The sequence below is a fragment of the Rhinoraja longicauda genome, chromosome 24 (genome assembly GCF_053455715.1).
Source record: "Rhinoraja longicauda isolate Sanriku21f chromosome 24, sRhiLon1.1, whole genome shotgun sequence".
NCBI classification, from domain to species: Eukaryota; Metazoa; Chordata; class Chondrichthyes; order Rajiformes; family Arhynchobatidae; genus Rhinoraja; species Rhinoraja longicauda.
This window is the reverse complement of record NC_135976.1, coordinates 31,284,877-31,429,055: the sequence shown is the minus strand read 5'-3', so window position 1 is coordinate 31,429,055 and position 144,179 is coordinate 31,284,877. Positions and strand designations below refer to the sequence as shown.

The following is a 144,179-nucleotide window of genomic DNA, read 5'->3' as shown; positions in this document are numbered from 1 at the left end:
AAACTGTGGCCCCTGGTTCTGGACTCCCCCAACATTGGGAATATGTTTCTAACGTGTCCAACCCCTTAATAATCTTGGACTAGGGGATAATGCCTGGACTTGGGGATGTTCGCTGCAGGGAGAGGTCGGACAGTCTTGGGTTGTTTTACATCTAGAATGCTGGAGGTTGAGGAACCTGATGACTATATAATTATGAGGCATAGATAGGGTTGTAGGTTAATTGGCTGTGGGGTAAAATTGTAAATTGTCCCTGGCGCATGTAGGATAGTGTTGGTGTGTGGGGATAGCAGGACAGCGCGGACTCGGTGGGCCGAAGGGCCTGTTTCCGTACTGCACTGCTGAAGTCTAAAATAAGTTATTGAGAGCTGAACTGCTCATTGTACTCCGAATGCAGCCTAACCCAAGTCCTATAATATATATATAGTCTGAAGAAGGGTCTCGACCCGCAAGGTCACCTGTTCCTTCTCTCCAGAGATGCGTTCTGACCCGCTGAGTTACTCCAGCTTTAAGTGTCATCTTCGGTTACAACCAGGATCCTTCCAATGCACTTCCTCCCTACACACCAAGTCCTGTCGAGCTGCAGAATGACTTCCTGACTCTTGCACTCGATGCTGGTGTGAATGAATGAAGGCTGGCAGGCCCGCAAGCCTTCTTTAACCACTCTCATTGCCCCTGGACTTTTCTCTCCATTGGGAAACTGAGGTGAGAAAATAAAAATGTTCACCCAGAGAGTTGTGAACTTGTGGAACTCTCTGCCACAGAGGGCAGCGGAGGCCAATTCAGTGGATGAATTTAAAAGAGAGTTAGATAGAGCTCTAGGGGGCTGGTGGAATCAAGGGGTATGGGGAGAAGGCAGGCACGGGTTACTGATTATGGATGATCAGCCATGATCACAATGAATGGCTCGAAGGGCCAAATGGCCTCCTGCTGCACCTATTTTCGATGTTTCTGTGGGAGTGAGGTGGCGTGTACATATCCCGCGACTGTTTGCTCCTCTTCAAGGTTTAGTTTAGTTTAGAGATACAGCGCGGAAACAGGCCCTTCGGCCCACCGGGTCCGCGCCGACCAGCGATCCCCGCACGCTGCACGCACGCTAGCGACAATTTACATTTTACGACCAAGCCAATTCACCTCTTGCACATCTTTGGGAGGAAACCGAAGATCTCGGAGAAGACCCACGGGGAGAACGTGCAAACTCCGTACAGACGGCGCCCGTGGTCGGGATCGAAAACCCGTGCCTCTGGCGCTGTGAGGTAGCGTCTCTGCTGCCGCCGCGCCGCCCGTGCGCGCTCTAACCCTGCGCTTCCCCACAGGACTCGAGGGTTTCAGAGTCTCTGCACTCAAAGCAAGGAGAGGACGGCAGAGTGGCGAGCAGCAACGAAGACTTCTGCATCGGCAACGACCCTGAAGGTACGTGGCACGGTCTCTCCCAGTGACAGAGTCACGCGGACTGGCCCGCCGGCCCGCACCTCACTGACACTTCGTGGGCAGAGCCAATGTGGACAGAGCGTCCCCACCGGTGGGACAGTCCAGGACCAGAGGCCACAGCCTCAGAATAAAAGGACGTACCTTTAGGAAGGAGATGAGGGGGAATTTCTTTAGTCAGCGGGCGGTGAATCTGTGGGATTCATTGCCACAGACGGCCGTGGAGGCCAAGTCAGTGGGTATTTTTAAAGCAGAGATCGATAGATTCTTGATTAATACAGGTGTCAAGGGTTACGGGGACAAGGCCGGGGAATGGGGTTCGGAAGGAAAGATAGATCAGCCATGGTTCTTGGTTCTTGGTCCTCCAAAATATTCCAAATGGAATTTAAACTGGAGGTGGCTGAGTATGGACTTAAGCAAGAAGGGCTTCTTGGAGAAGAGCTGCCTTAAATTTAGTTGCGTCTGGTTGAATAACTATAGTAGGGTGAAGACTGATTGAATGGTGGAGTAAACTTGATGGGCCAAATGGCCTAATTTTGCTCCTAAGTTGCCTCTAGTGTGTAGGATAGTGCTAGTGTACCGGGATCTCTGGTCAGCATGGACTCAGTGGGCCGAAGGGCCTGTTTCCAGGCTGTATCTCTAAACTAAACTCTCGTTGTTCTGAGCAGTGCCCGATCCAGGCGAGCCCCAGGCTTCTGCGGGGCCTCCAGCCTTCGCCTTCCTTGGTCGTGTGGATTGACCAGCGACCCCTCGTCCCACTCCTGCCCCCCCCACTGGTGTACCCCGGGGAGGGGGGGGGGGGGGTGGGAGCCTCCCACAGTCGATACCTCGCAGTCGCGGTGGGCCAAACCCCGGTCTCCTCCTCCTCTCCTCCGGCCTCGCTCTTCGCCCCATCCCCTCCACCGACGTTGTCGCCAGCTCCATCCGCCCTCCCGCTCTCTGGTCATCGGGGGACCAGCAGAGGCCGGCTCGGCGGCTCCCCCTACAGGCCGGCGGTCCCGGGGGTCCCGTTTGGAGGAATCCGGCTCAGTGGCGCCCCCCAGCTTACAGTCTGGGCCCTCTGGGAACCTCGGCCGTTCGATGCCCTCCTTGCAATAACAGCCAATATTCTGTGATCTAGAAAACCAGCCCAGTCACAAGTTCATACATGATAGGAGCAGAATTAAGCCATTCGGCCCATCAAGTCTACTCCGCTATTCAATTCTGGCCGATCCGTCTCTCCCTCCCAACCCCATTCTCCTGCCTTCTCCCCATAACCTCTGATAGCCGTACTGATCAAGAATCTATCTATCTCCGCCTTAAAAATATCCACTGACTTGGCCTCCACAGCCTTCTGTGGTAGAATTCCACAGATTCTGGAATTTAGAAGGATGAGAGGGGATCTTATCGAAACGTATAAGATTATTAAGGAGTTGGACACGTTAGAGGCAGGAAACATGTTCCCAATGTTGGGGGAGTCCAGAACAAGGGGCCACAGTTTAAGAATAAGGGGTAGGCCATTTAGAACGGAGATGAGGAAAAACTTTTTCAGTCAGAGAGTTGTGAATCTGTGGAATTCTCTGCCTCAGAAGGCAGTGGAGGCCAATTCTCCGAATGCATTCAAGAGAGAGCTAGATAGAGCTCTTAAGGATAGCGGAGTGAGGGGGTATGGGGAGAAGGCAGGAACGGGGTACTGATTGAGAATGATCAGCCATGATCACATTGAATGGCGGTGCTGGCTGGAAGGGTCGAATGGCCTCCTCCTGCACCTATTGTCTATTGTCTAAAATGATGACCGTCCCACCAGTTAACGTAATAGTGTGCAACTGAGGATCGCTCTGTGGGAGGGGCAGTACTGAGGGAGGTTCACAGGTTTATAATAATATTTACAGTACGAAATAAATCAAAACAAAATCCACCACCATAATACAACTTACTTTAGTTTAGTTTAGAGACACAGCATGGAAACAGGCCCTTGGGCCCACCGGGTCCGCGCCGACCAGTGATCCCCGCACGTTAACACACACTAGGAACGATTTTAAAAAAACATTTACCAAGCCAATTAACCTACAAACCTGCGCGTCTTTGGAGTGTGGGAGGAAAGCGAAGATCTCAGAGAAAAACCACGGGGAGAACATACAAACTCCATACAGACGGCGCCCGTAGTCGGGATCGAACCCGGGTCTCCGGCGCTGCATTCGCTGTAAGGCGGCAACTCTACCGCTGCGCCACCGTGACCGCCCCAAATGTCAAACACTCCACAATGTCAAACAAACACACAAAATCAAGTACCGTACAACTGTATATCATCACCCTTGTATTACATCCGTGTTGCTTGTGTTGTTCACCTCAGGAAACTTGGCGCTTGCTGGTTCGAAGGGCTATGAGTCGAGAGGTGGCGAGCATATCAAGCGGCCGATGAACGCCTTCATGGTCTGGGCCAAGGACGAACGGCGGAAGATCCTGCAGACCTACCCTGACATGCACAATTCCAGCATCAGCAAGATTCTAGGTGAGCAGACTGGGTCAAGTCAACCCGCTGTGAGGTTTAGGCGGCCCAAACGCGAAAACGCCTCCGCGTTTGACCAGAGACACGGTGGCGCGGCGGGCAGAGTCGCTGCCTCGCAAGCGCCAGAGACCCCGGTTCGATCCCGACTACGGGCGCTGTCCGCGCGGAGTTTGCACGCTCCCCCCGTGACCGGCCAGCGTGGGTTTTTTTTTTTCCGGGTGCTCCAGTTTCCTCCCGCACTCCACAGGTTTGCAGGCTAATTGGCAAGGTTGTAAATTGTCCCCGGTGCGTGGGGTGGAGTACGGGGATCGCTGGCTGGAACAGACCCCCAGGGCCTGTTTACAACGCTGCATCTCGAAACTAAACTCAACTGAAGTAAACTCAACTAAACTATTCTATGGTGAAGACACAAAGTGCTGGCGTAACTCAGCGGGTCAGGCAGCATCTCAGGGCCATGTGATTGGTCACAATCCACAACCCCGCCCGTCCTTTTGCTCCAGAGACGCTGCCTGACCCACTGAGTTACTCCAGCACTCTGTGTCTTTTTATTCCCCCTCTTAGCAGTTCCCCATGTCTCTCCGCTGCTCGGTGAATCCCTGGGTCACCTTTGTTGACGTTATACCCGCCGTCTGACCCATTCCAGTGCATTAAATTATGGTGCAATGGTAGAGTGGGGTTCGGGAGAGAGAGATAGATCAGCCATGATTGAACGGCGGGGTAGACTTGATGGGCCGAGCGACCTAATTCTGGTCCGATCACGTGTGACCTGATCACCTCCGATCCCACATGGCAATGAAACGTGATCAAGAAGATTGATATCATTTCAGCTGAGTCTATTGTCGTGGAACAGAGGTACAGAGGCCTAATTTTCCTCGTACATTTTCCTCTCTTGAGGATTCCCATTGTCCAATGCTATCGGACCAGTCCCGTGCCAATATCGGTTTTGACTTGAACACGTTTCAATTCAATAGGGAGCATTTTCGAGAGAAAGCTATGGATTTCACTGAGAATATAATCTCTCGCACACACACACTCTCGTTTGGAGTAAGTCCCATTGTTGATTCTGGATCCACACCAAGCCTTTTTTCCTTGGGGATTAATCCAAGGAATTCCTTCATGCCCTGCAATGGGAGTTCAAATCGTTCCAAAGCGTTTGCCGTGGGTGAGAAATCTGAAATAAAATCAGAAAATATCAAAAATAATCGGCAGGTCAAACAGGCAGGTACAAGACTTCATTAAAAGGATAGTCACAGAGTGGTACAGTGTGGAAACAGGCCCCTCCGGCCCAACTCATCCACACCGGCCAACATGTCCCAGCTACACTAGTCCCACCTGCCCGCGCTTGGCCCATATCCCTCCAAACCCGTCCTATCCATGTTCCTGCCTAACTGTTCCTTAAACATGGGGATCTAAATGTGACCTCACCAACGTCTTATCCAACTGCAACATGACCTCCCAACTTCCATACTCAATGCTCAGTGACTGGTGAAGGCCAATGTGCCAAAAGCCTTTTTGACCGCCCTATCTACTTGCGACTTTTTACATTTGCCAAGCCGATTAACCTACAAATCTGCACGTCTTTGGAGTGAGGGAGGAAACCGAAGATCTCGGAGGAAACCCACGCAGGTCACGGGGAGAACGTACAAACTCCGTGCTTACAGCGGCCGTAGTCGGGATCAAACCCGGATCTCCGGCGCTGCATTCGCTGTAAGGCAGCAACTCTACCGCTGCGCCACCGTGCCGCCCGTTCTCTCTCACACTCCAAAGCCGTGCAGGTTAGTGGGTTAATTGGCTTGGTATACATTGTAAACTGTCCCCAGTGCGTGTCGGGTAGAGTTAGTGTGCGGGGATCGCTGGTCGGCGCAGAGGGTGGAAGGGCGCTGACCTAAACTAAACTAATCTAAAAGGACCAGTGACGATGGGCACAAAAGCTGGAGTAGCTCAGCGGGACAGGCAGCATCTCCCGAAAGAGGGAATGGGTGACATTTCGGGTCGAGGCCCTTCTTCAGTCTCGACCCGAAACGTCACCCATTCCTTCTCTCCAGAGATGCTGCCTGACCTGCTGAGTTACTCCAGCTTTTTGTGCGTACCTTCAGTGTAAACTAGCATCCGCAGTTTATTCCTACACTAAAGGTACAAGAGGTAGATTTAGCTCTTCGGGCTAAAAGGATATGGGGAGAGTGCAAGAGTCGTGACCAAGAGCTATTCTACAGGAGTCGTTTAAATCGAAATGTGAAATGGAGGCGCGAGGAACTGCAGGCGCTGGAAGCCAGAGCAAAGCGCAGAGTGCCGGAGTAACTCAGGCAGCATCTCACCCAGAGAGTTGTGAATCTGTGGAATTCCCTGCCACAGAAGGCAGTGGAGGCCGATTCACTGGATGAATTCAAGAGAGGATTAGATGGAGCTCTTCGGGATAACGGAATCAAGGGAAATGGGGAGAGGGCAGGAACGGGGTAGTGATTGTGGAGTGAATAATCACAGTGAATGGTGGTGCTGGCTCGAAGGGCCGAATGGCCTCCTGTACCCATTTTTCTGTGTTTCTATGTATCACGCTGGTGTGTGCGTGCGTGCGTGCGAGTGTGCGTGCGTGTGCTTCGTGCATGCGTGTGTGTGTGTGCGTGCGTGCGTTTGTGCGTGCGTGTGTGTGAGTGTGTGTACGTGTGTGTGAGTACGTATGTGTGTGTGTGTGCGTATGTGTGTGCGTGCGTGTGTGTGCGTGCGTATGTGGGTGTGTGCGTGCGTGTGTGCGTGCGTGTGTGTGTGCGTGTGTGCGTACGTGTGTGCGTGCATGCGTGTGTACGTGTGTGTGTGTACGTGTGTGTGAGTGTGTGTACGTGTGTCTGCGTGTGCGTGTGTGTGTACGTGTGTGGGTTTGTGTGTGTACGTGCGTGCCTGCGGTTGCTGACGGTTTGCGTCTGTGTTTGGTGCTCCTCAGGGTCGCGGTGGAAGTCCATGTCGAACGTGGAGAAGCAGCCGTACTACGAGGAGCAGGCCCGGCTCAGCCGGCAGCACCTGGAGAAGTACCCGGACTACAAGTACAAGCCGCGGCCCAAGCGCACGTGCATCGTGGACGGCAAGCGTCTGCGGGTGGGCGAGTACAAGGCGCTGATGAAGTACCGGCGCCAGGAGGTCCAGCAGTGCTACTCCGTCGGGTGAGTCGCTCCCCGCGCCCACGGTGACACGGTCGTGGTAGATCCACCGCCTCACCGCGCCGGAGACCCGGGTTCCATCCTGACCGCGGGCACGCACTGTCCGTACGGAGTTTGCGCGCTCTGTTCTCCCCGTGACCTGCGTGGGTTTTCTCCGGGCGCTCCGGTTTCCTCCCAGGTTAATTGACTCGGCGTGATTGTGAATTGTCCCCAACGCGTGCAGGAGAATGTCAGTGCGCGGGGATCACTGGTCGGCCTGTGTCCACGCTGTGTCTCCAAACTAAACAAAACCAAACTAGTGGAAGCCTCCTCCCCACATCCACGTACAAAAGCCAATTAACCTACAGGGCCCCACGTCTTTGGGGGAAACCGGAGCACCCGGAGAAAACCCAGGCAGGTGACAGGGAGAAGGTGGGCAGATCGTCAAGGCTTCAACTGTTCATCTGTGTGACATTGTCCTTCTCTCTCTCTCTCTCCCTCTCCCCCTTTCCCGCCCCCTCTCTCTCTCTCTCTCCCCCTCTATCTCTCTCCCCCCCTCTCTCTCTCTCCCCCCTCTCTCACTCTCCCTCTCCCCTTTCCCTCCCCCTCTCTCTCACTCTCTCTCTCTCTCCCCCTCTCTTTCTCTCTCTCTCCCCCTCCCTCTCTCCCCTCCTCTCTCTCCCCTATCTCTCTCCCTCTCTCCCCCTCCCTCCCCCTCTCTCTCCCCCTCCCTCTCTCCCCTCTCTCTCTCTCTCCCCCCCTCTCTCCCCCTCCCTCTCTCCCCTCTCTCTCTCTCCCCACTCTCTCTCCCCCTCTCTCTCCCCCCTCTCTCTCCCCCCTCTCTCCCCTCACCCCCTCCCTCTCTCCCCCTCTCTCTCCCCCTCCCTCCCCCTCTCTCTCCCCCTCCCTCTCCCCCCCTCCCTCTCTCTCTCTCCCCACTCTCTCTCCCCCCTCTCTCTCCCCCCTCTCTCTCCCCCCTCTCTCCCCTCACCCCCTCCCTCTCTCCCCCTCTCTCTCCCCCTCTCTCTCCCCCTCCCTCTCCCCCCCTCCCTCTCTCCCCTCTCTCTCTCTCCCTCTCCCCTCTCTCTCCCCCCTCTCTCTCTCTCCCCCCCCTCTCTCCCGCTCTGCAGCCAGCAGGACCAGGTGCACCTGCATGGGTCTGACCTGGTGTACGGGGGCCCGCTGGCAGTGGGCTCTCTGCCGGTGCAGCAGGCAGCAGTGGAGCCGTTCCAGCCGTGCAGCCCTGACCCCAGCATGCCCATCATCCTCAACACCCGCAGCCTGCAGCGTGAGCTGCCCCACGGCAAGGAGCTGCGGCTGCCGGGCGCCGGCGTGGACATGTACCAGTACGTGGAGGAGGACGACTCAGACGTGGAGTATCGCAGCGACGGAGAGAACCTGATCCTCACCGACTAACCGCAGCGCGGGTGTGTGTGTGTGTGGCCGTCTGTGTGTGCGTGTGTGTGTGTGCGCGTGAGTCTGTGAGCACGTCTGTGCGCGTGGGTCTGTGCATGCGTGTGTGAGTGAGTCTGTGTGTGCATGTGTGTGTGTGAGAGTGTGTGCATCTGCGTGTGCGCGAGTCTGTGCACGTGTGTGTGAGTCTGCATGTGTGTGTGAGTGTGTGTGCAAGAGTGTGCACGTGTGTGTGAGAGTGTGCATGTGTGTGCGTGAGAGTGCATGTGTGCGTGAGAGTGCATGTGTGAGTGCGTGAGTGCGCGAATCTGTGTGCACGTGTGTGTGTGAGAGTGCATGTGTGTGTGTGTGCGCGTGAGTCTGTGTGCGTGAGTGCGCGAGTCTGTGCACGTGTGTATGTGAGAGTGCATGTGTGTGTGCGCGTGAGTCTGTGCACGTGTGTGCGCGTGAGTCTGTGTGCACGTGTGTGCGTGAGAGTGTGCATGTGTGTGTGTGTGTGTGTGCGCGTGAGTCTGTGTGCACGTGTGTGCGCGTGGGTCTGTGTGCACGTGTGTGCGTGAGAGTGTGCATGTGTGTGTGAGTCTGTGTGCACGTGTGTGTGCTAGTCTGTGTGCGTGTGTCTCTGTCCCCATTACGGATCTGAACTTTTACAGTGAAGATAGACACAAAAAGCCGGAGCAACTCAACGGGTCAGACAGCATCTCTGGAGAAAAGGAATGGGTGACGATTCGGGTCGAGGCGTCGAGAAGGTTCTGTGGAGGGGTGTCGACCGTAATCGTCACCTATCCTCAAAGACCTCTCAAATACTGTGTTTACCTCGGCTACTTAGCGGTATGTTTGGAAATAGATGTCAATATTTGTATAAAGGACTTTTTTAAAAGTAACTTTGCGATCTGTTTACTGTGTGTGCGTGCAGTGTGTGCGTGTCTCTGAGTCTGTGGGTGCGTTTATGTGTGTGCGCATATGTGTGTGTGTGTGTGTGTGTGCACATGTGCATGCGTGTGCCTGTGCATGTCCGTGTGTCTCTCTCTGAGTCTGTGTTTGCGTGTCTGTGTGTGTCACGATCTGTGCGTGTGCGGGTCTGTATTTGTGTGTGTGTCTGGATCTGTGTGTGTGTGTGTCTGGATCTGTGTGTGTGTGTCTGGATCTGTGTGTGTGTGTGTGTCTAGATCTGTGTGTGTGTGTGTGTGTGCTTGTGTGAGCCTGGATCTGTTTCTGTGTGTGTGTCTCTGCTGAGTTACTCCAGCACTCTGTGTATTGTCTGTGTACATATGCGTCAGTGTGGGTGTATCTGCGTCAGTATATGTGTGCGTGTGTCTGGGTGTGTGTGTGTGCGTGCGTGCGTGTGTGTGTGTGCTGAGTTACTCCAGCGCTTTGTATTGTCTGTGTGCGTGTGTGTGTCTCTGCATTTGCACGTGTGTTTCTCTGCGCGTCTGCGTGTACACATGCAAATGCAGAGACACACACGCGTGTGCGGACTCTCCTTGTGTACACGTATGTGCGTGCTCTCCTTGCCGTGGGCAAGTTGTGTGCAATTGTACAGACCAGTCAATGCAAGCCGTTGCAGATGATCGACACACACACGCACACACGAAACTCCTTATACCTTTTTAAATCAACTATTTTTTTTTGTTCAGTGTTTTTAGTTCCTCCTTATTCGGGAGGGGAGGGTAAGATTGGAAGGCAGTTGTGAGACTCTGTTCCCTTAGCGTGGAGTTAGGATCTGGTTGGGAGTTTGTGACGTTTGGAGAAATGGATCGGGATTTCTCTGTTACAGTGACGTGAAAGATTATCAGACTTTAATTTAAGTGTACGTTTGTGAAGACTGACCTGGTCCAGGTGGGTCCAGCGCGTTGTATGTACGTAGATCGTACAGAACTCATTATCAGGAGCCTTCCCCACGAGGCACCGCGGCATTTTTTGTTTTTGTTTTTGTTTTGTTTTTAGATGAGAATTGGAAAAATAAAGACCATTTGACAATGTGAATCTGCCTTGATTTCTACAGTGTAATATATATAAACATGTTCCCGCTAACAAGAGAGATGATCTCCCATTAGGGGTCATTGACATTTATTAGTACTTTCAAAATAAAGTGGAAAATGACAACCCTTTGTTGCTCCCCTTGGTTTTTATTTCACGGACTTTTCGTTGCACAATAAACTAAAGCGTTTGGTCTCGGGGAATGATATCGGCCAATGTTGGCGATGGGGGGAGAGGGTGGTGCAGCGGGTAGAGCTGCTGCCTCACAGCGCCGGAGACCCGGGTTCGATCCTGACCAGGGGCGCTGCCTGTACGGAGTTTGCACCTTCTCCCCGTGACCTGCGTGGGTTTTCTCCGGGTGCTCCGGTTTCCTCCCGCACTCCGAAGACGTGCAGGTTTGTAGTTTACCCCCCCCCCCCCATCACACCTCCCCCACACTAGTCTTCCTACTAGTTCCACTGTTCGCATTCTTGCATCCCTTCCTTATCACCTCTTCCCCAGCCAACAATGGACCATTGTGGGCTCCACCCTTCCCTGGTCATCTGTTGCCGGGCCTGCTTTGTTCTGGCCTTTTCCTACCCCTAGTTCCCCCCCTCCCCATCCCCCCTCCCCATCCCCCCTCTACTTTCAGTCTGAAGGGTCCCGACCCAAAATGTCACCCATTCTTCTCCAGAGCTGCTGCCTGACCCGCTGAGTTACTCCAGCACTTTGATTTTGTGGCCGTATACAAAATCACACACAGAAGCAGGCTCTTCGGCCCACCATGAGATAGTCGGCAGCTTGGGTAGCAAAGGTGGAGGTGGAGGTGGGGGGGGGGGGGGGGGGGAACTGCGTGGGTTTCCTCAGGGTGCTCCGGTTTCCTCCTACACTCGAAAGACGAACAGGTTTGTGGGTTAATTAGCCTGGTGCCTAGGATGCCACAGTGGGATGACGTAGAACTAGTGAATGGCTAATCGATGGCCAGCAGGTACTCGATGGGCCGAAGAACCTTTTCCAATGCCTCATCTGTAAACTTGTCACATGTACCGAGGTGCAGCGAAAAGCTTGGTCTTGTCTGCTGTCCAGACAGATCACACAATACCAAACATAAATACAATCAAACCAAACTCAAATACAAGAGGCAGAGCAAAGGAGCACAGAATATAGTTCATAAGATCAAAAGTGATTGGAGTAGAATTAGGCCATTCGGCCCTTCAGGTCTACTCCGCCGTTCAATCACGGCTGATCCTATCTCTCCCTCCTAAACCCCATTCTCCTGCCCAACCTCTGAGACCAAGTTCTTAGCATTGGAGAGCATTAGTTGGTGCAGGCTGGTGTGTGTATGGGACAAGCTGCCAGAGGAGGTAACTTGGTACAATACAATGACCAACATTTAATAGACTGTTGTACAGGTACGAGGATAAGAGAGGGGATATGGACCAAGTGCTACAAGCTTAGATGGGGCATCTGGAATGGCATGGACGTGTTGGGCCGAAGGGCCTGTTTCCTTGCTGCACGACTCCGTGACCGCGACAAAGTCCAACGTCCGCAATGGGGTGGAGGTGAATGGGACAGGAGACCCCAGCTTATGGAGAGACCGTTCAGAATGCTGATAGCAGAGGGGACCATGCTGTTCCTGAGCCTGGTGGTGCGCGGTCTTTCACGTGTCCGCGCCGGGCGAGGTGACGTGAGTGGGGATCCCGACCCGCTTCCCTTTCCACCGTCCACGGACACCCAACGTTCACGGCCGGCGAGGCAACGATTCACTTGTACTCCAGGCTTTAGTGATACAGCGCGGAAACAATAGACAATAGACGCAGGAGGAGGCCATTCGGCCCATCGAGCCAGCACCGACCGCCATTCAATGTGATCATGGCTGATCATTCTCAATCAGTACCCCGTTCCTGCCTTCTCCCCATACCCCCCGACTCCGCTATCCTTAAGAGCTCTATCTAGCTCTCTCTTGAATGCATCCAGAGAATTGGCCTCCACTGCCTTCTGAATGAACATGTTTCCTGCAGGCCCTCATCGTCCCGGGACTGCCCCCGCACTGCCTGGGAGATGATGGGAAGATTAAGACCACAGGGGACGGCCGAGAGGCAGGAGAAGGACATCGCGGAGAGACTACGGGTCTTCAGAAGACAGCCTCCATCTTTAGAAGAGCTTTAAGTTATAAAATAACTTTAAAAATGTAGGAGAGAGAAACAGGCCCCCATCGGTCCACCAGTCCCCTTTGACCTGCGGTCACCCCGCACACCGGCACTATCTGGTGCAAGATGACACTGCAGAGGTCACGAGTGACAGGAACAGAATTAGGCCATTCGGCCCATCAGGTCCACTCCGCCATTCAACCATGGCTGATCTATCTCTCCTTCCTAACCCCATTCTCCTGCCTTCTCCCCGTAACTTCTGACACTCAATGTAGGAAGGAACTGCAAATGCTGGTTTAAACTGAAGATAGACACAAAAATGGAGTAACTCAGCGGGTCAGGCCACATCTCTGGAGAGAAGGAATGGACGACGTTTCGGGTCTTATTAAGTTGTCGAGGATGATTGAGCGCAGTGTAACCTGCTCCAGTTCCTAACTCATATTTAGTCTCCAAATTTGAGGAAGGATATTCTTGCTATCGAGGGCGTGCAGCGTAGGTTTACTAGGTTAATTCCTGGAATGGCGGGACTGTCATATGTTGAAAGACTGGAGCGACTAGGCTTGTATACACTGGAATTTAGAAGGATGAGAGGAGATCTTATCGAAACATATAAGATTATTAAGGGGTTGGACACGTTAGAGGTAGGAAACATGTTCCCAATGTTGGGGGAGTCCAGAACCAGGGGCCACAGTTTATGAATAAGGGGTAGGCCATTTAGAACGGAGATGAGGAAAAACTTTTTCAGCCAGAGAGTTGTAAATCTGTGGAATTCTCTGCCTCAGAAGGCAGTGGAGGCCAATTCTCTGAATGCATTCAAGAGAGAGCTGGATAGAGCTCTTAAGGAAAGCGGAGTCAGGGGGTTTGGGGAGAAGGCAGGAACGGGGTACTGATTGTGGATGATCAGCCATGATCACATTGAATGGTGGTGCTGGCTCGAAGGGCCGAATGGCCTACTCCTGCACCTATTGTCTATTGTCTATAGGGCTGTGTAACCGGCTCCAGTTCCTAACTCATATGTTGTTGTGATCTCTTTACAGATCTGCCAGGGCTGTGGTGTAAATATTCTCGATGAGAGACTTTGGACAGGAACTACACTAATCTAGCAAAGAGTTGTCAAGCTAACTCATGTTCCAGCGATGGTAACTGAGGCATTACTGCCCTCTGGTGTTGAACACCATCAATTACAGAGCACATTGCAGTGCAGGGCAAGAGTGAAGTGTTTAGGAAGGAACTGTGCAGATGCTGCTTTAAACCGAAGGTAGACCCAAGATGCTGGAGTAACTCAGCAGGTCACACAGCATCTATGAAGAAAATGGATAGGTGACGTTTCGGGTCGGGACCCTTCCTTAGTGAGCCTGAAAAAGGGTCCCGACTCGAAACGTCACCTAATCCTTTCCTCCAGAGATGCTGCCTGACCCGCTGAGTTACTCCAGCACTTTGATTCTATCAAGAGTCAAGAGTGTTGAGTTGCCTTGTGATGCCTAAATTAGGGAGTATTAGCTACAGGGAGAAGTTGGACAGACATGGATTGTTTTAAGTGTGTAAAATTATGAGGGGCTTTGTTAGAGTGGATGTGGAGAGGATGTTTCCACCAGTGGGAGAGTCTAGGACCAGAGGTCACGGCCTTAGAATTAAAGGAACTTCTTTTAGGAAGGAGATGAGGACAGATTTCTTCAGTCAGAGGGTGGTGAATCTGTGGAATTCATTGCCGCAGAATGCCTTGGAGGCCAAGTCAGTGGATATTTTTAAGGCAGAGATAGATAGATTCTTGATTAGTACAGGCATCAGAGGTTATGGGGAGAAGGCAGGAGAATGGGGTTAGGAGGGGGAGATAAATCAGCCACGATTGAATGGTGGAGTAGACTTGATGGGCCGAATGGCCTAATTCTGCTCCTATCACTGATCTTATAATCAGGTAGACAGTCAGAATCTGTTTCCCCAGGATGGAAAGATCAAATGCTAGTGGGTACAGCATTCGGGTGAGAGGGGAAGGTTTAAAGGAGATGTGTGGGGCAGGATGTTTACACAGAGGGTGGTGAGTGCGTGGAGTGCGCTGCTGGAGGTGGTGGTGGTAGCAGCTACGTTTGTGGCATTTATAAGAATTTTGGATATGCATGAGGATATGGAGGGGATAGAGAAATATATTGTTTCTGAGCAGATAGATAAGTGATAGTCTTGGCATCATGTTCGGCACAGAGATCTTGGGCTGAAGGGCCTGTTCTTGTGCTGTACTGTTCCCCGTGCCGAACGCGTTAACAGGAAAACACGGACGGCTCACGTACAAAGGCACAGAGAAGGCAGAGCTAGTAACATCCAGAAAGCACCAGAAAGACATTGAGCTCAGTTTAGCCACGGTTTTGGAGGAGATACGGGACTTTCACAAAGACACAAAAGAAGAGTTAAACAATATACTAAAACTCTTGTTTGTTATCTTGTTTGTGACTGAACTTCAGCCAAAACGGTACATGACAGCGCGACAACTTTAGGCCCACCTTACTCACCGTTGTCACTTTAGTGATAATGCAAGTAGTTTTATTGAAATCGGTGTTATATTTTTTAAGTTATTCACATTTTTAAGTTTAAAAGGGGGGGAGGGGGAGGGAAGGGGGAAGGGGATAGTGGGGGAGAAGGGAGAGGGGAGGGGGGGGGGGGGGTTGAGGAGAGAGAGGGGCTGGGTGGACAGGGTGCTGCACCAATGCAGGAGAGGTTTGGGCCCAACTTGGTCTAGTTGATATTAGAGACGAACTTACCAACGTTAATCAAAAAATAGCAGTGGTGGAGACACGGCTCGAAAGGTTGGAAGACCGTGTGTTAAACGTGGAGCAGGTGCTGGTTGAGATGATAAAAGTGATAAACCAGCAAGAAAACAAGCTACATGCCCAAGAAGGGCGATCCAGACGGGGAGAATGTACGGATATATAATGTTTTAGATTTAGAGATACAGCGCGGAAACAGGCCCTTTGGCCCACCGAGTCCGCGCCGCCCAGCGATCCCTGCACATTAACACTATCCTACACACACTCGGGACAATTTTTACATTTACCCAGTCAATTAACCTACAAACCTCCACGTCTTTGGAGTGTGGGAGGAAACCGAAGATCTCGGAGAAAACCCGCGCAGGTCACGGGGAGAACGTACAAACTCCGTACAGACGGCGCCCGTAGTCAGGATCGAACCTGAGTCTCCGGCGCTGCAATCGCTGTAAGGCAGCAACTCTACCGCTGCGCCACCGTGCCGCCCTTGCCAATGTTCTCGAAGGAGCTGAGGGGTCGTCTATGGCAGACTTTGTGGATCGGCTACTGCACGACACACTTGAACTCCCACCCACCATGGAGTTGCACATTGAGAAAGCACACCGATCGCTCGCCACGAAACCCCCTGGACACCCAGGAGATAAACCACCATCCATAATAATCAGATTTCTCCACCACAAAATGAAAAGAGGAGATTTTGCGCGAGGCTTGGGGGAAGGAAACAAGTGTGTTTGAACGGGAGACTAATATACTTCGATCAAGACTATGCCCCAACAGAAGTGAAAAGAATATTCTGAGGCGAAACGCGTGTTACAGCAGAATAAGATCTGCTTCCAGACTCCGTTCCCCGCCATGTTACAGGTACTCTACGATGACGCGGCACGGCTGTACCAGACTGTAGACGAGGAGACCACCGACATGAGGAACAGAGGACTGGCCGTCAGAGTAACCACATCGAAAGAGAGCCTGGCTGAGCAACTGGCCCGCACTGATTTGGATTTTTTTTTTTAGATTTAGAGATACAGCGCGGAAACAGGCCCTTCGGCCCACCGTGTCCGTGCCGCCCAGCGATCCCCGCACACATTAACGCTATCCTACACACACTAGGGACAATTTTTACATTTACCCAGTCAATTAACTTACATACCTGTACGTCTTTGGAGTGTGGGAGGAAACCGAAGATCTCGGAGAAAACCCGCGCAGTTCACGGAGAGAACGTACAAACTCCGTACAGACGGCGCCCGTGGTCAGGATCGAACCTGAGTCTCCGGCGCTGCGTTCGCTGTAAGGCAGCAACTCTTCCGCTGCGCCACCGTGCCTGGGAGATGATGGGAAGATTGAGACCTCAGGGGACGACCGAGGAGCGGGAGGAGGACATCGCGGGGAGGCTACGGGTCTTCAGAAGACAGCCTCCATCTTTAGAAGAGCTCTAAGTTATAAATAAATGTTAAAAATGTAGGAGAGAGAAACTGAACTAAAAAGTCGAGGGTGCTTTATTTCATCTGTCACGTTCAACTGTTTTCCCTTATTTAAATGAAGAACAATGACAGAGGAAGTGTGTTCTGCCTTATGGACGGAGCTTTGTGTTTTTGGATGCTGCAGTGGCCCTCAGCTCACAGATGAGAGAGGCTGGCTATCCCACACAACTAGGCCCTTCCTCAAGCCTAGCCCTGGGTCACCCCCAGGAAACCCCTGCCTTGGAATCACGTCTTCGTTTTTTCATATGTTTTTTTCTTCTTGTCTGTTCAGGGAGCAGATTTGTTATGCCTTACCTCACAATGTCATTGTTATGTCTTATTTTACCTGCCTTCCTACGTTTTTTCTGTTCTTGTCTGTTTAGGGAGTAGATCTGTTATGTCTTATTTCACCGTGTTACTGATACACAGAAAGTTAAATACAAATGGCTAATGGCAAGGTAAAACTCATCTCTTTTAATGTGAATGGACTGTTAAACCCGATCAAACGCAGTAAAATTCTAACTAAAATGAGGAAAGAACAAGCCCATATAGTATACGTACAGGAAACCCATCTAAATGACAAAGAACACAAAAAACTTGGGTTTCACTAACCTCTTTTTCTCCTCACATATATCAGGACATAGGAGAGTAGTCGCTACTCTCAACTCAAGCAAGTTAAATTTTGAGAAAGTATTTGAAATGAGTGATAATAGAGAATAGACAATAGACAATAGGTGCAGGAGGAGGCCATTCAGCCCTTCGAGCCAGCACCGCCATTCAATGCGATCATGGCTGATCACTCTCAATCAGTACCCCGTTCCTGCCTTCTCCCCATACCCCCTCACTCCGCTATCCTTAAGAGCTCTATCCAGCTCTCTCTTGAAAGCATCCAACGAACTGGCCTCTACTGCCTTCTGAGGCAGAGAATTCCACACCTTCACCACTCTCTGACTGAAAAAGTTCTTCCTCATCTCCGTTCTAAATGGCCTACCCCTTATTCTTAAACTGTGGCCCCTTGTTCTGGACTCCCCCAACATTGGGAACATGTTTCCTGCCTCTAATGTGTCCAGTGATAAGGAGGGTAGATATATTTTAGTAAGGGGGAATATAGATGGGAATCAAGTTACCTTGCTGAATGTATATGCACCCCCTGGAAGTGATTTTAAGACATTTTAATTTCTTCTAGGGCGTGCAGCTTAGGTTTACTAGGTTAATTCGCGGAATGGCGGGACTGTCGTATGTTGAAAGACTAGAGCGACTAGGCTTGTATACACTGGAATTTAGAAGGATGAGAGATCTTATCGGAACGTATAAGATTATTAAGGGGTTGGACACGTTAGAGGCAGGAAACATGTTCCCAATGTTGGGGGAGTCCAGAACCAGGGGCCACAGTTTAAGAATAAGGGGTAGGCCATTTAGAACGGAGATGAGGAAAAACTTTTTCAGTCAGAGAGTTGTGAATCTGTGGAATTCTCTGCCTCAGAAGGCAGTGGAGGCCAATTCTCTGAATGCATTCAAGAGAGAGCTCGATAGAGCTCTTAAGGATAGCGGAGTCAGAGGGTATGGGGAGAAAGCAGGAACGGGGTACTGATTGAGAATGATCAGCCATGATCACATTGAATAGCGGTGCTGGCTCGAAGGGCCGAATGGCCTCCTCCTGCACCTATTGTCTATTGTCTATAATTATTAATATCACGATAATGGAAACGGAAGGCCTTCTTATTTGTGGGGGAGACCTAAATATACATTTACAACCAGAACTGGACTCATCCAGTAGAGAAACTCATGATAGACAATAGACAATAGGTGCAGGAGGAGGCCATTCGGCCCTTCGAGCCAGCACCGCCATTCAATGTGATCATGGCTGATCATTCTCAATCAGTACCCCGTTCCTGCCTTCTCCCCAAATAGATATAAAGTCTCTACATAAGAAAGTCAAAATTCTTCTTAAAGAGGTGGGTTTAATTGATATATGACAGAACCTTTTCCCTAATAGAAGGTATTATACCCATTGCTCGGCCCCACATTCTTTATACACAAGAATAGACTATTTTATAACATTTGGAAAGGATAAAGATAAAATACACACCCTGTGGAAATGGAACAATAGGCTTAAGTGACCATGCACGTATTTATTTGTCTGTTGATTTAGACCTACGTCCAAAAAAAGGCCACATGGAAACTGAACTCGAGCCTACTCAATGATCTTAACTTTAAGGAACAAATTAAAAAGGAGATAAGTCTTTATTTAGAATTCAATGATAACGGATAAGAGGTCTCTCCTCCTATTGTGTGGGATGCTTTGAAGGCTGTTCTAAGAGGAAAAATTATAGCAATATCTTCAAATAAGAACGAAATAAGGAATAAAACATTTGAGGATTTGCAAAATAAGTTGAAGGAACTAGAGAGGAAACACAAATTGATGCTGGCATGGAATATATTGGAGGAAAGTAGGAATACTAGGAATTAAATCAATAATCTGGCTGCACAAGAAATCAAGAAAAAGTTAATGTTTCTTGAACAGAGGCACTATGAAAGTGGTTCTAACTATATGTAAGTACTGGCGTGGAAATTGAAAAAAAAGTTGGCTGAAAATACAGTTCACAGAATCAGAGACCCAAGAAAAGAAATATTGAAAAGTAAATTAAGTGAAATTCAGGAAGTCTTTGAGGTATTCTACAGAATTCTGTATTCTGGAGTTCCAGGAGGCAGCCAAACTCAAGTAGACACCTTAATGAATTCCTTAGACTTGCTCACCTTAAATGAAGAACAAGATAATGACTGGAGACATAACAGAGGTTGAATTAAAAACTGCAATTAGTAGGTTCAAGCTGAGCAAGTCACCAGGATCTGATGGTTATATGGCAGAATGGAATAAGGAATTTAAAGATGAGTTAACACCTATTATACTTCGTACATTAAACTGGGTTTTAAAAAAGGCACAATTTCAACCGAGCTGGAGGGAGGCAATTATCTCTGCTATACTAAAAGAAGTTAAAGATAAAACAGAGTGTTGGACATTTAGACCGATATCTGTTCTTAATGTGGATTATAAATTATTTACCTCTATCATGGCCAATCGGTTAGAACAGTTCTTGCCTAAATTAATACACAATGATCATACAGGTTTTATTCGGCAACCTCAAACACAGGACAATATACGATGGGCACTACATATTGTGGACTGCATTCAAAAAAATAAAATCAGCAATAGTGATAAGTGTGGAGGCTGAAAGGGCATTTAATTCTGTGAACTGGAATTTTCTCTATACAATACAATACAATGCAATACAATATATCTTTATTGTCATTGTACAGGGGTACAACGCGATTGGGAATGCGCCTCCCATACGATGCAATAATTTAATTAGCTAGTCAGTATTAATTTAAACAACCCAATGAAACAAATTGTAACAGTTTTAAAACAGAATAAAGTGCAAGTAGATCTGTGCCGGATCACTGTGCGATGTGACCATCCGGCTCAGCAGGACCGGTTCATAGCAGCTATGGCCCTGGGGATGAAGCTGTTCCTGAGTCTGGAGGTGCGGGCGTAGAAGGCCTTGTATCTTCTGCCCGATGGAAAGAGTTCGAACAGACTGTTGCAGGGGTGTGAAGAGTCTTTGTGGATGCTGGTGGCTTTTCTGAGGCATCGTGTGTTGTAGATGCCCTCCAAGGCTGGTAGCTGTGTTCCGATGGTCCTCTGAGCTCTATGGACTACCCGCTGAAGAGCTTTCCTCTCTGCCTCCGTGCAGCTGAGGTACCACACAGGGATGCCATGTGTTAGGATGCTCTATAAGGGTGCAGCGGTAGAATGTCGTCAGCAGCTGTTGAGTTCTACATAGATTCGGCCTGCATGACACTGTTATAAAAACCATACAGGCACCATATAATAAGCCCACTGCTAGAATTAAAGTTAACGGATTTTTTATCAGAGTTTTTCTCTAGAAAGCGGTTCAAGACAGGGATGTTAGTGGTCACCATTACTCTTTGAATTATATCTGGGACCACTAGCTCAATATAATAAGACAAAATAAAGAAATAAAAGGTATTACTATTCAAGGGACTGAACATAAATTGGCCTGTTATGCAGATGACATTCTGATTTATATGGGGCAACCAACAAACTCTCTACCTAAATTGATGCAATCACTCGAACAATATGGTCAACCATCAGGATACAAGATTAATATAGGTAAAACACAACTGCTTACATACAATCACAGCCCCTCAGGAGATATAAGAAAATAGCTGCAGATGCTGGTGCAAATCGAAGGTATTTATTCACAAAATGCTGGAGTAACTCAGCAGGTCAGGCAGCATCTCAGGAGAGAAGGAATGGGCGACGTTTCAGGTCAAGACCCTTCTTCAGCCCATCAGGAGAAGTCAGAAGTAGGGACCCTCTGGCATGGCAAGCAGAAAATCTCAAATATTTGGGCACCGTTATACCAAGGGATCACCTATACACCAAAACATGAAGGAGGACATGGCGAGATGGAACCTAATTCCTTTCTTAAGTCTGAGCTCGAGAATTGAATCTATTAAAACGAACATATTGCCAAGGCTGTTATATTTCTTTCAGACCCTACCAGTGGAGATGAACTAAAAACAATTTAAAGAATGGGACAAAATATTGCCAAGATATATATGACAAGGTAAAAGGCCTAGGATTCGTCTCGAACCCTTACAGTTAACAAAAGAAAAGGAGGGATGGGGTCTACCCTCTTTCAAAGACTATCATCAGGCAGCACAGTTGAGACCTATGATATTCTGGTGATACCATCATATGGTGCTCAATGGAAACATATTGAAGAGAGAAGAGTGATTATAACTGACAGCAACCTACAAGACTATATAAATGCTATTGAAAATCCTTGAGTAAAATTGACTCTTAAAATATGGCAAACAGTTATAACAGAGTATAATTTAGAGGAAGACATTACAATCCTTAAATGGTGTGCATATGACACAGATTTTACTCCTAATAAATTAGATGGTAGGTTTAAAGAGTGGACAGTTAAAGGCATAAATGCTCTTTGTAACATAATGAAAGAAGGAACACTGTTAAGTTTTGAAATGCTTAAAGAAAAATTCATGTTAGAAAAACAAGACTTCTATCGATACTAACAGATGCGGAACTACGTTAATACAAATGTTAAAAACATAATGAAGTCGAGTATAGGTTTGACGGGATTATTTAGGAAAGCGTATAATTCAAATACTGGTAGTAAAATTATTTCATGTCTGTATAAAGGATTACTGAATCTTAAATCACACTCAACCTTATATATTAAAATGAAATGAGAGAAGGAAGGATAACCATATCAGAGGAAGAATGGACAACAATATGGAGTTATCAATGGACGCGTACCAGCTCACAAAATTGGAGGGAGTTTAGTTGGAAAAGTCTGATACAGTATTTTATTACGCCTTCTCAGAAAGCCCATTATGGTGGGAATGAACTCTCCGGTTTGCTGGAGAAAACGTGGAAATGTAAAGGCAGATCATTTCCATGTTCTCTGGGATTGCCCTGTTATTAAAGATTTTTGGAGAGAGTTACATGATGCCTTACAAGACATTTTTTAGATGTAATTTGCCCCCTGGAGAGTAAGACTATGTTTTTTGGACTCATACCTGAAGACTGGCGGAACAAAAAGACAAATACTTACTGAATATATTGATGGTAGCTGTCACAAAGAAATGGTTATCACAGGAGAGCCCAACTCTGAATGCATGGATGGACATCACAATGGATATTTATAAAATGGAGAAAATAACAGCATATGTTAACTTTAAATTGGATTTATTTGTGACATGCTGGGAAAATTGGGTTGACTATGTCACGCCTCATTGGCCAGACTTTAATTTTACAAATTTTTGATTATATGGTAAAGAAAGGATCACTCCCTAAGTGTTTGCAGTTTTTATTGTGTTTCTATGTTCTATATTTGCTTTGTACAAATTACAAATGGAGGCAATTCAAGCCAAACATAAGTGGATGATGTATACATACAGCATTATACCTGAATCCCGTTTTATGGAAATGTGTTTGCTGTGAAATGCCAATAAAAGAATACATTATAAAAACAATGAAATTATCACTTGCAGCAGCATAACTGGCCTCCACACTCACAATCCGCACAGATAACCCAAGAAACAAAACAGATGCACAAAATGGTGGAGTAACTCAACGGTCAGTGCAGGCAGCATCTCGAGAGAGAAGCAATGGGTGGCGTTTCGGGGTTGAGACCCTTCTCCAGACTTGTAGTGTTTTGTTGTCGAGAGTCACTGGCAAGATATTGCCCAGGTACCCACACCATCAAATGCTCTTGGTTACATAGCAAATTGCCCAGTCTCACTGCCATCCTGGCACAGCTGGCAGAGCTGCTGCCTCAAAGCGCCGGAGGCCCAGGTTTGATCCTGACCTCGGTTGTTGTCTGTGTGGAGTTTGCATGTTCTCCCTGTGACCGCGTTGGTTTCCTCCGGGTGCTCCGATTTCCTCCCGCATCCCAAATAAGTACGTGTTTTGTAGGTTAATTAGCCTCTGTAAATTGCCTCTAGTGTGCAGGGAGTGAATGTGAAAGTGGGTCAACATAGAAGTAGTGTGAACGGGTGATCGATGGTTGGCGTGGACTCGGTGGGCCGAAGGGCCTGTTTCCATGCTGTATCTTTACACTCCAGTTAATTGGGCCCTGTAAAATTGCCCCTTATGTGCAAGGAGTGGATGAGAAAGTTGGATAACATATTGTGTGCAGTTCTGGTCACCCCATTACAAGAAGTATATGGAGGCTTTGGAAAGGCCGTTTACCAGAATGTGTAAGAAGGAACTGCAGACGCTGGTTTAAACCGAAGATAGACACAAAACGCTGGAGTAATTCAGCGGGACAGGCAGCATCTCTGGAGAAAAGGAATAGGTGATGTTTCGGGTCGAGACCCTTCTTCAGCCGTGATCTTGGTATGGGGCGAAGGTAGGAACGGGATACTGATTGTGAATGATCAGCCATGATCACATTGAATGGCGGTGCTGGCTCAAAGGGCCGAATGGCCTCCTCCTGCACCTATTGTCTATTGTGTATCTTATTAAATTGTCGAGGATGCTTGAGGGCTGTGTAACCGGCTCCAGTTCCTAACTCATATGTTGTTGTCATCTCTTTACAGGTCTGCCAGGGCTGTGGTGTAAATATTCTCGATGAGAGACTTTGGACAGGAACTACACTAATCTAGCAAAGAGTTGTCAAGCTAACTCATGTTCCAGCGATGGTAACTGAGCCATTACTGCCCTCTGGTGTTGAACACCATCAACTAAAGAGCACAGTGCAGGGCAAGAGTGTTTAGGAAGGAACTATGCAGATGCTGCTTTATACCGAAGGTAGACCCAAGATGCTGGAGTAACTCAGCAGGTCACACAGCATCCAGGGAGAAAATGGATAGGTGACGTTTCGGGTTGGGACCCTTCTTTAGTAAGCCTGAAAAAGGGTCCCGACCCGAAACATCACCTAATCCTTTTCTCCAGAGATGCTGCCTGACCCGCAGAGTTACTCCAGCACTTTGACTCTATCAAGAGTCAAGAGTGTTGAGTTGCCTTGTGATGCCTAGTTTAGGGAGTATTAGCTGCAGGGAGAAGTTGGACAGACATGGATTGTTTTCTCTGGAACGACAAAAGTTGAGGGGAGATAGAAACATAGTAAAATAGGCGCAGTAGGCCATTCGGCCCTTCGAGCCAGCACCACCATTCAATATGATCATGGCTGATCATCTAAAATCAGTACCCCGTTCCTGCTTTTTCCCCATATCCCATGACACCTTTAGCCCCAAGAGCTAAATCTAACTCTCTCTTGAAAACATCCAGAGAATTGGCCTCCACTGCCTTCTGTGGCAGAGAATTCCACAGATTCACAACTCTCTGGGTGAAGAAGTTTTTCCTCAACTCAGTCCTAAATGGCCTACCCCTTATTCTTAAACTGTGAACCCTGGTTCTGGACTCCCCCAACATCGGGAACATTTTTCCTGTATCTACCCTGCCCAAACCTCTAAGAATTTTATGTTTCTATAAGATCCCCTCTCATCCTTCTAAATTCCAGTGAATACAAGCCCAGTCGACCCATTCTTTCATCATATGTCAGTCCCACCATCCCGGGAATTAACCTGGTGAACCTAGGCTGCACTCCCTCAATAGCAATAATGTCCTTCCTCAAATGAGACAAAAATTGTACACAATACTCCAGGTGTGGTCTCAGCAGGGCCCTGTCCAACTGCAGTAAGACCTCCTTGCTCCTAAACTCAAATCCTCTCGCAATGAAGGCCAACATGCCATTTGCTTTCTTCACTGCCTGCTGGACCTGCATGCTTACTTTCAGTGACTGATGTACAAGCACACCCAGGTCTCGTTGCACCTCCCCTTTTCCTAATCTGACACCATTCAGATAATGAATGGGTGACGTTTCGGGTCGAGACCCTTCTTCAGACTGACATCATGTCAACTTATTTACATCGGCAAAACCAAGCGCAGGCTCGACGATCACTTCGCTGAACACCTGCGCTCGGTCCGCATTAACCAAACTGATCTCCCGGTGGCCGAGCACTTCAACTCCCCCTCCCATTCCCAGTCTGACCTTTCTGTCATGGGCCTCCTCCAGTGCCATAGTGAGGCCCACCGGAAATTGGAGGAACAGCACCTCATATTTCGCTTGGGCAGCTTGCAGCCCAGTGGTATGAACATTGACTTCTCCAACTTTAGAGTTCCTCTGTCCCTCTCTTCCCCTCCTCCTTCCCAGATCTCCCTCTATCTTCCTGTCTCCACCTATATCCTTCCTTTGTCCCACCCCCCTGACATCAGTCTGAAGAAGGGTCTCGACCCAAAACGTCGCCCATTCCTTCTCTCCTGAGATGCTGCCCGACCTGCTGAGTTACTCCAGCATTTTGTGAATAAATACCTTCGATTTGTACCAGCATCTGCAGTTATCTTCTTATACCATTCAGATAATAATCTTATGACAAGGTAGACTGCTCCCGAGGTCAGGATCGATCCGTATCTCTGGCGCTGTGAGGCAGCGGCTTTACCAGCTGTGCCACTGTGCCGGCTGATAGTGAATCTGGGCAATGCGTTAGATAATAATCTGCCTTCCTGTTCTAGAAATGCAGGATTGATCCTGACCTCAGGAGCAGTCCATTTGGAATTTGCATGTTCTGCCTTGTGTGTTTCCTCCAGGTGCTCCAGTTTCTCCCACATTGAGCTCTGAGTTTACCAGAATGATGTACTAACATGCTCTGACCAGCCACTCCTCTCTTCCAGCTTTCTTTCCCACTCCCTCTACAATCAGTCTGAAGAAGGGTCCCAACCTGAAACATCACCTATCCCTGTTCTCTTAAGATGCTGCCTGACCTGCTGAGTCACTTCTGCATTTCGTGTCTTTCTTTAACAGAATGATGCCTGGATTAGTGGGTATTAGCTACAGGGAGGTTGGGCAGACCTGGAACGCTGGAGGTTGAGGGGAGACCTAACACAAGTATTTAGAATTATGAGGGGCATAGATATAGAAAGTCAGAACCTTTCCCCCAGAATGGAAAAATCAAATACTAAAGGGGCACAGCTTTAAGATGATAGGAGCAAGGGTTGAAGATGTACGTTCTCCCCGTAACCGCGTGGGATTTCTCCGGGTGCTCCGGTTTCCTTCCATACTCCAAAGTTGTGCAGGTCTGTAGGTTAATTGGCTTGGTGCAATTGTAAATTGTCCCTAATGTGTGTAGGACGGGGATAGTGTTAGTGTGCGGGTTTGGCACTGTCTTGGTAGGCCGAAGAGCCTGTTTCCACGCTGTATCTCAACATGTTCCCAATGTTGGGGGAGTCCAGAACAAGGGGCCACAGTTTAAGAATAAGGGGTAGGCCATTTAGAACTGAGATGAGGAAAAACTTTTTCAGTCAGAGTTGTGAATCTGTGGAATTCTCTGCCTCAGAGGGCAGTGGAGGCCAATTCTCTGAATGCATTCAAGAGAGAGCTAGATAGAGCTCTTAATGATAGGGGGTATGGGGAGAAGGCAGGAACGGGGTACTGATTGAGAATGATCAGCCATGATCACATTGAATTGTCCATTGTCTTCTATTGTATCTCTAAAATCGAAAAAGTAAAGTTTAAAACTGCCCCCTATGCATGTTCGCCAGGGGGTCCGATCCATAGGCGGACAAGAGCTATATGACTCAGAAGCCCACTCTGCAATGGCTTTTTAAGAGTTTAGATGTGTTCCCAACACAACACGTTTAAAACCCCATTCAGATCAATTGAAGTAATCAATTATTTTCCAAACTTAACAAATTTTCCTCCACTGACACTTCGATTTCATGCCTGACTTTCAAATTAACTTATTTAAAACTTCAAGATAAAATGGGGGCGTTTTTAATTTGGGTCAAGTTATTTCTGGAACATCAACCAGCCCTTTGTATACAAATGCCAGTGTTGAGTGAGAACAGGCAAGCGCGGTGTTTAAATGAGCATGGCCTTTCATGCCTCAGGGTTGGCAGCAGTAGTCGAGTCATGTGCAACTTGGTGAATAAGCCTTTGGCTAATGATGTTCCTCTTGCGTTATCTTGCGGTTTTCGACAAAGCTCGGACAGGACGACCGGGGATGGGAACTTCAAAGCCAGAGCCAAGCAGCTGGGAATGTCCGAAAATTGTCTTTTTGCTTTGAAAAGAACAATCCTACCATTTAATTCGTGGACGTGTGACTGAACGCTACAGTGCCCCTCGTTCTACATCTCAGTCCTGTGCTACCATCTACATCTTTTTTAATTTTATAATAAACGTTGAGATACTCCAGGACTTTGTGTCTTTCTTTGGCATATATGATAACGATACGATAGAACTTTATTCATCCCCAGAGGGAAATTGGTCTGCCAACAGTCACAACACTGGTACCACACAGGTGTACAGAAACTTGAAAGTAACATTGAAAACAAAAAGAAAAAGACAAGCGACTGTCTGTTGTTGGTCGTGTGCACAGCGCCTTCACCGGAATCTGCATTTCCTTGTTATTATATACCGTGTTTATAGACCCAAGATAGACACAATATGCTGGAGTAACTCAGAGGGACAGGCAGCATCTCTGGAGAGACGTGCACCGCTGAGTAACTCCAGCTTTGTGCCTAACTTCGATTTCAACCAGCATCTGCAGTTCTTTCCTACACGTGTTTTGTAGACCTGTTATGTTGTTGCATGACCCCTTAACAGCATTAATGTACAGAGGGATCTTGGGGTCCAACTCAATAAGTTTAGCTTAAAGATACGGCGCGGAAACAGGCCCTTCGGCCCACCGAGTCCGTGCCGACCAGCGATCCCCGCACATTAACACTGTCCTAGGGACGATTTACACCGAAGCCAGGTATACAAACCCAGGCCAAGATCGGGTAAATGCACATTGTCTTTCACTCAGAGTGCAGGGAGAGTGTTAGTGTGAGGGGGTCGCAGGTTGGCTGGGACTCAGTAGGCCCAAGTGCTTGTTTCCCTGCTGTGTCTCTTAACTAAACGAAACAATGGCTTATTGTGCTGTTAGATTTTTGCCGCGGGTTTGTTTGCAGGTTGGTTCTCTGAGACGCTCGCCAAATTAAATCCAGTTAAAAAAAAATACAACATGCCAAGTGCACAAAAAGAAATCTTCCAGAGATGACTTTATTTACAAGGTTATTTAGCAGTACCCTCAAAATGTTTACACGTTCACAGGAGGTAGACAATTTTATCCAGTCCCAGAACTCCTTTGCCACCACTTTTACCCGAGATAGCAGACTGTTCCCCCCCTCGTGTGGCAACATAGATCGTTACGTGCAGCCCAGAGCAAAGATTTAATCCAACAAAAAATGCAAACTGACACAGGTGCCACTTGCGAGGGAGATTAATGAAATGAGTTTGATCACACGGGAGGGTTAGAATTCACGAGCCAACTCTACTGCGACTAAGCGTTCTCAAGTCAAGTCCCGAAAACATTTTGCGATTTTGATTAACCACCGTAAGGTTTATGAACCAAGGCAAAACAGAACACAGATGATGGTTTTCACGTTCTCTCTGTGACAGGTCCGTTTCTTCCCTATTTACTCTGGAATCAAATTGCTTTGAGGAAAGCAGCGACTTGTTATCACAGGCATGCTGAACGAAGGGACAGCTCGGTCGCCAACTAGTGTCTGCGGGACTGTGCGTTAAATCGAACTGTTTTAAGAGAATCTTGGAGTCAGTGCTTCTCAGGTTAAGTGCCCCCGTCATTAATCAGATACTAAAAAAAAGGGAAGGAAAAAAAAAAATCTCTGCTCAGTCTAAAACTGGACAAAGTATACACACAGATAAATAGCATCGTTCACTGGTTTATAAACAAGCATCAAGAAAAAAAATTGCAGCATCGTAATTACAATATGCAACAGAAGATCTGCATTCCAGTAATCAGTTCGAAATACATCTCCACACTTGGGACAGGGGGTTGGACACAGATGAGATGACAGGAGTTGAGATGTTAAGACTGGTATCAGAGGCAGGGGGATCTGGGAGAGGGGAAGGGTAGGAAGAGGGAAGATTTGAAATGGTTAACATTCCAGTGGCTGAAATGTAGACAGAGCCATTCACAGTTCCCTCCTCTGGACCTCATTTTGCGCTCACCAAAGACACTAAAAGACTGGAGTAACTCAGCGGGTCAGGCAGCATCTCCGGAGAAAAGGAACAGGTGACACTTCGGGTCGAGACCTTTCTTCGGGACTCTCGACCCAAAACATATCCTTCGCCTCTTCCTTTTCTCCAGAGATGCTGCCCGACCCGCTGAGTTACTCCAGATTTGGCATCCATCTTGGGTTCAAACCAGCATCTGCAGTTCCTTCCCACTCCCCTCCACTGTGCTTGGAAAGGAGAAGAGAACCACAGAGGAAAACTCAAGGGCACTGGGAGGTGGCTGGTTTGCTGAACAATCTCTGGTATTCCGTCAGGATGATAACAATTCCCACAACGACACCACAGCTTCAGAGAGAAAAAGGGATTTCCCATTTTATAAAAAGTGGGACCAGTTTTGTTCATCACTATTTACAACCAGAGCAGTGAAGATCTCCATTAGAAACCAACTGCAACGTCACTGCAAAACTACAAGGCTGGTTAATGATGATGGAACCGGGCTGTTGCATGCACTGCCCAGCGCATGGACCGCCCTGCCCAGCGCATGCATGGACCGCACTGTCCAGCGCATGCACTGCCCTAACAAATGCATACCCTGCCCAGCGCATGGACCGCACTGTCCAGCGCATGCCCTGCCCAGCGCATGGACCGCCCTGCCCAGCGCATGCACTGCCCTAACGAATGCATGCACAGCCCAGCATGCATGCCCGGCCCAGCGCATGCAAGCCCTACTGCAGATGTTACAAAGCCGCCTTTGAAGGAGAGAGAGAGAGACATGAATTGGGAGTTGAGAGATTGGATCAGTAGGTGAGACCTCATGCAGTCATGTGGGAAGTCTCTTGAATCCTGCCGTTAAGGCAGATCACACAAGCTATCAATCACTGGTCAGGGTCCGGTAAACATCACACAAAGTTCAAAATGGAACAGGGGAGGGGTTGAGAAGCTTGCCGAAACGTTGTTCAAATGCCACTCCTTTGGTAATGGCCAAGCCTAGGCATGCTCTGAAGTTGAGAACGTACTCCTTCCCACTGTCCAATGATGACCCCAGCATGGCCAGGGAGGGCTTGTCTATCCAACTGGAGGCGAGTCAGGCCTTTCATGTGGTCAGAGTGGCGGGATCTGGCCAGGGACTGCAGCTAGACTAAAAGATGCTGCCATTTTAATACCACTACAAAAGGGAAGTCTCAGACCGATGAGAGATGCAGGGCAAAGTCAGACAGGCATTAGTTTAGAGGCACAGCGCGGAATCCCACACACGAGGGACAATTTACAATTTTCACCGAAGCCAATTAAGCTATAAACGTGCAAGTCTTTGGAGTGTGGGAGGAACGGAGCACCCGGAGAAAACCTATACAGTCACAGGGAGAACGTACAGGCAGCACCCGTAGTCAGGGTTTCTGGCACTAAGGCAGCAACTCTACCACTGCTCCCAGTGGAGAGCGAGAGACTGAGCAGTTAGAAGGTTGCAGGCTCTGGAGGCATGAAGGGTGGGCATCTTGAAGGGATCTATTCCCAACCTGTCAACGAGGGAGGGGTGGTGGGACCTGCAGGAGGCCGAGGGCAACCAGCACGGTTCTACAACCCATCGCCGCTGAAGTAGTTGTCAGGGATTGTGGGGAGAAGGAAGGAGAATGGGGTTAGGAGGGAGATCAGCCACGATTGAACGGCGGAGTAGACCGAATGGGCCGAATGGCCTAATTCCGCTCCTATCACTTGTGATCTCATGACAGTACATGCTGGATATAGTCAGCCAGTCGGTGAGCAACTGTTTTAGAGCAGCACTGGTCGAGTGGCTGCCTCACAACGCCAGACGCCCCAGCTTCATTCCCGACCTTGGCTGCTGCCTGCACGGAGTTTGCACGATCTACATGGGTAATCAGTTCCCTCCCACTTTGTAAAGATATGCATGTTGGCTGCTTAACTGGTCAATTGCCCCCCCCTCCCCCAAATTCTCGGCCATGAGCCAAAGCTTTTGTGCGGGCCAGCGGTCTAAAGGGTTGACGTCTGAGGGAGCAAAGGATTCCAGGCGTGTCCCCACTTTTAGCTGCAGGCATGCAACCCTGGCAGCTAACAAGTTGCCACTCAACAGGGCCAGGCCTTGTAGCCACCACTGCCTCTGTATCCATGGATACCCTGCCTATGTGCTCTGCATCTCTGGATCAGGAGTCAGTCTTAATGCCCCCTCCCAGTGCCAGTAGAGGAGGAGCATGTCCTGAGGCATGGGATGGCTCTCGCACTGTCCCCGGTTCAAGTCCCACTCCTGCTTGTGCTCACACGTTGAGTTTATTCATCAAACCACCACATGCATTCACTGAAGCCGCACGCATGCCCACTGTTAGGAACATCCTGCACTGCTCAGTGACAACTTCAGACTAAGTTCAAAGATGATTACCAGCCTTGCAGATGCTGATGTTTGGATTAGGACCCTTCTTCAGGCTGGGTCTGACTTCAGACTGAGCAGCCTTGCAATCTGGGTAGCGCGAGCTCAATAACCACATCTCCCTCTAAATAGTCAGTAAACGTTCCAACAAACAACCTATTGCTTCTCCGCCCTCCCTCCCTCCCTCCCACAGACAGTTTTGGTTTGCTCCTCAGCTTGTTCCCCATTGAGTGCAAGCTAGATCTGGAATGCCATTCAATTCCTGCGTTTCACAGGGCGATGACAAGGAATGCGATGGGGGAAACAAAGGGAGGGGGGGAGGGAAGGGAAAGAAACACTTTTTGTGTCTATGACTCCTGGCACAAAACAGGATTCAAACTAAAAGGAAAAGATGAAGCCAATGCTCTGGGCACGGTGTCTCCAGAGCCGTACCACAAGCAAGCAAGAGGTCAATAATTTGGGGGGAGGGGGGGAAGGGGCCTTGTTTGCTTCTCAAACCACAGGGATTAGGCTCAACGAGTTGCCGCAGAGGAAGGGAGTTTGTTTACTGATCGGACCGCCAGGGGCCCATTGTGTACCACGGTGATGGAATGCTGTTCGGCCCGCATCATGCCGGGCTTTGGAGAGCGGTGACGCGAGGCTTCATCTTGAAGTACTGGCTGAACCGCAGTACACTATACCTGCAAGACAAAACAGGATGGTCATTGAGGGGGGGGGGAAAGAACATCGACGGTGGCAGGTATCACCAGTCAAGGGTGGAGAGGGTTCAGGTGGTTTATGGAACTCCAGGTCAATGAAAAAGTATCCACTTTGCCCGAGAATGAGATTAGTGATTATGCACAGAGACGCAAGGAACCGCAGATGCTGGAATCTTGAAAAAACACAAAGCACTGGAGGAACTCAGCGGCTCAGGCAGTGTCTGCGGAGCAGATATGTTGGACAGAGGGCAAAGAAGGGTCTCAACCCAAAACATTGTTTTCCATTGCCTCCGCAGAAGCTGCCTGACCCACTGAGTTTCTCCTGCACCTTGTGTTTTGCAAGTGATTATGCGATGTTGCTTCTGGCTTGAATAGTTCTGTAATTATAGTTGGGGACAAATTTCTAGCTGCTGGTGGATGATTGGAATTTTTGTTCGCTCAGAGATTTTTTTTAAAAAAAGGTGTGTGGAATGGAATCTAACAATGGGGTGGGGAATACTGGCTCATGATGAGAGTTGAGCAGGGTATGGATGGTGTGAGCCCCTAGATACTTACCCTAAGAAATCGAAGTCTATTGTGGAATACTTGGCTTGAATCAGTGCCCAGAACCCCCAGAAGAAATGAGATGCCTGAAAGCAAAAATTTCAAAAAGGTCTATTTTAAGTTAATTTTCAATTATGTATCTAAGTTATTACTAGCACAGTCTTGTGTTTCTTTCACAGTGGCCTGGGGGGTCACAGAGAAAAGTGTGATTGGGCATGACTGTGTTAAATGTGCTCGTGAAATGATCTTGAATTAATTCTGGTACATTTGTTGGTATTTCCAGTCAACATGGGTAGGTATCTGGATTCTATCATTCATAAACCCATAAATCAAATTTAAATAGGCAACCCCAGACACATAATGTCAGGAGGTAATTAAACGAACTCCTAAAGATAAAAGCAAGACTTCCAAATTGTTTAAAATGTTGGTGTAACTGTGGTTTAGCCACACAGGGATTATCTGATCTGTGCATGGTGGACTGGAGGGTTAGAGTTTAGAGATACAGCGTGGAAACAGACCCTTCGGCCCAGCGAGTCTGTGCCAGCCCAGTGATCACCCTGCACATTAGCACTATCATACACACTAGGGACAATTTACAACTTTACCAAAGCCAATTGTCCTGCAAACCTGTACGTCTTTGGGATGTGGGAGGAAACCGGAGCACCTGGAGAAAAAACACGCTGTCACAGGGAGAACGTACAAACTCCGTACCGACAGCATCCCGTAGTCAGTGTCCAGACACACGATAAAGGGAACATTCACTAGAGTTCTAGAGTTCACTAGAGCAAGATAAAGTTCACTAAAGTCTGATTAAAGATAGTCCGAGCAACTCCAATGTGGTAGATGGTAGCTGTCTAGTTGGGGTGAGGATGGATTCCATTGCCTGATAACAGCTGGGAAGACATTTGCCATGTGTCACATTTGTTAGATGCAGTGACATTCTGTGTGTTGTGTGGGATGTAAATGCTCACTTGTTGAATTGTTCCAAATTTAGGTTAGCTTTTGACTTAAACAAATCATGGGATGTGGAGTAGTCGGGAGGCAGGGCCTGCACATATAAAAGGTATAGGAGATGAGAGGATCTCGTGCAATGTTATTAAATGGCAGTGTTATTTTTGTAAAAAGATTGCATGCTTCCATATAACCCGTGTGTGCGCATAATCCAACAGCATGTAATTCTGTTCTTGATGCATTTATTAAACTGCCCGTCTCAAATGCCACCTAACTTTTTAGTTTTAGTTTAGTTTGGAGGTACAGCGCGGAAACAGGCCCTTTGGCCCACCGAGTCTGCACCGACCAGCGATCCCTGCACACCTACACTATCCTACACACAATAGGGACAATTTACACTTATACCATGCCAATTAGCCCACAAACCTGTTCATCTTTGGAGTGTGGTAGGAAACCGAAGATCTCGGAGAAAGCCCACGCTTTCACGGGGAGAACGTACAAAAAGCACCCATAGTCGGGATTGAACCCGGGTCACTGGTACTGCAAGCGCTATAAGGCAGCAACTCTACCGTTACGCCATCATGCCACCCTAATTAGAACGCGCAGCTCTAAACTCAGTTGGGAAGCAAGGATCACAACATGAAACTTCACCGATTCCTCTCCTCCAGAGATGCTGCCTGACCCGCTGGGTAGCTCCAGCGGTTTGCGTCTCTCTTTTCTAATCTCAGTTCTTGGAGTTCTGCTTGCCACTTCTTGTCAATCCCTTCTTGTTTCCAGTGGTATGGAATAATACCCAAGGTCAGAACGTGCCCAGCATCTCAAAACCTACCAGCTCAAGATTTAATAGTTGCATATTTAGTTCAATAAAACAAACAAGAGTATTGAGTGTGGAGATTGGGAGGTCATTCTGCAGTGGTGAGGCCACATTTAGAGTATTGTGTTCAATTTTAGGCACCATGTTACAGGAAAGATTGTCAAGTTGGAAAAGGTGCAGAGAAGATTTAGGCGGATGTTGCCAGGACTAGAGGGCCTAAGCTATAGGGAGAGGTTGAGGAGACTCGGACTTCATTCCTTGGAGCACAGGAGGGGTGATCTCATGGAGGTATGAGAAAATCATGAGAGGAATAGATCGGGTGAGCATACAGTCTTTTGCCCAGAGTAGGGGAAATCGAGAACCAGAGGACATGGGTTTAAGGTGAGAGGGGGAAAATTTAATAGGAACATAAGGGTTGACTTAAATTATTATTTTATTTTTTTTACACAAAGGGTGGTGGGTGTATGGCACAAGCTGCCAGAGGAGGTAGTTGAGGCAGGTACTATTGCAACATTTAAGTAACATTTAAATAGGTACACGAGTAGGATAGGTTTAGAGGGATATGAGCCAAACGCAGGCAGGGTGGGACTAGTGTAGATGGGGCATGTTGATCAGAGCGGGCAAGTTGGGCCAAAGGGTATGTTTCCTCACTGAAGGCCTCTATGACTAACGGTACTGTATGCCAGGATACGTTATTACTTATGATCTAAATTTTGTGCCAACACAAGAGATTGTTCTGAACTTTGGCCAGGTCTGCACTTCAGTCTATACTTCCTTTACCATAGCACGATAAGTTACCAATCCAATTAAATAGATTACAAATTAAAAAAGAACTGCTCCACGACATAACTTGCATATCTTGACTCGCTCACCCACAACAGATCGTCATACTAGGCACAAAGGTGATCTATATATAACTTTTGGAAGAAATGCAAATGTGTGTGCCTGTGTTTATGGTGTGAGGGTGGGGAGGAAAAGGAGGCAAACGAGACCTTTTGTTCAAGACTCAGGCACATAGTGGGGCTCAGTGTTTAGAGATACAGCGCGGAAACAGGCACACTGAGTCCACGCCAATCATCGATCACCAATGCACACTAGTTCTATGTTATCCCACTTTCTATGTTATCTCACAGTTGTGGGTGAGCGAGTCAAGATATGCAAGTTATGTAGTGGAACAGTTCTTTTTTTATTTGTAATCTATTTAATTGGATTGGTAACGTTTTTGATTTCTCCAGTGCATTCAACACCATCCAGCCGGGGCTTCTGGGGGGTAAGCTGGAGCGCACAGGAGTGGATCACCACCTCACATCCTGGATTCTGGACTACCTCACCAACTGACCACAGTATGTGAGGACAAAGGACCTGGTCTCGGTCAGGGTGGTCTGCAGCACTGGGGTTCCGCAGGGAACAGTGCTAGCTCCATTCTTGTTCACCCTGTACACTGCGGACTTCAGGCACAGCTCTGCAAACTCCTATCTACAGAAGTTCGCTGACGACTCTGCCATCGTCAGCCTCATCACAGGCGACAATGACAGGGTGTACAGAGAACTGATCAAGGAGTTTGTGGACTGGTGCCAGTGGAACCGCCTCCGGATCAACACGGGGAAAACCCGGGAGATGGTGGTAGATTTCCGCAAGCGCAGCCAGGTCCCCCCGACACCGATGACCATCCAGAGAATGGACATCGAGAGGGTGGATTCTTATAAGTACCTGGGTGTCTACCTCAATAATAAATTGGACTGGACCGAAAACACCGATGCGCTATACAGAAAGGGCCAGAGCAGACTTTATCTGCTAAGGAGACTCAGGTTCTTTGGAGTGCAGGGGGCACTCCTAAGGACCTTCTGCAACACGGTGGTTGCTTCAGCTATCTTCTACGGAGTGGTCTGCTGGAGCAGCAGCATCTCAGCGGCGGAAGGGAAGAGACTCGACAAGCTGGTCAGGAAGGTTAGCTCTGTCCTGGGTTGCCCCCTCGACTCAGTGCAGGTGGTGGGAGAGAGGAGGATGATGGCAAAGTTAACATCGCTGCTGGACGACTCCCACCCGATGCAGAACACTGTCACTGCACTGAGTAGCTCCTTCAGTGACAGACTCCATCACTCCAAGTGCGTGAAGGAGAGATATAGGAGGTCCTTCCTTCCCGCTACTGTGAGACTGCACAACCAGCACTGCTCCCAGCAGACCAGTCAACAGTAACAGTTAAGAATACACAGAAAACTGATGACAATTTGTCCTTGTCTTTACTTTTATTTATAATGAATGATCTCTTGCTATCCACTTTGCAGCTGAAACACTGTAAATTTCCCCGGAGTGGGACGAATAAAGGAATATATTATTATTATTATTTCTCATCCACCCTACACGTCCACCCTACACGTTAGAGGCAACTTTCAGAGACCAATTAACGTACGAACCCACACGGCTGTGGAATGTGGGAGGAAACTGGACCACCTGGAGAAAACCCAGGGAGAACGTACAAACTGCACACGACAGCACCCAAGGTCAGGATCGATCCAGAGTCTCTGGAATTGTGAAGCAGCAGCTCCACCAGCTACACCACCCTAATTTAAAAACAAGACCACCAAATGGTGGCGAATCTGTGGAATACTTTGCCACAGAAGGCTGTAGAGGCCAAGTCAGTGGATATTTTTAAGGCAGAGATAGATAGATTCTTGATTAGTACGGGTGTCAAGAGGTTATGGGGAGAAGGCGGGATAGATAGATCAGCCGTGATTGAATGGCGGAGTAGACTTGATGGTCCGAATGGCCAATTTTTAATCCTATTCCTTATGACTTAAAACATCAGTCGCCATCTTAGTGAACAATAAATAGGGCACACCAGAGTCCACACAACCTTCTACATCAAACAAACCGCTCTAGCTTTGTGAGACAGGACTGATTTGACTGTGGTCCACACCCAGTCATTGTATAAACCTTGTTGATGTGCCTTTATTAGTGGTATGTCGCTCGGTTTGCTCAAGGAAAAATATCAAACCTTGGAGATACAAGGAGTGTTGTAAGAATGAAAACTATGAATAGACTACACGGGCTACAGGAACGGTGCGTCCGTGGTAGTAAAGATGCCTTCAACTACAAATCTTCCAATTCAACGTTTCATTCCATTTTAAATGCCAAACTGAGCATTTAAAATTTGCATTGTGTGCTGCATTAGAATCGTAGTACACGTGGCATTAAACAAGAATCTCCAGAGGTGCAGCACTCTGGAATGTTGTGGAGGCCACATTTAGAGCATTGTGTTCAGTTCTGGGCGCAATGTCATAGGAGATATGTTGTCAAGACGATACATGACCAGGATGTCGTCAGGACCCGAGGGCCTGAGCTATAGGAGCAGGTTGAGCTGGCTAGGACTCGATTCCTTGGAGCGCAGGAGGATGAGGGGTGATCTTATAGAGGTGTACAAAATCATGAGAGGAATAGATCGGGTAGATGCAGAGCGTCTTGCCCAGAGTAAGGGAATCGAGAACCTGAGGACATTGATTTAAGGCGAGGAGGGAAAAGATTTAACAGGAACCTGAGGAGTTTTTTTTTAATGATGCACAGGGTGGTGGGTGTATGGAACAAGCTGCCAGAGAAGGTCGTTGAGGCAGCTACTATCACAATGTTTAAGAAACATTTGGACAGGTACTTGGACAGGACAGGTTTAGAGGGATATGGGCCAAACGCAGCCAGGTGGGACTAATGTAGCTGGGACATGTTGGCTGGTGTGGGCAGGTTGGGCCGAAGGACCTGCTTCCACACTGTATGGTTGGGGGTGGGGGTGTGGAGGGAATGGCTGACAGGAGTGTTGGGACTCAAATGTTCCTGGTTAGGTTGACACCATGTACTTACCAAGGAGAACTTGTTGACTTGGACATACAGGGTGTGCACTTCATTGTCCGTTACCTCGCCTCCCTTGCTGCTAAATTGCTTACATGCTTCCAAGTAGGTTCTCAGCCACTCCATCTGCAAGGATTGGTCTGGGTACAAAGAGTAGTCTACCTCATTCACCCCTGGCAGAGAAAGAGGCAGTGTTACAATTACAAAATTCTACACGCGTACCAGAAATACACCAATCCATGCCAGAATTACCTTGCCAAATCTCGTTCTAGACATGTGAAATAATTGAAACACAAATCCCAAGTACACGCTCTTGACAGATGGGGGGGGAAATATGTGTAACTCGATGAAAAGGCTATTAAAATAACCTGAATTTTATTTTGCGACAAGTGTCCCTTTTGAAATTTCCAAAGCATTCTATTCCCAAGTAAACAAGTTTTGAAGTATAGTCAGTTACCGCCAATAATGGAAGAAATGAGAGCCAATTTGTTTGTTTGAAGTCATTCCTCATGACCTTTTACAATCACCCAGGTGAGTCTTAGTTTTGGAGATATAGCATGGAGACAGGGCCTTTAACCCAACCCTTCCATGTAGAACAAGGGTCTCAACCCGAAACGTTTCACTTATTCCTTCTCTCCAGAGATGCTGCCTGTCCTGCTGTGTAACTCCAGCAATCTGTGTCTATTTTCAGAACATAAATGACCCGCTCACATGAATTCTTCTGTTATCCCAGTTTCTCATCCATACTATACACATTGGGGGCAATTTACTGACGCCAATTAACCTACAAATCCCCACGTCTTTGGAATGTGAGAAGAAATCAGAGCACCCGGTCACAGGGAGAACATGCAAACTCTACACAAACAGCACCCAAGGTCAGGATTGATCCTGGGTCTCTCGCTGGGAGGCAGCAGGTCTACCAGCTGAACCGCCTTAATGAAAAACCTCACTTCATGTCCCATCCAACAGATGATTTCTGCCAAGTAAGACACTCCCCTGCATTGAAGTCGAGTTTATTGTGCTTGAGTCACTAGAATGGAATCCGAATGCCTTCTTGACTCAGTACAACTGAACCACGGCCAACACATAAGGAACAGAGGTCACATTGCGAAAATGAGCAGCAATGATTACTTTGAGAATAATGGCAAATTTATAAATAGAATGAGTTTGAAAAAGGGCCCAACCCAAAATGTCACCTATCCACTCCCTCCACAGATGCTGCCTGACCTACTGAGTTATTACAGCACTTTGCGTATTGATAGAAGGATAATGTTCTTATGATTATGACAGGGCTGTTTAGATTTCTGGCGTGACCAGAGGCGATAAGTGTACAGTAGTTACCAACAGATTAATAGGGCACAAAGCAGAACCCATTTTGCCTAAAGAGCAGCGAGAATTCAAAGCTCGAGACTACCAGCGGTGGTTTTGGAAGATAAAATAGATCTTTGGAAAGGATGAACAGCACTCGCGTCCAATCTCAATCCCACAAACATTCTTCCTCCTGCTTGGTAACGAATGAAATAAATCATGGAAATAGGCATAATATGGGGAAAAATGAAGAAGGGGCTTATTTGGAATGTGGACATGGACCAGTTGGAATAAGTGGCTACTTTGTTTAGTTTAGAGAAACAGGGCAGAAACACCAAGTCCGTGCCGACCAGCGATCCCCGCACATTAACACTACCCTACACACACTAGGGACAATTTTACATTTATACCAAGTCAATTAGCCTACAAACCTGTACGTCTTTGGAATGTGGGAGGAGACCGAAGATATCGGTTCTTCGAGAACCCACGCAGGTCACGGGGAGAAGGTACAAATTCCATTCAGACAGCACCTATAGTTAGGATCGAACCCTTGTCTCTGGCGCTGTGAGGCAGCAACTCCACTGCTGCGCCACCGTGCCGCCCTTAGTACGGGTGTCAGGGGTTATGGGGAGAAGGCAGGAGCTCTACCGCTACGCCACCGTGCAGCCATGGGCAATAAATGCAACTGAATAGCTTCTTACAGCATGCAAAAAGCCGAAGCATCATGAAGAATGTTGCACCCACGATGTGGACCATTCAGCTCCCGATCAGATAGCAACGCCATCTCCACACTTTGGAGCTATGGCCTTTGGCACCTCTGCCTATCAAGTCAATCCAGATTGGGACATTTTCGAATTACATCCACCGCAGAATAAATAAACTTTCTATTTTGAGTGCGGTGGTGGCTAGTAGGAGGTGGTGGGGAAGTGTTTTGCCGATTGCCACTACCCTGTGCATTAAACACTGTTTCCCAACATTAACCCAGCGTGAAAGCTGGGCACAGAATACTGGAGTAACTCAGCGGGGCAGACAACATCGCTGGATAGAATGAATGGGCGACGTTTCGGCTCGAGACAACTTCTTCAGACTTCAAAACATCACCCCTACATGGTTTGGCTTGCGAGAGGACGGGCGAGAGAGAGGGACTTTAGTTTTGAAAACACTCACCTGCAAATTCATTGAAGTGGTTTCCAATATCAAAGGCCTGGTAATTATAGCTGGAATACTCGTAGTCGATAAACTTCACCCAACCTACAAATAAAATTAACCAGGATTAATAATGTCTTCACAAAATTATAATCATCAAGACAGTCTAAATCCACAGTCAGACACACCATCATGTGGCCAGAGGTCACGTTTAGATCTCTTAACATTTGGGTTTCATTGAGATACATTCAGTTGTACCCAATGAACTTTGCACTAAACATTATTCACTTGCACTAAACGTTATTCACTTGCACTAAACGTTATTCACTTATTCCCCTTATCACGTATCTGACAACAGTGGATGGCTCGATTGTAATCATGTATTGTCTTTCCGCTGACTGGTTAGTACGCAATGAAAAAGGGGGTGCATGGTGGCACAGCGGTAGAGCTTCTACCTTACAGCGCCGGAGACCCGGGTTGGATCCTGACCACGGGTGCTGTCTGTATGGAGTTTGCGCGTTCTCCCCGTGACAGAGTGGGTTTTCTCTGAAATCTTCAGTTTCCTTCCCACACTCCAAAGACGTACAGGTTTGTAGGTTAATTGGCTTGGTATAAATGTAAATTGTCCCGAGTGTGTGTGTGTGTGTGTGTGTGTGTAGGATAGTTAATGTGCGGGGACCGCTGGTCAGCGCGGACTCGGTGGGCCTGTTTCCACTGTATAAATACCAGGCTGTATCACTAAACTAAACAAGCTTTTTCCACTGTAGCTCAGTGCACATGACATTAAACTAAACTCGTACATCGTAACTTCACTTATTGAAGCCACGGGAAAGGGACCAACGGGTTTTATTAAGAATAAATACAGAATAATTCCACGAATAGTTAGTTGTAACATACTTCCACTGGCCACAGACAACAATGGCTTTTGCATATCTAGAATAAATTGGCTCACAGTACAAAGTGCCAATTATTGGAGCGTTCGCACAATAAAGCCTTTGTATTGCATTATTTTTCAAATCTGGCATGAATCAAGAAACAGAGATCTAAACTTTCCTTCCACAACAGTTCGTCAAGATTGCTACAATGAGTATGATAAGTATCATGAATTGTCTGTGAAGTAGTGAATCTCAACACAAAGGTCATCACAGCAGAAGGGTGGCATGGTGGCACAGTGGTAGAGTTGTTGCCTCACAACGCAAGAGGCCAGGGTTCAATCCTGACTATGGGTGCTGTCCGTACCTTCTCCCTGTGACTGTGGGTTTTCTCTGGGCGCTTTGATTTCCTCCCACACTCCAAAGACATGCGGGTTTGTAGGTTAATTGCTTTGGGGGAGGGGAAGGGGGAGGGGGATAGGGAGAACTAAACTACCATATCGAAAAAGGCTTCTTGGGGAAAAAAGCCCCTATCCAGAAGTTTAAAAGCTCTGCTGGCATCAACTGCTTAAATACATGGACAGGAATGACATATAGGCATGAAAAGCAAGGACCACTGCCACAAATCGCCACCTAATGTAGAGAAGAATCAGACTGGGCAGGTACTTCAAACATAATTGACAAATTTAACACGTAAGTCAAACATGGATTAGCATTTTTTAATGAACCATTAATGCTAGCACTTTCACTAAATACTAAAGATAAAAGCTATTCGTCCAAGACCACATCGTCCATCATCCTGCAACTTGTTATTGTTCATAATGTGCTGACCTTTCACGAAAGCAGAATAGTCAGGATATTCCCGAAAGTGGCCAGGCCAAACAAAATATGCTGCCAATGTATAGCACAAAGTAATCGCACAAACAGAACAAACCATCTCCCTGCAACATTTCACTGACTTTAGCACCAAAAATATATTACTAGCCGAGAAACTAGTTTGCATTTGCAGTGCCCAGAATTTGATGTTTAGTTTAGAGATACAGCATGGAAACAGGCCCTTCAGCCCAACGAGTCTGTGCCAACCAGTGATCACCCGTTCACACTAGCTCCATGTTATCCCACATTCTCATCCACTCCTTACACACTGTGAGCAATTGACAGAGGCCGATTAACCTGCAAACCCGCACGTCTTTGGGATGTGGGAGGAAACTGGAGCACCCGACAGAAACCCACATGGTCACCGGTTGATTGTGCAAAGTCCACATACACAGCACCCGAGGTCAGGATGGTCTTTAGTGCTGTGAGGCAGCGGCTCCACCACCTGCACCAGACTATGCAACTGAGCTGACGACATGCACTCAGGGCAACAAAAACCTGTTATGTATGTTGCAGCCTTTAACAAAGCTTGTTTGCAGAACATACTTGGGACAAAGACCCATCATTTATTTATTTGCCTCTGTTCTCCAGAATTTGAGATTTGTAATAGAAAAAAAATCACATGTGGTTAAAGTGCACATTGTCAGATTTTATTAAAGGCCATTTTTACACATTTTGGTTTCACCATATAGAAATGGCAGCAGTGTTTATACATAGTCCCCCATTTCAGGGCACCATAACTTGGGACACATGGCTTCACAGGCGTTTGTAACTGCTCAGGTGTGTTTAATTGCCTTCTTCATGCAGGGAAAGAGAGCTCTCAGCACCCAGTCTTTCCTCCAGTCTTTCCATCACCCCTGGAAACTTTTATTGCTGTTTATCAACATGAGGACCAAAGTTGTGCCAATGAAAGTGAAAGAAGCCATTTTGAGACTGAGAAACAAGAATAAAACTGTTAGAGACATCAGCCAAAACCTAGGCTTACCAAAATCAACTGTTTGGAACATCATTAAGAAGAAAGAGCACCCGTGAGCCTACTAATCGCAAAGGGACTGGCAGGCCAAGGAAGACCTCCACAGCTGATGACAGAAGAATTCTCTATAATAACGAAAAATACCCAAACACCTGTCCGACAGATCAGAAACATTTTTCAGGAGTCAGGTGTGGATTTGTCAATGACCACTGTCCGCAGAAGACCTCATGAACAGAAATACAGAGAAATACACTGCAAGATGCAAAAATAGCCGCAAAAATAGGATGGCCAGGTTACAGTTTGCCAAGAAGTACTTAAGAGCAACCACAGTTCTGGAAAAAAGTCTTGTGGACAGATGAGACGAAGATTAACTTATATCAAAGTGATGGCAAGAGCAAAGTAAAGGGGAGAGCAGGAACTGCCCAAGATCCAAAGCATACCACCTCATCTGTGAAACACAGTGGAGGGGGTGTTATGGCCTGGGCATGTATGGCTGCTGAAGGGACTGGCTCACTTACCTTCTTTGATGATGGTTGTAGCATAATGAATTCTGAAGTGTATAGACACATCCTATCTGCTCAAGTTCAAACAAATGCCTCAAAACCCATTGGCCGGCAGTTCATTCTACAGCAAGACAATGATCCCAGACATACTGCCAAAGGAACAAAGGAGTTTTTCAAAGCTAAAAAATTGGTCAATTTTTAAGTGGCCGAGTCAATCACCCGATCTGAACCCAATTGAGCATGTCTTTTATATGCTGAAAAGAAAACTGAAGGGGACTAGCCCCCAAAGCAAGCTAAAGGTGGCTGCAATACAGGCCGGGCACATTATCACTCAGAGAAGACACCCAGCAATTGGTGATGTCCATGAATCACAAACTTCAAGCAGTCATTGCATGCAAAGGATATGCAACAAAATACTAAACATGACTACTTTCATTTACATGACATTGCTGTGTCCCAAACATTATGGTGCCCTGAAATGGGGGGGGGGGGGGACTATGTATAAACACTGCTGTAATTTCTACATGGTGAAACCAAAATGTATAAAAATGGCCTTTATTAAAATCTGACAATGTGCACTTTAACCACATGTGATTTTTTCTATTACAAATCTCAAATTGTGGAGTACAGAGGCAAATAAATAAATGATAGGTATTCGTCCCAAACATTATTTTTAAAGATTTTTTTAAGATTCAAGTCAAGTCAAGTCAAGTTTATTTGTCACATACGCATACACGATGTGCAGTGAAATGAAAGTGGCAATGCCTGCGGATTGTGCACAAGATTTTTATATGCTGTATTGAAAACTGAAGGGGACTAGCCCCCAAAACAATTATGGGGGGCACTGTAGTCTGCAGAAGGCTTCTGACCTGAAATATCAGCCATTCTTTCTTTTTGGAGCTACTGCCTGACCCACTGAGTTACTCCAGAACTTTTAGTTTCATTTATTGTCACGTGTACCACAGTACAGTTGCGGCTATCCAGTCAATGGAAAGACAATACATGATTACAATCGAGCCAATTACAGTGTATAGATACACAAGGAAATAAGGTTCAGTGCAAGGTAAAGTCAGTAAAATCCGATCAAAGATGGTCCCAAGGTCACCAATGATAGGTAGCAGTTCAAGACTGCTCTCTATCTCTTTGTGCCTATCTTTGGTATTAACAAGCATCTGCAGTTTGTTCCTACAGATACATAAGGTGACGAGCTCTGTTAAAGTTTGGATGACCGGAATTAATTAGTAAGAAAGGAGGAGAGACTAGAGGAGGAATGCCATAACCTAGTGCCTTGGAAGAAGATAGATGGAAGCCAATAATGAAACAATTAGATTTGGAATGATCAAGAGGCCAGAACTGGAGGGGACTGTAGCTGGATTTACACGGTACATTTTACACGGTACGATCCCAAAGCACTTCACAGCCAGGGGGCACATTACAGAGCTAATTTAGACAGGCAAGCAATGTGATCACAACCAGACAACGTGATATGGTGGTATCAGTTGAGAGATGAATTATTGATCAATAAAGCGGGGATAATTCCTGTCCTTCAAAGCTGCAGCTACTGCTGTTATGTGTAGGCAGGAACTGCAGATGCTGGTTTAAGCCGAAGATAGGCACAAAAAAAACTGGAGTAACTTAGCAGGACAGGCATCATCTCTGGAGAGAATGAATGGGTGGTGTTTCGGGTTGAGACCCTTATTCGAAGTCTTATTAAGCAGCAAGGAAGGCAGACACCATCTCAAACAAGAGATTGCATCTCCTTCAGTGCTAAACTGGACTCTTGTCCTGGATTTTTTTCAGTCTCTGGAGAGAAACTCTGCATAAGAGTTGCAAGAGCTGTCACGATGCCAATGTCCACATCCATAAAGCTGCATAAATAAAATGTGAGACTTTGCAACCATATCACTTTCATGAAACATTATAGCGGACCTCAGTTACAAGAACCTCTTTATAAAAATCAGTCACTTCATCGCACGACTGAACTTTAGCTTCTGCCCTCCTTTCCAGCAGCCATTGATATCCAACTCCACCCTTTGCCTTACCCATTGTGGGAATTGTGGGAAGCACTGAGCTGTTCTTCCATTTTGCCTTTCAACATGGCCCGCACTTCACTCTGTGAGAATCGAACTTTTGTCTATGGGCCACCTCGTCCAGGCCTGTCTTGCATAGGAGTCAAACATTTAATCAATACAAAGAACTTATGAACTCAAGGGTACACCGAGACTCCCTAATTTTCCCACATAGATAAGGAAGCCTGTTTCTCTGTGGAAAGGTACTGAATGCTAGATCACAATGGTTAACTCTGTAAACAAGTGTACGTGACTAACCTTGCTTCTATGCCATCAAAAATGATATAAAATACTGCATGCATTGTATCATGAAGACAATCTCTTGCTTGACTGTTCTCCTTGTCTGACAAGTTATTGCTAATAAAGTAGCTAGCTTCACGTCTAGTGTAAATTATTCCAACACCAGTTGTTAGTAAAACATTGCTCTAAATTAGCATTTTCTGCAGTTCTGTTGCACATTAAGCCACCTAACGAGAGTATTAAATCTCCCTTTGATCCTTTAAAATGTAAAAAGAATCAATCTCCCGAATCAATGAGGGAAACTCAAACTTTCCAGAGACCTGTTATTCAATTCAACGGACAAACATGGCGCTCGATTTACCGAGGTCCTTTACAGCTTCGATTTGGAAAATAGAACAGAAAATAAAAACAACTTACATTAGGAACATATAGAACCAAAGATAAGTTCATAAGTTATAGGAGCAGAATTAGGCCATTCGGCCTATCGAGTCCACTCTACCATTCAATCATGGCTGGTCTATCAACCCAATTCTCCTGCCTTTCCCCATAATCCCCGATACCCTTCCTAATCAAGAATCTGCCTTAGAATATCCATTGACTTGGCCTTCACAGCCGCCTGTGGCAATGAATTCCAGGTTTATCATTCATTGACTAAAGGAATTCCTCATCTCCTTTTAAAATGTACGTCCTTTTATTCTTATGCTACGGCTTCTGATCCTAGACTCCCCTACTTGAGGAACCATCCTCTCCACATCCATTCTATCCAGGCCTTTCACTATTTGTCAAGTTTCAATGATGCCCTCCCTCCCCCTCCCCCCCAAACTCCAGCGAGTACAGGCTTTCCCCGCTTTTATAGAAACATAGAAAATGGGTGCTGGAGGCCATTCGGCCCTTCGAGCCAGCACCACCATTCAATGTGATCTTGGCTGATCATCCAAAATCAGTAGCCCGTTCTAGCCTTTCCCCCATATCCTTTGATTCCCTTACCCCCAAGGGCTAAACCTAACTCTCTCAATGGCTCAAGGAATTATTTTTGGCAACTCAGATTGACTTTTGCACCCTCATTCATACAGGCAGCAAGCTCCTGATTATAATCATTAACTGAATTACTAAGTCTTTCCCCTTCTACCCATCTCTGTGCATCTGTATCTCCCAATCCTAGAAGTATCCCTGATTAAAAACCATTTCTCTATTTATCTTATCTAAACCCACCATGATTTCATGCAGACACCAAATGCTGGAGTAACTCAGCGGGTCAGGCAGCATCTCGGGAGAGAAGGAAAGGGTGACGTTTCGGGTCGAGACCCTTCTTCAGACTGATATCAGGGGAGGGGACGGGACAAAGGTAGAACGTAGTCGGAGACAGTAAAACTAGTGGGAGAAATGGGAAGGGGGAGGGGATAGAGAGGGAAAGCAAGGGCTATCCGAAGATTACATGCAACTCCAGAAAACTCACCCCAACCCTTCTCCTGAGCAATGGACCAGCCAGCTTCTCTAGTCTAGCCTTATAGCCACAGTCCCAAATCACAAGGATCATTCTTAGTTTAGTTCATTGTCACGTGTACCGAGGTACAGTGAAAGGCTTCTGTTGCGAGCTCACCAGTCAGCAGAAAGACAATACGTGATTTCAATCAAGCCATTCTAGCAAATCCATCGTGCACACCTCTAAAATCTTCATCAAAATTGGATGCAAAGCTGATCCGTCCAGTTTTACAAAGGTTAAACGTATACAAAAGCAAGTAGCGTATGAAACTCAGGATCCAATGTACTTTTAAAACCAATCCTAATTAGCACCACTCATTTTACAAGGTTTCAATTAACTTGTTTTCTAAACGACAGCAACTCAATTATGGTGTTTAGCCCTTGCATCAGTCACACTCCTCTCTCGGACTACATTATTTCAGCCCTTTGTTATACGCTACCTAATTAAAAAATGTGCACAGTGCAAGACTGTACAAACACCCCTCAAAACTGAACAGTTACTGAAAATGACCTACATTCCAACAACAGGCTGCACATTCCAGTAGTTAAGGCTTCAGCCGATAATTTCACTGCACGCTTAGCTACTTAGCAACCTGTAGAAAAAGGCATGACCAATGCCATTAAGCGTTGACGACTTTAGATTTTGCTGGCTGATGGCAAAGATGTCCCTTTTAAAAGGTGTAAGAAGGAACTGAAGATGCTGGTTTAAACCGAAGATAGATGCAAAATGCAGGAGTAACTCAGCGGGAAAGGCAGCATCTCTGGAGAGAAGGAACGTGTCTACCCTCTTAAAAGGATCACTCAACAATTGGTCTGCACAACATTGGCTTTTGGGGGACATAGCGGATTTGAGAAGGGATGGAGTGGAGTTTGCAAGGGTGTTCGTAGTCAACACCGCACAGGCGGTGTTGGGCAATAGAGTTGCTGCCTTACAGCACCAGCGGCCCGGGTTCCATCCTGATTGCAGGTACTGTTGGTGTTTATTTTCTCCCCGTGACCACGTCTGTTATCACTGGGCTGTTCCGGATTCTTGTCACACTTCAAGGACATACAGGTTTGTAGGTTAATTTGGCTTCCGTAAAAATTGTAAATTATCCCCGGTGTGTAGGATTGTGGCAAGTGCAGGGATTAGCTGATTAGCTCGTTCTCGGTAGGTCGGTATCTTTAAACTAAACTAAAAAAAACACCTTATTCCGAAACTTTGTTCTCAGACTCTGATTAATGAATACCTTGTATCAAAGTATCAGGGTCTAAAGATCTGTTCTGGGCCTAGCATATTGATGCAATCATAAAGAAAGCCCATCATGTCTCTACTTCCTTCAAAGATCGAGGAGATTTGGTATGTCGACGCACAGTCTTGAGCTCCACATGATTGTTTCCATCACAGCCTGGTTCAACAACTCAAATGCCCAGGAACGAAGATTACAGAGTGGTAGACATTGCCTGGCCCACCATAGGGATGGAACCCCCTGCTATGGAACAGATCTATCGGAGACGCTGCCTCAAAAAGGCAGCCAGCGTCAAAGACCCACACCACCCTGGCCATGGCCTCATTTTACCCCTAGGATCAGGTGGATGTAGGAGGCTGAACGCCGTGACCACCAGCTTCAAGAATAGCTTCTTCCCAACAACCATCAGTCTCTTGAACACTCCACAACACCAACCTTAACTATGATAGACACAAAGTGCTGGAGTAACTCGGGTCAGGCAGCATCTTTGAATGGGTGACATTTTGGGTCCGAACCCTTCTTCAGATTGACCCCAAACGTCACCTATCCTTTTTTTCTAGAGAGGCTGCCTGACCCAACAAGTTACTCCAGCACTTTGTGCCTGTCTTTCGTATAAATCTGCCTTTGCAGTTCCTTCCTACACATTTTGTAACCTTAACAATGGCTGCATAAAGGACTTTTTTAAAATACCTGTATTGGGGTTATCCATTTATTGTATTTTTATTACACAATATCATGTGCATCCTATTTACTGGTCTTTTATGCTGCCGCCAGTAAGAATTTCATTGTTCCGTTCTTGGCACAAGGTAATTAAACACTCTTGACTTAATTTAAATGAAACGTTATGATTTTCAGGAGCAAATCAATTGCTGCGCGTGTTAGCTGAGCAAGAGATTATCGTAACACAGTGAAGAATCACATGACAGCAGAGGAGTGATCCCCACGAGTGTGATACTGTGGTAAAAGAGGAAAAAAGGGAGAGGCAGCACAAAGCTGGCAGTGTGCACACGGGTGCTGTCTCAATCAACAAAGCCAGCATCAGATTAAACATGGTGCAAATGGGAAGAAACACTGACAGCATTGTACAGCAAGTAGGATGTACTAAGACAATGATGTGACACTGACAACAGAGTGAAATTCAACTAGGTTTCAATACTCGGAGCCCACCTAGTGAGATCTCACCGTCATTTAGCGCTTTCACAATAAAAACATTGTGAATTATCTGCACAATCTCTGCTGTCGTCACCTGCACAGAAAGGCACAGATATCCAGCTAGTGTTATTGACACAGACAGAAAGCTGGAGTAACTCAACAGGTCAGACAGCAAAGAGTGGGGATAAATAGGTCCCTTTCAGAATGGCAGGCAGTAACTAGTGGGGTTACAAGGCTCGGTGCTGGAACCGCAGCTATTTACAATATACATTAATGACTTGGATGAAGGGATTAAAAGTACCATTAGCAAATTTGCAGATGATACAAAGCTGGGTGGTAGTGTGAACTGTGAGGAAGATGCTATGAGGTTGCAGGGTGACATGGACAGGTTGTGTGAGTGGGCGGATGCATGGCAGATGTAGTTTAATGTGGATAAGTGTGAGGTTATCCACTTTGGTGGTAAGAATAGGAAGGCAGAGTATTATCTGAATGGTGTCAAGTTAGGAAAAGGGGACGTACAACGAGATCTGGGTGTCCTAGTGCATCAGTCACTGAAAGGAAGCATGCAGGTACAGCAGGCAGTGAAGAAAGCCAATGGAATGTTGGTCTTCATAACAAGAGGAGTTGAGTATAGGAGCCAAGAGGTCCTTCTGCAGTTGTACAGGGCCCTAGTGAGACCGCACCTGGAGTACTGTGTGCAGTTTATGGTCTCCAAATTTGAGGAAGGATATTCTTGCTATTGAGGGTGTGCAGCGTAGGTTTACTAGGTTAATTCCCGGAATGGCGGGACTGTCATATGTTGAAAGACAGGAGCGACTAGGCTTGTATACACTGGAATTTAGACGGACGAGAGGAGATCTTATTGAAACGTATAAGATTATTAAGGGGTTGGACACATTAGAGGCAGGAAACATGTTCCCAATGTTGGGGGAGTCCAGAACAAGGGGCCACAGTTTAAGAATAAGGGGTAGGCCATTTAGAACTGAGATGAGGAAAAACTTTTTCAGTCAGAGAGTTGTGAATCTGTGGAATTCTCTGCCTCAGAAGGCAGTGGAGGCCAATTCTCTGAATGTATTCAAGAGAGAGCTAGATAGAGCTCTTAAGGATAGCGGAGTCAGGGGGTATGGGGAGAAGGCAGGAACGGGGTACTGATTGAGAATGATCAGCCATGATCACATTGAATGGCGGTGCTGGTTTGAAGGGCCGAATGGCCTCCTCCTGCACCTATTGTCTATTGTCTATCTCTGGAGAAAAGGAATAGGCGACGTTTTGGGTTGAGACCCTTCTTCAGACCGAGAGTCAAGGGAGAGGGTAACTAGAGGTAAGATACAGAACAAAGCAGAGATAGACACATAAAACATAGGTGCAGGAGTAGCCCATTCGACCCTTCGAGCCAGCACCGCCATTCAATATGATCATGACCTCTCAAACCGGTAAAGAACGGGTGAAAAGAAAAATAGCAACACATCGGGATGGTCAATATTCCAGATTCAAAACCAAGCAGCAGAAGGTGGTTGGATCAGAGCCAGGCAAGTATCCCACAACTCCCGATGCATTCAATAATTTCACCATTGAGCCAAACTTAGAATAACTGATCATTTCTAAATATTGATTGTTGTTGTGTCTCACGTGCATGTCACGCTGCAACAAGAGTTTCATTGTCCCACTTCATATCTGGTGCGTATGGTAAATAAACACTTTTGACTCTTAATTTAATTTTCAGTTCCTTCCCAAAACATATCTATCCTGAATTCAAACGTTAATTGGTGCATCCAAGTCAAATCATTTTGTTTCATTTCCAAATAAAAAAAAGTAGAGTTTCAGGCAATAAATAAATAGATAAATTGAACAAATGAGAGTCATGTGGCGCAAACAAAATTAATTTGCCAGGGGCTAGAGCCTCAGAACAACGACAGCAATGCGGTCGCAAGATAGATATTGCTTAGGTCGTGGTTAGTAGCGATTGGAATAATTTCCTGCGGTTCGTAGTAACTTAGTATTAACTCATGCAGATCGTGAAACACTCCTGTTCAAGTAAACATCTCAGAGGCAGAGAAAGTGTCTCAAACCAAAATGTCACGTGTTTGTTTACTCCAGAGATGCTGCCTGACCCGCTAAGTTACTCCAGCACTTTATGACTATCTTCAGTGTAAGCCAGCATATGCTGTTCCTTCCTACACATCTTCAAGGCTAGGTGGCCTTAAATGGGTAACATGGCAGCAAATAACACAACATTGTACACGTATCCACAGGACATCCCAAACACGTTCTTGAAATGTTCAGAAACAGGAAAAATCAGTAGCTAATTTGCCCACAGCCAAGGTCCTGCAAACAATGAGCTACTGAATGATTTGGACCGAAAACCTACTTAAATCCTGATTAGTACGGGTGTCAGAGGTTTATGGAGAGATGGCAGGAGAATGAGGTTGAGAGGGAAGGATAGATCAGCCATGTTTGAATGGCGGAGTAGACCTGATGGGCCAAATGGCCCAAGTCTGCTCATTTAACCTATGAACTGATGAAAATGACCAGAGTGGAGAGATAAGTGTGTAGGAAGGAACTGCAGATGCTGGTATAAACTGAAGTTAGACTCAAAAAGCTGGAGTAACTCAGCGGGTCAAGCAGCATCTCCGGAGAAAAGGAAAAGGTGACATTTTAGGCTGAGTTACTCAGGTTTTTAGTGTCTCAGGTTTAGTTTTTAGTGTCTATCTGAAGAGTTGGCCATGACATTTCAGCAAGGTGGATGGAGTGGCAGTGGTGCGGCGATATTAAGGAGTAATTTTCTAATGCAAAGTTATATTGCAGGCCAGTTGATTAGCAGTAGTTTAACTCTGTCACTGAATGTTCAGGCAAGCTCAAGTGTCCCTTACAATTGACACCAGGGGCAACATTACTGAATCAAAACGGATAACTAAAGAAAACAAAAGAAGAATAGATCATTTAGTCCCGAGCATGTTTCGTGACTCTGATAACACCACATCTCGAAGTGTACATCCCCGTTAGAGTGAAGAGCAAAGCAAACAAACGCAAGGAAGCTTGGTTGACGAGGGAATCTAAGACGTCAGTCAAAAACAAGAAAGATACATGGGACAGGTGAAGGCAGCTGGGATCAAGTGCATCCCTGGAGGAGTTTCGGGAACTAAGGAGTAAACTAAAAAAGGAAATCAGAAGGGCAAAAAGGGGCCAGGAGATAGCTCTGGCAGGTAGCATTAAGGACAGTCCCAAAAGATTTTATAAATGCATAAGAGGGAAAAGGGTAACTAGAGAGTGGGACTTCTCAGAAATCAAAGCAGTCACCTGTGTGGAGCCACAGCATGTGGGCAAGATCCTAAATGAGTATTTCTCCTCTGCATTTACCGAGGAGAAAGACAGTAGGACGGAGGAAATTGGAGCAGCCACTGGAAGTGTCTTGAGAGCAGTCAGGGTTACTGTCGAAGAAGTACTGAAGGTAATGTCGTGTTTGAAGGTAGACAAGTCTCCAGGTATGATCTGTTATATACACAAGGACATTGTGGGAAACGAGGGGAAATTGCGGGAGGCCTGGTTGAAATTTACGAGTCGTCCTTAAATACAGGAGAGGTGTCGGAAGACTGGAGGGTGGTAAATGTTGTACCTCTTTTCAAGAAGGGCTGCAGGGAAAATGCTGGGAACTATTGGCCGGTGAGCTTAACATCTGTCATTGGAAAGTTACTGGAGAGTATTCTGAGGGATAGGATAAAAAGGCATTTGGATGGATAAGGGCTGTTTAGGGATAGTCAGCATGGTTTTGTACATGGGAGGTTGTGTCTCACAAATCTGATCGATTTTTTTGAGACACGACCAAAAAGGTTGATGAGGGCAGAGCTGTAGATGTTGTGTACATGGACTTCAGTAAGGCATTCAACAAGGGTTCCGCATGGTAGGGTGCTCTGGAAGGTTAGGTTGCATGGGATCCAAGGAGAGATAGCCGAATGGATAGCAAATTGGCTCCATGAAAGGAAGCAGAGGGTAATGGTGGAAGGTTGCTTCTCAGACTGGAGGCCTGTGGCTAGTGGTATGTCTCAGGGTTGAGTGCTGGGCCCGTTACTGTTTGTCATCTACATCAATGATTTGGATGAGAATGTACAGGGCAAGATTAGCAAGTTTGCTGATGATACAAAAGTTTGTGGTTTTGCAGATAGTGAAGATGGTTGTAAACGATTGCAGTAGGATCTGGATCGATTGGCCAGGTGGGCAGAGGAATGGTTGATGGAATTTAATACAGAGAAGTGAGAGGTGTTGCATTATGGGACGTCGAACAAGGGCAGGACCTACACAGTAAATGGTCGGCCTCTGGGTAGCGTTATGGAGCAGAGGGATCTAAGAGTACAGGTGCATTTTTCCTTGAAGGTCGAGTCGAAGGTAGATAAGGTGGTCAAAAAGGCTTTTGGCAATTTGGCCTTCATCAGTCAGAGTATTGAGTTTAGAAGTTGGGAGGTCATGTTGCAGTTGTATAAGATGTTGGTGAGACCGCATATGGAATATTGTGTTCAGTTCTGGATATCATGTTATAGGAAAGACATTGTCAAGCTTGAAAGGGTTCAGAAAAGATTAACGAGTATGTTGCCAGGACTAGAGGGTGTGAGCTATAGGGAGAGGTTGAGTAGGCTGGGTCTCTATTCCATGGAGGCAGGAGGATGAGGGAAGGTCTTATGGAGGTATACAAAATAATGAGAGGAATAGATCAGGTAGAGTCTTTTGCCCAGAGTAGGGGAATCGAGGACCAGAGCACATAGGTTCAAGGTGAAGGGGAAAAGATTGAATAGGAATCCAAGGGGTAACCTTTTCAAAGGGTGGTGGGTGTGTGGAACAAGCTGCCAGAGGAGGTAGTTGAGGCTGGGATTATCCCATTATTTAAGAAACAGTTAGACAGGCACATGGATAGGATAGGTTTGGAGGGATATGGACCAAGCGCAGGCAAGTGGGACTAGTGTAGCTGGGACATTGTTGGCCGGTGTGGGCGAGTTGGGCCGAAGGTCCTGTTTCCACACTGTATCACTCAATGACTCTATGACTTGTATCACACTGTATCACTCAATGACTCTATTAGTTCCACCTCATTCCATTCTCTCATCCACTCTCTACACACTGGGGACTATTGCAGACGCCAATTAACCCCGCCCATTTACGACATGGGAGAAAACTGGAGCACCTAGAGGAAACCCACGCAGTCACAGGGAGAACGTGCAAACTCCACTCAGACAGCACCCGAGGTCGGGATCGAACTAGGGCTTCTGACGCTGTAGGCAGCGGCTCAACCTGCTGCGCCACTTTACCTGTGTTTCCACTCCATCTTGTATCTTAAGTACCATTTTCCCATCAAGACAGTCATAGAAACATAGAAAATAGGTGCAGGAGTAGGCCATTCGGCCCTTCGAGCCAGTATTGCCATTCAATATGATCGTGGCTGATCATCCAGAATTAGTAACTCTGCTCCTGCTTTCTCCCCATATCCGTTGATTCCCTTAGGCCTAAGAGTTATTTCTAACTCTCTCTTGAATACATCTCCGCAGACTTCTCCTTTCTGGACTATCCAATTCTCAATTTTGCTGTGACTATTTTCAGCCTGTCTTGCCACCCTCCAGCAATTATGTACTAGGCCAATATTAAATCCAAACCCGCTGTCTAATACCTCCTGGGGACCCTCAGCACTTTTGGACTGCTTCAACACTGTTCTCTCAAAGCATCCCACACAATCTGGGATCGATTCACACCATTCATCAATTCCAAACAAGTCTTAGAAACAGAGCTATTCTTCAGAATGCCTCCATTTTATACACTGGATCCTATGAATGTTAATTCACTACTGCATTCCATGCTTCTATTATGTGTGGACTGTTTCTTTTGAACCGTCATCAGGCAACTGAACCATCCCATCAACAACTAGAGGGCAGGCCTGAGCTACCATCTACTTCATTGGAGACCCTCAGACTATCTTTAATTGGACTTTGTGTGCAGGAAGGAACTGTAGATGCTGGTTTAAACCAAAGATAGGACACTAAAAGCTGGAGTAACTCATCGGGTCGGACAGCATCTCAGGAGAAAGGGAATAGGTGAAGTTTAGGGTCGTGGCCCTTCTTCAGACTTTACTGGACTTCATCTTGCACTATATGTTATTCCCTTTATCTTGTATCTGGATACTGTGGACGGCTCGATTGTAATCACGTACAGTCTTTCCGCTGCCTGGATTGACTCTCAATCACATCACCTAATCACAAAATCGAATAAGTATCACGATACAACTACAATGCTCTAACTGATGATCTGCAAAGCATTTCAACTGCGGAACGAATTGTAGCACATGCTCGCGCAATGTGAGGTTATTTACCAAAAAACAGCAGCAGATCAGATGACTGTGGCATGCTAATACCCATGAGTGCAACACTTAATGTGTGTTAAAATAAAGCAGAGGCTGCACAAAGCTTGCAGTGTGCGAAGGGTGCTACTGCCCAGAAGGCAGTTATCAGATTAAAAACATTACAAGTGGGAAGAAAACTTGGGGCACTATGCAGCAAGCAGGATGCAGTAAAACAATGTGATGCTGTGGACAATGTTCGGTTCAACCAGGTTCAACAAACAGATGTTAACCAACAAACGAGAGGTCAGAGCTCATCCAGTCAGATCTCACTGTGATTTCGGGCTCTTATTAGAGCCGAACCACAGAAACAGGCCCTTCGGTCCAACTTGCCCATGCAGACCAAGATGCCCCATCTACGCTAGTCCAACCTACCCACGTTTCGCCCATATCCCTCTGAACCTTTCCTATCCATGTACCTGTCCAAATATATTTTAAATGTTGTTATAGTCCCTGCCTCAACTACCTCCTCTGGCAGCTCGTCCATAGACCCACTGTGTGAAAAAATTGCCCCTCAGGTTCCTATTAAATATCTTTCCCCTCTCACATTAAATCCATGTCCTCTGGTTCCTGACTCCCCTACTCTGGGCAAGAGACTATGCATTCACCCAATTTATTCCTCTCATGGTCTTATACACCTTCATTAGATCACCCCCTCATCCTCCTGTGCTCCAAGGAATAAAGCACTAGCCTGTTCTACTTCTCCCTATAGCCAAGGTGTGAAGTTTAAATTGGCATCGTGGTCAGCACAGACAATGTATGCCAATACTGTTCTATGTCTGAACTCAGAGGAAAAGCCAATGACAGAGACTCATAGCTTGGTTTGTAGTCTCCGTTCACATCTTCAAGACTCGCCTGGATTTCTGCTACTGTTTTTCTTTAGGTCTGTGATTAGCACATACACTTTCAGACTGACATGGCTCACAAAATCTTTTTGAATAAGGTGTCACCAAGCTACAGTGTAAATGTTGAGAGACTGCAGGCCTGTTGCTTTGCTTTCTGAGAAGGGTCTCACCTTCCTTTTCATTGTAGATGATATTCTTGCAAAGGAGATCATTATGGCAAAGAACTGTGGGAGAGTTCAACTCCGACAGGTACTGCTTCATCCATGCCATTTCCTTCTCTAGTGTCTGCAAAGGCGGCACTTCCTTCTGAATCCTGAAGCAAAGAAAGATCTAGTTTACGTTTCATTTTCTTCATTTCTGGACAATTAAAATAGTCGATAATGAATTACTTAAATTCAAATGCCACATCTGCCTGGCGGGATTACAGATTTTTTTTGCAGAATCAGTAGAAAAGGGTTGCCATTACGTTTAGTTTAATTTAGAGATACAGCGTGGAAACAGACCCTTCGGCCCACCAAGTCCACACTGACCAGCAATCATCGTACACCAGTACTATCCTTCAAACCAGAAGGCAATTAACCTACAAACCTGCATGTCTTTGGAATGTGGGAGGAAACCGGAGCAACCGGAGAAAACCCATGCAGTTATGGGGAGAACGTACAAACTCTGTACAAATAGCATGTGTAGTCGGGATCCAACTTGGGTGTGTTATTGTGCCACCCGAAGTGGCTGTACAACAGCAAAGGCTTGCCGGCATTTGACGGCTTAATGCTCACCCTTATTCTGCTGCAACATTTTTCTCATCATGCAATTATACAAGTCACGGTATCACCAAGCAAAATGTCTATTGAATCAAAGATACGAGAGGAGCAAGATGAACCACTCTGCTGAAACCGCCTATACTGAAGTGTAGTATGCAAAGGAGCGTAATGTCCGCCATTTTAGTAGGCAAAACCCGCCGTTCGCTATGCCTCTCGCAGTTTAATCAGTGTTTTGGGGGGACAGTATATGTGATGATACCACAAAAATGCAGAATATATCTCATCTCTATCAATTCACAGATTGTGATTTTTCTTTTTAAATGTTTCTGCAAGTTTCTGCCTACTAAAATGGCGCCCTGACATACTACGTTTTTTAGGGTCGAGTGGTTTATCTTGCTCTGCTCTATTATCTTTGTATTGAATGCAGTAAATGCATTTTCCGCAGTACCAGTTTCAAGTCGATAAACTTTTATGGTTGACTACATACCTGATATTTTTGGCTTCTGGCGTGAATTCGGTGGAGACGAGAGCCATGTACTTGTGCATTTTCACCCAGAGGTTGGGTTTTGGAATACAACCATTGTGGGCATGAATAGAATGAATCCTTGCCAGTTCTATCGCTATGAGTCTGCAAAGAGGTGGAAAGTGCACATGTTATTCAAAAATCTATCCCAATAGTTTTAGAGAAACACTCCCATTTAAAAAGGTGTCGGTGAATTTTGGTTAAAAACATTAGTAACGTGAGAAGACCTTTTTGGCCCTCACAACAATTCTGCCATTCAACGACTTGCAAACTAACTCCATATTCGCTTATACTTACCAAGAATCCACCAATCACAAATTTAAACTGACAGCTTCCCTGGCCTGAACTGTAGTTTTCAGATAGGAAATATTAAACTGGGAAAGGGCACAAAACAAGTTCTGATGAAGGGTTGATGAGCTGAAACATTCTCAGATGCTGCCTGTCCCGCTGAGTGTTTCCAGCATTTTTTTGTTTTATAGGATTACTAGCATCTGCAATCTTTTAAAATATATATATATATTTATTTCCCATAACTATTCAAAGACTGATTAAACGGTGAATATCTCACCCAGAGCTCTACACATCAAAAGGAGAATTCCATTAATCAATTAAAGCAGGAATAATCACAAATCCCACCACCACGCCCATCTCTCCTCGTCCCATGTCACTTCCCCACCACTATTCCCTGTCCTCTCTCCATTTTATTTTTTTGCAATTGGATGCCTGAGACTAGTGGTGCCCCACAAGGGTCGGTGCTGGGGCCCTTGTTGTGCCGGGGGACACTCCCTGCCCGGCAGCTTCGTCAGCTGGAGAAGGTTGCCGGGCCCGCAGGATCATCATTTTGGGGAGGGTTGCCCCGGGAGAGGCCTGCAGGAGAGATTTGGACCCACTTGGTCTAGTAAACAATAAAGTCCACAATGACTTGAAGATCGGTGGAATTGTTGATAATGTTAAAGGTTGCCACAGACTGCAGGGAAATATAAATGTGTTGGTGAAATCTGAAAAAAATGGAAGACAAATGAGGTGACGCATTTTGGGAGTAATAATGAGACTCGGATATACACCATGAATGATGGTTTCTCAGGCCATTAGTTTAGTTTATTGTCACGTGTACAAGGTCGTGAAAAGCTTTTGTTGCGTGACCAATCAACGGAAAGACAACATGATTACAATCGAGCCACCCACAGTGTACAGAAAGTAAGAAATGTTGCTGTAGGAGTTGAGATTTAAAAGAGTGGAGCGATTGTAATGCGTGATTGCAGATCCACTTCTGTGACTGGCATACAAAAGAGATACCAGGGTGGGAAGAGAGTGGCAAGAACCCAGAACGCACTGCCCAAGGTAGTGATTGAAACCGGGTTGCCGACAGCATTCAAGTGTCGGATGAGCACTTAAATCAACAGAGGGCCATGGATCAAGTGCTGTGAGGTAGGATTAATATTGAAGGACAAATTGGGCCAACTAAACTGTTGTACAATTCTATGACTCTAAACATGCAAATGTTCAACACATCCATCATCCTTGTAATTCCATCATCAGTTTCAAAGGTGCCTATAATGCTTTTGATCACCCTATTTCCTAATCATTGTATTGAATTTTAAAAAAATGGTTTCATTTTATTTCTCCCTCTGGGCTCTTACTGTTTAGCTGCTTTCAGCTGTTCTGAAACAATTTTAGCCAAATAATGCACAGAATTCACCAACACAGAACAATACGTGGATAATGCAATTTTGAAATGTGCTCACTGTTAGAGCAAAGTTCCCCAAACTAAATGAATGGGGGGAGGGGGGGGGGGAGATCGGCCAATTGAAAAAATGGAAGGTACTCCGCACAATGTGAACATGTGCATGTAATGGACTAAAGAAAAACAGGGTTATGGGGGAATCCGGTGTGATTGGAAAGGAAAATAAGCCAAAAAAGAAGCATTAGTAAACCTATAAATGGTTTATTGTTGCCAAGTTGAAAGCAATGAAGGGTAGGCAGAGGCCAGCAAGTGCACCGTTAATAGTTGAAACTGTGCAAGCAAGGCAATGGACATACATGCACATTTGCCCTATAGACTGGAAAGGTTTGTGTGTTCCTCAGAAAGTTGCTAAAATTAATTTCTGCACACATCTCTAGTCGTTGCATTGCACAAAAAAGTTTGTACGGGTTGAACCTAAGTAATGAGGAAAGTGATAGGGAACAAAATCAAGAGAGATAACCGAGACACAACGGACTGCAGATGCTGGCATCTCGAGCGACAACGTTAAAAACAAAAATCAAAAGTTCTGGGGGAAATCAGCGGGTCAGGCAGCATAAATGGAGGAAAATGGACAGACAATGTTTCTGCTCGGGACCCTTCTTCAGACTGGTGATAGATAACCAACCCGGAAAAATTTAAATTTTATTCAATGGATGGGGACATTGTAGCCATTGGAGGTGAGAAAATATCATTGTTGTGTATCTAAACCACGCAGAAAGAAAGGAAATGAGGTGCCGGAAATGAGCAGCAGCTAATCTTAGTTCAGCTAATGTTCCAGCACATTCCTGTAAATCATGCGTTGGTCATCTGACAACTCTAGACAAAAACAAAGGGATCAGTCGATAAAAGTAAAATGATCAGAACAATTTCAAACAGACGAGTGACAGCCAACAAACCATAAGTTTAAACAAAATGTTGAGGTTAGTTTAGAGATGCAGCATGGAAACTGTCCCTTTGGCCCACTGAGTCCGCGCCAACCAGCGATCACCCCCCTATATACAAGCGCACACTAGGGACAATTTTCAATCTTTACCGGATCCAATTAACCTACAAACCTGTACATCTTTGAAGTGTGGGAGGAAACCAGAGAAAACCCATGCGGTCACAGGGAGAACGTACAAACTGCGCACAGACAGTACCCGGATTCAGGATCCAACCCAGGTCTCTAGCGCTGTAAGGCAGCATCTCTACTGCTGTGCCACCGTGCTGCCCATTGCTGGATCAACATTTACATCTAATGATCCTTTATGCAGTAGCAATGGTTTTGGAAGGTTTTATTCACATCGAACATCGCTGGCAAAGCCTCCTGTCCCCAAACGGCCAGAAGTGACAGAGTTCTCTCAGTGGATTCCTGTCATCCAAGTTGCAAAGGTATCACTACACATTGAGGTAGTGTTGCATGATACTGCACCACCACACAATGAGGCAGTGTTGCATGATACTGTGCCACCACACATTGAGGCAGAGTGTTGCATGATCCTGTGCTCACAATGCTGAAGAACAGCAAGAGACATCCCAGGCCAAATGTCCAGCTGCTGTACACCTGAAGCAGGTTGTTTGAATGGCAGGCTTGCTATAATACATACATATTTTGCAGACTGCAGATGCCCAAATCCTGAGCTAAAACAAAGTGCTAGCAGAACACAGTGGGTCAGGCTGCATCTGTGGAGGGAACGGATGGATTACATCCTGCTGAATAAAATGTAAAATAAAAGAATTGCTTCAATACAATTAAAAACACGAGGTGCAAGGAGAAAAATTATGATCTTTTCATTGAAGACACTGGAATGCAATTTCGCTGCAATCTGGAATGCCTTCCTGCCAAAAAAAAATGATTTCACAATCATGTTAGAAGTATCTGGATAAAGATTTGGAAAATGGAACATTCTGTAAGGTTAATGAGGAAAAACAGCAGAAGAGAAAGCCAAATTGAAGTTCGTTCATACAGCCAAGTATTAGGCCAAATAGCAGCCCTCAAACCTGTAGAATTGTTCAACCTATAAATTAAATGACACCCGATCAAAATCCTTAAATCATTAGATCATTAAATACACAAAACCGATCAAGAACTTTGGTAATTTACTGAGGCCAACAGAGTACTGCAATAGAGAGAGCAACAGAAAGTAACTGAAGAGGAAGAAAAACAAGATTTTAAACAATTCTGTTCATAGCACAGGTACTGGAAACCTGGTGACTGTCAGATTAGGACATCCATCACTGGCGGCAAACAGGAAGAGAAACTAAACGGACGGCTGCTGAAGATAGTCGAACCCTAAACCAATGTTCAGGAGCCTGGGATTGCTCATTGTGAGGGGGAGATATTTTGCTTCAAAAGTCCCTGTTAATCCATGGCAAAATTAAACTGAAGAGACAAGGACAAGCCTAAAAAAACAATGGATGATGACTTTCGGAGGAAGATACGTACAAAATAAAAAGGAATAGATAGGGTGAAGGCACTGTCTTTTACCCAGGGAAGGGGGGAAATCAAGAACCAGAGGACATAGGTTTCAGGTTAGAGGGAAAGATTTAATAGGAATCTGGAGGGCAACCTTTTTCCGCATGGGTATATGGAACAAGCTGCCAGAGGAGGTAGTTGAGGAAGGTACTATCAAAACATTTGGACTGATACATGGATAAGGAAAGTTTAGAGGGGTATGGGCCAAACACATGTAGGTGAGACTAGCATAGATGGGGCACCATGGTCGGCAGGAACAAAAGTTGGCCTGTTTCTATGTTGTATGACTCTATGTTGACAGTTTATGTTCAGTTGCGTTAGGTAAAACCCGGGGAAAGAAAGGAACAGTCTGCCTGGGTATGTGGAGGTTTAAAAATTGGATGATCATTTAAGTGGCAGTCAAAGTCCAAAGGATTTTGTTCAAGCGGATTACAGAATCATTAGCCATGCTATGCCAAGACCAACAAAATGTGGATGCCGCTACGCAATAAAAGGAGCCCCAATTCCCAAATAGCCACTGTTCATGCACTAGCCAACTAAGAATGCCCCATCTTTCTGGGGTATTCTTGACAATGTCTTATGATGATTAACTCTTAAGCCACGACTACACTGTAGGTCTGAACAACCTATCCCGTCAATCCTACTCACACTCAAATAGTCTCGGCAACTTTAGCGACGCAGATTGTCAATTCAATCCTCTCGCCTCAGGAATTAATGTACTGAATTTACACAGCGCCATCAAATATAGTCATTTATTACGCAGACAAAAACTGCATTGAGAACAAGTTGGGTCACACCTTTGATTTGTGTAATTGTGTTAAGCACTCTTACCATGGCATTATCACCTTGCAATAAAATGCGAACATGCTATTTGCTTTCCAAATTGTGCGTTTTACCTGCAGGGTGAATATTGACACAATATCCCAAGAAATACCTTACTACTAGAAGTTAGCTTCACGAAAATATATTTCTCATACACATGAAGAGGAAAGAGGATAACTTGCTTCTACTCTGGCTTAGTTTAGTTTTGAGATGCAGTGTGGAAACGGGTTCTTCGGACCAACAATTACAAGTTCTATTCTTCACACTCAGTACAATTTGCAGAAGCCAATTAACCTACAAACCCGCACGTCTCTGAAATGTGGCACAAAACCGGAAAAAACCCTTCACGGTCACAGGGAGAACATGCAAACTCCATACAGACAGCACCGGTAGTCGGGAATGAACCAGGGTCTCTGACGCTGTGAGGCAGCAACTCTACCGCTGGGGCACTGTGAATTCAAGAGGAGACCTATGAGGGAATGAAGGACTCTTATTCAACCAGGGCAGGAGTAGGCTGCTGAGATGGGTGGGCGAGGAACAGTGGAGAACTGAGCAAAGAGACTGGCCATAATCTCACTGAAAAACAGAGCAGGCTGAGGGGACCAAGTCCTTAATTTTTCGTTTAAGACCGACAAATAGAATTATAGATTTCAACCCAAACACATTTCAAAGGGATGTAAAGAACAGCTTCAAAATGCTAAAAGAAAAAAAGGAAGAGTTTATTTTTCCAAATAAACTTTTTATTAAAGAGCATTTTGCACAATACAAGTACACGGTAATAAACTACGGTGGAACAGCTGTGGACCCAGTTGAAAGAGCATCTGCAGTCAAATAATTAAGGACCAAATGAGTTCAGCTGAAGGATTCAAACCAGTCTTCCCAAAATTAGCAAAGGAAAATACACAACAAAAAGGGTAAGAGACAATTGAGCATGGGGTGGCCAAATATTTAAAATCTCAAATGCAAAGTATAGAAGCCAAATCTGAACCTGAGTATAGAAGTTGCGAGATCATGTTGCAGTTATACAAGACATTGGTGAAGTCACATTTAGAGTATTGTGTTCAGTTTTGGGTACCACGTTATAGGAAAGATTTCAAGCTGGAAAGGGTGCAGAGAAGATTTACAAGGATGTTGTCAGGATTCGATGGCCTGAGCTATAGGGAAAGGTTGAGCAGGCTGGGACTTTGTAGCCTGGAGCGCAGGAGGATGTGGGGTGATCCTATAGAGGTGTACAAAATCATGAAAGGAATGCATTAGGTAAACACACAGTCTTTCAGCCCAGAATAAGGGAAATCGAGAACCAGAGGACATAGGTTGAAGGTGAGGGGGGAAAGATTTAATAAGAGCCCGAAGGGTAACTGTTGTTTGCACAAAGGGTGGTGGGTGTATGGAACGAGCTTCCGGAAGAGGTTGCATCACCGAAGGAGGCAGGTACTATCGCAACGTACAAGAAACATTTAGACAGGCACATGGATAGAAAAGGTTTAGAGGGATATGGGCCACACGCAGGCAGGTGGGACTAGTGTAGATGGGACATGTTGGTCCGCGTGGGCAAATTGGGCCGCGCTGTGTGACTCTATGATTCAAAGTGCCCACTCCTCATTTTAAATTAATACACTCCAGGGCAATGGATCATTAAACACTGAGCCAGATTTCCTCTGTTTTAGCTTTAAGGATGATCAGCAGAGATTCTCTGAATTTGAGAGCCCCACAGTTAAAGACAGGCAAGGCTTGCTGCATGGAACAGGCGTTTTTCTTGCTAACATTGGTCACGAATTGTGTCTTAAAAGATCACATCCAAACACGCACCTCTTCCTATGTGCCCCTTACTTCCCTAAACTACAGAGATCATTAATTGTGTCCCTTCCAAACCCCTATCCAGACCCATCTCCCACCGTTCACCGACACCAACCGCACCCGCATGCACCCCCACCCCCCCCCCCCCCCCCCAACTCTCCACTCAAAGCCCACTCTGACCACACGCCTACCTATTACAGTCCATCTTCAAATCCTCCGGGCCACACTAGCTCTTCCCACCTCACGATCTCGACTCCGAAAAGCAAGAAACCTACCTTCAAGGGGCCTCGGCTTCTGCTGGAGCGTTCCCCGCCCGACAGGGGGCCAAGCCTGTCACAAATCAGGCTGGCTTCCGGACGGGGAACCTGTTAAAATAAATAAACATCGCATGCTGTGGACACCTGTTAAACAGACAGCCATTAGAACTGCACGGTGATACAGCACAGCGTGTCGGGAGACCTGGAAATGGTAGAAATCCACACACTCCGTACAAACTCCTTTCCAATTAACGTCAAAGGCAATGGGTCTGCCAACCTGGTCACACTTATAGGAATACATTGTTTTATTAACATACTTGCCTTCCTCATGCTCCCAGATAAGCTAAAAGACTTCTGCTGCACAAAAAGCGCTTACACCACAAAAAACACATTAATTTGCCACCATAATTTGAAAGGTTGCAGAAAGCAGAGGAAAATTCTTCTTTGGCACTTCATCTTACAAGTCGGCTGCTGCATTCACAATTTTAACGGTCTTGGCATCATGTTTGGCTCAGGCACAATGGGCCGAAGGGCCTGTTCCTATGTTGTATTGCTCTATGTAAGGAGCGGGGCAATAACCACAATGTTTGCTTGTACCTCAGTGATCGTTCCAGCGGACAGCAATGTAGGGATCGCCATTTGGCCTAAAAACTGCAGCCTATCCAACATCTTTACACATGCAAGCAATATTACAATAAAAGGTGAGAGCATTAAGCACTCATCAAAACACAGCTTGAAAAGGTAGGTTTTTGTTTAAAAGGAGTGTCTTTAAAAGATCAATGGGCTGGTGATAAGTGGTAAATGAAACTTAAAAAAAGAATATACACTTTTCTGTAGAAAATCAAGGATGTCTTTGCCAAATTGTGTTAATCAAAAAACAATGTTAGATCACAGAGATTCAACACCCTCTCAAACCCCCTGCTAGTTTCTGGATTTTATTAATTCAGTATGTAACAAACGCTGCCAAGCTCAGTGATGTGGTAGGAATTGAAACCAATACTGCTTTGTTGTCATTCTGGCAAGCAAACCCTCAACAATACAAAGCACTATGGGAAAGCAGGCCTCCCAAGGCTGCAGTACAGCTAACTCACATCCAGTGCTCACGACAAGCACCTAAATAGACCTGTAGGTCCCAAAGACCTACAGGTTTATTTCCGAGATCAGACAATTTAGCTAGGGGAAGATATGTTAATTAAAAGGTAATTATTAACATTGGAGGAGCGGCACAGAGGCGCAGCAGTAGAGTTACTGCCTTTTAATTACAGTTTGATCCTGACCATGGGCGTTGTATGCACGTTCTCCCTGCGACAGGGTGAGTTTTCCCCAAGTGCTCCGGTTTCCTCCCAGATCCTAAAGACCTACAGGTTTGTAGGTTAATTGGCTTTGGTAATGTTGTAAAAATTGTCTCTGGTGAGTAAGATAGTGTTAGTGTACAGGCGTGATCATCGGTCGGTGGGCAGAAAGCCATGTTCCCATGCTGCATCTCTAATGTCTAAAGTCTGAGTAAGATAGTTATAGTGTACAGGCGTGATCATCGGTCGGTGGGCAGAAAGCCATGTTCCCATGCTGCATCTCTAATGTCTAAAGTCTAAAAGTTATTACACCTAGTTATAAAAATATTTGAGATGAGCAAAGACTAATGGAACATGGACATTGGAGGCAGGAGATCTTGTGACAAAACCTCTAAGCACAAATCAAAGTGGAACCACGACCTTTAATTGATGTGAAAAGCAGTAAAATGATGAAATAAAAAGAAAACCCTCGAGGACCATGTCACCACAAGATAGGGCAATGGAGTGCTCGGTGTACAAAGAAAAGCATTCTCCTAGCCATAGGAGAATGCACTGACATCATGACCCAGAAGGGAGCAAGGAAGTTTAGAGACCTCTTAGTTTTGGGCATGCTTGCAAAAGCCAGCTTAGTCTTCTAAAGAAAATTATTGAATTCGTTAGTTGAAGCATACGGCATGGAAACATGCCCTTCGGCCCACTAAGTCAAGGCCGACCATTGGTGATTTGTTCATAGTAATTCTCTACACCCTGGGGGCAATTTACAGAGGCCAATTGACTTACAAACCCTCACGCCTTCAGGATGTGGGAAGCCGGTGGAAATACACGTGGTCACAGGGTGAACATACAAATTCTACACAAACAGCACCCAAAGGTGGGATCTGTGAGGCATCAGCTCCATCAGCCATGCCACTTTGCAAGTTACAGTGCCACGGAGGGAGGTTTCAGAGGCCATCCTATTGCAAGGATTTTTCTGCCTTCTGAAACATTTACACCAAGCCAATTAACCTACAAACATGAATGTCTTTAGAGTGTGGGAGGAAACCGGAGCAACTGGAGAAAACCCACACAGGTCACGAGGAGAACGTACAAACTTCGTACAGACAAGCACCCATGGTCAGGATCGAACCGGGCACTCTGGCGCTGTAGGGCAGCAATTCTACCACTCCACCCCACGTCGCCCTTCTGTGCCAGTGTTTAAAACCAAGTGGGAAACTAGACGAGATGTGTGCCTTGCCAGCAGTGGTGCAGTAGAGATAGTGAAAAGCAGAGCACAAAGAAAGGCAAGTTTCTCAAACTGACAATATCTGATGTGGTGCCTCGGGATTTGAGTGTCATGTATTATAAATACAGGCCTAAAAATACAGAAATCACATGGCTGTACATTTTTCACATTGACATTTTACTTTATAAAATGATAATTCATTTGAAAATCGATTGTAATTTGTCACACTCGTTACACCATCCACTCAGATGCCCATTTTTATGACCACCCTTCATTGTGTGACTCTTGGTGACAAGCAACGCGCCAGCTGTTACCCAATTTACCGTTCAAGCAAATAACCCCAAGCAAAAAAAGTTATACAAGTGGAAAGAATGAATCATATCAAAATGCCAAATAAATTAGATTATATAATGCATCCCCAGCAAGCAAAGACAATATTTGGACCACACTCTCCAAAAGCAATTCAAATTAAAATTTAAATATCAAAGATTGATAATGAGCCACATAAAATTATAAGGGGCATCAACTTTTTGCTTTAAGCGTCTACATCCATGGGTATGGATTTAAAAGGCAAGCGACAGGGGGTTTAGATGTGATTTGCATCATTTTCAACTGGAAGATGACTGGAATCTGGATTACACTACCTGATGGGGGGCAGGGGGGGGGGGGGGGGGGAGGGACAGAGGCAGGTAATCTCAAAACATTTTGCTGTTTAGGCGAGTGCCAAAAACACCAGACTATGAAAGGGTTATGGATCACGTGGTGGAAGTAGAAGTAGCATGGACAAAGTAGATCAAAAAGGGTTGTATTTGCACTGATTATCTTCAATTGGAAGGTGCAAACATCCAACATTACAATCAGGATCACAAACAAGCTAATAGAACGTATTCAATGTAATACAATTAAATGTAATATAGGTCTGAAGAAGGTCCCCGACCCAAAATGTCACCTATCCATGTTCGCCAGAAATGCTGCTTGACCCACAGAGTTGCTCCAGCATCTTATGTCTATTCTTTCCAACAGAATGGGTGGTCGTTTCCAGTTAAAAACATGGACAATGTGAACATGCTAAACACAAAGCCATTTGACTGCTACCAATGGGAAGATTTGTCAGTAACAGCTAGTGGAAATTCAGGTGAACAGCATAAGATTTATTTCCAGCCATTAACATTTTCAGCTCAAACGGGAATGGCTAAGCTTTTCACTGTATAATCGGTATAATAGGTAGTTGAGGCCAGTTCATTGGTTATATTTAAGAGGGAGTTAGATGTGGCCCTTGTGGCTAAAGGGATCAGGGGGTATGGAGAGGGAGAGAAGGCAGGTTCGGGATACTGAGTTGGACGATCAGCCATGATCATATTGAATGGCGGTGCAGGCTCGAAGGGCCGAATGGCCTACTCCTGCACCTATTTTCTATGTTTCTATACGTGACGATAAACAAAACTCAAACTAAGCAGTGTTCGTGAAAGGTTTCCAAACTGAAATTCACACTTAAATAAGATTAAACCTGCCCATTCAAATATCTGCCAATCCAATTAAATTTGATGGATGTTTAGTTTTAGTTTAGAGATGCAGCACGGAAACAGGCCCTTCGGCCCACCGGGTCCGTGCCGACCAGCAATCCCCGCACACTAACACTATCCTACACACACTAGGGGCATTTTTTACATTTACACCAAGCCAATTAACCTACAAACCTGTACGTCTTAGGAGTGTGGGAGGAAACCGAAGATCTCGGAGAAAACCCACGCAGGTCACGGGGAGAACGTACAAACTCCGTACAGACAGCACCCATAGTCGGGATCGAACCCGGGTCTCCAGTGCTGCATGGCAGCAACTCTACTGCTGCGCCACCGTACCGCCCCGATGTAAATCACTAATGTCATCAAACACTTCAATTAGCTCTGAAATATCTCTTCCAGTTTAGAATAATGAACAGCACCAGGAAACAATTCCCAAAGGCAAATCTTCAGGAAATGGTCCCTACATTTTTAAAGTTAGAGCAGTGAATGTTAACGTGAGAATGAGATTCAGTGGGTTTATCCCTGTACAATGTGCTCGTCACTTGCCAAAGATTTGTTTGCTTTTCACTTCTACATTACAATGCTACTGATTGCAGTCAAGTGCAGTTCGGTCTTCTTTTCAGCAATGTACCATTAAAAATCTGCAAACTCGTCTCAGGATTTCCAGCACGCAGTTCCTCCTCCTCCGTCCAAAACAGAAAGGATAGAAAATCATGAGAGGAATAGGTCGGGTAGACGCACAGAGTTCCTTGCCCAGAGTAGGGGAACCAAGAACAAGAGGTCATGGGCTTAAGGTGAAGGGGGAAAGATTTAATAGGAATCCGAGGGGTAACGTTTTCACACAAAGGGTGGTGGGTGTATGGAAAGAGCTGCCACAGTAGGTAGTCGAGGCTGGGACTATTGCAACTTTTAAGAAACAACTAGGCAGGTACATGGATAGGACAGGTTTAGAGGGATATGGGGCAAACGCAGCAGGTGGGACTCGTGTAGATGGGACATATTGGTGGGTGTGGGCAAGTTAGGCCAAAGGGCCTGTTTCCACGCTGCATGATTCTCTGACTCCATGATACGGTCATATTATCTGGTCTGGATCACAACCAAAATGAAAAAGTGCACAAAGGCTCTTTGTGTGGTCCACTAAGCAATGCCAATTGATCTTTAAAGGTAACAATAGGATTAAGGCTTGGTACCTGAACAGGGCTGTCTCTCGCACATGCTGCGGACCGAGAGCGATTCCGTGCATGAACTCGTAGCAGAGCCCATTCTGGAATGTGCAGTAGAGCTTTGGAGCACAGCCGTTGGCATGCAGGACCTGGAAACTCTTCAGTTCATTGTCACGATCCACAAACAGCTCAGTCTTGTTCCCGTAAACTCTGACCAGGACAACATCTTCCATATTGTTCCCCACAAAGCAGCCAACCAGTTTGTTTGTAATTCCATCTGTAAATAACTGCAAGAAACATAACAGTTAGTCACAGATACCGGAGCAGCATTGTACCATCAGCTAGGTAGATGGCACCTAAACTTCACGACAAACATAGACTTAGCTCACGTGAGTAGAATGTTTTAGCTTTTTAATCTAAACTTTACGCTGGGCGACTTGGTGGCGCAGCAGTAGAGATACTGCCTCACAGCGGCAGAGACCAGGGTTTGACCCTGACTACGGGTGCTGTATGTACAGAGTCTGCACGTCCTCCCTGCGACGGCATGGGTTTTCTCCGGGTGCTGCGGTTTCCTCCCACACTCCAAAGATGTACAGGATTGTAGGCTAATTGGCTGCTAGAAATTGTAAATTGCCTTTGTAGGATACACTAGGATATCCTAATGTATCCCAGTACATTAGGATAGTACTAGTGTACGGGGTGATCACTCATTGGCGCAGACTTGGTGGGTCGAAGGGCCAGTTTCTATGCCGTATCTCTAAAGTCTAAAGTAAAGGAAAGTCTAAAGTTTACACGCATTGATTTCCAAATGTAATTCACATGACACTGACTTTGATCTATAGTACTCAAGGTCAACATTTACTTTTGTGGACACATGCTCCTTGGTAAAACCTTACAATTCAACTTGACTGTCCCTTGAGTGTTAACAAGACATTTAAACCCAAAATCTTGCAAGGTATATCAACCTAGAACATCGACCAGTACAACACAGGAACAGTCCCATCGGCCAACAGTGTCGTGATGAACACAATGCCAAATTAAAATAATCTCCTCTGCCTGCATGTGATCCATATTCTTCCTTTTCTGCATATTCACGTGCCTCTAAAAAAGCCTCTTAAATGCCACCGTTGTATCTGCCTCCACCACTATCCCTGGAACCCACCACTGTGCAAAAAAAAAGCTTGTCCCGCACATTAGTCTGATGTGCATCAATTCCCCATCAGAAAATTGATAATTGTTAACCAGGGCACGGTAGTACTCCAAGCTATTCTAACCTAAAGCTTATCCAATGAGTGCATAGGCTTTTCCAGGAGAAAACCTGGATTTTGCCATTAGTTTAATTTAGAGGTACAGCCCTTTGACCCACCGAGTCCGCATCAACCAGTGATCCCCGAACATTAAGACTATCCTTCACGCACTGGGGACAATATAAATTGATACCAAGCCAATTAACCTACAAACCTGCACGTCTTTGGAATGTGGGAGGAAACCAGAGCACCCGGACAAAACTCACGTGGTCACGAGGAGAACATATAAACTCCGTAGACAGCACCCACGGTCTGGATCGAACCTGGGTCTCTTGCGCGGTAAGGCAGCAACTCTACCGCTGTGTCACCGTGTCGTCCAATTAATATTATATTTAGTCGATGAAAGTGCACTGAATCAGTGACTGAATACTTTTTTTTTAAAACCCCAGAGTATTAAAAATCCAACAAAGCTGGTGATCATATGGTTTATTTGAAAGCAGCTTGTGTAGACTGCGGTGGAATGGAGAATGAAAGCTGGCCAACCACAGTGTCAAAAAACATGGTTCATCAACCTTTTTAAAACAAAGTACAATCTTGTCTGGGATACCTGGTCAGTCCAGTCCCAGACTATCTGGATGGCTTTCAAAACCCTGCATCGAGTTGTTAATTACTCCTTTTTATAAAATTAGATCATTCACCGCAACTCTTTGCAAAGTAATTACCCGCAGTCACCAGACCTCTGGAACTATTCTGGAACTTGAGGATTTCTAGAATTATTGCCAAACTGTCATCAACTGAAATAAACATAAACCAGAGCAGTAAAAAAAAATATTCTAGTTTAGAGATACGGCTTGGAAACAGGCCCTTTGGCCCACCAGGTACATTCCAACCATTGATCACATGTTCACAAGCTAGATCTATGCTATCCCACTTTCACATCCAGTCCCTACACATTCAGAGCAATTTACAGAGGCTAATTAACCTACAAGTCTGTATGTCTTTGAGACGTGGGAGGAAACCAGAGCACCCTGAGGAAACCCACGCAATCACAGGGAGAACATGCAAACACCACACAAATACCACCAGAGGTCGGGATCAAACCCAAAACCTAGGCGCTGCGCTATGAAAGTACTGCAGATGGGAGGAACTTGGAGAGTCAGTAAGGTTGCCTTATCAGTTGGCTACGAGGTGAATCAGCAGTTAGAGGTTCCAGGCAATGTGTGCTGATTCCCCTTATTCTTAAACTATGGCCCCTGGTTCTGGACTCCCCCAACATTGGGAACATGTTTCCTGCCTCTAACGTGTCCAACCCCTTAATAATCTTATGTTTCGATAAGATCCCCTCTCATCCTTCTAAATTCAAGTGTATACAAGCCTAGTCGCTCCAGTCTTTCAACATATGATAGTCCCGTCATTCCAGGAATTAACCTAGTAAACCTATGCTGCATGCCCTCAATAGCAAGAATATCCTTCCTCACATTTTGAGACCAAAACTGCACACAGGTGTGGTCTCACCAGGGCCCTGTACAACTGCAGAAGGACCTCTTTGCTCCTATACTCAACTGCTCTTGCTATGAAGGCCAACATTCCATTGGCTTTCTTCACTGCCTGCTGTACCTGCATGCTTCCTTTCAGTGACTGATGCACTAGGACACCCAGATCTCGGTGTACATCCCCTTTCCCTAACGACACCATTCAGATAATAATCTGCCTTCCTATTATAACATCACACTTATCCACATTAAACTGCATCTGCCATGCATCCGCCCACTCACACAACCTGTCCAAGTCACCCTGCAACCTCATAGCATTTAATAGGAACCCAAGGGACAATTTTTTCACACAAAGGGTGGTGGGTGTAAGGAACAAGCTGCGAGAGGAGATACCTAAGGCAGGGACTATCACAACATTTATGAAACATTTAGACATATACATAGATACAACAGGTCTAGAGGGATATGGGGCAAATGCAGGCAGGTGGGACTAGTGCAGATGGGACATGTTGGTCGGTGTGGACAAGTTGGACCGAAGGGCCTATTTCCACGCTGTACGATTATGACATGACACTCAGTAATTAGAGAGAACATCACCTTACTTTGACATGATCAAAACTACTTCCATGTTATCTGACGTTATGAATTTAGTTTATTGTCACGTGTGTCGAGGCACAGTGAAAAGCTTTTGCTACGTACTAACCAGTCAGCGGAAAGACAATACATGATTACAATCAAGCCATCCACAGTGTACAGAAATATGATAAAGAGAATAACGTGAATAACGTTTATTCACGTTGACACTCTGTCCAAACTCCACCAGCCACATTCTGTCCTGCAGCAAGTTTGGCTTGCACTTCATCCAAGTTCATTCTCAGGGCATGCATTGCATTGGCATAGTCAGCATTAACTAGCAACTACAGCTTTCCAACGCTCCTGGCACAATGACTTAACCACGATTTGGCAAATCCTTCCACACCCTTGTAGCCTTACTGCAGCCTTATCCAAGTTCCATGTGAAGCTACCAACTCTGCTCTGGCGATTCGAGCTGCATTACCTTGACAATGTGAACTCCCTCACAAAATATATTTTCCAGCCTTCAATTCAAATTTCTCCTTGCAATTATTCATTTTGCAGAAATTTAAGCTGTATGAAGGGCTGAATAGGTGAAGTTTCGGGTCGAGACCCTTCTTCAGTCTAAAGAAGGGTCTCGACCCGAAACATTACCTATTCCTTTTCTCCAGTAATGCTGCCCGAGTTACTGAGTTATTGCAAAGTTTTGTGTCCACCTTCGGTGTAAGCCACCTTCTGCAGTTCCTTCCTACACACTCAACTAATCCTTTCCAGCTTTACATTGGATCCTTTGATGGTCGCTGCTACCAGTGACTATATGGTCACCTGCTGAGACCAAGCTCTATAATTCCCTCTGCAAACTGCTCTTCAGTTTTTAAACTTTTAAGACAGTTCAATGCCACATTTTATGACATTGCATGGGACATTTTGCTCTTGACATGGCAACAAACAATAGAATCAATTTCTGGGACACTCCATGTGTAGGAAGGAACTGCAGATGCTGGTTTAAACCAAAGATTGACACAAAAAGCTGGAGTAACTCTGCGGGATAGGCAGCATCTCTAGAGAATGAATGGGTGACGTTTCAGGTCGAGACCCTTCTTCAGACATCTCGATCCGAAATGTCTCCCATTCCTTCTCTCCAGAGATCCTGCCTGTCCCACTGAGTTTACTCCAGCATTTTGTGTCTATCTCTGGGCCACTAAAAATTGAGGGAATTCTTTCCTTAATACCTTCAATCTAAAAGACAAGATTAGTGCTTCTCTTGCCCTTTGGGGATCTGGCTGCGAATGCAGAATGGGCTTAAACTCCACACCCAACGGTTCCAAGCCTGCAGGTTAGAGTGAGAAGTTAAAAGAATTGGAACCGTTGGGTGTGGAGTTTAAGCCCATTCTGCATTCGCAGCCAGATCCCCAAAAAAACAGACGTCAATGGTGGAACTGTGGCGTAAGAGTAGAGTTGCTATCTTACAGCGCCAGAGACCCACCCGGGATCGATCCTGATTACGGGTGCGGTCTGTGCAGAGCTTGTACGTTATTCCCCTAACTTGCGTGGGATTTCTCCGGGTGCTCCAGTTTCCTCCTACACCCCAAAGACGTGCAGGTTTGTAGATCAATTGGCTTTGGTAAGAGTTGTAAGTTGTCCCTAGAGTATAGGATAGCACTAGAATACAGGGTGATCGCTGTCTGGCAAGGACTCAGACCCAAAGGGCCCGTTTCTGTACTGTATCTCTAAGCGAAGCCAAGAATGCTTGAAACTACTGAACTATATACAAAACAAGATTCCTCTAAATTCCTTTGCCCATTAAGAGAGGCCTCCTCTATTTCTGCAATAGGGATGCAATCCAAGAGTTTCATTTAATTATCTTCAATAAATCAAAGGAAACCTCAATTTAATTCCCATCTCGGTGGAACTAGCTGGCTTGGTCTATAGTACCGCACTGACATTAACTTGCAAAGAAACCACCTGCTATGTCTCACCCCTCCAACACCCTGCTTGACTGGAAAGTTAACAGACATACTGGACAATGATACCATAACACTAATTGAAGGCAGATTGACAACACTGCACCAACTGCCAAACCAAGTGCATATGACTTGTATGAGTCCATGTACAGCAAGCAAAAGCCAACTTACTCAGGAACAGTTTATAGAACAGAGAAGGGAAACTACTTCAACCTCTCCCTATAAAATAAGGGCAACTTTGCCAGGAGAGCGCATTGCGACATAAACACGTGCTTCACAAATTCATCTCAGTAACAGGCATCCGTTATGATGAAACGTCATAAGATCATAAGTGATCGGAGCAGAATTAGGCCATTTTGCCCATCAAGTCTACTCCCGCAAACAATCATGGCTGATCCATCTCACCTTCCTAACCCCATTCTCCTGCCATCTCCCAGCAATCCCTGACACCCGTACTAATCAAGAATCTTGATTGAGAGGGCTCTAATTAGCTTCACCCTGATCAGCTAAACAATTGCAACTAGATGGGCCCACTGTGAAAACCCATAACAGATAAGAATGGCGCAAAATGTTGGAGCAACAGGCAACAGGAGAGAAGGAATGGAAGGAATTCTCTCCCTCCAGAGATGCTGCCTGGCTCGCTGAGTTTCTCCAGCATTGTGTCTATCTTCAGTATAAACCAGCATCTGCAGATCCTTCCTACACAGATAAGAAGGGGATATAGTAGATAAGTTTAGTGACATAGAAAGAGATGGTACATTGTCGAGCAGTGCACAGGAAACATTATTCTGCACTTGGTCCACCTGACAGAGCCATTGTATGCCAATGGGTCATGTGCAAATAATAGCAATAAATTATTGTTAAGCATCCTTAAACGGTCTACAGTGTACAACTCCCATCTGGCCTTTGCCCAATGCTAAGATACCCACTGATGGTACACCCGGAACTTGATTTAAAAACAATTTACCGCGTTTAGTTTGGCGACGAAACTTCCCTTCTTGGGAAAAACGACAAAGATGTTGTGCCGCCTTTGTAAATATTTCAAAATGAGTTCATGCTGCCACGTTAAATACAAAATATGATTTCTGCTCAACTGTGAAAGCGTTTGCATTCACGCATGAACTATAAAAGTTGGTGTAAGGTCACTTAAGGCTGAATTAGTCATTCACTAGACATTAATTTTTCTCCAGGATGGGGTTTCAGTGCATTAGTAGGGTTCAGCCAGAGTCCTAGTTGAAGATTGAATGAGGGGCTCAGGGAACCAAATCCAGTCTCAATTTCCGAATGCACGATTGCTCAAAGTGCTTCTAGCTATTGGTAGGACTCTACATCGGACGGAGGCATTTTCTCACATACACGGAAGCTTACTTCAAAATGATGTAGGAAAATAACTGCAGATGCTGGTACAAATCGAAGGTATCACAAAATGCTGGAGTAAGTCAGCGGGTCAGGCAGTATCTTTTGCTCAAGAATCCAGCATTTGCAGTCTCTTGCGTCTCTGACTTTTCCAGCGATCTATAATTCTATCTATTAAATATACAGAGAAGTGGTAGAACAAAGCAAGTACCTGTGATAGGGTGGAAATGAAGAGAAGAAAACACAGATTGTTACTGATTAAAAGGTGCCCAAGACTTGTCAATGGCAACGAGATTGTCCGAAAGGATAAGGGGGAAGAGAAACCCTTTAGCACATCAGAATTGGCCAAGGACTGAAAAACAAAAACATGCAGTTGCTGGAATCCCAAAACAAAACCATAAAAAGTTGGAGCCAAGCAACATCTACGGAAAGAGAAACAGTGTTAAATGCTCAGGCCGATGATATCCAAATCTATACTGGCCATGAACCCTATAAGCTCACCCTTCTCCCCGCCATCCCAACCAGGTGAGTTCCCACCATATTCTCGTGCAAACATATAAATGGGACAGTTCTGACAGAATGCAAAATTGTCAAATGTAATATTGAGCCCCAAGGGTAATCAGTCTGAAGAAGGGCCTCGACCCGAAACATCACCCATTCCTTCTCTCCTGAGATGCTGCCTGACCTGCTGAGTTACTCCAGCATTTTGTGCAATACCCAAGGGTAATAACATGACAAGACAGGTGAGATGGTACTTCTCGTGCTTGCATTAGGCTTTATTTAAAAGTAAAATGGGACTGAGGATACAGTAGAGTGAGAGTGTTACTGAGTTTAAAAGTAACAGGCACCTGGAAAATCAATCCAACATTGAAGACTGAAGGGTGTTCTACAGAAGTCACCCAACCTTCATTTTGTTTCTCTAATGCAGAAAAGATCCTATCCAGAGGATTAACTGCCATTTATAAGCCTTCAGAACATTTTCATAATTCACAATCATGGAATCCAAATGGTACGACAATCCACATAACAATAAGACAACAAGACATAGTAGCAGAGTTAGGCCATTCGGTCCTTCGAGTCTGCTCCGACATTCAAGCATAGCTGATCTATTTTTCCCCTTCAACCTCATTCTCCTGTTTACGCACTGTAACCTTCGACACCCTTCCAAATCAAGAATCTATCAATCTACACTTTTAAAATACCCAATGACTTTGCTTCCACTGCCGTCTGTGGCAATGAATTCCATAGATTTGCCACCCTCTGGCTAAAGAAATTTAATACTGACTAGCTAAATAATTTATTGCATCGTATGGGAGGCGCATTCCCAATCTCGTTGTACCCCTGTACAATGATAATAAAGATATATTGTATTGTATTGAAGCTATGTCATTTTATTCTGAGGATGTGCCCTCTGGTCCTAGACTCTCCCACTACTGGAAACATCCTTTCCACATCCACTTTATCTAGGCCTTTCATTATTCGGAAAGTTTCAATGACACCAAGAGGACCAAGCGACAATTTCAAGCTATCCTATAGTCGGGGGGAGATGTCGACATGCTGTGGCAGGGCCTGCATGCCAAAACCTCCCACAATGAGGAACTGGATGGCATAAGTGGTAACTTACCACTTTCTGTAGCCTTTGTCATTCCTGGACGTTCGAGTGATCAAACCAGGCCATAATATGGTTACAATATATTTTCCACAGTATGCCTGCCCATAAGAGTACTGCAAGAGCCTGCCTCAATGACTCCCATCCAGTAGCACTTGCATCAACTCTAATGATTAGCGCAGTACCAATGGCAACTATAAACTTGCTGACAGCACCACTGTGGTTGGCCGATCACGGATGGTGATGAGTCAGAGTACAGAGGAGAGATAGAACTCATGGTTGAGTGGTGCCATATAAACCACCACTCGCTGAATGTCAACAACACCAAGCAACTGAATTCAGAAAGGGACGTCAGAAGACCAGATGCCAGTTTTTAAATTCATGGATTGGTGGTGGACAGAATTAGCAGCTTCAGATTTCAGGGTATTCGCATCTCAGGTGAACTTTCCAGCGCCAGATGCAGTCACACAGGTGGCACACCAGTGCCTCCACTTTCTTAAACTGGTTTAAACTGCAGATAGACAAAAAGCTAGAGTAACTCAGCGGACAGTCAGCATCTCTGGAGAGAAGGAATGGGAGATGTTTCAGGTCAAGATCCTTCTTTAGAAGTCTGAAAGGCCTCAACCCGAAACGTCACCGATTCCTTCTCTCCAGAAATGCTGCCTGCCCCGTGAGTTACGCCAGCTTTTTGTGTCTATGTGCAGTTTAAACCAGCATCTGCAGTTCCTTCCCACATATTCCTCTACTTTCTTAGAAGTTTAAAGAGATTCAATATGTCTCCAAATATTCCAAAGTTTTGCAGATGTACTGTAGAATGTATCCTGTCTGGTCGCATCACAGACAGACATGGCAATTCCAAATCACAGCAATGCAAGAGGCAGCAGAGTGTGGTGGACTCAGCCCAGTCCATCACGGACACAGCCCTTCCTGCATCAAAAGCATCCATATGATATGCTGCTCCCTCAAAAAGGCAGCACTTACCATCAAGGATCCCCATTATTCAGGCTAAATCCTCTCCTCACTGCTACTGTTGGGCAGGAGGTACAGAAGCCTGAAGTCACACACCACCAGGTTCAGAAACAGCTATTTTCCTACAACCATCAGGTTCCTGAACCAATTTACATAACCCCAATCCAACCGCAGCAATGGAACGCTACCATGCACTCTTGCACTTCCATGGACATGAATTTTTATATCAGGTTTTTGCACTAACGTCTTGGTTTGCTTTTGCATACACCTTCTTTTGGAATTTTGTATGTAATTTATATATAATTTATATAAAATTTAGTTTTGTGTTTTGTCCAACTCTCTGTGCCTAAGATTTTTCATTGTACCTGTACCTCACCATACTCGTGCAGTCTGAAGGGTCTCGACCCGAAATGTCGCCCATTCCTTCTCTCCCGAGATGCTGCCTGACCTGCTGAGTTACTCCAGCATTTTGTGAATAAATACCTTCGATTTGTACCAGCATCTGCAGTTATTTTCTTATAATACTCGTGCATATGACAGTAAACTTGAAATTGAACCAATTAACGTTCCAGGTCGAAGACCCTTCACCATAATACATTGGAGCATTGGGCCCATCGAGTCAGCGCCACCATTTGATCACGGCTTATCTATTTTTCCCTCTCAACCCCATTCCCCTGCCTACTCCCCCTAATCTTTGATGCCTTTGCTAATCGAGAACCAGTCAATCTCCACTTTAAAATTTCCCAATGACTTGGCCTCCACCACCGCCTATGGCAATGAATTCCACAAATTCACCACTCTCCAGCTAAAGAAATTCCTCCATTATTCAGGTACATCCCTTTATTCTGAAGCTGTGCCCTCAGGGCCTAGACTCTCCCACTACTGGAAACATCTTTTGAAGAGTGAAAAACAACTAGTCTCAGTACTCTGAGGAGGTTAGAGAGGTGGAAACAAAGGTAGCATCTGTAAAAAATTGAAATAATGGAGCCACTGAACGCACAGTAGAGCTCCTTTGTCAGTGTGACGTGTTTCTAATGTTGTTAAGTCGTGATGCTGTATAGTATAAGAAAATAACTGCAGATGCTGGTACAAATCGGATGCTGTATAGTCTGGCCTACAGGGTGTGCTGAGAATATACAAACGAAGCAGTGGAATGGCAAGCACGCGACTAACTCTAATACACAGAGAAAGTTATCAGAGGTTGAATAATTCAATATTACGTCGTGTGGGCTGCAACATGCCGAGACAAAAGATGAAGTGTTTTTCCTGAAGCATACATCGTTGCAACAGTGCAGGGGGCCACAGGTTGAAATGAGAGCGGGAATGGGGCCGTGAATTAAAATGGCAGACAACCAGAACCTCGGCATCACTCTTGTAGAGCTCTGGAAATGATCAGCCAAGCTAACCTTGGCTTCTCCCATGTAGAGGAGGCCACATACAGTTTCCCAGTGCATGCCATAAATTCCTCCCACCATTGGTGGAATTATCAGACCAACATCTGACAGGGCGAGCTGAATTTCCACCCACAGAACACCACTGAATATAATTAGCATTAACTCTGTGCTCTCTGAACTTTGCGAAAAGCCCCATTCCTTTCCATGTTGTCTACCAGAAACTCAAGCAGATTGTTAGATTGTTTTGCTGACTTCCACCATTTTTACCCAGAAATGGTCTTCCAATTTTGCATGCACGACAACAATCAGTGTCCATTTTACTTCTAAACCATCACCAAATTGTGCCCCAACTGCTTCTCATGCAGGCCACTCTACATCCGGACTAGAGTTTAGAAAGACACAGCATGGAAACAGACCCTTTGGCCCGCTGAGTTCACATTGACCAGCGATCACTCATACACTAATTAGATCCTACACACTAGGGACAATTTGCAGAAACCAATTTACCTACAAACCTGCATGTTTTTGGGATGTGGGTAAGAACACGTAAACAGGAGGTGTACTGAAGAACTGCAGATGCTGGTTTAAATAGAAGGTAGACACAAAATGCTGGAGTAACTCAGCGGGACAGGCAGCATCTCTGGAGAGAAGGAATGGGTGATGTTTCGGGTCAAGACCCTTCTTCAGTAAACAGGAGGAGCAGAGCAGGCTGCCTTCCCTTCGAGCCTCCCCACAAATATATTATCGCCACCGCTGATCTTTTCCAGGCCCCAGCTCATCTTCTGTGCCACCTTCCCATCGTTTTATATTCCATGATCTTTCAAAAACATAATCAATCACCTCCTCTCTAAATACCTGTCATGATCTAGCCCCCACAATCCTCTGCAGTACAGAATTCCAAAGATGCACACTCACACCAAAAATAAATTATGGCCTCCTTTCCTCTTTTGTGACTCTTTTACCAGTGGAAACACCATAACATGATGCCCCCTTTGAATCTTATAAGTTTCAGATTTTAAGCTTCAAACTATGCTTTAGATCTTTTTTTTTTTAGTCATCCAATCGTTAATGGTGCTTTATTGTCACATGTGTAACTGAACACTGAAATTCATTTTGCATATGTTACACATGCAGGTGCCGCCATTTGTGCTGCCATATTCACAACAGGACAAGCATCTCATCTCAGGAATTAGTCTTGTGAATCTCTTCTGGACTGACTCCAGTGTTAGCACATCCTTTCTCAAAGAGGTGGGCCGAACACTACTCATCAATATCCTGTAAAATTGTAACAATGGTTGTTTTCAAACTCCAGCTAGAAAGGCCAATACTGTGTACCGTTTGCCTTTTGATAAGCTGCATGCCAGCTATTTTACATAAGATCACCTGGCTGCCCTTATTTCAACCAGTTACAGCCTCACTCTTAGATAAACTATTTCCAGATTCCTCCCATTGAAAGGCATAAATGCACTTGATCCTTCATTGAACTCTATTTGCCACGACTTTGCCCGCTCACTCATCTATACCCAATTGTAGAGTCCAAATATCCCCTCTGCAAACTGCCCTCCCACCATTTTCTGTCAACAGTAAACATGATAGCAAACACACGGCCCCTCCTTGGGTTAGTAATATGGATAGATGAGTGTCGAGGAATGCCATTAGTTATGGCCATCCAGTCTGAAAGAGCTCCGTTTATTCCGACTCTTGTGATAATCAGTCTTTAATCCATGCAAAAATACTACAAACTGTCACCAGGTGCACTAGCTTTTTCAGTGGCACCTTTGAACACATCTTTTGGATATACAAGGGCACTACAGCAAGACATCCCTCTATTCCCTCAGCTGGTTCTCTGAGGATATCAATCTAGAAAACGTATCAAATATAATTTTCTTAACATAAATCCACATTAACGAGATAGACACAAAATGCTGAAGTAACTCAGCAGGACAGGCAGCATCTCTGGAGAGAAGGAATGGGTGACATTTCGGGTCGAGACACAGCAGTCGGAAAAAGGGTCTCGACCCGAAAAAATCACCAATTCCTTCTCTCCAAAGATGTTGCCTGTCCCACTGAGTTACTCCAACATTTTATGTCCATCTTCGGTTTAAACCAGCATCTGCAGTTCCTTCCTCCACATTAACTCGAGTTTGATTACAATAAACTTCTCTAAACTGTCAATTATTTCTTCCCTAACTGCGTGTTTACAAAATTCTTCCTCGGCTTCATCCTCCTCTTTTGCCCCTGACCTCCAGCTTTAAAAGCCCTACACCATCCCTCCCAAGACATACAGCGTTTCACTTCAAAGCACATTTGTCCACAGCTACTACTGATCGAGCTCAAGGTATGTCCACTTTAAAACTAGATATGCAATATGTTGCATAACCAGTCCGCACTTACAGAAAATGTGCACGTGTGCCCAGGTGAATAAGCAAAATAATAGTGGCAACAAACATACAATTAAGGCTAAAAATACCAGAGAGGAAATTGTGGCGATAAAAGAGTCTGAAAATTAAGGGTCATTTACAAGAATATTTACATGTTGGACATGAATTTAAAAAAAGAATCTGCACAATATGGAGAAACAATTGAAATATATCCCAGTAGAAATAAAACACACCTGATTATGGGTACAGAGTTTTTGGACCATGCAGTTGCAAAGTCCTTGGGATGAGAATGTAAAACAAACTCTCCAAGAGTAGTCCTAACAAGAACGAGCACCAAGGACAATCAAGAACTAGCACCAAGGAAGCTACAAGGAGCTGCAAGCCTTAAGCATCTATTCTGGACGCAAAATGACCATGCGGGATCAGTAACCTGGATTAGCCTGCTCAAAACAATTCACAGCAAGTGGTCAAAAAAGAACTTAGGAGTCACACAGAATGGATAAGAATCGATGCAGAGACCAAATATTAAACAATGAACCAAACTTTGTTGATAATTATACACTTTAGTAGATTTATCACATTATAGTCCCTCCATGAATAATAGTTAGAAAATTAAAAGAAAATGTAGTCTTGAAACAAATTTGTTGAGAATTGTGTTTTTTCTCCTGACTGTTCTCCTAATGTCAGCTCCTTTCAAAGCTCAAAATTGCAACACTGCTTTAAGAGACACGAGGCTGTAATTGGGTTAGCTGTGGAAAGGAATGTACAGTGTTGGGGACCCATGTAGAGAGAGGCAGCAAAGACTAGTAATGAAGACACAAAGTGCCATGTAACACAGCAGGTCAGGCAGTATCTGACAACGGATCTCGACCCGAAACGTCACCCGTTCCTTCCCCCCAGAGATGCTGCCTGTACCCGCTAAGTTACTCCAGCATTTTGTGTCTATCTTTGGTGTAAACTAGCATCTGCACTTCCCACCGACACACATCCTTGGCGAACATGGATAGGTGACGTTTCGGGACAGGACCCATCCACAGACTAATTGCGGGGGAGGGAGGGAGGAAGGAGAAATGTGGAGGTAAGGAGGGGAAGAACAAAGCATGGCAGGTAGTAGGTGAACACAGCCGAGGGGGGATTATTTATGGTAGGAAGATGGCCAGAGATGAAGAAAATAGCTGTGAGACAAAAGGATTAAAGAGTTGCATATTGTGAAACCAAAGGAAGGAATTGTTGGGGGGGGGGGGGGTTTAATAAATAGGTAAGAGTCCAGGTGGGGCAGGGGGGGAAAGAAAGAGGTACATGGGGGTGAAACATGAACGGGGTTTGTGGAAGAGAACGTGGTAGTGGAAGTTAAATGTAGAACACAATGTGCTGGAGGAAAGTACGAGTTAAACTCAGGTCTAGGATGGGAATAGACAATAGACAATAGGTGCAGGAGTAGGCCATTCAGCCCTTCGAGCTAGCACCGCCATTCAATGCGATCATGACTGATCACTCTCAATCAGTACCCCGTTCCTGCCTTCTCCCCATACCCCCTCACTCCGCTATCCTTAAGAGCTCTATCCAGCTCTCTCTTGAAAGCATCCAACGAACTGGCCTCCACTGCCTTCTGAGGCAGAGAATTCCACACCTTCACCACTCTCTGACTGAAAAAGTTCTTCCTCATCTCCGTTCTAAATGGCCTACCCCTTATTCTTAAACTGTGGCCCCTTGTTCTGGACTCCCCCAACATTGGGAACATGTTTCCTGCCTCTAATGTGTCCAATCCCCTAATTATCTTATATGTTTCAATAAGATCCCCCCTCATCCTTCTAAATTCCAGTGAATACAAGCCCAATCGCTCCAGCCTTTTGTATACAAGCCCAATCGCTCCAGCCTTGTGATGAGTCGGAAAGGGGCAATGGGGTTAAGACAAGGGATCGGATGTATGGGTGAGATGTAATGGGAGTTAGAGAATGGGATGCAACGTGATGAGGGAGAGGGGGGAAGAGGGAGGGAGAGGGGGAAGAGGGAGGGAGGGGGGGAAGAGGGAGGGAGGGGGGGAAGAGGGAGGGAGGGGGGGAAGAGGGAGGGAGGGGGGGGAAGAGGGAGAAAAGAGGGAGAGGGGGGGAAGAGGGAGGAAGTGGGAGATGAGGGGAAGAGGGAGAGGAGAGGGAGAGAAGAGGGAGGGGAAGAGGGAGAGGGGGGGAAAGAGGGAGGAAAGAGGGAGGGGGGGGGAAAGAGGGAGGGAGGGAAGAGGGAGGGAGGGAAGAGGAAGGGAGGGAAGAGGGAGGGAAGAGGGAGGGAGGGAAGAGGGAGGGAGGGGGGGAAGAGGGAGGGAGGAAAGAGGGAGGGAGGAGGGAGGAAAGAGGGAGGGAGGAAAGAGGGAGGGAGGAAAGAGGGAGGGAGGAAAGAGGGAGGGGGAAGAGGGAGGGAGGGGGGGAAGAGGGAGGGAGGGGGGGAAGAGGGAGGGAGGGGGGGAAGAGGGAGGGAGGGGGGGAAGAGGGAGGGAGGGGGGGAAGAGGGAGGGAGGGGGGGAAGAGGGAGGGAGGGAGAGGGAAGGGAAGAGGGAGGGAGGGGGAAGAGGGAGGGAGGGGGAAGAGGGAGGGAGGGGGGGAAGAGGGGGGGGAAGAGGGAGGGAGGGGGGGGGAAGAGGGAGGGAGGGGGGGGAAGAGGGAGGGAGGGAGGGAGGGGGGGAAGAGGGAGGGAGGGAGGGGGGGGGAAGAGGGAGGGAGGGGGGGGGGGAAGAGGGAGGGAGGGGGGGAAGAGGGAGGGAGGGGGGGAAGAGGGAGGGAGGGGGGGAAGAGGGAGGGAGGGGGGGAAGAGGGAGGGAGGGGGGAAGAGGGAGGGAGGGGGGGAAGAGGGAGGGAGGGGGGGAAGAGGGAGGGAGGGGGGAAGAGGGAGGGAGGGGGGGGAAGAGGGAGGGAGGGGGGGAAGAGGGAGGGAGGGGGGGAAGAGGAGAGGGAGGGAGGGGGGGAAGAGGGAGGTAGGGGGGAAGAGGGAGGGAGGGGGGAAGAGGGAGGGAGGGGGGAAGAGGGAGGGAGGGGGGGAAGAGGGAGGGAGGGGGGGAAGAGGGAGGGAGGGGGGGGAAGAGGGAGGGAGGGGGGGGAAGAAGAAGTAAGAGGGAGGGAGGGGGGGAAGAGGGAGGGAGGGGGGGAAGAGGGAGGGAGGGGGGGAAGAGGGAGGGAGGGGGGGAAGAGGGAGGGAGGGGGGGAAGAGGGAGGGAGGGGGGGAAGAGGGAGGGAGGGAAGAGGGAGGGAGGGGGGGAAGAGGGAGGGAGGGGGGAAGAGGGAGGGAGGGGGGGAAGAGGGAGGGAGGGAGGGAGGGGGGGAAGAGGGAGGGAGGGAGGGGGGGAAGAGGGAGGGAGGGAGGGGGGGAAGAGGGAGGGAGGGGGGAGAAGAGGGAGGGAGGGAGGGGGGGGGAAGAGGGAGGGAGGGGGGGAAGAGGGAGGGGGGGAAGAGGGAGGGAGGGGGGGAAGAGGGAGGGAGGGAGGGAGGGGGGGAAGAGGGAGGGAGGGGGGAAGAGGGGGAAGAGGGAGGGAGGCGGAAGAGGGAGAGAGGGGGGGAAGAGGGAGGGAGGGGGGAAGAGGGAGGGAGGGGGGGAAGAGGGAGGGAGGGGGGGGAAGAGGGAGGGGGGGAAGAGGGAGGGGGGGGAAGAGGGAGGGAGGGGGGGGGAAGAGGGAGGGAGGGGGGGAAGAGGGAGGGAGGGGGGGAAGAGGGAGGGAGGGGGGAAGAGGGAGGGAGGGGGGGAAGAGGGAGGGAGGGGGGAGAAAAGAGGGAGAGGGGGGAAGAGGGAGATGGGGGGAGAGGGGAGAGAAGAGGGAGGGGAAGAGGGAGAGGGGGGAAGAGGGAGGAAAGAGGGAGGGAGGGGGGAAGACGGAGGGAGGGGGGAAGAGGGAGGGAGGGGGGAAAGAGGGAGGGAGGAGGGAGGGGGGAGGGAGGGAGAGGGAGGGAGGGAAGAGGGAGGGAGGAAAGAAGAGGGAGGGAGGGGGGAAGAGGGAGGGGGGTGAAGAGGGAGGGAGGGGGGGAAGAGGGAGGGAGGGGGAAGAGGGAGGGAGGGAGGAGGGGAAGAGGGAGGGAGGGAGGGAGGGAGGAAGAGGGAGGGAGGGAAGAGGGAGGGGAGGGGGGGGAAGAGGGAGGGAGGGGGGGGAAGAGGGAGGGAGGGGGGGAAGAGGGAGGGAGGGGGGGGAAGAGGGAGGAGGGAGGGAGGGGGGGAAGAGGGAGGGAGGGAAGAGGGAGGGGGGAAGAGGGAGGGAGGGAAGAGGGAGGGGGGAAGAGGGAGAGAGGGAGGGGGGAAGAGGGAGGGAGGGGGAGAGGGAGGGAGGGGGAAGAGGGAGGGAGGGGGGGAAGAGGGAGGGAGGGGGGGAAGAGGGAGGGAGGGAAGAGGGAGGGAGGGGGGGGAAGAGGGAGGGAGGGAGGAGGGGGAAGAGGGAGGGAGGGAGGGGGGGAAGAGGGAGGGGAGGGAGGGGGGGAAGAGGGAGGGGGTGAAGAGGGAGGATGGGGGGGAAGAGGGAGGGAGGGGGGAAGAGGGAGGGAGGGGGGAAGAGGGAGGGAGGGGGGAAGAGGGAGGGAGGGAAGAGGGGAAGAGGGAGGGAGGAGGGGAAGAGGGAGGGATGGGGGGGGAAGAGGGAGGGAGGGAGGGAGGGGGGGAAGAGGGAGGGAGGGAGGGGGGGAAGAGGGAGGGAGGGAGGGGGGGGAAGAGGGAGGGAGGGGGGGAAGAGGGGAGGGAGGGAAGAGGGAGGGGGGAAGAGGGAGGGGGGAAGAGGGAGGGAGGGGGAGAGGGAGGGAGGGGGGGAGAGGGAGGGAGGGGGGGAGAGGGAGGGGGGAGAGAGGGGGAAGAGGGAGGGAGGGGGGAAGAGGGAGGGGGAAGAGGGAGGGGAGTGGGAAGAGGGAGGGAGGGGGGGAAGAGGGGAGGGAGGAAGAGGGAGGGAGGGGGGGGAAGAGGGAGGGGGGGAAGAGGGGGGAAGAGGGAGGGAGGGAGGGGGAAGAGGGAGGGAGGGGGGAAGAGGGAGGGGGGAAGAAGGAGGGGGGAAGAAGGAGGGGGGGAAGAGGGAGAGGGGGAAGAAGGAGGGGGGGAAGAGGGAGAGGGGAAGAGGGAGAGGGGGGGGCAGAGGGAGGGGAAGAGGGAAAGGAGGGAAGAGGGAAAGATGGGAGAGGGGGGCAGAGGGAAGAGGAAAGAGGGGGGAAGGGGGAAGAGAGGGGAGAGGGAAGGGGGAGAGGGAAGGGGGGAGAGGGAGAGGGGGAAGAGGGAAGGGGAGAGGGAAGGAGGGGGAGAGGGAAGGGGGGAGAAGGAAGGGGGGAGAGGGAGGAAGAGGGAGGGAAGAGGGGGAGGGAGGGAAGAGGGGGAAGAGGGAGGGGGAAGAGGGAGGGAGGAAGGGAGAGGAGGAAGAGGGAGGGAAGGAGGGGGGGAAGAGGGAGGGAGGAGGGAAGAGGGAGGGAGGGAAGAGGGTGGGAGAGAGGGGGGAAGGGGGAGGGAGGGGGAAGAGGGAGGGGGGGGGGGAAGAGGGAGGGAGGGGAGAGGGAGGGAAGAGAAGGGGGAGGGAGGGGGAAGAGGGAGGGAGGGGGGAAGAGGGAGGGAGGGGGGAAGAGAGGGGGAAGAGGGAGAGGGGGAAGAGGGAGGAAGAGAGGGGGTAGAGGGAGAGGGGGAAGAGGGAGAGGGGGGAATAAGGAGGAAGAGGGAGGGGGAAAGAGGGAGGGGGAAGAGGGAGAGAAGAGGGAGGAAGAGGGGGAGAGGGGGGAAGAGGGGAGAGGGAAGGGGGGGCAGCGGGGAGAGGGACGAGGGGGGGAAGAGGAAAGAGGGGGGAAGGGGGAGAGGGAAAGGGGGGAAGAGGGAGGAGAGGGAAGAGAGGGAAGAGGGGGGGAGAGGGAAGAGAGGGAGGAGGGGAGAAGGAAGGGGGGAGAGGGAAGAGGAAGAGGGGGGAAGAGGGAGGGAGGGGGAAGAGGGAGGGGGGAAGGGGAGGGAAGGGGAGGAAGAAGGAGGGAGGGGGGAAGAGGGAGGGAGGGGGGGAAGAGGGAGGGAGGGAGGGGGGGAAGAGGGAGGGAGGGAGGGGGGGAAGAGGGAGGGAGGGAAGAGGGAGGGAGGGAAGAGGGAGGGAGGGAAGAGGGAGGGAAGAAGAGGGAGGGGGAAGAGGGAGGGAGGGGGGAGGGGGGAAGAGGGAGGGAGGGGGGAGGGGGGAAGAGGGAGGGAGGGGGGAAGAGGGAGGGAGGGGGGAGAGGGGAAGAGGGAGGGCAGAGGGAGAGAAGAGGGAGGGAGAGGGGAGAAGAGAGAAAGGAGGGAAGAGGGAAAGATGGGAGAGGGGGGCCGAGGGAAGAGGGGGCAGCGAGGAGAGGGAAGAGGGGGGGGGAAGAGGAAAGAGGGGGAAGGGGAGGGGAGAGGGAAGGGGGGAGAAGGAAGGGGGGAGGAAAGAGGGAGAGGGGGGGAAGAGGGAGAAGAGAGGGAAGGGGGGGAGAGGGAGGGGGGAAGAGGGATGGGGGGGAAGAGGGAGGGCAGAGGGAGAGGGAGGAAGAGGGGGAGAGGTAGGAAGAGGGAAAGGAGGGAAGAGAGAAAGATGGGAGAGGGGGGCAGAGGGAAGAGGCAAGATGGGGGAGGGGCAAGATGGGGGAGAGGGAAGGGGGAGAGGGAAGGGGGAGGGAGAGGGGAAGAGGGAGCGGGGGGAAGAGGGAGAGGGGGGAAGAGGGAGAGGGGGGAAAGAGGGAGAGGGGGGGAAGAGGGAGAGGGGTGAGGGGGAAACGGAAGAGGGGGAGAGGGAAGGGGGGAGAGGGAAGGGGGGGAGAGGGAAGGGGGGAGAGGGATGGGGGGGAGAGGGAAGTGGTGGAGAAGGAAGGGGGGGAGAGGGAGAGGGAGGAAGAGGGGGGGGAAGGGAAGAGGGGGGGGGGAAGGGAAGAGGGGGGGGAGAGGGAAGGGGGGAGAGGGAAGGGGGGGAGAGGGAAGGGGGGGGAGAGGGAAGGGGGGGAGAGACTGGGGGTTGACGCCATTACCTTGGTGCGGACCCGCTGCCGGTCCCAGTGAGGCCGCAGCTCGGCCACCAGCCGCAGCGCCCCGGGTACCACGTCGTTCTCGTCCACGTACACGGCGAGCTTGGGCAGGGCGGGCGCGCCGCTGGGGACGTGCACCTCCGTCTCCATGGCGGGTGGGCGAGCGGGCGGGCGGCGAGAGGCCCGGCCGCCGCTGCCTTATGTGCGCGGAGAGAGAGAAAGAGAGAGAGAGAGAGAGAGAGAGGGGGAGGGGTGGGGGAGAAAGAGGGAGGGAGGTATGGGTGGGGAGAGAGGGAGGGAGGGAGGCCGGGCGGGCGGGCGGGCGGAGGCTCTGCGAGCGGCTCCGCCTCCCACAAGAAGGTATGGCGGCGGCGGCGACGATGTCGATGGCGGGCGGGAACGTGAATGGAGCGGACGGCGGCCGCGGGCTGAGCGGAGCGGCTGGTCCTCCAGGTCCAGCGCCACCCGGCGGCGGGAGGTCGCGGGGCAGCTCTCTCTCCGTCGCCCCCTGCCGCCCGGAGGTCGCGGTGCAGCTCTCTCTCCGTCGCCCCCTGCCGCCCGGAGGTCGCGGCGCAGCTCTGTCTCCGTTGCCCCCTGCCGCCCGGAGGTCGCAGCACCACAGCTCCCGAGGTCGCTGCACCGTCCCCCAAGCGGCCCGGAGGTCGCTCCGGCCCACCCGATCTGCCGCCCCCTACTGCACGGAGGTCGCAGCCCCCAACTTTTTATTTCCAGCTTCACATAAACAACAAACTTTGTTTTAGGGTGGTTATTGTCACGTCTAGCGGGGCACAGTGTTTTGCCTGCTGTCAGGTTAAGGGAGATGGGGGGGGGGGGTTAAGCTGCAGCCCCTCAGCCTGCAAAGATAGACAGACACAAAAAGTTGGAGTAACTCAGCAGATCATAAGTGATGGGAGCAGAATGACGCCATTCGACCCATCAAGTCTATTCCGCCTGTCAATCACGGCTGAACTATCTCTCCCTCCTAAACCCTATTCTCCTGCCTTCTCCCCAAAAACCCCTGACACCCGTACCAATCAAGAATCTATCAAATCTCCGCTATAAAAATATCCGTCGACTTTGCCTCCACAGCCTCCTGTGGCAAAGAATTCCACAGATTCGCCACCCTGGTGAATTGCACCGATTCATTCAGCAAGGCGGAAACTCTGCCGCGGCGCCACTGCGTTCCGTTCTCGGTACACCCGACGATTGAACACTCTCGACTCTCTCCTTGTACCTGTACCTCCCCGCACTGGTGCGAATGATAATAGACTCGACTTGAATCGCATGCGGAGGCGGGAGTGCCCCGGGGAGCCGCGCCGACCCGATCCACCCGCCAGACAACCGCGCCGCCAACGCCGCCGACCGAAGACCAATACGCGCCCCGTGAGGCCGGACTCGCCCCACAGGCCTCCCGGGGGACTGCGGTGAAGCCGGGCGGCGAATTCTGTCTGCGCCGAAGAAGCCTCACCGGTGGCGGCGATGGGAGCCCCGGCGGTAGCGGTAGCGGTCGCCTCGGCGGCGGTGGGGCCTCGCGGTCGATGAGTGTGAGGGGGGAGGCGAAGACAATGGGGTTCCGGCAAGGGGGGACCGTCGTGAGGGACAATGGGAGAACAAATGGGGACCCGGGGGTGGGGCACTCTAGTTTAGAATCCTCTGTCCAGGGGAATATGTCTGTGTTTGTTTGTTTGTTTGTTCGTTTGTTTCGGTGAAGGAGCTGTCCACACGGCAGCCAGCCAGCAGTCGCTGTTTGCCTTTTTCTTTTTCTTTTCACTTTTAATTTCAAGTTTTTCGTGTACCTTGTTGTGTCTTGTGACTGTCGGCTGACCAATTTCCCTCCGGGGATCAATAAAGTTTATCCTATCGTATCATAATTGCAAAAGGTAAAATTGCCAAGCAATTAAGCGGTGGGGAGATTGGAGGGGAGGATAAAATATTTTCAAAGACGTGCACGGGATCTGACTCATCGACAGCCTCATTGTGATGTTGTGGCATAACTCAGCACCACATGTCATAATGAGGGCACCTCCTCCAATTTGCCCGAAAACAAGGCTTATTACTGTTGGAGCTGGGTTCAAAGACTGTGGTTTAAATTTAGCCACCCTTTTAACATTGAAGTGCGATTTACAAGTTAGAAATCCAAGTTAGAAGCCTTGTGACCCCTTTTCACGGTGAGGCATTCGATGGGGAAAAAAAGTTCAGCTTCAAAAAAGTCCAAACCCATGCCTGCAAAAGGAAAAAGACTGAGGCCGCTGGAAATGTGAAATTATAAGCACAAAAAGAAACTGCTGGTAATTTTTCAGCAGGGGCTTCATCGATGGTGGGAGAAACAGTTAATGGTTCATCAGTGGCCGTGATAAGTTGTGAGGAGATTCTCTCTCTGTGCAGATTCTGCTGTACATTTGCAGCCAGCTCTGTTTTTACTTTGGTCCAAACTAGTAGTCATATCCCACTGATAAACAAAAAGACACAGAATGCTGAAGTAACTCAGCGAGTCAGGCAGCATCTGCAGTTCCTCCCAACACGGGTGATTTATTAAAACTGGTGCGCTGAGTTACTCCAGCATTTTGTGTCTATCCCTGTGGAACATCACTGATCGGAGACCTCCAGCCAGAATCACTCCTTTCCTTTCCTGTTAAGCCATCATCTCTGTTGCCTCTACTGTGCTGGCCTCCTGTGTAGCATGTATCTGCTCACAGAGAACTTTGTTCATCTCCTGAATCTAGCAGGCTGTTGGGTCTGTGGGCGTCTGGACCATAATCCTTCTCAGCGGCTCAGGAACTTCTCTGGAGGACATGGATAGGTGACATAGAAACATAGAAAATAGGTGCAGGGGGAGGCCATTTGGCCCTTCGAGCCAGCACGGCTATTCATTGTGATCCTGGCTGATCGTCCACAATCAGTAACCTGTGCCCAACTTCTCCCCATATCCCTTGATTCTACTAGACCCCAGAGCTCTCTTAAATTCATCCAGTGACTGGCCTCCACTGCCTTCTGTGGCAGAGAATTCCACAAATTACTCTCCACAGAGAGTAGTGTGTTCGGCAGAACGCACCATGGGAACTACACTCGCCCCCCTGCAGGACCTATACATCAGGAGGTGCAGACCAAAAGCAAGCAAGATTATGAGGGACCCCTGCCACCCCAGCAACGAACTGTTCCAGCTGCTATGGTCAGGCAAACGCCTCAGCTGTCACGCTGTGAAAACGGAGAGGATGAGACGGAGTTTCTCCCCACAGGCCATCAGGACTGTTAACTGTTATAACTCCAGGGACTACATTTTCTTTTCTGTATTAATTTTAATTTATATGCTGTAATTGTAATTTTTTTTGCACAATCTGCAGGCATTGCCACTTTCATTTCACTGCACATCGTGTATGTGTATGTGACAAATAGACTTGACTTGACTTGAAATTCACAACTCTCTGGGTGAAAAAGTTCCTTCTCACCTCAGTTTTAAATGGTCTCCCCTTTATTCTAAGACTGTGGCCCCTGGTTCTGGACTCCCCCAACATTGGGACCATTTTTCCTGCATCTAGCTTGTCCAGTCCTTTTATAATTTCATACGTCTCTACAAGATCCCCTCTCATCCTTGATGTTTCGGTTCGGGACACTTCTTGACCCGAAAAACATCACCAATCCATGTTCTCCAGCGATGCTGCCTGACCCGCTGAGTTACTCCAGCACTCTGTGTCTGTTTTTCTAAACCGGTATCTGCAGTTCCTTGTGCCTCCATGTTCCACTGAAATCTCCTCCCACTACTTCATCTCCCTATCTCAATACATCTTTCTGTTCCCCTTCTCTTTGATCTTTTTACAAACCTCCATGCTATTAATCCCAATTATCCATGTCACTGAATTCCCACCGCTGTGCCTCCCTCTATTGATTAATCTTAGCCCTTTGGAATCGGCAAAACCCATCATGGCATAAGTGGAAAAAGATATATTTATGTAGCTGTGCACGTCAGAAGGATTTCATGGTGCTTGAATGATGAATTATTTCAGTGTGTGCGTTTTGTACAGACCAAGATGCCCACGGCACCGTTATGCTGCCTCACAGCGCCAGAGTTCGATCCTCACCTCGGGTGTTCCTCTGTGTGGAGTTTGCACCTTCTTCCCTGTGACCGCATGGGTTTCCTCCCACATCCCACGCAGGTCACGGGGAGAACGTACAAGCACCGTACAGACAGCACCCGTATTCGCGTTCGAACCCGGGTCTCTGGCGCTATTTGTCAGGCGGTAGCTCTAGCGCTGCACCTTCGTGCGTTACTCCAGCACTGTGTTCCACCTCAGATTCGGAGAGCTCTTTCTTTACACAGAGAGTGGTGAGTCTGTGGAATTCTCTGCCACAGAAGGTAGTTGAGGCCAGTTCATTGGCTATATTTAAGAGGGAGTTAGATGTGGCCCTTATGGCTAGAGGGATCAGGGGGTATGGAGAGAAGGCAGGCACAGGTTACTGAGCTGGATGATCAGCCATGATCATATTGAATGGCGGTGCAGGCTCGAAGGGCCGCATGGCCTACTCCTGCACCTATTTTCTATGTTTCTATGTTTCTATTCCAGCATCTGCAGTTCCTTATGCCTTCAGAGTTAACACAGTATTGTGTTTGAACCAAGCTAGAAACTTAATTCCATTCTTTTCTCTACGTTATGTTGTTAAATCCTCCCTAGCCCAATAACCCCCTGAGGACACAGTGTTCCTGTATCTTGTATATCCCATCATTCTCTGCCACAATATCAACAGTCAAGGTAGGAGTCTTCCAGATCTAATCTCTGAAATGCCCTCCGTTTACAAGTCTGAAGACTTACAAGTCTCGACCCGAAACGTCACCTGTTCCTTCTCTCCAGAGATGCTGCCTGTCCCGCTGAGAGTCACTCCAGCTTTTTGTGTCTATCTTCCATCTACATTCCCTCTCTTCCTTTAATCTGAGCTCTCCGACCACTCTTTTGGCCACTCGTCCTCAAGCCTCCTTTGACTCTTGGAACTTTCTGAAGTGGTTTGGTTTTGTCACGTTAATGACGACAAGAGTATTGGTACATAGGAAGGAACTGCAGATGCTGGTTTAAACCGAAGATAGAGACACACAAAAAGGTGGAGTACACTCAGTGGGGCAGGCAGAATCTCTGGAGAAAAGGAATAGCTGACGTTTCAGATCGAGACCCTTCTTCAGATTATTATTATTATTCCTTGATTCCTTATTTCTTACGATTGTTCTTACTGGTTTTCTATTGTTATCCGGGGAAAGGGAAACGCGAAATATAGACGGTGATGTAGAGAGGTATAGACAATAGACAATAGGGGCAGGAGGAGGCCATTTTGCCCTTCAAGCCGGCACCACCATTCACTGTGATCATAGCTGATCATTCTCAATCAGTACCCCGTTCCTGCCTTCTCCCCATACCCCCTAACTCCGCTATCCTTAAGAGCTCTATCTAGCTCTCTCTTGAATGCATTCAGAGAATTGGCCTCCACTGGCTTCTGAGGCAGAGAATTCCACAGATTTACAACCCTCTGAGTGAAAAAGGTTTTTCCTCATCTCCGTTCTAAATGGCCTACCCCTTATTCTTAAACTGTGGCCCCTTGTTCTGGACTCCCCCAACATTGGGAACATGTTTCCTGCCTCTAACGTGTCCAACCCCTTAATAATCTTATATGTTTCGATAAGATCCCCTCTCATCCTTCTAAATTCCAGTGTATACAAGCCCAGTCGCCAAATGAATGAAAGATATGCAAAAAAGTGACGATGATAAAGGAAACAGGCCACTGTTAGCTGTGGGCTAGGTGACAATGAGATACAGACAACGACTTGAAGGTATTTATTCACAAAATGCTGGAGTAACTCAGCAGGTCAGGCAGCATCTCAGGAGAGAAGGAATGGGTGACGTTTCGGGTCGAGACCCTTCTTCAGACTGATGTCAGGGGGGCGGGACAAAGGAAGGATATAGGTGGAGACAGGAAGATAGAGGGAGATCTGGGAAGGAGGAGGGGAAGAGAGGGACAGAGGAACTATCTAAAGTTGGAGAAGTCAATGTTCATACCGCTGGGCTGCGAGCTGCCCAGGCGAAATATGAGGCGCTGTTCCTCCAATTTCCGGTGGGCCTCACTATGGCACTGGAGGAGGCCTCTGTCCCTGTCTTCCCCTCCCCCTTCCCAGTTCTCCCTCTATCCTCCTGTCTCCACCTATATCCTTCCTTTGTCCCGCCCCGCTGACATCAGTCTGAAGAAGGGTCTCGACCCGAAACGTCGCCCATTCCTTCTCTCCTGAGATGCTGCCTGACCCGCTGAGTTACTCCGGCATTTTGTGAAATAAATACCTTCGATTTGTACCAGCATCTGCAGTTATTTTCTTACACAGACAACGACTTGGTGGGGGTGAGGGGGGACGGAGAGAGAGGGAAAGCAGGGGTGCAGTGCTGCCGGAGATCACCGGAGTGCCGCTACGGCCCCTCTGTAAAAGAAAAGCCAAAATAAACAGCGGGGAATTTAACAGCGGCCGCTCTGGCACCAGTGACAGCCCCGGCACTGAAAAAGTTAGCACTGCAACACTGAGGGAAAGCAAGGTTTACTTCAATACAATACAATACAATACAATATACCTTTATTGTCATTGTACAACGAGATTGGGAATGCGCCTCCCATACGATGCAATGATTTAATTAATTTAAACAACAACAACCCAACGAAACAAATTGTAACAGTTTTAAGGCAGAATAAAGTGCAAGTGGATCTGTGCCGGATCACTGTGCGATGTGACCATCCGGCTCAGCAGGACCGGTTCATAGCAGCTAAAGTTAGAGAAATCAAAATATTCACACTGCTGGGCTGTAAGCTGCCCAAGCAAAATATGAGGCGCTGTTCCTCCTATTTGTGTTTGTCTTCACTCTGACAGTGGAGGAGACCCAGGACACAATGTTGGAGTTGTGCTGTTGCTCCATTGTTGCCGTGTTATTATGTTCCTTGCCGCCGTGGGTGGCCCTACCGGAAGCTGGTGCGTCCGGCGGCGTCGGTCTCGGAATCGTGGGGGGCACGCAGGCCTCTTCACCAAAAACAAGGTGAATTACCTGCCCTGAATGCCAAAGAACTATCAAAGCCAGGATTGGACTCCTAAGCCAACTGAGTGTTCATAAAAGGGGCGGCACGGTGGCGCAGCGGTAGAGTTGCTGCCTTACAGCGAATGCAGCGCCGGAGACTCAGGTTCGATCCTGACTACGGGCGCCGTCTGTACGGAGTTTGTACGTTCTCCCCGTGACCTGCGTGGGTTTTTCTCCGGGATCTTCGGTTTCCTCCCACACTCCAAAGACGTGCAGGTATGTAGGTTAATTGACTGGGTAAATCTAAAAATTGTTCCTAGTGTGTGTAGGATAGTGTTAGTGTGCGGGGATCGCTGGGCGGCGCGGACTCGTTTTGCCGAAGGGCCTGTTTCCGCGCTGTATCTCTAAATCTAAAAATCTAAATCTAAAAGCAATGGAACATAAATCATCATCCTCGACCTCCAGGGATTAGCCACGACCGATCATGTTCCATTTATTGCTGTAGATTCCATCATAGATTCCATCAATCCCATCAATCTGAAGAAGGGTCTCGACCCGAAACGTCACCCATTCCTTCTCTCCAGATATGCTGCCTGACCCGCTGAGTTACTCCAGCATTTTGTGATACCATCAATTCATTATGGTATAATAGGATCCATGATCAAAATGAAGTTCTCTCTATCAGTCTCAAAATCTCATTCTTTCATAAAAATCGCCAAACACCTTCCTGTCATGTGAGCAGTCCATCCTGTCACGTGACAAACCACTATTGGAGACACGTTTTTATAAACTGTTTAACACGTCAACTATTAGCACAATAGGGGTTGCCAACTGTCCCGTATTAGCCGGGACATCCCGTATTTTGGGCTAAATTAGTTTGTCCCGTATGGGACCGCCCTTGTCCTGTATTAGCAGGGTTGCCAACTTCCTCACTCCCAAATACGGGCCAAAGGGTGACGTCACCGCCCCGCGCGCCCCACGTGACCTCACCCAGCCAAACGGCCACGTGGCCGCTGGCTGGGTGAGGTCACGTGGGGCGCGGGGCGGTGACGTCACCTTGTCCCGGATTTGGGAGTGAGGAAGTTGGCAATAGGATCCATGATCAAAATGAAGTTCTCTCTGTCAGTCCGAATATCTCATTCTTTTATAAAGATCGCCAAACTCTTTCCTGTCAGGTGACCAGTCCATCCTGTCATGTGACAAACCACTATAGGAAACACGTTTTTATAAACTGTTTAACACGTCAGCCATTAGCACAGCTGTGGTTTTTTTAAACAATGTTGGTTTGCAGATATTCCAGATTGCTGATAAACTATGAAGGGGTGGCAGCACAGTGGCACGGTGGTAGGCAGCAGTAGAGTTAAAATTAGTTTGTCTTTCCTTGCCAACAGAACAACCCACGAGTCAGTAATGACCTCAGGCACCGAACCACCAACCAGTGTCCTTCTTCACGTCTCTCCTCGCGAGATTGTGTGGGCCTTCCTGCAACTGGTTCCAGTTTTAATCCGTGCTGGCCTTAATGCTGACATGGGTCTCGGTTTACTATTGTCACGTGTACCGAGAACACAGCAGAGATACTTTGATCCGTATGATATCCTGGCGGAGTGCCATCAAGCCCTTCACAAGTACAACAGAATATACAAAAGAGATGGTGCCAGGGCGGCGCGGTGGCGCAGCGGTAGAATTGCTGCCTCACAGCGCCAGAGACCCGGGGTTCGATCCTGACCACGGGTGCTGTCTGTACGGAGTTTGTACGTTCTCCCCGTGACCTGCGTGGGTTTCCTCCGAGTCCTCCGGTTTCCTCCCACGCTCCAAAGACGTGCAGGTTTGTAGGTTAATTGGCTTGGTATGAATGGCGTGCAGCGTGGGTTTACTAGGTTAATTCCCGGAATGGCGGGACTGTCATATGTTGAAAGACTGGAGCGACTAGGCTTGTATACACTGGAATTTAGAAGGATGAGAGGAGATCTTATCGAAACGTATAAGATTATTAATGGGTTGGACACGTTAGAGGCAGGAAACATGTTCCCAATGTTGGGGGAGTCCAGAACAAGGGGCCACAGTTTAAGAATAAGGGGTAGGCCATTTAGAACTGAGATGAGAAAAAATCTTTTCAATCAGAGAGTTGTGAATCTGTGGAATTCTCTGCCTCAGAAGGCAGTGGAGGCCAATTCTCTGAATGCATTCAAGAGAGAGCTAGATAGAGCTCTTAAGGATAGCGGAGTCAAGGGGTATGGGGAGAAGGCAGGAACGGGGTACTGATTGTGAATGATCAGCCATGATCACATTGAATGGTGGTGCTAGCTCGAAGGGCCGAATGGCCTCCTCCTACACCTATTGTCTATTGTCTATTGTCTATTGAATGTAAAATTGTCCCTAGTGCTTGTAGGATAGTGTTAATGTGTGGGGATCGCTGGTCGGCGCGGACTCGGTTGGCCGAAGAGCCTGTTTCTGCGCTGTATCTCTAAAATCTAAATTTAGCACGCAGAAGGAACGTTCCAGAGAAAGTCTTGAACCTTGGCTTCTTCCATTCTTTCCTGGCACTGAACCAAAATGGCCGAATCTAATTTATATTTCCAGTTCTTACAACTCAATAAAGCATCGACTCAAACGAGAGTGGACAGGAAACAGCGGATGCTTTCATCAGGATGCTTCCTGACCCTCACTGAAAAGACAAAGGACATCAGTGAGTTCTCAAGATGTACGCAAAATGCTGGAGTAACTCAGGCAGCAACTCTGGAGGGAAGGAATGGCCGATGTTTCGGGTCCAGACCCTTCTTCAGACCGAGTTCCCAAACTATTCTCACCAAACATTAAAATGTTACATGCAAAATTATGAGCGGCATAGATAGGGTGGATGGCCAGAACCTTTTTCCCAGAAGTTAGACACAAAATGCTAGAGTAACACAGGCAGCATCTCTGGATAGAAGGAACGGGTGTCGTTTCGGGTCGAGACCCTTCTTTAGACGAGATATTAAGGCCAGCATTTTGTGTCTATCATTGGTGGAAACCTGCACCTGCAGTTCCTTCCCACACCTTTTTCCAAGGATGGAAACATCTATATACTAAAACTCTCGTTTGTTTGTTTGTTTGTTCCTGAACTCCAGCCAAAACGGTGCATGATAGCGCAACAATTTTAGGCCCACCTTACTCACCGTCATCCCTTTGGTGCTAATGGAAGTTTCATTGAAATTGGTGTTATATTTTTTTAATTATTCACATTTTAAAATTTAAATCTATCTCCTAGGGAGGGAGGGGGTGGAGGGAGAGAGGGGGTGGAGGGTGGGAAGGGAGGCAGGGAGGGGGCAGGAGGGAGGATAAGGGGGGGTTGAGGGAGATGGAGTGGGGGGGAGGGGAAGGGGGGAGGGGGAGGGGGAGGAGGAGGAGGAGGGGGGGGGAGGAGGAGGAGGGGGGGGGGGGGGGGGGGGAGGAGAGGGTGCTGCATCAATGCAGGGGAGGTTTGGGCCCAACGGGTCCACTTGGTCCAGTTAAATACTAAAGAGCATAGCTTTAAGGCGAGAGGGTCAAAGTTTAAAGGCAGGTTTTTTTTACACAGAGGGTGGTGAGTTCTTAGAACGCACTGCTGGGGGGTGGTGGTGGAGGCAGAGTGGTGTTTAAGAGACGTTTGGATAGAGACACGAAAGGCTGAAGTGACTCAGCAGGTCAGGCAGCATCTCTGGAGAAAAGGAATAGGTGACTGAAGAAGGATCTCGACCCGAAACGTCACCTATTCCTTTTCTCCAGAGACGCTGCCTGTCCCGCTGAGTGACTCCAGCGTTTTGTGTCTTTCTCTGGCCTCGGCATGATGTACGGCATGGATATCGTGGGCCGAAGGGCCTGTTCCTGTGTCGTAATGTTCTACGGTCCATTAACGTGCCTGGGATTTTTTGCCGGTTTTTATGACTCCTTTCAGTGACAATTTCAACAAGGCTCTGACCCTTTTGGAAATGTACTCTGAGGACAATTTTAATCCAACCTGCCACTTTTAAACCTCTCTGTCCTCTGGTTCTTGGTCCCCTAGCCCAGGTTAAAAGACTCCGTGCGTTCACCCTTTCTATTCCCCCTCAGGTAGGGTTGCCAACTTCCTCGCTCCCAAAGAAGGGACAGAGGGTGACGTCACCGCCCCGCGCCCCACGTGACCTCGCCCAGCCAGCGGCCACGTGCTCCCGCTCCACCAATGGCGTCCGCCATTGGTGGAGCGGGAGCACGTGGCCCGCTGGCTGGGTGAGGTCACGTGGGGCACGCGGGGGCGGTGACATCGCCCTCTGTCCCTTATTCGGGAGGGAGGAAGTTGGCAACCCTACTAATACGGGGACAAGGGCGGTCCCGTGCGGGACAAATTCTAAATTCTAATTCTAAATTCACTGGGGTGGAACACTCTCCAGGACAGACGTAAAGCCCACCATCTGACCTGTTTTTACAAAGTGTTAAATGGTCAGCTCGATATTGATTACCACATCTACACCAAACCCAAACCTATCAGAAGCAGACGTGGGCATTCAATTCAATTTGAGATACCAGCTACCAAGACAGATGTGTACAGCAGTTAATTCTTCCCTCGCACAATTAAAGCATGGAATAGTCTTCGCCCTACTACAGTTATTCCTGCAGACGCAACTACATTTAAGGCAGCCCTTCTCCAAGAAGCCCTTCTTGCTTAAGTCCATACTCCACCACCTCCAGTTTAAATGGTGGCGCAGCGGTAGAGTTGCTGCCTTACAGCGACTACGGGTGCCGTCTGTAGGGAGTTTGTACGTTCTCCCCGTGACCTGCGTGGGTTTTCTCCGAGATCTTAGGCTTCCTTCCGCACTCCAAAGACGTGCAGGTTTGTAGGTTAATTGGCTGGGTAAAAATTGTCCCTAGTGTGTGTAGGATAGTGTTAGTGTGCGGGGATCGCTGGGCAGCACGGACCCGGTGGGCCGAAGGGCCTGTTTCCGCGCTGTATCTCTAATAAAAAATTCCGAAAATTCCTTTTGGAATATTTTGGAGGACCAAGAACCGAGACCAAACTAATTTAGCCCAAAATACGGGATGTCCCGGCTAATACGGGACAGTTGGCAACCCTACCCTCAGTTTCCCATTGGCCTTTTTAAAAAATGGATGCATTTAAAACTGCCGAGAAGTAAGTTAGCAACATGCCACTTCCTGTCGAGAGTGCTGAATAATGTGCAGCGATGCTTTTTGAATGTGGTCAGTTGTGCCGACCGCAAGCCGTTTCCAAATGATTGGTAGCGTTTTCATGCATTTAACTTAAGCGTTAACGGGCCCACATAGCCATGAACAGTAAGTAGCTGGTGGGGTGAGTTGAACACTGATTTGCGGGAGGGAATTGGCAGGATCATGAGTAGCATGGATCAATAGATCTGCATAGATGAGAGGGGATCTTTCCGAGACGTATAACATTATAAAAGGACTGGACAAGCTCGATGCTGGAAAAAACGTTCCCAGTGTTGGGGGAGTCCAGAACCAGGGGCCACACACACAGTCTAAGAATAAAGGGGGAGGCCATTTAAAACTGAGGTGAGAAGAAACTTTTTCACCCAGAGAGTTGTGAATTTGTGGAATTCTCTGCCACAGAGGGCAGTGGAGGCCAATTCACTGGATGAATTTAAAAGAGAGTTAGATGGAGCTCTAGGGGCTAGCGGAATCATGGGATATGGGGAGAAGGCAGGCACGGGTTACTGATTGTGTTACTCATCCACAATCAGTAACCTGTGCCTGCATTCTCCCCATATCCCTTGATTCCACTAGCTCCTAGAGCTCTATCTAACTCTCTTTTAAAGCTATGATCACAACGAATGGCGGTGTTGGCTCGAAGGGCCAAATGGCCTCCTCCTGCCCCTATTTGCTATGTTTCTATGAATGAGAGACACAAAATGAGACAAAAGGATATCAGTGAGCTCTGAAGATAGTCACAAAAAGCTGGAGTAACTCGGCGGGTCGGGCAGCATCTCTGGAGAGAAGGAATGGGTGATTTTTTTCGGGTCGAGACCCTTCTTCAGACCCGAAACGTCACCCACACCTTCTCTCCAGAGATGCTGCCTGACCCGTTGGGTAACTCCAGCATTTTGTGCCAATCTTCGGTTTAAACCAGCATCTGCAATTCCTTCCCACACAATAGATCTGAATGTTTTCTTTCAAAGAGTCGGCAGCGATCAGCAATCACCCCACACACTGGCACTATCCTGCACATGGGGGCCAACTCACAATCTTTACCGAAGCCAATTAACCTACAACCCTGCACGTCTTTTGGAGTGTGGGAAGAAACCGGAGCTCGGACCTTGGTCCTGGGGAGAACGTACAAACTCCGTACAGACAGCACCCGTGGTCAGGATCGAACCCGGGTCTATGGCGCTGTGAGGCAGCAACTCTACCGCTGCGCCACCGTGCCGCCCTTGTGAACGGCTTGGTGGCTGAATGGTGCACCCAGCCCGGATGGCAGGCGAAACAAAGTTATAATATTTTATGTTTTTAATCTTAATTGTTCACTGTATGTCGTGTTGTTACCTGCGAGCGGAGCACCTGGGCACATTCCTTGTGTGTCTGCATACTTGGCTAATGACACTTATTCAATTCAATTCAATTCAAAGTATTTCTTCTGTGTCTCGGTACACGTGACAAGAATAAACCACGACCGATATCAGCATTAATGCATTAAAACTGGAACCAGTTGCAAGAGAAGCTCACACAATCTAGGGAGGAGAGTTAGGAAAAGTGGACGTACAATGAGATCTGGGTGTCCTAGTGCATCAGTCACTGAAAGGAAGCATGCAGGTACAGCAGGCAGTGAAGAAAGCCAATGGAATGTTGGCCTTCATCCAATGACTTGGATGAAGGGATTAAAAGTACCATTAGCAAATTTGCAGATGATACAAAGCTGGGTGGTAGTGTGAACTGTGAGGAAGATGCTATGAGGTTGCAGGGAGACTTGGACAGGTTGTGTGAGTGGGCGGATGCTTGGCAGATGCAGTTTAATGTGGATAAGTGTGAGGTTATCCACTTTGGTGGTAAGAATAGGAAGGCAGATTATTATCTGAATGGTGTCAAGTTAGGAAAAGGGGACGTACAACGTGATCTGGGTGTCCTAGTGCATCATTCACTGAAAGGAAGCATGCAGGTACAGCAGGCAGTGAAGAAAGCAAATGGAATGTTGGCCTTCATAACAAGGGGAGTTGAGTATAGGAGCAAAGAGGTCCTTCTGCAGTTGTACAGGGCCCTAGTGAGACCGCACCTGGAGTACTGTGTGCAGTTTTGGTCTCCAAATTTGGGGAAGGATATTCTTGCTATTGAGGGGGTGCAGCGTAGGTTTACTAGGTTAATTCCCGGAATGGTGGGACTGTCATATGTTGAAAGACTGGAGCGACTAGGCTTGTATACACTGGAATTTAGAAGGATGAGAGGGGATCTTATCGAAACATATAAGATTATTAAGGGGTTGGACTCGTTAGAGGCAGGAAACATGTTCCCAATGTTGGGGGAGTCCAGAACCAGGGGCCACAGTTTAAGAATAAGGGGTGGGCCATATAGAACTGAGATGAGGAAAAACTTTTTCAGTCAGAGAGTTGTGAATCTGTGGAATTCTCTGCCTCAGAGGGCAGTGGAGGCCAATTCTCTGAGTGCATTCAAGAGAGAGCTAGGTAGAGCCCTTAAGGATAGCGGAGTCAGGGGGTATGGGGAGAAGGCAGGAACGGGGTACTGATTGAGAATGATCAGCCATGATCACATTGAATGGCGGTGCTGGCTCGAAGGGCCGAATGGCCTCCTCCTGCACCTATTGTCTATTGAGAGACAAGAGGAAGGGCACTGATTCCGGTGAATAACTGGTTGGTGGTTCGATGCCCGAGGTCAGTGTTGACTCGTGAGTGTTCTGCCGGCGAGGAATGGCAAACTAATTTTAACCCACAGAGTGAAGAAAGGAGAACTTATCACGTGCGACTAGCTGCCCTGCTTTGGATGAACTAAAGAGCGCAAGAAACTATTTGGCAAGGTGTCCAGAAAACAAAAAGGGAGACAGCTGGTGCTGGAATAGATTCCAGAATGTTCCAGACCATCACAAAGGTCAACAAATGATTTGCAAATACGGTGGCGCAGAGGCAGAGTTGCTGCCCTGCAGCGCCAGAGACCCGGGTTCGATCCTGACTACGGGCGCTGTCTGTACGGAGTTTGCATGCACGTTCCCCTTGTGACCATGTGGGTTTTCTCCAGGTGCTCCAGCTTCCTCCCACACTCCAAAGACGCGCAGGTCTGCAGGTTAATTGGCTTGGTAAAAATGTAAATTGTCCCCAGTGTGTGTAGATTTTAGATTTAGATTTACATTTAGAGATACAGCGCGGAAACAGGCCCTTCGGCCCACCGGGTCCGCGCCGCCCAGCGATCCCCGCACACTAACACTATCCTACACACACTAGGGGCAATTTTTACATTTTACCCAGTCAATTAACCTACATACCTGTACGTCTTTGGAGTGCGGGAGGAAACCGAATATCTCGGAGTAAACCCACGCAAGTCACGGGGAGAACGTACAAACTCCGTACAGACGGCGCCCGTAGTCAGGATCGAACCTGAGTCTCCGGCGCTGCATTCGCTGTAAGGCAGCAACTCTACCGCTGCGCCACCGTGCCGCTCTAGGACAGTGTTAGTGTGCGGGGATCGCTGGTCGGTGCAGACTCGGCGGGCCGAAGGGCCTGTTTCTGTGCTGTATCTCTCAACTAAACTAAGTCTAGACTAAAGTGTTGCAACGTTAAGATTGTTTTTGGGTGGCAAGCCCTCAGGAGCAGCAATGAGCACGGTGGAACTGCAGATGCCGGCATCTACCGACGATAGACACAAAGGTGCTGGAGTAACTCAGCGGGTCAGGCGGCATCTCAGGAGAAAATAGGATGGGTGACGTTTTGTGTCGGGAGTCTGACAAAGGGTCAAGAACGAAATGCCACCCATCGTTTTTCTCCAGAGGTGCTGCCTGATCTGCAGAGCTTTGTATCCACAATGGACACTGTTTAAAAAAAAGTCGTCTTCCAACCGAAGACAGTCCATTGTCGAGGTTACCAAATGCGTAGGAAGGAACTACCAGTGCTGGTTTATAACGAAGATAGTCACAGAGTGCTAGGTTCATTCCCGGAAAGGCGGGACTGTCATACGTTGAAAGACTGGAGCGGCTAGGCTAGTATACACTGGAATTTAGAAGAATTTAGAAAAGAAAAAAAAAAAGAAGAAAAAAAGAGAGAGAGAGAGAGAGAGAATGGAGAAAATGGCCATCACTCCGTATCATGCCGTTGTTGATGTTGTTGGGAGGAACAAGAGGGGACTCAGCCTTGTATAAACCCTTATCTCAACGACGTGCCCCATCACACTGACCCGTGCCAGCAACTGGCCTATCAGGGAACCAGCCTGCCTGAGGTCACCTGTTGCTGGCCCTGATTTGTCCTGGTCGTTTCCTGCTTCCAGTTCCCCCCACCGCACGCCCCACCTCCCCCTACAATCAGTCAGTCAGACTGTCATATGTTGATAGACTGGAGCGACTAGGCTTGTATACACTGGAATTTAGAAGGATGAGAGGAGATCTTATCGAAACGTATAAGATTATTAAGGGGTTGGACACGTTAGAGGCAGGAAACATGTTCCCAATGTTGGGGGAGTCCAGAACCAGGGGCCACAGTTTAAGAATAAGGGGTAGGCCATTTAGAACTGAGATGAGGAAAAACTTTTTCAGTCAGAGAGTTGTGAATCTGTGGAATTCTCTGCCTCAGAAGGCAGTGGAGGCCAATTCTCTGAATGCATTCAAGAGAGAGCTAGATAGAGCTCTTACGGATAGCGGAGTCAGGGGGTATCATATCATATCATATATATACAGCCGGAAACAGGCCTTTTCGGCCCTCCAAGTCCGTGCCGCCCAGCGATCCCCGCACATTAACACTATCCTACACCCACTAGGGACAATTTTTACATTTACCCAGCCAATTAACCTAGGCAGGAACGGGGGTACTGATTGAGAATGATCAGCCATGGTCACATTGAATGGCGGTGCTGGCTCGAAGGGCCGAATGACCTCCTCCTGCACCTATTGTCTATTGTCTATTGAAGAAGGGTCCCGACCCATTACATCACCTATCCATGTTCTCCAGAGATGCTGCCTGGCCCGCTGAGTTACTCCGGAACTTTGTCTCTATCTCTGCAAGAACACTTGCTACCAACAAGTGCCTCCAGCAAGCACAAAAAACAGGAAGATTGGTTCTGGATGACGTCAATATGTTAAAAAGTAAATACTAGTACGCTACTGAGATTCAATCATGTGATATAATTTGCGAATTTAGCTTCTTGTCTATTAAAACCGTACTGATAACCCATCACCTATCATTTTGTTTTGTCTACAATTGGCAGGAACACAAGTGGACACTCTCCAGAGTTGATGCATCGTGGATAAGATCAGCATCTTGACATCTCTCAAACCACAGCTACTGAAGTGTTTGTAGAAGGGCGTTCACTTTCAATGTTTAGTTTAGCTTAGTTTATTGTCACTTACACCGACGTACAGTGAAAAGTTTTTGTTGCGTACTTTCTGTTGTCAGCAGAAAGACAATACATGATCACAATCGAGCCGTCTACAGATGCATGATAAGGGAACAACGTTCAGTGCGAGGTCAAGCCAGCAGCGTCCGATCAAGCAAAGTCCCAGGGTCACCAAAGAGGTAGATGGTAGTTCAGTACCCGCTCTCTGGTTGTGGTCGGATGGTTCAGTTGACTGATAACAGCCGGGAAGAAACTGTCCCTGAATCTGGAGGTGTGCGTTTTCACACTTCTGTACCTTTTGCCCGTTGGAAAAGGGGAGGGGAGAAGAAATATAGAAACATAGAAAATAGGTGCAGGAGTAGACCATTCGGCCTTCGAGCCAGCACCGCCATTCAATACGATCATGGCTGATCGTCCAGAATCAGTACCCCGTTCCTGCTTTCTCCCATACCCCTTGATTCCGTTAGCCCCAAGAGCTCTATCCAACTCTCTCTCGAATACTAGAAGAATACTCTTGAAGAGGGAGTGGCCTGGGTGCGACTCGTCCTAGGGATCACGGTAGTCTTTAGACTTTGGAAATGTTTAGCAATTTGTCGGTTTGGAAAGTGATTTCATTTAAAGAGTTTTCATTTCAAAAAGAGGCTGTGAAAGGAATTGACAGGTGGAGGCCTCGACCTTAGATCGAAGCTGAGCCATTCAGGGGGAGAGGTTAGGGGGACATTCTCTGAAGGTCTCCTGTCCTCAGACACCAGTTGGCAACTGTCCGCCTGCCAGAGTTGTTGCCCTGTTCGGAGTGGAGAAAGTCTCACCTGCGGTTGCATCTCCGCCTTGTGGCCGACCAGGAACGTCCTGGAACCAGACCTTCCCACAGCTTCTCCGTGGGGGAACCACCGTGAGGGGGGAGGTGGGGGGTGGGGGGAGGAAGAACAAAGGACGACCTGGCGTGGGACACTTTGCAACTTTGTCGGCGCCCCTTTATGTGGCACCTCTTTGCATACCCTGCGTATGCAAAACAAGTAATATCACCCTGACTTTATTTTCATTTTTTAAATTTTATTCTTTTGTCCTCTAGTCCTTGACCCAAAGAGGGAGGGAGATGGAGGGACAGAGGGAGGGAGAGAGAGTGATAGAGAGAGAGGGGGAGAGAGAGAGAGAGAGAGAGAGAGAGGGGAGAGAGAGAGAGAGAGAGAGAGGGGAGAGAGAGAGAGAGAGAGAGAGAGAGAGAGAGAGAGAGAGAGAGAGAAGAGAGAGAGAGAGAGAGAGAGAGAGAGAGAGAGAGAGAGAGAGAGAGAGAGAGAGAGAGAGAGAGAGAGAGAGAGAGAGAGAGAGAGAGAGAGAGAGAGAGAGAGAGAGAGAGAGAGAGAGAGAGAGAGAGAGAGAGAGAGAGAGAGAGAGAGAGAGAGAGAGAGGAGAGAGAGAGAGCATTTACTTGAACAAATAATATCACCCTGACTTTATTTTAATTTTTAATTTTTATTCTTTTGTCCTCTAGTCCTTGACCCCCTTCCCCCAAAATTTTCTATCGACCCACTCTGCCTGAACCCTTCATGATTTTAACTTAAACTGTAAATTGTCCCTAGTATGTGTGTGTGTGTAGGACTCGGTGGGCCAAACATAGAAGATAGGTGCAGGAGGAGGCCATTCGGCCCTTCGAGCCAGCACCGCCATTCATTGTGATCATGGTGGATCATCCACAATCAGTAACCTGTGCCTGCCTTCTCCCCAAAGGGCCTGTTTCCACGCTGTATCTCTAAACTAAACTAAACTAAAATGATAAATTGTTGGTAGTGTGTGTAGGATAGTGTCAGAGTGCAGGGATCGCTGGTCGGCACGGGCTCGGTCAGCCACAGGGACCTGTTTCCTCGCTACATTTCCAAACTAAACTAAACTAAACTACAGTGATTAAATGAACTGGGAAGTGTAAGACCACTGGAAGGAACTAAGCCACTTAGTCCCATGCCCCACTGGTCCTGGTTTAAACCGCCTGGGCAAAGCCTATTCTGCAGTTCTTGTGGTCGAACTTGGTGTAGTACCGGCCAATGAAGCTGGCGCCAAGGATCCACAGAGGCCCGACGGGCGGAGTGATGTCAAGACCCACGAAGGCAACTATGCACTCGTCCTCCCCGTAATGTGACACCTGTAAACGAGGACAGAACGCAGATTAGACCACTTGGCACACAATCTTTCCAAACCTGGTTTCTCATCGTTGAGTGGTGCAGCGTTAGAATCGCTGCCTCACAGTGCCAGAAACCATAAGATCATTAGGTCATGAGTGATAGGAGCAGAATTAGGCCATTCGGCCCATCGAATCTACTCCACCATCCAATCATGGCTGATCTATCTAACCCACAAGTTCCTGCGTTTCTCCCCATAGCCCCTGACACCCGTCCTAATCAAGAAACCAGGTTCCATCCTGACCACGGTTGCCGTCTGTACGGAGTTTGTACGTTCTCCCCGTGACCGCGTGGGTTTTCCCCGGGTGCTCCGGTTTCCTCCCGCACTCCAAAGATGTGCAGGTTTGTAAGTTCATTGGTTTCTGGAAATTGGAAATTGACCCTAGTGTGCAGGATAGTGCAAGTGTCCAGGGATCGCTGGTCGGCATGAACTCAGTGGGCCAAAGGGCTTGTTTCCACACTGTATCTCGAACGTCTAAAGAAAGCTTTTTCATCACGCCGAAACAGGTCCTTCGGCCCACCGAGTTCGTGCCAACCAGCGATCCCCGCACGCTAACACTACCCTGCACGCACACTGGGGGCAATTTTACGATTATACTGAGCCAATTTACCCACAGATTTACCCGTCTCAACTAGCGCCTCTGGCAGTTCGTTGCATGCTCCCACCCCCACCCCCCCTCTGAGAGAACGATCGTGTTTAGCATGGGATTGTTTCCACGCGGTGTCTCCAAACACACGCCCTGCGTTTCAACAAAATGGTGGCGCGGGATCCTGAAACAACAATGGGTCAACATCGCATCCACAGATTATCGGAACTCACCTTCGTAATGTAGTCCTCACCCTTCATCAGGTAATTCTTTCCTCCCAGGTTAAACGAGATGTGAGGCAAGGTTTGGATTTGGTCGCAGTCAACGATGAACTGCACATGAAACAAAGAGTGGAACAGCCAGGTTAGATTTGCAACACCTCAGCATCACCTTCCCTCCGTTTCCATCTTCCTCTTGCATTGCATCAATCCATTCTCGCTTTCCCCCTGACTTTCCTTTCACGCGCCCTAACTACCGCCCGTATCTCTCGTTCCCCTGACTCTCAGTCTGAAGGAAGGTCTCGATCCGAAAACGTGCAGTGTAGGTTTACTGGGTTAATTCCCGGAATGGCGGGACTGTCATGTGTTGAAAGACTGGAGCGGCTAGGCTCGTATACACTTGAATTTAGAAGGATGAGAGGGGATCTTATCGAAACGTATAAGATTATTAAGGGGTTTAGATTTTAGATTTGAGATTTAGAGATACAGCGCAGAAACAGGCCCTTCGGCCCACCGGGTCCGTGCCGCCCAGCGATCCCCGCACATTAACACTATCCTACACCCACTAGGGACAATTTTGTACATTTGCCCAGCCAATTAACCTACATACCTGTACGTCTTTGAAACGTGGGAGGAAACCGAGGAACTTGGAGAAAACCCACGCAGGTCACGGGGAGAACGTACAAACTCCGTACGGACGGCGCCCGTAGTCGGGATCGAACCTGAGTCTCCGGCGCTGCATTCGCTGTAAGGCAGCAACTCTACCGCTGCGCCACCATGCCGACATGGGTTGGACACCTTAGAGGCAGGAAACATGTTCCCAATGTTGGGGGAGTCCAGAACCAGGGGCCACAGTTCAAGAATAAGGGGTAGGCCATTTAGAACTGAGATGAGGAAAAACTTTTTCAGTCAGAGAGTTGTGAATCTGTGGAATTCTCTGCCTCAGAAGGCAGTGGAGGCCAATTCTCTGAATGCATTCAAGAGAGAGCTAGATAGAGCTCTTAAGGATAGCGGAGTCAGGGGGTATGGGGAGAGGGCAGGAACGGGGTACTGATTGTGAATGATCAGCCATGATCACATTGAATGGTGGTGCTGGCTCGAAGGGCCAAATGGCCTCCTCCTGCACCTATTGTCTATTGTCTATTGTCTATTGTCACCTATTCCCGTTTCTCCAGAGATGCTGCCTGAGTTACTCCAGTGTTTTGTGTCTATCTTCGGTTTAAACCAGTGTCCGCAATCCTTCCTACACATTACGCTTCCTCCCCTCTCCATAAATTAGGTATTTTTTTATTTCAAATGCTTCAACTTTAGACTTTGCTCCCCGTTTGGCCTGCCGAGTCCGTGCCAACCCGTGCCAATAGTACACTAACAGGGATCATTTACAAATTTTTACTGAAGCCAGTTAATGTACAAAACCTGTAGGTCTTTGGAGCGCGGGGGAAAACCGGAGCCTATGGAGAAAACCCACGCAGGTCACGGGGAGAACGTACAAACTCCATACAGACAGCACCAGTATTCAGGATCGAACCTGGGTCCCTGGCGCTGTGAGGCAGCAGCTCTACCACTGTACCAGTTGGGGAGAAAGACAATAGACAATAGGTGCAGGAGTAGGCCATTCGGCCCTTCGAGCCAGCACCACCATTCAATGTGATCATGGCTGATCATTCTCAATCAGTACCCCGTTCCTGCCTTCTCCCCATACCCCCTGACTCTGCTATCCTTAAGAGCTCTATCTAGCTCTCTCTTGAATGTATTCAGAGAATTGGCCTCCACTGCCCTCTGAGGCAGAGAATTCCACAGATTCACAACTCTCTGACTGAAAAAGTTTTTCCTCATCTCAGTTCTAAATGGCCTACCCCTTATTCTTAAACTGTGGACCCTTGTTCTGGACTCCCCCAAACATTGGGAACATGTTTCCTGCCTCTAACGTGTCCAACCCCTTAATAATCTTATACGTTTCGATAAGATCCCCTCTCATCCTTCTAAATTCCAGTGTATACAAGCCTAGTCGCTCCAGTCTTTCAACATGTGACATAAGAGATGGGAAGGGCTTAGATTTTAATGATCATTTTTGTTCATTCAGCCTTCCATCTTTCATAGTTTCTGGGTTTTTCCCCCTTCACTCAGTCTAACCTCCAGCATTATCTCATGTTACTTTCCTTTTCCAACGTCCAGTTTTTTTGTTTCTGTTTGACTTTTGCTCGCTTCTGTTTTCTGGAATGATTAGAACAGAGTTTTGATTGATCCGTGGAGAGATACAGCGTGCAAACAGGCCCTTCGGCCCACCGGGTCCATGCCCGCCCATCGATCGCCTGTTGATGTTATCCCGCCGTCTCATCTACCCTCTGCACTCAGAGACCAACAACCTACAAACCGGATTTATTCACAAAATGCTGGAGTAACTCAGCAGGTCAGGCAGCATCTCAGGAGAGAAGGAATGGGTGACGTTTCATGTCGAGACCCTTCTTCAGTCTCAGGGTAGAAATAGATGGCACGGAGGCGCGGCGGTAGAGTTGCTGCCGCACGGCGCCAGAGACACGGGTTCCATCCTGACCACGGGGGGGGGGGGGGGGCGCCTGTAACGGAGTTTGTACGTTCTCCCCGTGACCTCGTGGGTTTTCCTCCGGGTGCTCCGGTTTCCCCCCCCCCACACTCCAAAGACGTGCGGGTGTGCAGGTTAATGTATCCATGGTGAGCGTGCGTGTAGGATGGATATCTAGAGTCGGGGTGATCGTTGGTCGGCTAAGACCATCGTCTTCTGAAGAGCAATTTGGGGGATTGGCGCCAAACGGTGGCCTTATGACGGGAAAGTCGGACACTGCAAACTGAATGAAGAAATAAATAAAGCAGGCGATGGTGCTTCCATGCCTGATTACCAGGAAGTACACTTATTGATCTTGATCATGTGTACAATGTAAGGCTGCATTGTCTGACGCACTCACATGTGTCACGTTGGAAATCCAGGTGAAAGGAACTGCATTTCTGATTAATAAATAACAAATCAGTCACAGACACGGTTCCTGAGCATGTGAGCTAATAGATCAGTTGAAAGACTGGAGCGACTAGGCTTGTATACACTAGAATTTAGAAAGACGAGAGGGGATCTTATCGAAACGTATAAGGTTATTAAGGTTATTAAACTTCTCCATCAGTCTGAAGAAGGGTCTCGACCCGAAACGTCACCCATTCCTTCTCTCCCGAGATGCTGCCTGACCTGCTGAGTTACTCCAGCATTTTGTGAATAAATCGATAAGGCTTGTATACACTGGAATTTAGAAGGATGAGAGGGGATCTTATCGAAACGTATAAGATTATTAAGGGGTTGGACACGTTAGAGGCAGGAAATATGTTCCCAATGTTGGGGGAGTCCAGAACAAGGGGCCACAGTTTAAGAATAAGGGGTAGGCCATTTAGAACTGAGATGAGGAAAAACCTTTTCAGTCAGAGAGTTGTGAATCTGTGGAATTCTCTGCCTCAGAAGGCAGTGGAGGCCAATTCTCTGACTGCATTCAAGAGAGAGCTGGATAGAGCTCTTAAGGATAGCGGAGTCAGGGGGTATGGGGAGAAGGCAGGAACGGGGTACTGATTGAGAATGATCAGCCATGATCACATTGAATGGCGGTGCTGGCTCGAAGGGCCGAATGGCCTCCTCCTGCACCTATTGTCTATTGTCTATTGTCTCATAATTATAGACGGCAGATTTTGCAAATGTTAACTTTCCTCGCATGTTTACTGACAAGATGAAAAACAGCCCCCTCATATATATTTTTTGGTCGTCCTGATTACTTTACTTCTTGGTAGGTAACTTTTAAAGTTTTGTCGATAATAACATACGCTCAATTGTGTGGGAAGGAACTGCAGATGCTGGTTTACACTGAAGATAGACGCAAAATGCTGGAGTAACTCAGCGGGACGGGCAGCATCACTGGAGGGAAGGAATGGGTGACATTAGAAACATAGAAACATAGAAAATAGGTGCAGGAGTAGGCCATTCGGCCCTTCGAACCTGCACCGCCATTCAATATGATCATGGCTGATCATCCAACTCAGTATCCCGTACCTGCCTTCTCTCCACACCCCCTGATCCCTTTAGCCACAAGGGCCACATCTAACTCCCTCTTAAATATAGCCAATGAACTGGCCTCAACTACTTTCTGTGGCAGAGAATTCCACAGACTCACCACTCTCTGTGTGACATTTCGGGTCGAGTCCCTTCTTCAGACAGTCTGAGGCTCGACCCGAAATGCCACCCTTTCCTTCTCTCCGGAGATGCTGCCTGTCCCGCTGAGTTACTCCAGAATTTTGTGTGTATCCACAATATATACTCATCCGGACTGTCAAAGCAGCCACAGCCAGACATCAAAACAGGTTTTTTTTCACGAGTGATGGTTCTACTCGATAACCAAAGTCTGTAGTCTCTTTCTTGCTTGGGTTTATTTTCACCCACATGTTTAGACCGTAATGGTGTAAATCCTTCTTGTGTTGATGTGGTTATGCTTTATTCTTCATTGTTAACTGTTTGATTGTGTTGTCATTTGTGAGCGGGGCACCAAGGCACATTCCTTGTATCTGCACGTACTTGGCCAATAAACTTATTCATCATTTTCTGTAACTGGCTCTCTAACTCAAGCCCATAACTCAAGCGTTATTGCTCTCACACATCTAGTTCAGTTTGGTTTAGTTTAATTTAATTTAGTTTAGTTTAGTTTAAAGATACAGCGTGGAAACGGGCCTTTCAGCCCACCGACCAACGATCCCCACACACTTACGCCATCCTACACAAACTACGGATCGCTTACAATTGTACCAATCCAATGAACTTACAAACCTGGACGTCTTTAGAGTGCGGGAGGAAACCTGAGATCCCGGAGAAAACCCACGCAGGTCACGGGGAGAACGTACAAACTCCGCACAGACGGCACCCGTGGTCAGGATGGAACCCTGGTCTCTATCATATCATATCATATATATACAGCCGGAAACAGGCCTTTTCGGCCCACCAAGTCCGTGCCGCCCAGCGATCCCCGTACATTAACACTATCCTACACCCACTAGGGACAATTTTTACATTTACCCAGCCAATTAACCTACATACCTGTACGTCTTTGGAGTGTGGGAGGAAACCGAAGATCTCGGAGAAAACCCACGCAGGTCACGGGGAGAACGTACAAACTCCTTACAGTGCAGCACCCGTAGTCAGGATCGAACCTGAGTCTCCGGCGCTGCATTCGCTGTAAAGCAGCAACTCTACCTCCGCGCCACCGTGCCGCCCCTAGTGAACCTCTACCGTGTGAGGTGAAACAACTATAACACTGACTCGTAGATGCAGGGAACTGCAGATGCTGGTTTACAAAAAAAAAGACACAAAGCGCTGGAGTAGAGGGGGAAGAGTTTAACGGAGACGTGTGGGGCAGTTTTTTAAAATGCAGAGAGTGGTGGGGTCTGGAACCCGTGGCCAGGGGTGGTGGTGGCCTGGTAACTAAAGTAAACCCGGTAAATCCAGGCAGCATCTTGGTGGATCATTTCTGCACCCTTTCCAACGTAACGACATCCATCTTGCAGCCGTGGAGCCAGAGGTGGATGGGAAATGTCCAGGCCCGGTTTAGAGGGATACTAGACCAAGTGGACCCGTTGGGCACAAACCTCTCCTGCATTGGTGCAGCACCCTGTCCTCCCCCCTCCCCTCTGTCCTCAAACCCCCCCTCCCCTCTCCCCCACTCCCCCCTTCCCCCCTCCCCTCCTCCTCCTCAACTTTAAAATGTGAATAACTTAAAAAATATAACACCGATTTCAATAAAACTACTTGCATTATCACTAAAGTGACGACGGTGAGTAAGGTGGGCCTAAAATTGTCGCGCTATCGTGTACCGTTTTGGCTGAAGTTCAGTCACAAACAAGATAACAAACGAGAGTTTTAGTATATAGGTGGGCCAACACACAGGCAGGTGGGACTAGTGGAGATGGGACACGTTGGCCGGCGTGGGCAAGTTGGGCTGAAGGGCCTGCATCACTCGATGACTCTATGGTCATGTGGTGTCCAGATACCTATGGTATGGTCCAACAGACGACTTGGTCATGATGTCCCAATTTTTTACACCCAACATCTTCCCCAATGAAGGCAAGCGAGCCAGATGCCTTCGACACCACCCCGCCCACTTGGCCCGCCACGCTCACGTGGGGAACCACCCCAAATGAACTAGCAGTGCCCGGTGCAAGCCTTACCGGCCCCTCTGCCGGCGGCGTGGCCCCGATGGCGTGGAATATGGTCAAGATATCTTCAGCTGGCCCATTGATGTAGGAGGAACCTGTGTCTATAATGGCAGCACACCCTTCAGTGCACAGTGTCAGCTCCCCGTTGATGGAAATCCTGGAGGCAAAAAAAAAAGGAAAAACAGAAATTAATGCGGATTCCCTTCCCCCAGCAACGATGAAATCAAAGTTAGGAACCCCGGTCCGAGTTAAGGTCATCAGGTGATAAGGGATGGGAGTAGAATTAGGCCATTCGACCCATCAAGTCTACTCCGCCATTCAGTCATGGTCGATCTATTTAACCCCATTCTCCTGCCTTCTCCCCCATAACCTCTGACACCCGCACTAAGTAAGAAGTTAGGGCGTGCAGCGTAGGTTCACTAGGTTAATTCCCGGAATGGCGGGACTATCATATGTTGAAAGTTTTTCAGTCAGAGAGTTGTGAATCTATGGAATTCTCTGCCTCAGAAGGCAGTGGAGGCCAATTCTCTGAATGCATTCAAGAGAGAGCTGGATAGAGCTCTTAACGATAGCAGAGTCAGGGGGCATGGGGAGAAGGCAGGAACGGGGTACTGATTGAGAATGATCAACCATGATCACATTGAATTGCGGTGCTGGCTCGAAGGGCCGAATGGCCTCTTCCTGCACCTATTGTCTATTGTCTATTGAAAGACTGGGCTTGTATACACTGGAATTTAGAAGGATGAGAGGGGATCTTATCGAAACGTATAAGATTATTAAGGGGTTGGACACGTTAGAGGCAGGAAACATGTTCCCAATGTTGGGGGAGTCCAGAACTAGGGGCCACAGTTTAAGAATAAGGGGTAGGCCATTTAGAACGGAGATGAGGAAAAACTTTTTCAGTCAGAGAGTTGTGGAATTCTCTGCCTCAGAAGGCAGTGGAGGCCAATTCTCTGAATGCATTCAAGAGAGAGCTAGATAGGGCTCTTAAGGATAGCGGAGTCAGGCGGTATGGGGAGAAGGCAGGAACGGGGTACTGATTGAGAATGATCAGACATGATCACATTGAATGGCGGTGCTGGCTCGAAGGGCCAAATGGCCTACTCCTGCACCCATTGTCTATTGTCTATTGTCTATTGTCTATTGTCTATTGACCCGAGGGCTCAGAGGAAACCGGAGCACCCGGAGTAAACCCACGCAGTCACAGGGAGAACGTACAAACTCCGCACAGACCGCACCCGTGGTCAGGATCGAACCCGGGTCTCTGGCGCCGTGAGGCAGCAACTCCATCGCTGCGCCACCGTGCCACCGTGCCACCGTGCCACCGTGCCACCGTGCCGCCGTGCCGCCCCGCCCCACTACGCATGATTGCAGTCAAGCCATCCAGGATAAAGGGAATAACATTTAGTGCATGATAAAGTTCAATGAAGACCAATCAAAGATTGTCCAAAGGTCTTCAATCTTTAATCTACACATAGATCGGGCCAACTAAATTGGTAACAGTGCTGAGGAGGAGGAATTCCTGGAATGTATACGGGGTGGGGTTTTAAACCAATATGTAGATGAACCAATTAGAGGGCAGACTATCCTCGGCTGGGCATTGTGTAATGAGGAGGGATTAGTCAGAGATCTTGTTGTGCAAAGCTCCTTCGGGGTAGGGTTTCATGTTTTCATATTGTACGAATCTATTCACATTCAATGTACTGCCCTACCCTGTCATATATTGTACAGTCACCTAGATACTTATTTACTGGACCAGCAATGATTGAGGGTTACAAGTTCAAGTTTCACAATATCGCTGACAATATCAGAGTCATAGAACACGGAAACAGGCCCTTTGGCCCAACTCTTCCGTGCTAAGATGGCCCCATCTAAGCTAGATCCATTTGCTTGCTCTTGGCTCTTATCCCATAAGGTTCAGGGTGGGACGGTGGTGCAGCGGTAGAGTTGCTGCCTTACAGCGCACACAGCGGGTTCGATCCCGACTACGGGCGCCGTCTGTGCGGAGTTTGAACGTTCTCCCCGTGACCTGCGTGGGTTTTCTCCGAGATCTTCGGTTTCCTGCCACACTCCAAAGACGTGCAGGTTAGTAGGTTAATTGGCTTGCTATGTGTAAATCATCCCTAGAGTGTGTAGGATAGGGTTAATGTGTGGGGATCTTTGGTCGGTACGGACTTGGTGGGCCGAAGGGCCTGTTTCCGCGCTGTATCTATAAACTAAACTAAACTAAAAGGACATCTTTATAAGTTGATTGGTGCAGCAAAGGTTGCTATCTCTTAGTTCGACATAACTCGAACACGAGACATAACAACATCACCTTTCACCCAGAGAGTTGTGAATCTGTGGAATTCTCTGCCGCAGAAGGCAGTGGAGGCCAATTCACTGGATGTATTCAAGAGAGAATTAGATAGAGCTCTTAGGGCTAACGGAATCAAGGGATATGGGGAGAAAGCAGGAACAGGGTACTGATTTTGGATGTTCAGCCATGATCATATTGAATGGCGGTGCTGGCTCGAAGGGCCGAATGGCCTACTCCTGCACCTGTTTTCGATGTTTCTATGTTTCTAAGGGTTTCAGCAGAGGATCTCCAACCATGGTCACACATGGACACCATCCTTCATCGGCATCAAAGATAGACACAGAGTGCTGGAGTAACTCAGCAGATCAGGCAGCATCTGTGGAGGACATGGACAGGTGACATTATGGGTCGGGACCCTTCTTCTGACCTCTTCAGATTGACCCCAAGCTTGTTCGCTGCTTGGACTCCAAACTAAAACTCCTTGTTTAACTGATGACTACGAATGATCGTTGAAGCAAACGAATTTTTCCTTTTTTTTTCCTAAAATTGCTTAAAAAATTAACAGCGAGCAGTGGGAACAATAACCATTATCCACTGGAAGTTATCATCAATTCAATGGATTGAATTGGCCACAGCTTCAATGATTCTACTAGACTATGTAGATTTAAAAATGCGAAATACGTGAGACTTTTATTGTTTTGGTGTTGCAGGAACAAGATAGTAAGGCCACACCACACTGGTGTTCGAAGGTACAGCTCCTTTATTTGTTGAGTTCCCCTGTCTGTGCTCTCGTTATCACCTATCCCACAGCCAACAATGGAGCATTGTTCCTCAATGAGGAAGGATATTCTTGCTGTTGAGGGCGTGCAGCGTAGGTTCACTAGGTTAATTCCCGGATTGGCGGGACTGTCATATGTTGAAAGACTGGAGCGACTAGGCTTGTATACACTGGAATTTAGAAGGATGAGAGGGGATCTTATCGAAACGTACAAGGTTATTAATGGGTTGGACACGTTAGAGGCAGGAAACATGTTCCCAATGTTGGGGGAGTCCAGAACAAGGGGCCACAGTTTAAGAATAAGGGGTAGTCCATTTAGAACTGACTACGGGTGCTGCACTGTAAGGAGTTTGTACGTTCTCCCCGTGACCTGCGTGGGTTTTCTCCGAGATCTTCGGTTTCCTCCCACACTCCAAAGACGTACAGGTATGTAGGTTAATTGGCTGGGTAAAATGTAAAAATTGTCCCTAGTGGGTGTAGGATAGTGTTAATGTACGGGGATCGCTGGGCGGCACGGACTTGGAGGGCCGAAAAGGCCTGTTTCCTGCTGTATATATATGATATGATATGATATGATATGAGGAAAAACTTTTTCAGTCAGAGGGTTGTGAATCTGTGGAATTCGCTGCCTCAGAAGGCAGTGGAGGCCAATTCTCTGAATGCATTCAAGAGAGAGCTGGATAGAGCTCTTAAGGATAGCGGAGTCAGGGGGTATGGGGAGAAGGCAGGAACGGGGTACTGATTGAGAATGATCAGCCATGATCACATTGAATGGCGGTGCGTACAGGCTCGAAGGGCCGAATGGCCTCCTCCTGCACCTATTGTCTATTGTAGGCTCCACATTTTTGTTGATTATCATCGCTTTTTGCATGCCTTCCATCCATTTGTCCTAAGCACCGTCCATGTCTCTCGTTCCCCTCTCCCCTGACTCTCACTCTGACGTAGAGTCTCGACCCGAAACGTCACCCATTCCTTTCCTCCAGAGAGGCTGCCCGAGCCTCCGAGTTACTCCAGCTTATTAGGGTCTGTCTTTGGTTTAAACCAAAGGTAATAGGGCAGAGCAAGATAGACCACCCACCCCTAAAAACCGTAGTACGTCACGGCGCCATTTTAGCAGAAACGTGCAGAAACATTTTATAAAAAAATAACAAAAAATCTGTGAATTGATAGATGAGATATATTCACAAAATGCTGGAGTAACTCAGCGGGTCAGGCAGCATCTCGGGAGAGAAGGAATGGGTGACGTTTCGGGTCGAGACCCTTCTTCAGACTGATGTCAGGGGGGGCGGGACAAAGGAAGGATATAGGTGGAGACAGGAAGATAGAGGGAGAACTGGGAAGGGGGAGGGGAAGAGAGGGACAGAGGAACTATCTAAAATTGGAGAAGTCAATGTTACTGTCCCCCCCCCAAAACACTGATTACACTGCGAGAGGCAGAGCGAACGGCGGGTTTTGCTTACTAAAATGGCGGCCGTTCCGCTCCTTTGCGTACTACACTTCAGTATGGGCGATTTCGACGGAGTGGTTCATCTTGTTCCTCTAGTGTCTTTGGTTTAAACCGGCATCTGCTGTTTCTCCCCGCACAGATGGTTTATTAAAACTGGTGCGCACCAGTTAATTGTTGCCTTTAGAGGGTGGTGAATCTGTGGGATTCATTGCCACAGACGGCAGTGGAGGCCAAGTCAGTGGATATGTTTAAGGTGGAGATGGACAGATTCTTGATTAGTACAGGCATCAGGAGTTATGGGGACAAGGCAGGAGAATGGGGATGAGAGGGAGAGAGATAGATCAGCCATGATTAAACGGCAGAGTAGACTTGATGGGCCGAGTGGCCTAATTCTGCTCCTAGAACTTCTGGAGACCAACTCCGTGTGACCTTCCCATTTTGTTATTCCTTTTCTGGATAAGTACAGAATGTTTACAATTATTTTAAAATAACATAAAGCCTTCTGAAGCACACGGCCCATTCCAATTAAACGATCCAGTTGGTTGAATAGAAGAGTTAAACATAAAGCCTTCTGAAGCACACGGCCCATTCCAATTAAACGATCCAGTTGGTTGAATAGAAGAGTTAAACATAAACCTTCTTTCCTTTGAGAGAACTGATCTTTCAATCGTTAACCAACGCCTGTTCGCAGGGCGGCACGGTGGCGCAGTGGTAGAGCTGCTACCTCACAGCGCCAGAGACCCGGGTCCCATCCTGACCACGGGTGCTGTCCGCGTAGAGTTTGCAAGTTCTCCCCGTGACCTACGTGGGTTTTCTCCGGGTGCTCCGGTTTCCTCCCACTCTCCAAAGACCTGCAGGTTTGCAGGTCGATTGGCCGGGTATAATTGTAAATTTCCCCAGTGTGTGTGGGATAGCGTTAGTGTGCGGGGATCACTGGTCGGCGCGGACTCGGTGGGCTGAAGGGCCTGTTTCCGAGCCATATGTCTAAACTAAACGTTTAATTGGCTTCGGTATAGATTGTAAATTGACCCCAGTGTGCGGGATTAGAGTTGGTGTGCGGGGATCGCTGTTCGGTGGGTAAAGAGCCTGTTTTCGCGTCTCATCTCTAAACTGAACCGAACCGAACCAAACCGAACCAAACCAAACCAAACCGAACCGAACCGAACCAAACCAAACCAAACCAAACTAAACCCAACCCAACCCAACCCAACCCAACCCAACCCAACTCAACTCAACTCAACTCAACTCAACTCAACTCAACTCAACCAGACTAAACCAAACTAAACCAGACTAAACTAAACCAAACCAAACCAAACTAAACTAAACTTAACTAAAAGATAGGCTTAAATTAGATAGCCATTTACAGAAAAGGTGAGCATATCTTAACTAAACTAACGAATGAATGAATGAGCGAGCGAGCTCTGGCGTGAATGGGGAATCTCTGCGGAACGATGGAGCCAGACTCACCCCTTCATGCCAATCTGCCAGAAGCCTTTCTTGACCAGCTTCAGGTAGTGGAATTCTCCGGTGTAATAGGACGGGTCGGTGCCTCCCAGGATTAGTTCACCACCGGGTCTCCGGTGCGAATCCCTGCGGGAATCAAGAACACAACGTCAACAGGGCATCAGAACTGTAGGACGTTCCTTACGGAAGGAGATGGGGAGGAATTCCTCTGGTCAGAGGGTGGTGAACCTATGGAATTCATTGCCACTTGTGGAGGCGAAGTCAATGGATATTTTCCAGGCAGAGACAGATAGATTCTTGATCGGTACTTGGCAAGAATGTGCCAGTCTCGGCCTCAAAGATATCCACTGACTTGGCCTCCACAGCTGTCTGTGGCAAAGAGTTCCACAGATTCAACACCCTCTGACTGAAGAAATTCCTCCTTATCTGAGGCTATGGTCCTCTGGTCCGAGACTCTCCCACTTGTGGAAACATGGTCTCCACATTCGCTCGATCCAGGTTTTTCGTGACATATGACTTGCCTGTTGTAGTAAACTGAGAAGACATCTTCACTGAGGATGTGCTGGTCCAGGATCCGTTCAAAGACGGGTTTAATGTCATCGATGGAAATGCTCTGGAACCCCATCCCCAGAACCCCGTCGAACTTGGCGAAGATGAAAGGGTTGGCAGGCAACGAGGTGGCTTCTGCAAAGACCTGGATTACCGGAATATCGGCCAGCTGCCAAACAAGAAGAGCGTGCGTGCATTAGTGTGGGAAGGAACTGCAGATGCTGGTTTAAACCCAAGATAGACACAAAAAGATGGAGTAACTCAGCGGGACAGGCAGCATCTCTGGAGAGAAGGAATGGGTGACGTTTCGGGCCGATACACTTTTTCAGACGTTCATTGGTGAGAGGAGCAGAATTAGGCCATTCTAAGTAGACATAATCTACTCCGCCATTCAGTCATGGCTGATCCATCTCTCCATCCTAATCCCATTCTCCTGCCTTCACCCCATTGGCTTGGTATATTGGTTAAGTGTTAAATATGTGCCTGGTGTGTTTAGACAATAGACAATAGGTGCAGGAGGAGGCCATTCGGCCCTTCGAGCCAGCACAGCCATTCAATGGCTGATCATTCTCAATCAGTACCCCGTTCCTGCTTTCTCCCCATACCCCCTGACTCCACTATCATTAAGAGCTCTATCTATCTCTCTCTTCAATGCATTCAGAGAATTGGCCTCCACTGCCTTCTGAGGCAGAGAATTCCACAGATTTACACCTCTCTGACTGAAAAGGTTTTTCCTCATCTCTGTTCTAAATGGCCTACCCCTTATTCTTAAACTGTGGCCCCTGGTTCTGGACTCCCCCAACATTGGGAACATGTTTCCTGACTCTAACGTGTCCAACCCCTTATACATAGAAACATAGAAACATAGAAACATAGAAAATAGGTGCAGGAGTAGGCCATTCGGCCCTTCGAGCCTGCACCGCCATTCAATATGATCATGGCTGATCATCCAGCTCAGTAGCCTGTACCTGCCTTCTCTCCATACCCCCTGGTCCCTTTAGCAAAAAGGGCCACATCTAACTCCCTCTTAAATATAGCCAATGAACTGGCCTCAACTACCTTCTGTGGCAGAGAATTCCACAGACTCACCACTCTCTGTGTGAAGAAATGTTTTCTCATCTCGGTCCTAAAAGACTTCCCCCTTATCCTTAAGCTGTGGCCCCTAGTTCTGGAGTCCCCCAACATCGGGAACAATCTTCCCGCATCTAGCCTCTCCAACCCCTAAAGAATTTTATATGTTTCTATAAGATCCCCCCTCAGTCTTCTAAATTCCAGCAAGTACAAGCCCAGTCTATCCAGTCTTTCCTCATATGAAAGTCCCGCCATCCCAGGGATAAATCTGGTGAACCTTCTCTGTACTCCCTCTAAGGCTAGAACGTCTTTCCTCAGGTTAGGAGACCAAAACTGCACACAATACTCCAGGTGCGGTCTCACCAAGGCCCTGTACAACTGCAGCAGAACCTCCCTGCTCCTAAACTCAAATCCTCTTGCTATGAATGCCAACATACCATTCGCTTTCTTCACTGCCTGCTGCACCTGCATGCTTGCTTTCAATGACTGGTGCACCATTACACCCAGGTCACGTTGCATCTCCCCTTCTCCCAATCGGTCACCATTCAGGTAATACTCTGCTTTCCTGTTCTTGCTGCCAAAGTGGATAACCTCACATTTATCCACATTATATTGCATCTGCCATGCATTTGCCCACTCGCCTAATCTATCCAAGTCACTCTGCAGCCTCCTAGCATCCTCCTCGCAGCTAACACTGCCACCCAGCTTCGTGTCATCCGCAAACTTAGAGATGTTGCATTCAATTCCCTCGTCCAAATCATTAATATACACTGTAAATAACTGGGGTCCCAGCACTGAGCCTTGCGGTACCCCACTAGTCACTGCCTGCCATTCCGAAAAGGACCCGTTTATTCCTACTCTTTGCTTCCTGTCCGCCAACCAATTTTCTATCCACCTCAACACTGAACCCTCAATACCGTGTGCTTTAAGTTTGTACACCAATCTCCTATGTGGGACCTTGTCGAAGGCCTTCTGAAAGTCCAGATATAACACATCGACTGGTTCTCCCTTATCCACTCTACTAGTTACATCCTTGAAAAATTCTATAAGATTCGTCAGACATGATTTGCCTTTGGTAAATCCATGCTGACTTTGTCCGATGATTTCACCACTTTCCAAATGTAATGCTATCACATCTTTAATAACTGACTCTAGCATTTTCCCCACTACCGATGTTAGGCTAACTGGTCGATAATTCCCCGTTTTCTCTCTCCCTCCCTCTACGTTTCGATAAGATCCCCTCTCATCCTTCTAAATTCCAGTGTATACAAGCCCAGTCGTTCCAGTCTTTCAACATAGGATAGTGTTCGATCCTGACCTCGGGCGCAGTCCGTGTGGGCTTTGCATGTTCCCCCCGCGACCACGTGGGTTTCCTCCGGGGACTCCGGTTTCCTCCCACACTCCAAAGACACACAGGTTTGTAGGTTAATTGGCTTGGTATAAATGTAAACACTTGTCCCTAGTGCGTGTAGGATGGTGTTAGCGTGCGGGGATCGCTGGTCGGCGCTGACTCGGTGGGCCGAAGGGCCTGTTTCCACGCTGTATATGTAAACGAAACTAAACAAAGCAATCTTAAATAAAAGGCATCTATAAGCTAACCGAACTTCCTTTTCTCTGTAAGACACGCGTGATAAGCTGCTTGCTTCTCACCATTACAATATCTTGACTGAGAACACCCTTCACGCGGCCAGTCCCGTATTGAATAGCAAATCCTTTTCCATTGGCTTCGTACGTGGTTGAAATGGAGGAGTTATATCTGTCATGGGATTCTGCAAAACAAAATAACACAAAGTGCTTTCGAGCAAGAAAGGACACAAAGTGCTGGAGTAACTTCGGCTCGGTGGCGCAGCGGTAGAGTTGCTGCCTCGCAGCGCCAGAGACCCGGGTTCGATCCTGACTACGGGGGTGCTGCCTGTACGGAGTTTGTACGTTCTCCCCGTGACCCGCGTGGGTTTTCTCCGGGTGCTCCGGTCTCCTCCCGCACTCCAAAGACGTGCAGGTTTGTAGGTTAATTGGCTTTGGTAAATTGTCCCTAGTGTGAAGGACAGAACTAATTCACGGGTGATGGTTGGTCGGCGTGGCTGTGCCGAAGGCCCTGTGTTTCCACGCTGCATCTCTAAACCAAACTAAACTAATACTCCGGCACTTGGAACCATTTGAGGTCTATCTCAATCTACGACTGGTGGGTAGCGCCATCCAGTGGCTACATTGTGCTGAACCGAGCAAAACATTTGGATTGAGACACAAAGTGCTGGTGTAACTCAGCAGGTCAGGCAGCATCCCTGGAGAACGTGGATGGGCGACATTTCAAATCAGTAAGGGCCACCTAGCTATCTTCTCTAGAGGTGCTGACTGACCTGCTAAGTCTATCTTGTACGGAAACATCACAGTCTGGTTTGGAAACCTGTGGAATTCTCTGCCTCAGAAGGCAGTGGGGGCCAATTCTCTGAATGCATTCAAGAGAGAGCTAGATAGAGCTCTTAAGGATAGCGGAGTCAGGGGGTATGGGGAGAAGGCAGGAACGGGGGGGGGGGGGGGGTACTGATTGAGAATGATCAGCCATGATCACATTGAATGGCGGTGCTGGCTCGAAGGGCCGAATGGCCTCCTCCTGCACCTATTGTCTATTGTCTATTGGGAACAGCTCTGCCCAGGACAGGAAGGCCCTGCGGAGAGTAGTGCGTTCAGCTGAACGCACCATGGGAACTACACTCGCCCCCCTGCAGGACCTATACATCAGGAGATGCAGATCCAGAGCAAGCAACATTATGGGGGACCCCTACCACCCCAGCAACGGACTGTTCCAGCTGCTACGGTCAGGCAAACGCCTCCGCTGTCACGCTGTGAAAACAGAGGATGAGATGGAGTTTCTTCCCACAGGCCATCAGGACTGATAACTCTGCAGCATCTGCAGTTCCACCCTACACATCCCTGGGGAACGTGGACAGGGGACTAATTTAATTTACTGTGCTAATTTATTTTTTGTGTTAATTTTTTTTTTCTATTCTGTTTTGTAGTTTAGCACAATCCGCAGGCGTGGCCACTTTCATTTCACTGCACATCTTGTATATATATGTGACAAGTAGACTTGACTTGACTTGACCTCAGTGTACTGAATGCTGTGCCCTTCATGAGTTACCTGTGCACTGTGGACCTGTTGATTGTACGTGCAGGTAGACACAAAAATGCTGGAGTAACTCAGAGGGTCAGGCAGCATCTCTGGAGAGAAGGAATGGGTGACGTTTCGGGTCGAGATTGAAGGGTCGAAGGGTGAAAAGGCAATGGGTGGAGGGAGGAAAGGCAAGTCAAAGACCATGAGTGGCCAACGTCACCTGTTCGGTTCAGAGACACCGCATGGAAACAGGCGTGTCGGCCCACCGAGTCCGCGCCGCCCATCGATCACCCGTTCACCTCAGTTCTATGTTATCCTACTTTCTCGTCCACTCCCCTACACACGAGGGGCATATTTGTGGCCGACATCGCTGCCGTTTGGATGTGGATAAGTGTGAGGTTGTGGTGAAGTGTGAGGTGTCAAGTTAGGAAAAGGGGACGTACAACGAGGTCTGGGTGTCCTAGTGCATCAGTCACTGAAAGGAAGCATGCAGGTACAGCAGGCAGTGAAGAAAGCCAATGGAATGTTGGCCTTCATAACAAGAGGAGTTGAGTATAGGAGCAAAGAGGTCCTTCTGCAGTTGTACAGGGCCCTAGTGAGACCGCACCTGGAGTACTGTGTGCAGTTTTGGTCTCCAAATTTGAGGAAGGATATTCTTGCTGTTGAGGGCGTGCAGCGTAGGTTTACTAGGTTAATTCCCGGAATGGCGGGACTGTCTTATGTTGAAAGACTGGAGCGGCGAGCCTTGTGTACACTGGAATTTAGAAGGACGAGAGGGGATCTTATCGAAACATGTAAGATTATTAAGGGATTGGACACGTTAGAGGCAGGAAACATGTTCCTAATGTTGGGGGAGTCCAGAACCAGTGGCCACAGTTTAAGAATAAGGGGTAGGCCATTTAGAACGGAGATGAGGAAAAACTTTTTCAGTTGTAAATCTGTGGAATTCTCTGCCTCAGAAGGCAGTGGAGGCCAATTCTCTGAATGCATTCAAGAGAGAGCTAGATAGAGCTCTTAAGGATAGCGGAGTCAGGGGGTATGGGGAGAAGGCAGGAACGGGGTACTGATTGAGAATGATCAGCCACGATCACATTGAATGGCGGCGCTGGCTCGAAGGGTCGAATGGCCTCCTCCTGCACCTAGTGTCTGTTGTCTATTTACGTTGCACTTACCACAGACAGCGTAACTGGATGAGCACTTGGCGGAGGGGATCCAGAGGTTGGCAGATCCTGTGTCAAAGACGACTTTGAAGGTCTGTGGAGGGGTCCCAACGCTGATCTCCCCAAAGTACTGGGTCTATAAAAATCAAGATGAGACACAAGAACAATCAGGGCCTTGCATGTATACATTCTAGCAGGATGCATCACAGCTCGGTTTGGGAGCAGATCCATCCACGACCGCCAGAAATTGCAGCGAATTGTGGACGCAGCCCGGACCATCACACAAACCAACCTCCCTTCCATCGACTCCATCTACACCTCACGCTGCCTCGGCAAGGCCAGCAGCATAACCAAGGACCAGTCTCACCCCGGCCACTCCCTCTTCTCCCCTCTCCCATCGGGCAAAAGGTACAGAAGTGTGAAAACACACACCTCCAGATTCAGGGGCAGTTTCTTCCCGGCTGTTATCAGGCAAAACGAACCATCCCACCACAACCAGAGAGCAGTGCTGAACTACTATCTACCTCATCGGTGACCCTCGGAGTATTCTTGATCGAACATTAGACAATAGACAATAGACAATAGGTGCAGGAGGAGGCCATTCGGCCCTTCGAGCCAGCACCGCCATTCAATGTGATCATGGCTGATCATTCTCAATCAGTACCCCGTTCCTGCCTTCTCCCCACACCCCCTGACTCCGCTATCCTTAAGAGCTCTATCCAGCTCTACATGGCATTACTGGCTTTACATTGGACTAAACATTATTCCCTTATCATGTATCTGTATACTGTGGACGGCCCGATTGTAATCATGTATTGTCTGTCCGCTGGCTGGTCAGTACGCAACAAAAGCTTCTCACTGTACCTCGGTACATGTGACAATAAACTAAACTGAAACTGAAACTAAATATCACAGTGTGGCGTGTACAGTGAACAGACAGCACCCCCATGGTCAGGATGGAACCCGGGTCTCTGGCGCTGTAAGGCAGCTAGTCTATCGCTGCGCCACCGTGCCAAACCCTCATCTCATGGGCACTTAGGGACGGGCAGCAGTTTAGTTTAGTTTAGTTTAGAAATACGCGCCGACCAGCGATCCCCGCACATTAACACCATCCTACACCCACTAGGGACAATTTTTACATTTACCAAGCCAATAAGCCTACATACCTATACGTCTTTGGGGTGTGGGAGGAAACCGAAGATCTCGGAGAAAACCCACGCAGGTCACGGGGAGAACGCGCAAACTCCGTACAGACAGCGCCCGTAGTCGGGATCGAACCTGGGTCTCAGGCGCTGTAAGGCAACGACTCTATCGCTGCGCCACCGTGCCAACCCCCCTTGTCTCTTGGGCACCTGGGGATGGGCATTAACTGGTGGCCTTGTCAGTAACGCCTATGTTCACCAGTGAAGAGGAAGATGCCCTTTGGGGCTGGGTTTAAGCCGGCTGTACTTACGTCCAGGTAGTTGGTCAGCATTGTTGGAGATGTGCCATTGTGTATATTCATCTGAAGGGACTTAGTGCCCTCCCCAAAGACAGCCGTCGGCTTCAGTCCCAGCTGCCGTAGGGTTTGGCGGATGGATGGCATCTTATGGAGAGGGAGCCTGAGGCAACAAGACAGAGAGATATATGAATGAACAACAAGGGGCAGTGGTGACCAAGAAAGAGCGTCAAGCCGAAGGTAGACACAAAATGCTGGAGTAACTCAGCGGGTCAGGCAGCATCTCTGGAGAGAAGGAATGGGTGACGTTTAGGGTCGAGACCCTTCTTCGGACTGAGAGTGGGAGGATCGCCTTGAGGGGGTGGGGGGGGGAGAGAACAATGGGGACTGCAGTGGGGGTACTTTGTAACTTTGTAAATGCGCCCTTTATGGGAGACCATTTGCATACCCTGGGCATGCCAGCCAAGAATTTCACTGTGACAATCAAGTATTCAATTCAGTGTAAGAAAATAACTGCAGATGCTGGTACAAATCGAAGGTGTTTATTTCACAAAATGCTGGAGTAACTCAGCAGGTCAGGCAGCATCTCGGGGGAGAAGGAATGGGTGTCAAAATGGGTGTCAAAAGCCCACCTGACATCAGTCTGAAGAAGGGCCTCGACCCAAAACGTCGCCCATTCCTTCTCTCCTGAGATGCTGCCTGTCCCGCTGAGTTACTCCAGCATTTTGTGAAATAAGTGTTCAATTCAATTCACTTTACTTTCTCGTTTGGTTTAGTTTATTGTCACGTGTACTGAGGTACAGTGGAAAGCTTTTGCTGCCAGTGCTAGCCAGTCAGCGGAAAGACAATGCGTGATTACAATCGAGCCGTCCTCAGTGTACGGGTTTCATGATGGAGGGAAGAACGTTGAGTGCAAGGTAAAGTCCGATTAAAGATAGTCCGAGGTGAGACGGGAGGTCAGGACAGCTCTCTGGTTGTGGTGGGATGGTTCAGTTGCCTGATAACAGCTGGGAAGAAACTGTCTCTGAATCTGGAGGTGTGCGTTTTCACACTTTTCAGGCAGTGAAGGTTCACCAGATTGATTCCTGGGATGGCAGGACTTTCATACGAAGAAAGACTGGATAGACTCGGCTTGTACTCGCTGGAATTTAGAAGATTGAGGAGGGATCTTATAGAAACTTACAAAATTCTTAAGGGGTTGGACAGGCTAGATGCAGGAAGATTGTTCCCGATGTTGGGGAAGTCCAGAACAAGGGGTCACAGTTTAAGGATAAGGGGGAAAGTCTTTTAGGACCGAGATGAGAAAGTTTTTTTTCACACAGAGAGTGGTGAATCTGTGGAATTCTCTGCCACAGAAGGTAGTTGAGGCCAGTTCATTGGCTATATTTAAGAGGGAGTTAGATGTGGCCCTTGTGGCTAAAGGGATCAGGGGGTATGGAGAGAAGGCAGGTACGGGATACTGAGTTGGATGATCAGCCATGATCATATTGAATGGCGGTGCAGGCTCGAAGGGCCGAATGGCCTACTCCTGCATCTATTTTCTATGTTTCTATGTTTCTATGTTACACGTGACAATAATAAATCAATAAATCTGTGGAAATCGTTGCCACAGACGGCTGTGGAGGCCAAGCCAATGGATATTTTCAAGGCAGAGATAGATAGATAGATAGATAGATTCTTGATTAGTACGGGTGTCTGGGGTTACGGGGAGAAGGCAGGAAAACGGGGTCGTGAGGGAAAGATAGATCAGCCGTGATTGAACGGCAGAGTAGACTTGATGGGCCGAATGGCCTAATCCTGCTCCTATGACTTGTGAACATGAACTTATAAATTACAACTGCCTGTCAATAAATGGCAACAGCTGAGATTAATACTAAAGCAAATGACATCATTAATTTTTAACATGTAAAACATGAAGTGCTGGAGGAACTCATCGGGCCAGGCAGCATCTAGGGAGGATTGGATAGGTGACATTATTAGGATGGGATCACTTTATGAATTCATGGACTTATGAATACCACACATTTTTACAGGGAATCCAGAATGAGAAATGTCAATCCCATTACTTTCACGTTCCTTTGTAATTCTTTGTGGTTACAGAGGGAATAAATGGTTTAAATAGCCCCATTCACAGTGAACTTAACACCGCCATGCCAACCAGCTACAAATATAACCATTAGTCTCAACCCTGCGTCTTAGGTCCACAGTTCTGCAGCGGCATTTCCCTTTTGATAGGTGGTGCTGTTTGTGTGGAGTTCGCACGTTCTTTTTTTTTTTAGAGATACAGCGTGGAAACTAGGCCCTTCGGCCCACCGAGTCCATGCCGCCCAGCGATCCCCGCGCACTAACACTACCCTACAAACACTAAGGACAAGTTTTTTTGGTTTAACATTTACCCAGTCAATTACCCTACATACCTGTACATCTTTGGAGTGTGGGAGTAAACCGAAGATCTCGGAGAAAACCCACGCGGGTCACATACAGACGGTGCCCGTAGTCAGGATCGAACCTGAGTCTCCGGCGCTGCATTCGCTGTAAGGCAGCAACTCTACCGCTGCGCCACCGTGCCGCTGTGACCAGCTCTTCCCATTTCTCAGCGAGACTGGCGACGAGGCAGCAGGTAGAGCTGCTGCCTTGCAGCGCCGGAGACCCCGGGTTCGATCCTGACCTCGGGCGCTGTCTGTGCGGAGTTTGCACGCTTCTCCCTGCGGCGGCACCTCATATTTCGCCTGGGCAGCTTGCAGCCCAGTGGTATGAACATCGACTTCTCCAACTTTAGGGTTACAGCTGTACAGTGGAAGTGGCGGCGCCTAACGGCTGCGGCTCGCTAGCAGTCTGTTCGTCTTTTTTCCTTTTTTTTTTGTTGTGTGTCGGTGTTGGGATGGTTTTTGGTTTTTTTTTGGTTGTGTATGTGTGGGGGGTGGTGGTGTGGGTGGGGGGTGGCGGGGGGGGGGGTGGGGGAAACTTTTCTCTTCCTCACGGCGCGGGGTGCGGCTCGGCTGCGGGACTTTACATCGCTGGTGCGGCTCGACCACGGGACTTAGCTGCGCAAGGCTTGGTCGCGGGGCCTTTCATCGCCCGGCTCGGCCGCGAGACGTTTCAGCGCCCGGTGCGATTCGGCCGGGGGGACTTCCATCCCCTTGCGGGGACTGTGCGGGTCGGTCGGGGACGAGCTGTCTGTCCGTGGGCGTGGGGAAGAGAGTGGAAGTTTTGTTGCCTCCATCACAGTGAGGGGGTGTTTGGAGTCACTGTGATGGACGTTTGTGTTGGGGCTATGTGTCTTGTGTTCTTTTTTTCTATGACTGCTATGTAGTTTCGTTCGGTACTTCGGTACCGAACGACAAATAAAGCTCTGTTATACTGTTATATAGATAGTTCCTCTGTCCCTCTCTTCCCATCCTCCTTCCCAGATCTCCCTCTATCTTCCTGTCTCTACCTATACACTTCCTTTGTCCCGCCCCCCTGACATCAGTCTGAAGAAGGGTCTCGACCCGAAACGTCACCCATTCCTTCTCTCCTGAGATGCTGCCTGACCTGCTGAGTTACTCCAGCATTTTGTGAATAAACCTACGACTGCTCTGTGGCGCCACCCAGTGGCTAAATCGCGCTGAAATGAACCAACCCATTGGATTGAGACACAGTGCTGGAGTAACTCAGCAGGTCAGGCAGCATGCTTTTAATTTAATTAAATTTCAATTTTATTTGTCATGTGTAGGTTGGCACAGGGTCATCGGTACAATAAAATGTATTTGACAAGACAACGGTAATATTCCAAGGATAAATAAGATTTTAAAAAACATTAGTAAGATAAAAATGGCGGGACTATCATATGTTGAAAGATTGGATCGACTAGGCTTGTATACACTGGAGTTTAGAAGGATGAGAGGAGATCTTATCGAAACGTATAAGATTATTAAGGGGTTGGACACGTTAGAGGCAGGAAACATGTTCCCAATGTTGGGGGAGTCCAGAACCAGGGGCCACAGTTTAAGAATAAGGGGTCGGCCATTTAGAACTGAGATGAGGAAAAACTTTTTCAGTCAGAGAGTTGTGAATTTGTGGAATTCTCTGCCTCAGAAGGCAGTGGAGGCCAATTCTCTGAATGCATTCAAGAGAGAGCTGGATAGAGATCTTAAGGATAGCGGTGTCAGGGGGTATGGGGAGAAGGCAGGAACGGGGTACTGATTGAGAATGATCAGCCATGATCACATTGAATGGCGGTGCTGGCTCGAAGGGCCGAAGGGCCGAATGGCCTCCTCCTGCACCTATTGTCTATTGTCTATTGTCTAAAAAGACAATATTTGTTTTGTTAAAATTTAAATTAATTAATTTTTTTAAAGAGAAAAAAAAGACAATATTAAAATAATCAACATATATGATGTGAAATGTGTTTATGAGTTCAGAAGCCTGCTGGCCTGATGGTAGAAACTGTCCTTAAGTCTGGTGGTACGCGCAGCCATACTCCTGTATCGTCTGCCTGACGGTAACAAGGAGAACAGCCTGCGTGCTGGGTGGCTGTGGTCCTTGATGATGCTGCGTGCCTTCCGCAGGCACCGCCGGTAGACAACGTCCTGAATGGCCGGGAGACAGTTGCCAGTGATGTGCTGTGCCGTCTTCCCCACTCTCTGTAGTGATTTGTGGCCGTGGGCAGAACAGTTCCCGTACCAGACTGTAATGCAGCCCGTCAGCAGCAGGCTCTCGATGGGGCATCTGTAGAAGTTTGTGAGGATGCTGGCGTTCATGCCAAACTTCCTCGGTCTTCTCAGGAAAGAGAGCCGCTGGTGGGGCCTTCTGTGTTATTGTGTCCGTGTGCAGTGTCCAGCAAAGGCCCTCAGTGATGTGCACACCGAGGAACTTAAAGCTGCTGACCCTTTCAACCTCAGCATCACCGATGTGGATGGGGAGGTGTCCACTCCCCCACTGTCTCCTGTCGTCCACCATCATCTCTTTAGTTTTGCTGACATTGAGAGAGAGGTTGTTTTCCTGGCACCAGCTGTTTAGTGCCTTTACCTCCTCTCTGTAGGCCGTCTCATTGTTGTCTGTGATCAGGCCCAAGATGGTCGTGCCGTCAGCAAACTTTAGGATGCCGTTTGAGCTGCGCTTAGCTGTACAGTCATGCGTGAACAGGGAGTACAGGAGAGGACTGAGCACACAGCCCTGTGGTGTGCCTGTGTTGAGGATCGGTGAGGAAGAGGCGTGGCTGCCAATTCTCACCACCTGGGGCCTGCCCGTCAGGAAATGCTCTTCCACACCTCGCTTCCCTCTCCCCTGACTCTCGGTCTGAACAAGGGTCTCGACCCGAAACGCCACCCATTCCTTCCCTCCAGAGATGCCGCCTGTCCCCGCTGAGTTACTCCAGCACTTTGTGTCTATCTTCGGTTTAAACCAGCATCTGCAGTTCCATCCTACACATCCCTGACAGGGGACGTTTCAGGTCAGGAAAGGTCACCTGTTCGTGTTCTCCAGAGATGCTGCCTGACCTCAGTGGTGGGGAAGATGCTGGAGTCAATTATAAAAGACAAAATTGCAGAGCGTTTGGATAGTAGTAACAGGATTGTTCCGAGTCAGCATGGATTTACGAAGGGGAAATCATGCTTGACTAATCTACTGGCATTTTTTGAGGATGTAACTAGGAAAATTGACAGGGGAGAGCCGGTGGATGTAGTGTACCTCGACTTTCAGAAAGCCTTTGACAAGGTCCCACATAGGAGATTAGTGGGAAAAATTAGAGCACATGGTATTGGAGGTAGGGTACTGACATGGATAGAAAATTGGTTGACAGACAGAAAGCAAAGAGTGGGGATAAATGGGTCCCTTTCAGAATGGCAGGCAGTAACTAGTGGGGTACCGCAAGGCTCGGTGCTGGGACCGCAGCTATTTACAATATACATTAATGACTTGGATGGATTAAAAGTACCATTAGCAAATTTGCAGATGATACAAAGCTGGGTGGCAGTGTGAACTGTGAGGAAGATGCTATGAGGTTGCAGGGTGACTTGGACAGGTTGTGTGAGTGGGCGGATGCATGGCAGATGCAGTTTAATGTGGATAAGTGTGATGTTATCCACTTTGATGGTAAGAATAGGAGGACAGATTATTATCTGAATGGCGTCAAGTTAGGAAAAGGGATAGCCCTTCCTTCCCCTCTCTTTCCCCGCCCCCTTCCCAGTTCTCCCACCAGTCTGACTGTCTCCGACTACATTCTATCTCAGTCCCGCCCCCTCCCCTGACATCAGTCTGAAGAAGGGTCTCGACCCGAAATGTCGCCCATTCCTTCTCTCCCGAGATGCTGCCTGACCTGCTGAGTTACTCCAGCATTTTGTGTCCACATCCCCATCTAAAGCATTGCCTGCCCATTCCTTCCACGGATGCTGCCTGACCCGCTGAGTTACTCCAGCACTTTGTGTTTCGCACAAGATTCCAGCCCCTGCAGTTGCTTCACTGATCCGTGCCCCGCAGGAATCCTCTCTCAGACTGGGAGTGTATCAGTGTTGATTTTAAACCAGCTTTAAGCATGCAATGTGTAGAAAGGAACTGCAGATGCTGCTTGATACCGAAGATAGACACAAAGTGCTGGAGTGACTCAGTGGGTCAGGCAGCATCTCTGAAGAAAAAAGATGGGTGATGTTCCCGGTTGGGACCCTTCGTCAGAATCTTTCTGCGTTTTCTGTAGTTGGGTAGCACAGCCTGGAAGGGCTGAATGGCCTAGTTCTTTCCCCACATTTGTCCCCTGTTAGGGGCATGGATTCTCAAGCTAGAAAGGATTCAGGGAAGATTTATGAGGATGTTGCCAGGACTAGAGGGTCTGAGCTATAGGGAGAGGTTGAGCAGGCTGGGACTCTATTCCTTGGAGCGCAGGAGGATGAGGGGTGATCTTGTAGAAGTGTACAAAATCATGAGAGGAATAGATCGGGTAGATGCACAGAGTCTCTTGCCCAGAGTAGGGGAATGGGAATCAAGGACCAGAGGACATAGGTTCAAGGTGAAGGGGAAATGATTTAATAGGAATGTGAAGGGTAGCGTTTTCACACAGAGGGTGGTGTGTGTATGGAACGAGCTGCCAGAGGAGGTAGTTGAGGCTGGGACTATGGCAACATTTGAGAAATAGTTATACAGGTACATGGATGGGACAGGTTTGGAGGGATATGGGCCAAACGCAGGCAGGTGGGACTAGTGTAGCTGGGGCACGTTGGCCGGTATCACTCGATGACTCTGTGATCGGAAGGCTTACAGCAGATATGCTGTATAAGGAGGTATGGTGGAGAAGGCAGGAACGGGGTAATGATTGTGGATGACCAGCCATGATCACGGTGAATGGCGGTGCTGGCTCGAATGGCCTACTCCTGCACCTATTGTCTATTGTCAGTGAAATTTGGCAACCATGGAATAAAGTGCGCGTTGGATTGCCAGCAAATGGACTCGTGATACGAGCGTTCTGGTGTCTGAGAAAGTGGGTAGTGACCAAGTAGTAATCCAGATGGTGAAGTGAATGAGACGGACCTGAACAGAAATGGTTCCCACTGCTCCCAGTGGCAGCGGGGTGTCCAAAAATAACCCACGTCGGGGAAAACCACTTCAAACTCTCCCACGCACCCGAAGGAGGAGAAAGTTGCCCTTACGGTCCGATGATTTCTCTCAGCCGGATATCGGCGGGAGTGGGAAAAATCATCCTGGTAGGCTTTAGAGATCCAGCACGGAGAGAGGCCCTTCGGCCCACCGGGTCCGCGCCGACCAGCGATCCCCGCACACTAACACTATCCTACACACTTTTTAAAAAAACCGTTACTAAGCCAAATTACCCACATAACTTACTTACATACCTGCACGTCTTTGGAGAGTGGGAGGAAACCGAAGCTCTCGGTGAAAACCCACGCAGGTCACGGGGAGAACGTGCAAACTCCGTACAGACAGCGCCCGCAGTCGGGATCGAACCCGGGTCTCCGGCGCTGCATTCACTGTAAAGCAGCAGCTCTACCATCTACACTCAGTTGACCTACAAACCTGTAAACGACTCATATGTTCGTAATTGTGACAGGAGCAGAATGAGACCATTCGGCCCATCAAGTCTACTCCGCCATTCAATCCTGGCTGATCTATCTCTCCCTCCTAACCCCTTTCTCTTTCTGTACCTCTAAATTAGGGTTGCCAACTGTCCCGTATCAGCCGGGACATCCCGTAGTTTGGGCTAAATTGGTTTGTCCCGTACTGGACCGCCCCTTGTCCCGTATTAGTAGGGTTGCCAACTTCCTCACTCCCAAATACGGGACAAAGGGTGACATCACCGCCCGGCGCCCCACGTGACCTCACCCAGCCAGCGGCCATGTGCTCCCACTCCACCAATGGCGGCCGCTGGCTGGGTGAGGTCACGTGTGACGCGGGGCGGTGACGACACCCTTTGTCCCGTATTTGGGAGTGAGGAAGTTGGCAACCCTACTCTAAAGTGCCCTTCTTCACATCTGTACCTCTGTGGTGAATTTGCACAATTAGCCTAAACACATTGTGACAATGAAATGAATTTTCCATCTACCCTTCATGGTGCCTCGGGAAAGCAGCCAACATAATCAAGGCCCAATTTCACCCTCTTCTCCCGTCGAGCAAAAGATAACAAAGCTTGAAAGCACGTCCCACCAGATTCAGGAACGGCTTCATCCCCTCTGTTGTCAGATTGCTGAACGGCTCTCTCATCAGCTACGGTGCAGTTCCGATCTTCCAACCTACCGCATTGCGGACCTTGCACTTTTTAAAGGGGATGGGGGGGGGGGGGGGGGGGGGCGGGACAAAGATAGGATGTAGTCAGAGTCAGGGAGACTAGTGGGATAGAGACATTCTTGCTATTGAGGGAGTGCAGCGTAGGTTCACTAGGCTAATTCCTGGAATGGCTGGACTGTCAAATGTTGAAAGACTGGAGCGACTGGGCTTGTATACACTGGAATTTAGAAGGATGAGAGGGGATCTTATTGAAACATATAAGATTATTAAGTGATTGGACACGTTAGAGGCAGGAAACATGTTCCCAATGTTGGGGGAGTCCAGAACCAGGGGCCACAGTTTAAGAATAAGGGGTAGGCCATTTAGAACGGAGATGAGGAAAAACTTTTTCAGCCAGAGAGTTGTGAATCTGTGGAATTCTCTGCCTCAGAAGGCAGTGGAGGCCAATTCTCCGAATGCATTCAAGAGAGAGCTAGATAGAGCTCTTAAGGATAGCGGAGTCAGGGGGTACGGGGAGAAGGCAGGAACGGGGTACTGATTGAGAATGATCAGCCATGATCACATTGAATAGCGGTGCTGGCTCGAAGGGCTGAATGGCCTCCTCCTGCACCTATTGTCTATTGAGTTGGAGGAGGGCAGGAGGAATCACAGAGGGGGAGCAGCGAGAGAGGATGTTGCTGAACTCTCATCTAAGAGAGGACGAGAACCTCTTCAAAGTTGACGTGCCTTGAGGAGAATTGGCAATGGATTGGCAAGATGTGTAGGAAACAAAAACATGCAGGTTCTGGTTTAAATCGAAGATAGACACAAAAAGCTGGAGCAACTCAGCGCGCCAGAGATGACAATAGACAATAGGTGCAGGAGGAGACCATTCGGCCCTTCGAGCCAGCACCGACATTCAATGTGATCACGGCTGATCATTCTCAATCAGTACCCCGTTCCTGCCTTCTCCCCGTACCCCCTGACTCCGCTATCCTTAAGAGCTCTATCTAGCTCTCTCTTGAAAACATTCAGATAATTGACCTCCACTGCCTTCTGAGGCAGAGAATTCCACAGATTCACAACTCTCTGACTGAAAAAGTTTTTCCTCATCTCCGTTCTAAATGGCCTACCCCTTATTCTTAAACTGTGGCCCCTTGTTCTGGACTCCCCCCAACATTGGGAACATGGTTCCTGCCTCTAACGTGTCCAACCCCTTAATAATCTTATACATTTCCCCTCTCATCCTTGTAAATGCCAGTGTATACAAGCCGAGCCGCTCCAGTCTTTCAACATACGACAGTCCCGCCATTCCGGGAATTAACCTAGTAAACCTACGCTGCACGCCCTCAATAGCAAAGATGCTGCCTGACCCGTTGAGTTACTCCAGCATTTTGTGTCTACCTTCGATTTAAACCAGCATCTGCAGTTTTTTTTTCCTACACGTCTTGCACTTTAAAAAAAATCTGCACATTCTGTGCAACAGGAACAACATAACGCTGTGACACTCTACACTCTGGTAACTTTCTCTTTGACCCACTCGTGCGTATTTGTGGTATTATTATACTCACGCATGGTACGATTTGGCTGGAAAGCTTAGTGTAAGAAAATAACTGCAGATGCTGGTACAAATCGAAGGTATTTATTTCACAAATTGCTGGAGTAACTCAGCGGGTCAGGCAGCATCGGAGGACCATCGGAACACAGCTACCAGCCTTGGAGGGCATCTACAACACACGATGCCTCAGAAAAGCCACCAGCATCCACAAGGACTCTTCACACCCCTGCAACAGTCTGTTCGAACTTCTACCATCGGGCAGACGATACAAGGCCTTCTACGCCCGCACCTCCAGACTCAGGAACAGCTTCATCCCCAGGGCCATAGCTGCTATGAACCGGTCCTGCTGAGCCGGATGGTCACATCGCACAGTGATCCGGCACAGACCTACTTGCACTTTATTCTGTTTTAAAACTGTTCCAATTTGTTTCATTGGGTTGTTTAAATTAATACTGACTAGCTAATTAATTGATTGCATCGTATGGGAGGCGCATTCCCAATCTCGTTGTACCCCTGTACAATGACAATAAAGATATATTGTATTGTATTGTATCTCAGGAGAGAAGGAATGGGTGACGTTTCGTGTCGAGACCCTTCTTCAGGCTGGAAAGCTTAGTCTAGTTTAGAGATACAGTGCAGAAACATGCCCCGACCATCGATCCCCGCACACTAACGCCATCCCACACACACACTAGGGACAGGTTTAAAAAAATATATTAAACATCTATACCAAGCCAATTAACCTACAAACCTGGAGCGTGGGAGGAAACCAGAGCGCCAGGAGGAAACCCACGCGGAGCATGCAAACTCCACACGGACAGAGCCCGAGGTCAGGATGGAACCAGGGTCTCTGGCGCTTGGAGGCAGCGGCTCTTCGATGCCTTTTGTCGAGTACCTTCGCAATAATTAGAAGAATACCTAAATAATGAAGTTAGTTTAATTTGTTATTGTCGCGTGTGGCGTGCTCTCCGGTCAGTGTAAAGACTACACACGATTACAATCCAGCCGTCCACAGTGTGGAGATACAGGGATAAAGGGATTAACGTTGAGGGCGATACAATTATCAATGGCTCTATCGCTTATCCATATAAAGTTCAATAAAGTTGGATTAAAGATATGTAGGAATTAACTGCAGATGTTGGTTTAAACCGAAGATAGACACAAAAATGCTGCTTTCATCTGTTGCTGCCCAAGTTTTGTCCTGGCCTTCTCAATCTTTCGGTCTGAAGAAGGGTCCAGACCCAAAATGTCACCTATTCCTCATCTCCAGAGATGCTGCCTGACCCGCTGGGTTACTCCAGCACTCTGTGTCCATGTTCTCCAGAGATGCTGCCTGACCCGCTGGGTTACTCCAGCACTCTGTGTCCATGTTCTCCAGAGATGCTGCCTGACCCGCTGGGTTACTCCAGCAAATATGTATCTGTCTCCAGAGATGCTGCCTGACCCGCTGGGTTACTCCAGCACTCTGTGTCCATGTTCTCCAGAGATGCTGCCTGACCCGCTGGGTTACTCCAGCACTCTGTGTCCATGTTCTCCAGAGATGCTGCCTGACCCGCTGAGTTACTCCAGCAAATATGTATCTGTCTCCAGAGATGCTGCCTGACCCGCTGAGTTACTCCAGCACTCTGTGTCCATGTTCTCCAGAGATGCTGCCTGACCCGCTGAGTTACTCCAGCAAATATGTATCTGTCTCCAGAGATGCTGCCTGACCCGCTGGGTTACTCCAGCACTCTGTGTCCATCTCCGATTGGAATATTAGCAATCGCTGTCTCTATTTGTCTTACTTAATGTCACCGACCAGTTAACGTTCAAAATCGAGGCTTCAGTAACTCAGCGGGTCAGGCAGCATCTCTGGAGACAGACACAGAGTGCTGGAGTAACTCAGCGGGTCAGGCAGCGTCTCTGGAGACAGACACAGAGTTGCTGGAGTAACTCAGCGGGTCAGGCAGCATCTCTGGAGAACATGGACACAGAGTGCTGGAGTAACTCAGCGAGTCAGGCAGCATCTCTGGAATAAAGGAGTGGGCAGGTGGCCTTTCAGGTCAAGACACTTCTTGACTCTGAAAGAAGGTCTCGATCTGAACCGTCACCGTTTCTTTTTCTCCGGAGATGCTGAGTTACTCCAGCATCTTGTGTCTTATCTTCGGTGTAAACCTGCATCTGCAGTTCTTTCCCTGCACGAACAGGTGACACTTTGGGTCCAGACCCTTCTTCGGACTGAAGAACCTCTGGTCCGAGGAAGGGTTTCGACCCGAAACGTCACCTATTCCCCTTCTCTGGAGATGCTGCCCGTCCCGCTGAGTTACTCCAGCACTTTGTGTCTTATCGTCGGTGTAAACCTGCATCTGCAGTTCCTCCTCGTGCAGCCTCCTACCTTCTCAAGGTGGACGTCGGTGAGATGCAGAGGCCACAGAGAAGCATCAACCACTTCACCATCAGGTTCATGTTGCAGGTCCTCTCTCTCTCTCTCTCTCTCTCCTTGTTCCCCCTCGCTTTACAAACTCTCCTCACGGTGAAGCTTGTGTTGCAGCTGCTTTTATATGGTCCCTTGCCAAAGCCTGGAGCTTCACAAACCATCTGACCATTGGCTCTCTCCCTCTCCCTCTCTCCTCCCTGCCGACCGTGATCCTGCCCCTTCAAGACCTTCTGGAAAATGGTCTTCAGAGGACGGATGTGTAGTGCGGTTTAGTTTAGAGAT

At 48.0% G+C, this 144,179-nt stretch overlaps 3 protein-coding genes across 10 annotated transcripts in view; 1 reads left to right on the top strand and 2 right to left on the bottom strand.

Moving 5' to 3' along the window:
* The window catches only part of LOC144605576 (transcription factor SOX-13-like), a 133,703-nt gene extending 123,143 nt beyond the window's left edge, over positions 1 to 10,560 (top strand). For all 5 annotated transcript variants that reach the window (XM_078420996.1, XM_078420993.1, XM_078420994.1 and 2 more), the window contains 4 exons: positions 1,314 to 1,410; positions 3,758 to 3,916; positions 6,849 to 7,065; positions 8,172 to 10,560. In XM_078420996.1, coding sequence (XP_078277122.1) covers positions 1,314 to 1,410; positions 3,758 to 3,916; positions 6,849 to 7,065; positions 8,172 to 8,457 — 759 coding nt within the window. In that variant the 3' untranslated portion in view covers positions 8,458 to 10,560. The remainder of the gene's footprint in view (positions 1 to 1,313; positions 1,411 to 3,757; positions 3,917 to 6,848; positions 7,066 to 8,171) is intronic.
* A 17,852-nt stretch (positions 10,561 to 28,412) lies between these two features.
* On the bottom strand, positions 28,413 to 91,640 carry LOC144605575 (ethanolamine kinase 1-like). Of its 4 annotated transcripts, none has more exons than XR_013548865.1 (9): positions 91,198 to 91,639; positions 71,283 to 71,542; positions 58,945 to 59,085; positions 57,867 to 58,009; positions 41,104 to 41,187; positions 38,641 to 38,801; positions 33,039 to 33,112; positions 32,334 to 32,465; positions 28,413 to 29,025 (listed from the first exon to the last, which is right to left on the bottom strand). XR_013548865.1 is itself a non-coding variant. In XM_078420990.1 (9 exons), the coding sequence occupies exons 1-8, from the start codon at positions 91,342 to 91,344 to the stop codon at positions 32,393 to 32,395; spliced, it is 1,083 nt and encodes a 360-aa protein (XP_078277116.1). In that variant the 5' UTR covers positions 91,345 to 91,639; the 3' UTR covers positions 28,413 to 29,025; positions 32,364 to 32,392. The 4 variants fall into 4 exon arrangements, 3 of the variants coding, with proteins under 3 accessions (XP_078277116.1, XP_078277115.1, XP_078277118.1); XM_078420990.1 differs by having other exon boundaries at positions 32,364 to 32,465; XM_078420989.1 differs by having other exon boundaries at positions 28,413 to 32,465.
* Positions 91,641 to 110,703: 19,063 nt separating this feature from the next.
* On the bottom strand, positions 110,704 to 143,930 carry ren (renin). Its single transcript, XM_078420467.1, has 9 exons — positions 143,856 to 143,930; positions 131,251 to 131,398; positions 129,810 to 129,933; positions 127,176 to 127,294; positions 124,427 to 124,623; positions 123,909 to 124,031; positions 117,930 to 118,074; positions 111,723 to 111,821; positions 110,704 to 110,865 (listed from the first exon to the last, which is right to left on the bottom strand). The coding sequence occupies exons 1-9, from the start codon at positions 143,924 to 143,926 to the stop codon at positions 110,704 to 110,706; spliced, it is 1,188 nt and encodes a 395-aa protein (XP_078276593.1). The 5' UTR covers positions 143,927 to 143,930.
* Positions 143,931 to 144,179: the final 249 nt, after the last annotated feature.

Coding starts and splice junctions, on each gene's coding strand:
- LOC144605575 (XM_078420989.1), bottom strand. CDS start 91,344: ATGGAGACGGAGGTGCACGTCCCCAGCGGCGCGCCCGCCCTGCCCAAG. Junction 41,188..57,866: donor CATCTACAATGAAAAGGAAG/GTGAGACCCTTC, acceptor TTTTATTTGTAG/GTTGGGTGAAGTTTATCGAC. Junction 32,466..33,038: donor ATAGACTTCGATTTCTTAGG/GTAAGTATCTAG, acceptor TTTGTCTTGCAG/GTATAGTGTACTGCGGTTCA.
- ren (XM_078420467.1), bottom strand. CDS start 143,926: ATGAACCTGATGGTGAAGTGGTTGATGCTTCTCTGTGGCCTCTGCATC. Junction 127,295..129,809: donor ATCCAGTTACGCTGTCTGTG/GTAAGTGCAACG, acceptor TTTGTTTTGCAG/AATCCCATGACAGATATAAC. Junction 111,822..117,929: donor CGCCGCCGGCAGAGGGGCCG/GTAAGGCTTGCA, acceptor TTTCATGTGCAG/TTCATCGTTGACTGCGACCA.